Raw genomic sequence first — 108,010 nt, 5'->3', positions numbered from 1 at the left:
GATGCAAATAATCATGTTTGCAAAGGACGTTCCTAATCATGTAGCGAAACTTCTAGAAAACGAGTGGGTGCAACTGAAAAGCTCTGGGGTCAGGACCAGATCCTCCCCACACCAATGGCTGGTCTCGGTCAGATCAATAACTTCTCTGCCGCCATCACATCCTCAACTGGGAAATGAGAATGCCTGTCTGCAGGGTTGTTTGAAGATCAAACATGATCACTCTGTGCTCAGCGCTTGGGATCACCACTGTGCCGAGAGGGCCCTTGAAGGCGGCGGTGAGTATTATTACTGCTGTATTCCCCTTGCCATAAAGAGTTGCTACCAGCCTGCAGGTGGCATCTCACTAGAATTTGTTCCCAGATTAGCCTCAGTGCTGGTGTGCCAGGGGCATATCAGTTTCAGACACTTACAAATGTCCTTGTCATCACCACACGTTAAAGAGTTGAACATCAATTCTTTACTTGTGGGGTGACCTTGGGCACCTCTGGGAGCCCCTCTGGGCCTCAGTTTCCTACCTTGGAACCTCAGACTCACAATAGAGATGAGGACTCAGCGAGATCCTGGACCCGGGATGCCGTTCCCACCCAGGACCAGCCTGGACATCTACGCCAGGTTTTGTTTGTACCGGTGCTGGTGGCGGCGTGGGTTGCTTCCCCAAGGATGCTGACACGGTTAACTCCACACAGAGGAAAGGTGCTAAAGTGGAGAAGTTTCAGGCACCCAGACAAGGCAGCTGGGAGATGTGGGCACTGTGGCCCGTCCAGTTTCTCTCACTGACACGCAGCGCTGGCTGGTTCCATGAGAAACGTCTGCTCTGCGTCCCGGGATCCTCCCCCAGGCCAGGACCAAGGGGCCGGAAACACCGAGACGCCACAGGGTACGGCAGGCAGTACTGCTCCACCGCTTCCTGGCTGGGAGACACTGGGCAAGTCACCTAACCTCTCTGGGGAGGGAAACAAGCAATCCCTGCAGAGAGGATTACAACAGTGTCCCTGGGGAGGCAGCACGGCGCTCTGCGCCATGACACTCAGAAGTAGTAGCTGGTGATCCCTCAGCCAACGGGTGGCAGGACTAAGACCCGAGAGCCTCCCGAGCAGACCTCAGACTCACCCTGCATGGGTGTCGCCTAAATTATCTCCTTCCTCCAGCAGATCCTCCTGAGAACCCTTGGGATCTGTGGGTGAACACAAGGAGATGCTCACACAGCCCCAGACCAGGGCCACGGCCTCTGGGAGCAAACAGGGGAGGGGGGCCAGGACCAGGCTGCGCAATGCCTGGGCAGGGCAGGGGTGTCAGTGGTCCCAGCCTGGCGTCCGGGGCTGGCTTGGGCAGGTGCTCACGTCTGCAACGGGTGTCCTGGCTTCACCCACCCCCGGAGGCGAGGAGGCGGATTCAGGGCGGGGCCATGGATGCCAGGTGAGACCGAGCCAATGGGCAGCTCTGGGGTTGCCACCTGCCCACTCGCACGCACGTGCACACGCACACTCGGCCCGCCTGGCACGCGGACGGGGCTGTTCTCCCAGCGCCCGAGGCTCCCCCTTGCTCCTTCCCGGGTACGAGGAAGTCTCGTGTCAGGGGCCCCTGTGCTCCAGCACACGAGCTCCTTGCAGGCAGAGGCGTGTGTCACCCAGTGATACCCAGCAGAGGTCTGCTGCGTGGAGGGAGGGTGGGCGACCGGGTAAACGGGCGGGGCTGGGTGAAGCCGGGTGGGCACCCACCTAACACGAGTACTTTCACTCAGAGCCGCTCACAGCAGCTGCTGGAAACAACTCTCTCCATGCAGAGTCCACTAACGACCTTCTAAATAACCAACAGAGCTGATGAAGAACACCGCCCCTTCTCAGTAAACACTGAAGGGCGTTTCTAACATGAGTATTTGCAAATATAACATTTGAATGTGGTGTGGGTAGATTTTCTTTTCTATCTTACTGAAAAATTTATGGTTTTATGTAGCAAACTATGTTTATGTTCCAGAATTCATGTAACTGAACTTCACAACAGGTACAAAAATCCCTCCCTGCACATGTGGGCGTGTGGTGAAGGGCACACGCCTATCCCCCCCTCCCCGGGTCACACGCTTACAGCAGAAGAGCCGATCAAGGAGCCAGAAGAACCGAATTCTATTATGGGGTGATTTCAGCAGATCATGAACCTCTAGGAGCCTCAGTTTCCGCTTTGTTTAAATATATCTGCCTCTCTGGGTTTTTAAGGGAATTAAATGAATTTCTGCTGGTTGATACTTTTCCAACTGGGATATAAATTCCCCTGAGGAAATTTAGAAATGTCCTGAAGGCTCATGAAGCCATAGGATATACATGTTCCTCCTCACCAAAGTGTCAGAGCTTTGAAGAAATAATATTTCCTATGAAAACAAACATGAATTTAAAATAGAGAATAATGTATGAAATGCAAGAATTTTTAAGATGAAACTTGAGACTCTAAAGAAATTTCAAACCGGGAACTCATGGCTTCAGGCTCTGCCCCTGATCTGTTTCTTTTCGATTGTGGGTTGAGTTGTCCCCCTTTCCCCCAAAGATATGTTCTTGTCCAAAACCCCTCGTACCTGCGAATGTGACCTTATTTGGAAGAGGGTCTTTGCAGGTGAGGCCATGGGGGTGGGCCCTAATCCAGTATGACTGATGTCCTTCTAGGAAGAGGAGATGCCACGTGAAGATGGAGACACAGAGGGAGAGGTGACAGAGGCAGAGACTGAGGTGACACAGGGCAAGCCAAGGAGCACCAAGCGTCGGCCACACCAGAAGCTGGAAAAGTCTCAGAGGAAGCACAGCCCTGGTACTCTTAATCTCGGACTTGCGGTCCCCAGAGCTGGGAGGGAATAAACTTCTGTTGTTTCAAGCCCTCCATTACAGCAGCTCTAGGAAACTGACACACTCCCTGACTTAGAAAAGTGTGGGAAGCCCTAAGGCTGGCAGACCTGTGACCACCCCAGGCCCTGCCCCATCAGCTGTGCAGCCATGCGCAAGTCACTTCGCCACTCGGAGCCTCAGTTTCCATCTCCTGTGGGTCCAGCCCATTCCTGGCAGATGTCGCCTGTGTCGTGATTAATGCCCACTGCTACTGTCCTGCTATCACGTGTGGGTAACTGTACCAGCACTATCCACATCCTGGCCACCGTCTGAGGGGAGCTGGGCCTCCGAGTGGCAGGCCCGATTAGCCCAGGAGGAGGGACGCAGCTCAGGCCATGCCCCGGGGCGCCAGCCGGGGAGGCCACAGGGATCACGCAGCCTGAAAGCTCAGAGAAGGTGCTGACCAGACTCGCAGCTCCCTCCGCCCGCCTCAGACCCAAGGACTGAAGCCAGTGAGGGGCGAGAGACCAGACCCCAGAGAAGCCTCTTATGCCCCCCGGCCCTGGGAGGCGGCAGTGAGATTCTACCCCAGCCCGAGGTGCCTTCCTGCTCTCAAACCAACCGACCTCGCACGGGTGCACGGGCAGGTTTCCTGGAGAAAGTGGGCTCAGACCAAGCCAGGAGGGGGCTGCACTGCAGGACCTGCCCGCCCGTCTGCACTCTGCCATCACGGGAGCCCTCGGGGCAGCACAGGGCCCAGCGCAGAGCAGGTGATGGTAAGTATTTGTCGAGGTGAATCAAAGCAGGAGGAAGGAAGGGAAGGCGATTTCCTTCCTGGCTAACCGAGGCCTCCCCTTTGCTCTGTGGAGAGTTCTGGGAACGGTCCAGCACATTTGGGGTTCAGGACAGGGGTATCTGAGCTGCCTGCTAGAGCTCTGCCCTCATCTCCTCCAGGGACCAGGCGGCTGGCCGGAGAGGGCTGTATGGCCGGGCAGCACCCACAGGGAGGCCAGCCGAGTGTGGCTCTCCAGCTGCCCCGAGAATGCATCCGGAGCCCCAGCCCCGCAGCCTGCCCGGCCCCGGGAACGTCTGGGCACCGTGGCAAAGGCACCATGCAGAAGGTGAGGCTGCGGCCTCACCCAGCTCGGTGCTCCTGCTAGGAGGCCCGGCCGGCTCAGCCCACCCAGCTCCCCCAGAGGTCAACCTGCTCGGTGACCTGAGGCCCGAGAGCCCTGCAGCCCAGCCGGTGTCCACCCTCCACCCCACGGTCTCTCCTCTATCCTGTGGACTCAGAAGGCTCTGCACAGGAAGGGAGTGCAGTCCCCTTTTCCAGAAAGCTCTGGAAAAGAGCCCCAGCTCAAGGCTCCTCTCTCCTGGAGCCAGCGCAGACCCACGCGCTCGTCCCGCCAGGCCTCACCTCACGCAGCCTGTGGGCGCCGCGGGGGCAGCTCTGTCTTCTCTAGCTCCCTTCCTGCAATGGAGTGGGTGCCCCGCTGCTCTGACTGGGTGGGGCAGAGCTCTGGTCTCCTGGTTGGCATCTTGGCACTCAAGTCCTCCTGAGAGAAACTCAGGGAGTGCTTTCCCCCCAACTTCTTCATTCACTGACCATATCTTAGAAGACCTGAGGGCGACCTTCTCGTCCATTTTACGCTGGTCTCACCGCCCCCACGTCAGGAGTCACATCTGACCCACGTGTCCATCTGAGCACGTACCAGGTGCCTGGCACTGTGGCAGACGATCTTGCACCTGCCTGCCATGCACCATCTCCCAGCTGGTGGGCATGCCAGCAAGTAAGTGATGCCCAACAGGGGCTTGAGGGTAGCAATGAGGGCACCCAGGGGCCACTGAGGGGAGACGTCCCCCAGACAGGGCAGGGAGTGCGTTCCTGGAGAAGGTGCCGGCCGCCACTCAAGTTCCCAAGCTGCCATTTTTAGCACCTGTTAAGTGCCCAGAGTCTACGTCCATATCTCCAACTCTCAGGAACGTCCGTGCTGCAAATCATTACCCTCTTTACGAAGAGGAAATCGGAGGCCCCAAGAGATCAAGTGGTGTGCCTGTGACGGCGGGCTGTTCAGCCCGGGCCTCTCTGCACGCCAAGCTCATCCTCAGCTCCTACGCCGCACGGCACCCCAACAAGGCAGCATCCTGCTGCAGCCCCACTTGGCAGCCTCAGAGCTGGTGAGACCTGGGGGGCGGGGATGGAGAAACATAAGGACCTGTAGGAATGAGACCAGTGGGACCTTCCCCTTCCAAGTGCTAAAAGCAACTTCCCTGTCAGGAGGCCCGGGGCACCCCGGTGACCCATCTTAGCGGGGTTGGGGTGTCAGGACAGGCAGGCTGGGAGCATGCGGTCTTCCCACCCACGGTCTTGGGCCCTCAAGCTTTGGGATCCACAGCAATTCTCCCGTCCAGGGGCAGCTTTCAGTGCCATAAACGCTTGGGGCCACAAGGTGGCGCCTGCACCCCTCCCTCGGGGCCAAGAGCTCAGACAGCTTGAATTCAGCAAGGCAGCTGGGGCACTTGCTGCGGGGGACCAGAGACAGCTTCTGCCAGAGGGGCACCCTGGAGCCTTTCAGAATGCGGGGCCTCGGTGATGCCAGGGATGGGGAAAGGACCCCCAAGACGGAGGGAGGACCTGGAGGTCTGAGAGTGTGTTTGAGACAGTTCCCACCTTGGCTGCACCTGAACCCAGATTTACGAGCAACGTCCTAGTTTTACATCACAGTTCCCCAGTTGTCATGAATACTCTGTCCTTGTCACCTTGCACATTCCAATGTTTTTGTTCAGAGAAGACTCATAGGGTCTGTGGGCAAACTTGGAGGGACAGGAACCTGGAGAGATGGGCCTTGAATGCCAGGGTAAGGGGTTTGTTTAGGACTCAGAAGGTGACAGGGAGCCTCTGGAAGGCTCTAGACCACTCTGGCTGCATGTGAGGGGAGTAGGCAGGGTCACTAGGGAATAAGCCACATCCTGCACTGGGGACCTGGGCAAGGAAGTGGAGAAGAGATGGACCGTTCCCAGAGATGGTACCCCTTGTCCTGACACTTCTGCCCCGTGTCTGCACCCTCAGCTTCACATCCTTCTCTACATGGTCACACGAGGGCACGTCCTCCCACCTCAATGCCCTCTGCCACCCTTGGTCCCAGGCTCAGTCTTCCTATCAAAGCATGACCTCCCTATGTCCCATTCTTTCCAAGCTCTGCTAAGAAGGAGCTGATAAGCTCACGACCACTCTGTGCCTCTGGACTAGCAGGTATGTATACACACATAACCCTTCTGTTCCAATGTCTTAGCCCAAAGGGGGGACCCGTAGTGAAATTTCAGGCAGAATGGCAGGCCCGTATTTGGAGATGACCAAATATGGAAGGTAGGAGCCTTCTGAAGTGCCTCAAATCATATGAGAGAAATAGGTCCCCATCATAACCAGTAAAATCAGCTCCCTTGGACCCTAGGACTTTTCTCTGGTTCCCAAGGCCGTCTCCTGCTTAATTCACAGTGACAATACGTCGACCAGCTGGTCCACCGTTAGCGTCTGGCTCTGCCCCAGGCCCCCCTTACTGTAGCTAGAAGGTGGTTACAGTTTGAACTCGGAGCAAGGGACAGTTTGTGGCCCAGCAAGATGAAGTAAGAGGAAGTCCTGGGACTTCCCTGGTGGTCCAGTGGTTAAGACTCCACTTTCCCAATGCAGGGGGCCCTGGGTTCAATCCCTGGTCAGGGAACTAGTCCCACATGCATGCCGCAACTAAAGGATTCCACACGCCACAACGAAGATCCTGCGTGCCGCAACTAAGACCCGGCACAGCCAAATAAATAAGTTAAAGAAAATAAGAGGAAGTCTTATTTTAATTATTTGCCATAATAGTTTCAGAAAGAGGGGTAGATTAGCTCAGCCCAGTATGATTGGCATTTGGCAAAATCTAGAGAAGCAAGTGTTCTGATTGCTTAGGATTCAACAGGGATGCTATTACTGTTTAGCCATTAACATTTCAAACGTGATCCAGATGCAGTTTTAAAAGTGGATAAATCCACCAGAAACTAACACAACATTGTAAATCGACTATACTTCAATTAAAAAATGGATAAATCCAAGTTTAATAAATGGATAAATCCAAGGAAAGTTTTTTTAAAAAAGAAAGAAAAGACACTTTTACATGGCAAAAAGCACTATAAGCAAAGTCAAAATGACATACTGAAGGAAAGTACTTGTGATACATATATCAAAGATAAAACACGAATATGATTAATATTTAAAGAACTCTTTAAAATGTGAGGGAAAAGACCAAAGTTCCAACAGAAAACTGGGCAAAAAACATGGATATACAATTCACTAAAAATGAAATAAATGGCCCTTAAACATAGTAAAAAAATGTTCAACTTCACTCATAATAAGAGAAATACAAATTGTAACTATACTGAAATGCCATTTTCACCCATCAGGTTGGCAAAAATTCAAAAGCTTGACAACACACCACGTGGAGTGGCTGTGGAGAAATTGGCGTTCTCTGGCATTGCTGGTGGAAATCAGAGGGGTAAAGCCCTATGGGGATGATGTGACAATACCGAATGAAACTAGACGTGTATTTAACCCTTGCCCCAGCAACCCCGTTTCCAGGAATTTATCCTGAAGATTTATTTCCAACTTTATGAAAATACTTATGTGCATGGTTCTTCACTGCAACATTATATGTAATAGCAAAATAGTGGAAACTGCCTCGATACCCATAATCAGAGAGAGCATGAATTAAACATGGTACACCCACGAAATGCACCACTAGGCAGCTGTAAAAAAGGAATGAGAAAGAGTTCTAAAAGTTCTTATGGAACACGATTCCCAGAATATACTGTTAAGTAGAAAAATAGAGTGATACATTGTATGTTATCTTTTGTGTAAAAAGAGAAATAAGAAAATACATACAAATCTGCTTATTTTTGCCAAATCACAAGAAGGGTAAACTAGAAACGAATGAAACCACATTTAATTACCCACAGGAGTGGGGAGGAATGGAGTGAAAGGGAAAGGAAAGAGAATGATATTTCTCTGAATATACTTTTTTCTGCATAGTTTTGACAAACTTTTGGAACTTTGTTAATGTGTCATATGTTGAGTAAATAAAATTCCATCAGTATGGATGGGGAGCTCACCACCCCTAAAACTGAATAAAACCAAAACAAATAAACTGAACTATATATCAAATCGATAAGATAACCGCATAAGAAAAAGGAGGGAAAAAAAGAACTAATCCAAGTAGCTTTGAATGCAGTACTTTGACTTTATACCCTTCGTATAAACACAAAAAGAACTGCAAAGAATCTTTAACTTTACTTAATAATTTTGTGGTTGGTAGAGATAGGAGTGTAACAATTCTGAGACAATTTTTGTGTATCATAAGACTGAGAAAATGAGATATTGTTAGGAGCCAGAGTTTTCATTGTGGGAGAAAGGAGGCATAAGTGAGGAACAGAGAAAGGTGAGTGTATTAGTTTCCTAAGGCTGCTGTAAAAAGTACCACAAACTGGGTGGCTTAAAACAACAGAACTGTTTTGTTTCCCAGTTCTGGAGGCTGGAAGTCCCAGATCAAGGTGTCAGCAAGGTTGGTGCCCTCTGAGGCTGTGAGGGAGATGACTTCTCCCCTAGCTTTTGGTGGTTTGCTAGCAACTCTGGCATTCCTTGGCTTATAGAAGCATTGCCCTCATTTCTGTCTTTGTCTTCATGTGCTGTTCTCCCTGTATGTGTCTCAGTTCCCCCTTTTTAAAAGTGGATGAATCCGGGCTTCCCTGGTGGCACAGTGGTTGAGAGTCTGCCTGCTGATGCAGGGGACACGGGTTCGTGCCCCGGTCCGGGAAAATCCCACAAGCCGTGGAGCGGCTGGGCCCGTGAGCCATGGCCGCTGAGCCTGCATGTCCGCAGCCTGTGCTCCATAACGGGAGAGGGCACAACAGTGAGAGGCCCGCATACCGCAAAAAAAAAAAAAAAAAAAAAAAAAAAAAAAAAAATGATGACAATAATGAATTATAACATATTGAATCAAAAAGAATGCATGAGTCCACAGTGATCCTAAAAATTAAACCAACATACAAATAAACTGGGGGAGATGGGAAGGCTCTTCTTTATAGTAGAAAGATGACAAATGTGGAAGGGATGAGAGTTAGAAAACAAACCTTCTGCAACCATCACTGAGTAACTGATTCAAACAAGAATATTCACACCATTGAGTAAAAGATCGTTGGGTAAACAGATATTTACAGTCTCAAAGTAGCTCCCCAGAGATTATTTAGTAATTACAAAGAGAAAAGACGGATATCTTTATGCTAGAGAAATACAGTGGAGAAGGTAGAGTGCACTGCCTCTGCCTTTACCAGTGGTTAAGTAAACATCAACAGTGATGACACACTCTGACATCAGGTACCTCCTGGTGTAACCCGCTGAGAAGAACACAGTGGCACTTACGCACGGGTCCTGCCAAAACTGAGACATCCAAATCAAATCTTGAGGAAACAATCCAACAAATGCAAATTGAGGGAGGTTCTCAAAACAGTGGGTTTGTATTCTTCAAATACAACAGTCATGAAAGACAAAGAAAGGCGGAGAAATTTCCAGGTTAAAAGAATCGGATTTTTTTTTTTTACAGGAGCTTAGACATTTACCCTAAAATTTACATAGAAGTAAAAAAGATCCTTGACTAGGTAAGTCATCTTTTAAAAAGGAAAGCAAAGAGGGAGGATTTACCCTACCAGAAGTTAAGACCTACTACAAAGCCATTGTAATAAAAATAGCCCTAAAAGAGACCAATGGACCAATGCAATACAGCAGAGCACTTAGACACACTCGTGCATATTTGCAAATTTAATATAAGATAACTTGGCATCACTAATCAATAGGGGAAAGATAGATTTTTTTTAAAGGTAAATGGTATTGGGAAAACTGGCTCACTCTAAGGAGAAAAATAAAACTGTTCCTTACCTAACACAACATAACCCATCCCAAAGATCCACTGACATTTTACACAAGAGATATCTGAAAGGCAAGCAAACATATGCTGTTAAACATCAATAACCACAGAAAAGGAAACCAGAATAACAAAAGGCTGGGTTCCCACAGCAAAGGGCTCAATGAGCCAAGAGCCAGGGAGGGGAGAGGCAGGAAGCAGGGAGAGGCCCCTCGAAGTGTGCAGTGGGAGCAGGAACTCGTCCAGCAATTAACCAATTAGGTTAATCTAATTTAATCTAATCTAATACATGACTCAGCAATTCCACCCCTGGACACCCACAGGGACTTTCTTTTTTTTTTTAATTTTTTAAAATTTATTTATTTTTTACATCTTTATTGGAGTATAACTGCTTTACAATGGTGTGTTAGTTTCTGCTTTATAACAAAGTGAATCAGTTATACATATACATGTTCCCATATCTCTTCCCTCTTGCATCTCCCTCCCCCACCCCCCTCCCCCCCCTTCCCTATCCCACCACAGGAACTTTCTTTGTGGAGGCATCTCTGGGGAACATCATGATTGATTGACTCCAGGTCTAAATAGGTCAGATCAGATTCTCAGGGAACCAGATGAGGACACTAAAGTCATGTTAAAAGAACTCAGTGTCCAACCTGAAGACGCTCCCACTGGCCAAAGATGGGATGCTTCAAGCACCAGTAATGATAATAACCACAGTGGAAACCAACTGAACGTGTTTATATTCATGAGTTCATAATGATGCCAAAAAACAAGCAAACAAAAAAGGATTGACTGCTTTTAGACAATACCAGGAAACTGCTTCATTATTTTGAAAGCAGATAAATAAGGGGAAGGAATCAAGTAATTATCGTGCTTTTCTGAAATGAACTGTACTTCAGAGTTAAACCAAATAGGTGATGAAGGAACATTTCTCTTTATATATATATTCCAACAAATACACAAAGAAAGAATGATAGAAATTAAAATATCACTGTTATGGACTGAATTTTGTCCTCCTGAAATTCATACATTGAAGCCCTAACTTCCAGTGTGACAGTATTTGGAGATGGGGCCTTTAAGGAGGTAATTAAGGTTAAATGAGGTCATAAGGGTGGGGCTCTAATTCAATAGACTGGTGTCCTTATATGAAGAGGAAGGGATGCCAGAGATCTCTTTTTCATCAGGCTCACAGAGGAAAGGCCATGTGAGGACATGGCATGAAGACAGCCATCTGCAACCACGTAGAGAGGTCTCACCAGAAAACCAACCCTGCTGGCACCTTGATCTTGGACTTCCAGACTGTGAGGAAATAACCTTCTGTGGTATAAGGCCCCCAGTCTGTGTTAATCTTTTATGGCAGCCCAGGCAGACTAATACAAGCACCAGTCTGCAACCCCTAATGAATTATGGATCTGGGCAATGATCTTCAATGGCTGACACCACCAAAGAGACAGAACCAGACAAACACACCTCCTGATGGTACCACCTAGGAAGTTGTCCAGACAAAATAAACAAAAAACCCCACAAAACAACTGGAGTCTGTTAGATGTAGCTAGTAATTTACAGGAAATACCAGGGACAGAGGACCATGTTAACCAACACCAGAAGGATGTAATCAGCAAAACCCACAGTGCAGGAAATTTGACAAGATTGTTTCCTTGCAAAAAATTGCAAGGAAAATAAAATAGAGGAAACCCCTCTAGATTAGAAGAGATTGAAGAATCATAGCAAACAATCACAATGTATGGACCTCATTGATCTCAATTCAAACAAACAAATTTTAACCCCCCCAAAATTTTAAAACAAAAACTATGAATACTGACTAAGTTTTTAATAATATTAAGGAGCTATTTTTAATTCTGTTCATGTGCGATAATAGTTTTATATTTTCTAAAGAGCGTTTATCTTTTAGATATATAGACTAAAATATTTGCAGGTGAAATAATATGTGGGGGATTCGATTTGAAATAATCCGAAGAGTTAAGAAATGGGAGGAGGTATAGATAAATAAGACTGGCCACGCACTGGCGACAGCCAAAGCTGGGTGATGGCTAAACAAGGTGCTATATTATCCTCTCGACTGTTAAAAGCTGGACATTTTCTGGAATAAAAAATTGTTTTCTTGAGTACTGAGTATTTTTAAAAGTGATAAACAAAATGAGATTTTCTCTTAGGTAAATTAAATATATAATACACAACACAAAACACATTTTACAAGAGTACTAACAAAGCAATACACATCTAACACGTAGAGGAGTTGTTGTCTGGAGGAGCGGGAGTAGGGTCTGGGGATAAAGGGAATTGGTTCATCATTTAAATAAACCTGCAGGGCTTTCCTGGTGGCGCTTAGGAGTCTGCCTGCCAGTGCAGGGGACATGGGTTCGAGCCCTGGCCTGGGAAGATCCCACATGCCGCGGAGCAACTAAGCCTGTGCACCACAACTACTGAGCCCATGTGCCACAACTACTGAGCCCTGCAAGCCACAACTACCGAGCCCATGTGCCACAACTACTGAAGCCTGCATGCCTAGAGCCTGTGCTCTAGGGCCTGTGTTCCACAACTACCGAGCCCAAGTGCTGCAACTACTGAAGCCCGCGTGCCTAGAGCCCGTGCTCCACAACAAGAGAAGCCACCAAAATGAGAAGCCCGAGCACCGCAACGAAGAGTAGCCCCCCTTCGCCACAACTAGAGGAAGCCTGCGTGCAGCAACAAAGACCCAACGCAGCCAAAAATAAATAAAATGTTTTTAAAATTATAAATAAATAAATAAAGCTAGAGAGGGACTGAGGAGTACGTTTAGTGCCATCCTCTGCACCTCAGGTCCAAGGACAGAGAAAAATTGGAAGGTGGAAAAGCACAAGGATACACAAAAAATGATTGTAGCCCTACTACCAGCAAGAAGCATTGCTCACATTTCCGTGTTTCCTTCTAGTGTTTTTTCTATATCTATAGAAAACTACCCTCTCCTTTTCACTCATTCTCAGGCTTTGGAGACACATAGAAATGGGTTAAAATTCTGGATTAACCATTTTATGAATGGTGTTATCTTGGACAAGTCGTTTTCTCTTGTCCAACTTTCATTTTCTCATTCTGAAAAGTCGGAACCATCACAAGCACCTAAGATTAGGTGATGATGGGACGCAAAAGCATCTAGAGGCTCCCTGGGGTGGTTCCCACTGGTATTTTGCACAGCTCTGTGCAGAGGCAGTGATAAATATTTGTCAAACTGAACGGGATGAAATTACGAGGCAGCTGGATCTCACGTGTGTGTTTTCATCTCAAAGCCTTGTGTTGAGGCACATAGTGTTTTTTCCTGTGATTCACTCTCAGTTCCACGTGCAGGGAAAAGAAACTCCCTCTTTGGGGTCACCCAGTTTACATGGTGAGAGACCCCAGAAATGTCTTCTCATCATTTGCAGTGTCTCCCAGGGAAGAGTGCAAAGATGTTAAAGTTGACAGAAGTATTGCAAAAGGCTTCCTGGCTGCTAGCAGTGAGGATGTTCAGTCTCTGGGGCCCAAAGGTTCCCAGGTGGTTTCTGGCCTTCAGAGTCTGGCTTACATGAGCCACCCGGGAAGCCACCACACGTGGTAACGTGTCCTTTTTCTGAAATGTCATTGGGTGGCTGGGCACAGAGCTGGGGGTCTCCCAGGGGGCTCCTGTGCAGCACCACTGTGCTCCCTAAAGGTCCAAGCGGTCCCGGGAATGTTTTCAGTTCTAGTGTTCAGCATTTGTTGTTAGGAGAAATTGTGCGCTCTACTGGCATTTGTGAATTCTGGGACTTTTAGAAGTTTCTAGAATGCAGGCCTCATGGGTCTCAAGGGCCTACTTGACTCCTAGCCAGTCTGGATCCTTGTTCTTCCTTAATCCTTCCAATGATACTTCAGAAGCAGAGCAGGGATTTGGGGTTGTGTTTTTCACACAGGTTTTGGTCTTAGGGGGACACACCAGCACACACAGGAGCACAGGGCCCTCAGCAGGCATCTCGTGCCTCTCCTCTGCCTTCTCAGACCAGGAAGCCCCGTCCAGAGAGGTCAAGGGACCTGTCCAGGGTCACGCAGAGGAGAGTCAGTTCATGCCACGTGGTTCCGGCTTTGGGGTTAGGAGAGAAAAGGTGAGATCATGAGAGCAAACCTAAGAGGGCTCGTCCTCCAGAAGCCCAGACTGAAATGTCATGAAGTCACAGAACCAGAAACCTGGCTCCTGGACAGACCTTCCTGCTCTTCCAGGCACTGGGGGGTGGGGGCAGGGTAGAGGGGTTAAGAGCTCAGACTCAACTTACATGGACCCAGGTTCCAGCCCTTAGATGCATTTACTGGCTGCATGAATTTAGGGATGTTACTCCACTGCTCCGTTTTGGTTTCCTCCTTAGTGAAACCTATCCCCCTGCAGAGTTGTTGTAAAGATTGAATGACTCAAGGCAAAAAGTGCCTGCCCGATGGTAGGCCCAATGTGAACACATGATCACTATGGCCCACAATACTGCGGGGAGAGGCAGGGGTGCAGGCCCTGACTCCCCACAGGTGACTCTGTCTTTGGGGAAATCTCACAGCCTGTCTCCCAACCTGTAGCCTCAGAGTAAGGAGACTCATTGCACAACGAGGCAATGTGTGTGGAAGCACTTTGTGGACTGCCAAGCACAGGCCAGGGCCCAATACAATGACTGCTGTTACAAAAAATCTGGTCCAACACCATCAATTCAAGGAGGAGGTCAGAACACGCCACCCCAAAAAACGCCACTCCAAACGCCACCCCAAAAACACGCCACTCTGGCATATCGCCCATTTTGAGTTAAAGGCACTTAAAAAAAAACAGCAGGTACAAGAAGAACACCCGGACTTTCCTTTTTTTTTCTTAAAAGCAAGAGATGAAACTCCCATGTGAAAGATGCCCTCCCTACACCAGAGAGACAGTAACATGCATATCGTCAAGAATGGTCAGGTGAGACCACAGAGTTCTGTGCCTTGTTAAAATAACTCTTATCTTCCTTTAGCCGATCCTCTTATTTTAGTTTCTTTTCCACCATTGCTTCTCTCTGTTTTACCTCGTATAAAAGCACAGAGATTTTGCCACTTCTTTGGGTCTTCATGTCCTTTGAGGGCTCCTGTGTCACACAAAACTTCTGTTAAATAAATCTGTATGCTTTTCTCCTGCTGACCTGTCTTATGTCAATTTAATTCTCAGGCCAGCTGAAAAACCCTAGGAACGTAGAAGGAAGACCCTGCTCCCCTACAAAAGCAAAGCCTCAAAGGTCCTGGGTCTACTTTCCACAGAACCTCCATCTGGCTGGTACTCATCTGCCTCCCCCGTCTGTCTGATTTTAGCCTGAGAAATCAATTCAAGCCCGAAGTCAGGCCATCCTTCTCACTGAGCTTCCATCAGCGTTTCAGCCCGCCTGGGTCACGTGTGCCTGGGGACAAGGCAGAGGCCCTGGCTAGGATGTGACAGCAGCAGGTCACACAGGCAGGGTCCCCATAGCAGGGCACAAGCTGGGGCACTGGGAAGCTAAGCTGATAGAGATGCTAACATCTCAGAACTCCGGAGCTGGAAGCAGGCTGGTCCAGATGCTCACGTTGTTGATAGAGAAACTGAGGCCCAGAGCAAAGAAAGAACTTACTCAGGGACACATGGCCCTGGTGGCAACACTGGGACTGGAATTCTGGTTTGCAGTTCTATACTCTTTCTCCCACACCTTGCCCTTGGAACGAATATTCTAGTAAGTGCAGGCTTCGATCTGGACATGTTCATTCTGAGCTCACAAATACAAACGCTTAATCTCTGTAACATTCTTGGTCACGGTCTTGTTTTTTTTCTTTATTTTTTTTTGGCCACATTGCGGCATGCAGGATCTTAGTTCCCTGACCAGGGATGGAACCCATGTCCTGTGCAGTGTGTGGAAGCACGGAGTCTTAACCACTGGACCACCAGGGAAGCCCCTTGGTTAGGGTCTTGAAGTTAACTCCTGGGGGTAGGTGTCATAAACCCAGAGCCATGTTCAGGGTAAGTATTGCTCTGGCCTGTAATTTCTTATTTTAGTGACACTGACTAGCACCCCCAGGCTGTGCTGGAGCCCACTGATGACTGGATGGCTCATTAAGGCCACAGGTCCTGGGAACAGCAAAGGGAAATCAAAACGAAAATCACAGTCTCTCCGAAGCACAGGCCTTTATTAAATCCCAGTCTACTGGTAACATTTCAGGATACAAAGAGATTTTTGCTCTCTTTTGGAACTGTGGGAAGATTTAGATCAACAGTCTTTTGTTGAGTGTCGCCTATGGTGGATAGTTTGGGATGACCGAACTTCAGCCTCGTGGGAGAATCAGACAGCATACATTTGAAAAGCACTTTACAGTTTACAGAGCCTATTCATGTTGTCTCAGTTAATCCTTACTACAGCCCTGGGAGGCATCAGACACTCAGAGAGGTAAGGCAATTTGCCAAGTATAGGCCAGCAAGTGGAGAGGCCAGGATTAACCCCAGGTCTTCTGCCTACAGATTCAGGTCACTTCATACTATACCATGCAACACACAGATACAGTGAAATTGTTAGGAGACGCAGGCCGGAGAATCTAAAAAATTTATTATTCTGTGAAAAGCTCTTGGAGGGATTAGCATTTGATATAGGTCTATAAATGGCTATGATTATTTTCCTTTTTTCCTATTTTAATAGGTCACTGTAGATGATGTGGAAAGTGTAATAAAATGCAACAAACAAAAGATCGATAATCCTGATACAGAGGTGCTGCCTCTATACATCACTTACATTGCTCCTTCCAGTTTTTTCTTTGTGTTTTTTAAACTAGTTGAAATCATACTCTCTATATGGCTTTGAATTGTCTTTTTCTCCCCTTTAATGTACATTTTATCACATCTTCTTTGAATGGGTTAAACACCAGTGGGTCTGTGATTAGGGAATTCTGGACTAAGAACATAGCTGGAGGGACTTTCCTGGTGGCGCAGTGGTTAAGACTCCACGCTCCCAATGCTGGGGGCTTGGGTTCGATCCCTGGTCAGGGAACTGGATCCCACATGCATGCCACAACTAAGGAGCTGGCGAGCCGCAACTAAGGAGCCTGCCGGCCGCACCTAAGACCCAGCATAGCCAAATAAAAAAAGAAAGAAAAAAGAAAGAACATAGCTGGAGAAAAGGTGTGGGGACAGGGAAACGAAGGGCGTATTCAGGAAACGGTGAGTAATTCTTCGAGACTAAACTTGTAACTCTATGATGAGCTGAGGTTTACCAAGGAATCTAGACAGACCTTTAATATCAGATGGTGGAGAGCCTTGAATGACACACTAAGGAATTTGTAGTTTACTCTATTCTCATTAAACAACAATACACTTTACACTGTACATATTTAGAAAAATACATATGAGAACATTCAGAAATAAGTCACAATCTGTGCAGATATAATTGCTATTAATATTTTGAAACATGTATAACCTACCAATTTTTTTCTGTACACATATTTCTTTTTTCCCCAAACAGGGACATAAAACACATATTCTTTTCTAATCTGATTATAATTCCATTAACATCTTTCTTGGTCATTAAAAATTCTTTGCAATAATGGTTTTTAAACATTGTATGCACCGGAACTCTGTTTTTAAACAAAATCCTACCAGGAACCTCAAAGGCCAAAAGGGATATAAGTAGAACTACTGTGATCAGAACATGGGTGGGAGCCCTGATGCCCGCCTGACCCTGTAAGACACCCTGACCCCGTTCTGAAAAACACTGTTGCCTAATGTCGTTTTTATGGCTGCAAGGTAAGAGCATAGCATCACTTAATCAGCTTGCTCAGTTGTTTCCAATTTTTCCCTTTGTAAATTGTACTACATTCTTTGAGCACATCCCATAATTATTTCCCAGTGAAGGTTTCTGAACATGGGGTGTGACATAATCAGAGCTATTAGCGTGAATGCCAAATACAGTAAAATCTTACCTAACTGGAACTCAGCTAACCACAACCCTTAATTAACCAATTTTCTTTTGCTCAACTTTGGGAACATAAAGGAAACTCTCTACCTCCCTCCCTTTTCTTCTCTCTCTCTCAAACACATACACAAGCACACATGCACAGAACTATGAAATAGGGATACAGTTAACAAATGTATGCAATCACTGTACTCTGAGAACTATGAAACATTACTGAGAGAAATTAAAGGTGAGTGCAAATGGTGAGACATACCATACTCATGGACTGGAAGATTCAGTATTGTTAAAATGCCAATTCTCCCCCAGATTAATCTATAGAGTCAACACAATGACATTCAAAATATTAGCAGGGTTATTTTGAAAAATTTAGTAAGCAAATTTTAAAATTTATGTGGAAATGCAAAGCATGTAGAATAGCCAAAACAACATGGAAAAAGAGCAAAGTTGGAGGCCTCACCCAATCCAGTTTCAAGACCTACTATAAAGCTGACAGAAATCAAGATAGAATGGTATTCAAGTAAAGGTTGACATATAGACCACGGGAACAAAATAGAAAGTCCAGAAATAGATCCACACATACATGTGGTCAACTGGTTTTCTAGCAAAGGTGCCAAGACAATTAAATGGAAGAAAGGATAATCTTTTTAACGAAAGGTGCTAAAATAATTGGTGGCTATACGTACGAAAATGAGCTAAAACTATAAACCTTTAAAAAAATAGGAGAAAACCTTAGTGATCTTGGGTTAGGCAAAGATTTAAAAAATAGGACACATAAAATTTAAAAAATCAATAACTTGGACTTCATCAAAATTGAAAATGTCTGCTCTTTGAAAGCACAATTAGTTAAAAGAAAAGGTGGGACTGCCTTGGTGGTGCAGTGGTTACGAATCCACCTGCCAATGCAGGGGACACGGGTTTGAGCCCTGGTCCAGGAAGATCCCACATGCCGCAGAGAAACTAAGCCCATGCGCCACAACTACTGAGCCCGTGTGCCACAACTACTGAAGCCCACGCACCCTAGAGCCGACGCTCTGCAACAAGAGAAGCCAACACAATGAGAAGCCCGTGCACCGCAACGAAGAGTAGCAACGAAGAGTAGCCCCCACTCGCTGCAACTAGAGAAAGCCCTCGCGCAGCAACGAAGACCCAACACAGCCAAAATAAATAAATAAAATAAATTTTTAAAAAAAAGAAAGAAAAGAAAAGGCAAGCCACAGACTGGGAGACTATGTCTGCAAACATACACAAAATAAAGGACTTATGTCCACAATATGTAAGGAATTCTCAATATTGAGACAAGACAATTAAAATCAGGCAAAAGATCTGAACATTTTATCAGAAACACTGACGCCAAATAAGCGCATGAAAAGATGTTCAACATCATTAGTTGTTAGGGAAATGCAAATTTAAACCAAATGGAGATACCACTACATATCCACTGCAGTGGATAGAATTTAAAAGACAATGCCAAGTTTGGCTAGAAGGTGGAGCAATGGGTTAGCATTTATTTACAAAGTTAAACATTCACTTACCGTATGACTCAGGAATTCCACTCTTGTTTATTTTTCAAGTGAAGTGAAAATATTTAATATATGTCTACACAAAGATCTGTACGTGAACATTTATAAGAGCCTTGTTCAGAGTAGCCAAAAACTGGAAACAGTCCAGATGTCCATTGATTGGTAAATGGATAAAGAAAAATCTATACCTAAACGGAATACTACTCAGCAATTAATAGGTATAAACTACTTATACATGCAACAACATGATGAATCACAAAAGCATTACTAAGTGAAAAAAGTCAGACACAGAAGACTACATACTATATGCATTCATATGAAGTTCTAGAAAAGGAGAACCTGGAGTGGTTACAGCAGATCAGCTGTTGCTAGGGGTTCAGGGATGGGGGCGGGGACTGACTGCAATGTTCTAAATCATATTTTTGACAGCAGTTGCACTACTAGAGACATATGTCAAAATTCATCATGTAGACTTAAAATTGGTCAATTCTATTATAAATAAATTATGCTTCTATTGGCATTTGGATTCATCTTCGTTCACTTTTTTGTCATTCTTCTAGCCACTTAGCGGTTCACATTTAATGGTTCAGATTTGCAATGTCTGCTAAGTGTCAAGAATAGAGTTTGTGTTTCTTGTTATTTTCCTTGGTTGTTTTTGAGCAAAAAAAGAAGTGGGAACACCTTTCCTTCACCATTTTAAACTTGGAAGTCTTACAGATGATATTAAAAACCATGGACTGGAGCTATCCCTATTTCTTAATCATTAATTTACATTTTGAGACACTACTCCTGAGTCCCTACAATGATAAATAAGGACTCAGATCTCCCTCACCTTCCCATTTCCACTTCCCTCTCCCCCCAATGTAGTTATAGTCAGGACATATTTAATTATGATTGTGCAAATGTCATTCACTAGAGCATCACTCGAACTCTCTGCCCACCCCATAACACCTTAGTTATTCAGTCCTTCACTTTTACTGGAGTTACTCATTTTCTCATGTGCCTGATTTTCTACACATTTAATTTTTCCTAATATCCCAATAAAGCCTGCTTCAGTTCTATTAATAATGTTTTCCGTAATCTCAAATATATCATGTTCATCTTATTCCTAGAGACCTTCTTCTCAGAGCCTTCCTTCCAAGTTCTCCAATTTAAACTGTATGCGGTACCAATGTCAACCAGAAATTTCCATTCACCATCATCGTGGGGATTCATGTTGCCTCTTGCGCTTTGGATCCCTTGCTTTCTGGATTCCATGTATTCCTTTCTTGGTTTACTCCCTCGTTTTATTGGATCACTACCTCCAGTAGTTCACTAAAGGTACAAGGGAAGTAAATGATTTTCGTTCTTGCCTGTCTGAAAGTATCTTATTCTATCTTCATTTGATGAACAGTTTGGTTGAATATAGAAGTGTAGGATATAAATCAGAATATTGAAGGCATTGGCCCATTGTCCACTAGATCCCAAAGTGTTGTTGAGAGGTCCATTGATTCTGATCCTCTTCTTTTTCTCTCTAGAAGTTTATAATATCTTCTCTGTATCCCGATAGTCAAAAACTTCACCGTGGTGTACCTGACCATGGGTCTTTTTCATTCTCCGTGCTAGGCCCATCCCTTGAGCTAGCTCTTTTGAGTTGGAAAATCATGCTTTAGTTCTGAGAAGTTTCCTTCATAATTTTGTTCCCTTGGCTCTCTATCTGGCATTTCTAGTAGTTGGCTTTTAACCTCTTAGACTTATCCTCTTGCTTTATTTATTTTTTTAGATTTAAAAATTTTTATTTATTTTTGTCTGTGTTGGGTCTTCGTTGCTGCACACGGGCTTTCTCTAGTTGTGGCGAGCGGGGGCTACTCTTTGTTGCGGTGCATGGGCTTCTCATTGCAGTGGCTTCTCTTGTTGCGGAGCAGGGGATCTAGGCGCGCAGGCGCTCTAGGCGCACAGGCTTCAGTAGTTGTGACACACAGGCTCAGTAGTTGTGGCTCACGGGCTTAGTTGCTCTGCGGCATGTGGGATCTTCCCGGACCAGGGATTGAACCCGTGTTCCCTGCATTGGCAGGCATATTCTTAACCACTGCGCCACCAGGGAAGCCCTACTTTTTATATTGAATTTTTATTTTGAGTCGTATATGTAACTTTCCAGAGGTTTTCCTTATTTAGTGGATTTTTTTTTTTCCCCAAAGCTTTCTGGTTCTTCTTTCATAGATCATCCCTACTCTTTTCAGGGAGATTGTCAGTTTGAGGCTGTCTCTGATCCTCCCAATTCTTTTTCCCATTTTTTTTTGTTTTTTTTTTGTTTTCTGTCTTCAAGTTAAAAGATTTCCCCTGTGTCTGGAGGTACTTAGCCATCGGCTCTCACTTGGGAGCCTAGAAATCTCTTTGCACGTAAGCCAGACTTGGGTCCTAGGGCTTCAGTCTAATAGGACAGAACTTCAAACCAGCTCATTGTAAAGAATCCCAAATGGTAGTCTCTGGGATTTACTTCAGAGAAGATTCTTATCTCCTGCCTTGGGTGGGGATATAAAACTTGCTACTGGCATTCTAGGAAGGGGGAGGGGCAGTATTCAGATTTTCACTCAATTCCCCCATTTCTGGTCTGTGCGTCCTCCTACCCCACATGCCCACTTTCAAATCCTCTTCAATTACCATTGCCTCTCTTCCCATTTCCTTGGTCCTTATGGACTTAATACTTTAAAAAAAAATTTTATTGAAATATAGTTGATTTAGTTTGATATAGTTGTGTTAGTTTCAGGTGTACAGCAAAGTGAATCAGTTATACATATATCCACTCTTTTTTAGATTCTTTTCCCGTATACATCCTTACAGAGTATTGAGTAGAGTTCCTTGTGCTATACAGTAGGTCCTCATTAGTTATCTATTTTATGTATAGTAGTGTGTATATGTCAATCCCAATCTCCCAGTTTATCCTCCTCCTTTCCCCCTTGGTAACCATAAGTTCGTTTTCTACATCTGTGACTCTATTTCTGTTTTGTAAATAAGTTCATTTGTACTATTTTTTTAGATTCCGCAAATAAGTGATATCATATGATATTTGTCTTTACTAGATGAATTTTAACCCTCTTTCTAGTCTGAAATTGTGTCTTTCAAGAAACTAGAACCTGATCTCCATGGTGACTTTATTGATTTGTCCTATTCTGGGTGCTCCCAAGATGTCCCACCAATCTCCTTTTAAGATCTTTTCTTCCCTTCTCCAGAATCAACAGCCACAGGTAGGGCTGGCTTCGTGGGTGTGCGGCCTGTACAGTCACACGGGACCCCATACTCAGAAGGGCCCCAGCCTCGATTTACTGCTCTGAGGCCACCGCCTTGAAGTTCTTATTAATTTTCAATCCACGGGCATAACATTTCCATTTTGTGCTGGGCCCCACGAGTTACGTAGCCAGTACTGGCCACGGGAGGGTCGCGCGCCAGGACTCATCTTTCAAGGACTTTAAGGCTCGTGGCCAGAGCTACAAACACCTGTGTTCTGTTAACTCTGCTTCCTGGAAGGGAGGAAGGAGCAAGACATGTTTGCCCCAAGATTAGAAATGCAGAAACCAGCCCCCAACAGGTTCTGCAACCTGCCTGTGATCTTATCACTCGAGAGTTTGGGAAACTCCTGAGCTTTTCAGGCCACACTCTTACAAGGCGGTTTTGCTTCTGTGTAATCGGGGCTGTGCCTATGGCTGTTGATGTCCTTTGACAAAAGGCAATTTTGCATCCAGAGGACTTTATTCATTCATCCACTCGCTCGTTCACTACGAAAACCTTTAGGAAGCACCTACTCTGTTAGCAGAACGAGTGGGCTTTGAAGCAGGGAGAAATGAGTTACCGTGTCCCCCTCTGGCTCTTGTTGGCCATGTGAGCCAGTGAGCCTCAATTTCCCTCCCAGTTTGATGAGGAGAGAACGATTACCTCCCAACTCAGTGATGAGATAACCTGAGTCATGGGCCTTTTATGGCTCTAAACACTCTGTACCCAGCCCGTATTCGTTTCTTTACCTTTCTCCCTAGCACTACGCAAAACACAGGGGGTTTCAGCTTCAGGTGTGGATAGGCCAGGCCGCTAGCAGGTCCTGGAGCACTCGGAGGGTCCATTCTTCGGGGACACACTTGATTCTCTCTTCCTCCAGCAGAAATGTTGATGGGCGCCCAAGGAGAAAGGAGCCTCATGCATGTGACAGGTGTTTGCACTCTAGACTATCCCAGTGCTTTGTTATTAGCATTTAATAGGTTCCCAGAAAGCTCTGAAGATAATAATACGTCTCCCCTCCCTCTCAGCTGGTGATCTTGACGTGATATATTTATGTCGGTAGTGAAATTTGGAGGCTCTCACAAGGAGCCAAGCACTTGCTCTTATCTTTAAAAAAGCTTAAAAGTCTAGTTATGAAAATTAAACCCACAGAGAGGAGTGCCCAGGAATGTGTCCCAAGAAATGCTTCCTCTACAAGCTGTGCCTGTTCTGAGAGATGAGTGGGGGAATGATAGAGCGAATGAAGCCTCGTGACAATTTACGGCATTTGCGTCTCACGGCCCAGCTTACAGAGCTTTGACGGAGCCTTTTCACACCCACTATCCCGTTTCTACCTCACAATCTCAGAAGGCGTCTTGGTAAAGTTATCATCTCCACATTGCAGATGAGAAACCTGAGACTCAGAGAAGTGATTTGTCCAGGTCGCACAGCTGGCGGGGAAGTTTCAGGGCCAAGATTCAAATCTACTCTCCTGATTGCAGAGTCTCTGCTCTGTCGCCTCCTAGAAATAGTATTTAGCTATTTCCACACTCAGCAGAACCTCTTAACTAAAATCTAGCTGAGCTGTCCTGGGCTCCAAGCCTTGGGATGTTGGCAACACCAGGGGAGGGGGGAAGGTCCTGAGGAGGCGGTGGAACCAGCTCCGATGCTCAGATGTGGCCACACCCGGCAGACAGGGGCCCCAGCCTGGCTGAGAGGTGGCCACATTCCAGGAATTTCCATGGCCTGGTCAGGTGAGAATAATGCAGCCCCTCAGGGTGGCCTCATGTGAGGTCAGATCTGTCCCTCTCATCCACTCAAGGACTTTGATCCTGTAATTCTATCCCCCACCCCAGTCAATGTTTCATTTCCACTCACATACAAACCCACTGTAATAGTTCACATTTTTACCCTCTCTGTACCTCCCTGCTCTTCCTTACAGGCCTTTACTGACGGTCTACCTTTTCCTCCGGCTCTGCCTTGAGCCCACTCCAATTCAACTGTCATCCTTAACACGTTACTAAAACCGTCTTGTCAGTGCCGCGCATCTTGCTAAGTCCTGTGCTAAGCTCAACTCTATGCTTAACTATTTTTGTCGGGTTTTTTTATGCTTAACTCTTAATAGCATTTGATGTCTCTTCTTTCTTGACACTTTCTTCACGTGGTTCTGGTCACCATACTCTGCCCGTTTTCCTCATTCCCCTTAGCCGCTCCTTCTGTACTCCCTTTACTAGATTGGTCTGCCCTTCTGACTTCTAAAGGTCACAGAGCCCGCGTCTCAGCCCGGGGCTCTCGCCTCATTCACTGGCTACTCTCGCTCCCCAGGTATTCTCATTCAGTCCTAGGGCTTTAAATCTCATTTTGACACTAGGACACCCAAATCCACGTCTCCAGCCAGAACATCTCTGAATTCCAGATTCATTTAAATGTAATGTCTCCTCTTGTATTTCTAAGAGACATATCAAACCTGAGGTGTCCCAAATCTTGATTTTCACCCCAAACCCGTTCATAACCATCTCTGCTCCACCATTCACCTCACAACGTTATCCTAGATCCCTAGGATTCTTCTCACAACTACACGCAATCCACTGCTGGCTCCACCTCCAAAGTATATCTATATCCCATTGCCCACGACGGTGCTCTTATCCAAGTACACCCATGTCTGGGTTGGATTCCTGTAACAGCCTCCTGTGGACAGAGAATGTCGCCTGCCATATGAGTAAACAAAGGCTGTTGCGGTCATCGAGCCCTCAGCAACCACAGGCACCCCACGTCCCCATGGTGCACCCGGAGGGTGTTCAGGATGGAGCGAGCAGGATACCGGCCCCAGATGGCTAAGGTGCATATCAAAGAAACGATTTCAATGAGCATCCTGCACCTGCCCCTACGCAGAAAAGTGCTAAATGCATTAACTTGAGATCCTGGTTTTTCTTTAATTAACAGTAATCTTTTGACGTTCCGACTACCTGGGTTTTTTTTGTTTTTTGTTTGTTTGTTGCAAAAAATTCCTCTATATCCTGGCTCCTCCCTTACCTCTTTGGAGAAATCCCTCAGAGCTACGTGAGAGGCTGTCTCCGGGCTCAAGTCCTCAGTATGTCCGCTGAATAAAACATGATTCCCAACTTTTAGGTGGTGCATTTTTTCAGTCGACACTCCCAGTTAGCCATCTTCATTCCACCCTTGTGGTCTGTGGCTGTTCCCCATACAGAGACCTGAATGACAACTAAAAGAAGAAACTAGAGCCTGTCATTCCTCTGTTCAAAACCCTTCAACGACTTCGCAACACATTTAGAATTGAATTGAAATACCTTCTGTGGCCTCAGAAGAAATATTCAAAATACTCATATTTAGCAACTGGTAGGGAAATATATATTATGTATAAGTTTCTACGTAAATCACAATTTAAAAATACATTCCCTTCTATTTTCTAAATAAACCAAACTATATCTGTTTATATAATAAAACTGCTTACAGATGATGTAAGTTGAAACACAGAGCATTCATCAAATCAGTGCAATAATTTCTAAGTCATTTCTGGTTTTTCTGTGATCTTTGGTTTGATACAGTCTCACTAATTAAATAATGTCCCTATTGGGGCTAGGATTTGACAGAGTGAAACACATCAAACTCCTCCAATAACTTCCCCATTAAATCAGTAGCCACTAGGTCACTTGTGGTCTTGAAATACAGAATTTCTCTTAATAAAACAATATTGTTTGCAGTACTGAATTGTCCCTCAGCTTCTGCTGAACCAAGAGTAATTATATTCAAACATTTTCTGAGCCTTACAATATCATCTGAGGTTCTTAACGTAGTCAATATCTTATTACTGGCTAAGCCACAGGGACCCACTGTGGAGGGCCGTATTTTGCCGTATTTCATGAGGTTGACCTTCCAGAGAGGGCCATGTGGCCAAAACCATGTTCTCCACTAGGCTACTTGGTTTTGACTCCTGGCTCGGCCACTTACAGAAATTTAAAATCTCTTTGTTTTAGTTTTCTTGTCTGTAAAATGGGGCTGCTGCTGCTGCTAATATTCAAAGGAGTTCACAGGTTTAGACTGGTGTTTGGCCCAGAAGACGTTACATATGCATTGGCTCTCACTCACCAAGGAAAGCAGCGCTGTTAGCGCCCTTGGCCGGAAGACTCGCGGAGGGTTTTAACAAATGCATGCCCTTAGGTGGAAGTGAATTTCAGTAAGAAAAGTGAGAAGCGGGGGGCTGCACCCTGGTGTCCTCAGGCCCTTCCTTCCTCCTCTCCTGGGGTGGGAGTATCTGCCCTCCCAGTGAAGCCCCAACACCTGGCTTATGCCTATGTGGGGCCCCATTTTTCTGCTCCCCCAGGCTCTCCCTGCTCTCTCTGAGTCAGAATCTTGTGAAGCCTGTTATCCCCACACACAGGTCTGGGCTAAGTGGGCAGGACAAGGCAGCCGCAGCTGATCCACCAGGAGTCCCTTCCCGCCTCCCTGGTAGGAGCCAGTGATGGTGGCCAGGAGGCAGGACCCACCAGGGACGCCTGGTGTAACACGTAGAAGGGGCTGTAAGGGTGTACTGGCCTCGTATTAGCCCCGTGGGTCCAGGAGACCTTCAGCAATTGGGCCTTGCCCAGCATCTGACCCCGAGGCCAATGACTCTACTGTTCACCTGTTACCCTCCAGACACACAGGCTTCCTTTTGTTCCTCAAACACACCAAGCCCGGTTCCGTCTCGGGACTTGTCGCTCTCCCTGGGACGTAGTCCCCCATAGTCCTGCACGGTTCTCAGTGCATTCCCACCTTGGCTCACCTGGCCCTTCTTCAGAGAGGTTTCCCTGATGACCCCATAAAAATTCTGTGCACTCACCCCACCTAGTCATGGTACCTACCTACCCAGCTGCGTTTTCTAAAGCATCTCTCTACTCCCTAAAGTTATATTTTATAGTTATCAGTTTTCTATTCTGTTGTAATAAATATGGCTGAAATAACAGACAACAAATAATGTTGGAAGACGTAGAAAGTGCTGAAAATTTAGAAGAAACAAGTATGAGAACAAATTACACAGGTTTGCAATTTGAAGGTTTGCTATATAGTTGGATAAAATACAGACGTTTCTAACAAGTCCCTGTTCGTGGTAGTCACTAGATTGTTTCAAAAATGAAATATGGAAGGAATTACTTTCGAGGAGCTGCTAATGGGAAGATGCACCAGGGAGCATATATTCTCAACAGTAAATAATTTCTTTTATAAAAGCAATATTTCGGGTAAGATTGTGTCCATATAACCAATGAAAGAGTGGCTGCTTTGACTAGAAAAATAAAAGGACTCTGAGATAAGGTTGCCTAGAATGCCGCGGGTGAAATCCATCCATGGCCTCATGCACTAGCAGGGAGTGGCAGCAAAGGTGGAAGGCAGAAGTGTGCACATCGCTGCAGGATGCCACGGGTCTGGCTAATTTTATAAACACAAGACCTTGCAGATGCCACAGGACTGTCACCCTAACCTGTAATGGGCTGAATACCCGTGAAAGTCCTTTTTCTACCTTGAAGGTTGTTGGTTGTCTCATGGCAAAATACTGAAAAGACCTGTCAGACTTGCAGATGAGTTGTCTTTTTTTTCTTTTTACACAAAATGAAAGTATCAGATTTGGACATGTGATAACAAGTGGCTGTCAGGGGCATACTGCCTGGCAGATATTTTTGGAATTGTGAATACACCTCACTTGTCCCTTTGGAGTAAATGGGATGTTTTAACCAAGCGAGCAGCTGAATGGCTGGATGTGTTGAGTGGCCTTATCTCTATATTTACATCACAGACGCCCAGGGGGCCCCTAATGCTGCCTGACAATTTATTAGATTTCTGGTTTAACTCCCCCATTTCCAAGAGCTATTACACCTCCCATCCCTCCTTAGACCTCGTACAAGCCCCCACCCCACTCAGCTGATGACTTGCTTCCCATCTCACTGGAACACTCAGGAAAGCCTTTCCAGCCATTCCCACCAGTGCCTGAGCCTGCTCACATGCTCTCAGTTCACAGATGAATTGCCTACAAGGCCAACCCTTCTGCTTGGGCCGCATATCCCGCGCCCCTCTCGCAGCTCAGGGAGAGCCCCCTGAAATCGTGCCCTGTCTCTTCTGCATCAGCATTTTTCCCTCTCTGACAGCTCGTTTCCATCAGCTTATAAACGTCTTAAGCAAGCAAAGAAACAAAAGCAGACCAAAGTCTCTCTGGACTTTACATCGCCTACCAGCTACGGCTCCCCCGCCTCTGTCTGCAACAGAGTTCCTGACAAGTGAGGTCTGCGCTCTTGAACACACTCTATTTGGCTTTCTTGTTGTTGATGGTACCATTGTCCAAATCTGCCGGTGGGCCCCCGGTCCCTGTCCTCTCGTAGTTCTCCGGAGCACTGGACACAGTTGAGGGCTTCTTCCTTTTGGCCACGCTCTCTTCACTTGGCATCCAGGACACCGCATGCTCCTGGCCACCTTCTACCCCCAGGCACTTGGCTCAGGCTCCTTTTCCGGGTCCTCCTTCTGGCCCCTCCTCGTGCACACGTTGCAGCGCCCAGTCTTAGATCTCACACCTTTTTCTCTGTCTACTCTCAGACCCTTGATGACTTAGCCAGGCTCTGGACTCCCCACTTTATACCTCCAGTTCCTACGTTTCCCCTGAGCATCAAACATCTATGTGACAGCACGTTCAGCATCTCCACTTGGATATCAAATAGACATCACTAACTTAAACATCTTCTAAACTGAACTCTTGATTTTTTTCCCCAAACCCTACCATAAGCCCGCACCTAAGTCTTCCCTGTCTCAGTAAAATGGCAACTGCATTCTTATGTAGGTTCAGACCCCAAACGTTGCTGTCATCCTTAACTCTTCTCTTTTCCTCACACCCCTTCCCGTAAGGAAAGGCTTTTTACTTCTGCCTTTGAAATTTATGGAGAAGGTGACCACTTCTCACCAGCATCTCCACCCTCACCCTACCAGCAGCCCACACCTGGGTCATTTCTGTAGCCTCCAGAGTGATCTCCCTGCCCCTCCACCAGCCCCTTCCAATCTACTCTCCAGACACCCAGTGCAATCCTTCTAAACTATGAGTCAGCTGCCGTCACTCTTCTGCTCTCCATCTCACCGAGGATAAACTCTAATGTCCTTACTATTATCCACAAGAACTTACTCATGACCTGGCCCGGCCACCTCTCTGACCTCCTGCCCTCTGCCACCTCCTCCTGGCTTATTAAGGACCACCTTACTGTCTCAAGGTCTTTGCACCGGGAGTGCTAACCCCCAACAAATCTAAATGGCTAGGCCCCCAGTTCCTTTTTTTTTTTTTTTAACACTTATTTATTTGGCTGGGCCAAGTCTTAGGTGCGGCACGCGGGATCTTCGTTGCGGCATGTGGGATACAGTTTCCTAACCAGGGATCGAACCGGGGCCCCCTCCATTGGGAGCGGAGTCTTAACTACTGGACCACTGGGAAGTCCCAGTCCCCCAGTTCTTTTACGTCTTCTCTCAAATTTCACCTTTGAGAGGCCTTCCTAGGCCATTCTGTCTAAAATAGCAACTCCCACCCACCCCCAATCTTCACATTCTGCTTTCTTTTTCCTCGTGGCAGTGTTTTGCTATCTGACATATTTTATAATTATTTATTTGCTTATTATGCGTCTCCCTCAGCTAGAATGTAAGCTTCATGAGGTAGAGATGTTTTTGTTTATTGCTTTATCTCCTCCTTTTATCTAAAAAGTGTCTGGTGACTTCTCTGGTGGCGCAGTGGTTAAGAATCTGCCTGCCAATGCAGAGGACACAGGTTCAATCTCTGGTCCGGGAAGATCCCACATGCCGTGGAGTAACTAAGCCCGTGCACCACAACTAGTGAGCTTGCACTCTAGAGCCAGCGAGCCACAACTACTGAGCCTACAAGCCACAACTACTGAGCCTGAAAGCCACAACTACTGAAGCCCACACACCTAGAGCCCAGGCTCCGCACCAAAGACAAGCCACTGCAATGGGAAGCCCACGCACCGCAACGAAGAATAGTCCTTGCTCGCTACAACTAGAGAAAGCCCGCGCACAGCAACGAAGACCCAACGCAGCCAAAAATAAAAACAAAAACAAAAACAAAAAGTGTCTGGCACAAGCTAGGCACTCAGTTGTTTAATGCATAAAAAAGTAACTGCTTTGGGGCTTCCCTGGTGGCGCAGTGGTTGGGAGTCCGCCTGCCGATGCAGGGGACACGGGTTCGTGCCCCGATCTGGGAAGATCCCACATGCTGTGGAGCGGCTGGGCCCGTGAGCCATGGCCGCTGAGCCTGCGCGTCCGGAGCCTGTGCTCCGCAACGGGAGAGGCCACAACAGTGAGAGGCCTGCGTACCGCAAAAAAAAAAAAAAAAAAAAGTTACTGCTTTTTTCGAAGTAACATGCTATGGAGAGAGCATTTTGAGACTAGATGTTTGCACATGTGTCCATTGTTATGAAAACACTTGGTTCTATGCATCTTTGTGAGGTATCTTTTTCTTTTATGACTGCCATTAAAAAGAAGTATTAAATTGAACTTAGGACAAAAACTACAAATCACTGTATTACAGTATTAAGCCAAGATTTAAAGACTAGTGAACTCTTTAATTACATAACTCTTACTAGTATTTTCACTGAAAGGAAAGTTATTTATTATGTTAATAAGTAAATTAAATTTTTATTTATTTTATCAATAAACATATAAACATTTATTTTATATATTTATGAGTGTTCTATAATATACATCACTAGAACAGTCCTGCATGTATATAATATACACAAAAATACATATCTGTTTAAGGGGTATGCGTGCTCAAAATTTTTCTCTGGTATTTTGCTGTCTAAGGGGTATGTGTTAGGATAGGATTAGATCTGGGCACATGTTTTAGGTTTTTTTGGTTTTTAAAAAATTTTTATTTATTTATTTTTGGCTGCGTTGGGTCTTCATTGCTGAGCGCAGGCTTTTCTCTAGTTGTGGTGAGCGAGGGCTACTCTTCGTTGCGGTGTATGGGCTTCTCATTGTGGTAGCTTCTCTTGTTGTGGAGCATGGGCTCTAGGCGCACAGGCCTCAGTAGCTGTGGCATGCAGGATCAGTAGTTGTGGTTCGTGGGCTCTAGAGCGCAGGCTTAGTAGTTATGGTGCATTGCTCCGTGGCATGTGGGATCAGGGCTCGAACCCATGTCCCCTGCATTGGCAGGTGGATTCTTAACCACTGAGCCACCAGGGAAGTCCCAGGTTTTTATTACATCATATTCTACTTCAAGAACCAATGCGAGAAATGGCAAAAAAATTTAAGGCCATTTTAAATTCACCATAGGCTTCTTCTGCATGTCATTGTGTTTCATTCATGTTGTTTTATGTAGCAGTTGTTCATTCTTCTTCACTGCTGTACTGTATTCCATTGGATGACTAAATCACATTTGCTTGTCCATTCTCCTGTTGATGGACATTTGGTTGTTTGTAATTTTTGGCTATTATAAAGAAAGGTTTATGAAAATAATTGTACATATCTTTTGGTGAACATATGCACTAATTTACCTTGGGTATATATCTAGGCGTGGAATTGCCAGGTCATAATTAGCATAGATTTAGTATAACTTCCAAGACTTTTCCAAAATATTCAATTTATACTCCCATCAGGAAAGTAGAAGAGACCCAATTCATCCATATTCTTGGCGAACCTTGATACTTTCAATTTTTAAAAAATATTTAGTCGTTCTGGTAGATGTGTGGTGGCATCTCATTGTTGTTTTTTGTTTTTGTTTTTTTTTTTGCGGTAGGCAGGCCTCTCACTGTTGTGGCCTCTCCCGTTGCGGAGCACAGGCTCCGGACGCGCAGGCTCAGCGGCCATGGCTCACGGGCCCAGCCGCTCCGCAGCATGTGGGATCTTCCCGGACCGGGGCACGAACCCGTGTCCCCTGTCATTGTTGTTTTAATTTTCGTTTTTCTGATGACTCATGATGTTAAGCACCTTTCCATATATTTATTGTTCTTTTAGCTGTCCTCTTTTGTGAACTAGTTGTTCAAGTCTAGCCTATTTTTAATTATTTTTTAATTGATTTGTAAGAATTCTTTGTTATGGAGATAAGTCTTTTGTTGAATATATGAATTATGAATACCATCTCTCAGTCTTTTGTTTGCCTTAACAATGTCTTTTGATAAACTAAAATTTTAAATTTTAATGAAGTCCAATATAACAATCTTTCCTTTCATGGATAGTGCTGTTTTGTGATCTTTTAAGGAAATCTATCCTATCCTAAGCCATAAAGATATTTACCTACTTTTTTTTTTCTTAGAAGCTTTATGGTTTTACCTATCACGTGTAGGTATGTGATTCATTTCAAATTAATTTTTGTGTGAGATAGGGGGTCAATAATTTTCATATGAATTCAATTCAAATGATCCAGAATCATTTATTGTAGAACAATCCTTTCCCCACTGAATTTTAGCAGCACCTTTGTTGAAAATCAGGTTATCTTATATGTATCTATGGGTCAGTTTCTGGACTTTGTATTCAGTTCCATTGATCTTTTGTCTATCCTTGCACCACACTATCTGGATTACTATTTAAATTGTTGTTGTTATTGTTTTTCAATGTTAAACCAACCTTGCATTCTTAGAATAAACCCAATGTCCTTTTGATGTACTGTTCTATTTATATATTGTTGAATACAGCAAAGGACTTGCATTCAGTTTGCTGATATTTCATTTGTCCTGAGGAGAGAATGGACTTCAATTTTTACTTTTCTTGAAATATCCTTGTCAGATTTGGGCATCAAGTTTAAGGTAGCCTCACAAAATTTATTGGTAACTGCTCTCTCTTTTTTCATTATTTGGAATAGTCTGTGTAAGATGGGTGTTATTTCTCTCGCAAAATTTTGGTAGAATTTACCAGCTGTGCCATTTGAGATTGAGGTTTTCTTTGTGAGAAATTTTTTTTTTTACTTATAGAGTCAGTTTCTTAAATAGGTATAAGATTGTTCAAATCTTGTATTTCTTCTTGCATAGCTCTTGATTATGTGTTTTTCTAGGAATCTGTCCATTCATCAACATTTTCCAATTTATTGTCTTAGAGCTGTATCCTCTTATGATCTTTTTAATGTTTATGGTATCTGTAGTGATGTCACTTTTATTGTTCTAATATTGGTTAATTTTGCTTTTCTTCTTGATTGGTCTTTCCAGGGTTTACTGAATTTATGATTCTTTTTAAAGAGCTAATATTAGTTTGTGGACCACCCCCACTGAATGTTTGCTTTTTCTTTTATTAATCTTTCTTCTTTTTAATTTCCTTCCTTCTATTATTATTATTATTATTATCTGGTTTAACCTTCTTTTTCTAACTTCTTGAGATGTATGTCTCTATCATTGATTTTCAGCCTTTCTTTTTTCTAATCCATGAATTTCAGGCTATAAATTGCCCTCCAGATTTAAGTGCATTTCATAATTTTGCTATGATACATTTCCATTTTTATTCAGTTCAAAATGTTCTGTCAGTCCATTGTGACTGCTCAGTTGATTGGGCTGTTTAGAAGTTTATTGCTTAATTTCCAAACAATTGGGAATTTTCTAGTTACTTAGCATATAGTTGATAACATTTGCAGCTGACTTCTCAACAGAAACAATGAAAGTTAGAAGAAATGGAACCATGTCTTCAGAGAACTGAAAGAACAACTGCTAATCCAGTAATCTACACCCAGAGAAAATATCCTTTATATTCAGTGTCCTCTCTCCCTACAGGCAGAATTGAATAATAGTTTGTGTTGGATTCTGTATCTGTCACTTAAGAGGTATGGTTCCCTGGGGACGTTAACTGCGTGGGCATAAGAGTGGTGTGGGGGTCCTTGCTATGGTTAGGTCCTCCTTTTGTTAGGATTGAAGGGCTAAATACATCTCTTGCTGATTACACATTCTTTCTTTAGATATATTAATACCTTCAATCAGGCTTTGGTGTTATACCAAATCTTGGCCCAGGTACTCTTCAATCCCTGTAAGGGTTTATTATCTCCATTCTAATTTTATTTCCCTGTTTCCTCTTCTTGGCATTGCCTCAATATTGCTCCACCATATCACCTGTTATGCAGCTGAATTTTTCTCAAGAAATATGCCCACATTCACTCACACCTGCAGTACAAGACAGAGTCCATCTCACTGAGCCCTTCTGCCACTGATTATTTCCATTAAGCAAAAATCATCTGTGCCAATCTGACAGGTCAGCAATGGCACGTGAACCAGTTTTAAAAAATGCATATTAAAGCTTCTCTGCTGAAATAGTCATCTAAGTCTTACAGTCTAAGAAGACATTTTCTTCCAAGGAGTCTGACTTTGCTCAAAACACTCAATTTTCTGTTAAGGAATGGCTGGGAAAATCTGTGACTCATTTCTGTGCAACCACATGTCCAAAGACTCAAATCAAGATACGTCATCTCTTTAAACTCTTTTGCATATATGTAAAAATCTTACAAAGTCATCTATCCATTTAACAAATATTTATTGATCACATTCTATAAGCTGAGTACTGTTCTAGGCCCTGGGTATACAGCAATAAACAAAAAGACAAAACTTTCTGATGCTATGGTGCTCGTATTTCAGTTCAACATACTAACTCCAGTTTAGCTGGGCATTCAGCAGTGCCCCCTTCCCATTGTAAAATTTCAACATTTGAAATCAGGGTTTGTCTAGAAAATTACAGGCCTATAATCAAGCTGTTCATATGACAATACTTAATGCTTTGAAGATGGGTAAGGTTTTTTGGAAAGAGTTTGAAGTTTCAGAGCCAAGCGTGGTAAATGACCTGGGTGACACAGCTGGAGAAGAGCATTTGTCTAATGCCATGATTAAAATAATAAGACTGAATGCTCCACTGGACCGGGTGCCTCTTGAAGGCAAGGACCCTGTCCTGTTTATCTCTCATTTCCCAATTGCTGGCACAGTGCCTGCCACATAGTGCCTGTTTAACGACTTTGCAAAAGAAATGAATTGACAGGTGAATAAGGAGATTTTGGTGATCTTCTCTACTCTCATGACTTTAAATACCATCTAGACAGAGATAAATCCCAAATATATATCTCCAGTCCAGAACTTGCCTCTGAATGCTAGACTGCTATATCCAATTGCCTTCTCATCCTACCTAGAGGTCTTATAAACATCTCTAACTTCACAGGTCCAAAGTCAAATTCCTGATTCCTCCTCTACCCCCCTCCCAAACTTGTCCACCCATAGTCTGCCCCTACTCTGTCAAATACAGCTTCACCCTTCCAGGTGCTCAGGACAAAAATCTTTAAGTTATCCTTGACTCCCTTCATCCTCGACAGCTGCTTTGATGGGCTTCTTATCCATCAAGATATCCTTATGGTTCTACCTTCAAAATGTACATTTCCAGAATCTGTCTACTTCTCACTGTCTCCGCTGCTTTTACCTGGTTCAAGCTACCAGGGTTATTGTAACAGACTCCTGACTTGCCTCCCAACTTCTACGTTTGCCCCCTAGCAGTCTACTCTCCCCACAACAGCCAAAGTAATCTGTTAAACATGTAAGATTGTGTAACTCCCCCAACGGCGTCTCTAATTTCTCCAAGTCTAAGTCCTTAGAGCTGTAATTTGTCCCTGCCTCATTTTCTACTCTCCCTTTAGCTCACTGTTCCAGCTACTCGCTCACCTCCTTGCTGATCCTTAAATGGTCCGGCATGAGGTTCAGGACTAGGGCCTTGGTACTCACTGTTCCCTCTGCCGGGAATGAGGTTCCCAACATGGTTCTTGCTCCCTTGCCTCAAAGGTCACCATCTCAGGGAGACCTTTCTTGACCACTCCATTTAAAACTGAAACCACAGTATGGCTCCCATTCTCCTTTCCTGTTTTATTCTTCTCCTTGGCACTCATGCCCGTTTAACACACCACATATTCTCCTTATGTATTTTTGTCTCTCCCCACCAGATTATAATCTCCATAAAGGCAGGAATTTTTGTTTACTTTGTTCACTGCTTAATCCCCAAGACCTAAAACAGCGCCTGTTTAATGAAATGAAAGTGCCCAATGAAGGGACAACAATAAAGCTAAATTTAATGAGCATTTACCATGTGCGGCTCCATCGCGAGGGACCCACAGATAACACCTAATTCTTACAGAGGAGGAAACTGAGGCACAAAGAAGCAGAAAAGCCATGATTACATACCCAGGTCTAACTCAACCACGTGTTCTTTTCTCCAGAACCCGGTGCCTCTCCTGTGCCAGAACCAGGTGGAGAGCCCCGAGCGCTCTGAGTCCACGCCACCGCTCCCCCCTCGCAGCCCGAAAGCAGGAGAGCTGCCGGGCCGGAACGGCTGCCGGAACAGAGACTGAAGCCTCTCAGCAGTAGGCACCGCCCACTTTTTTACTGATTGGTTTTAGTTACCTCGACTAGGAAAGGGATGCTGCCTGGGGATGCAGGATCAGTGGCGCTTCATCCCTGAGCTAGCAAGAGACGGAAATCCAAAGTCAAGGGTATCGGTTTCCGCCCGGAGGGCTCTTCCCGCCGCTCCCGGAAGCTGCTCTCGCTGCCGGGGTAACGGGCGGCGGCGGCGGCGGCGGCGGCGGCGGCGGCGGCGGCGGCGGCGGCGGCGGCGGCGGCGGCGGCGGCGGCGGCGGCGGCGGCGGCGGCGGCGGCGGCGGCGGCGGCGGCGGCGGCGGCGGCGGCGGCGGCGGCGGCGGCGGCGGCATGGACCTGGAGGAGGCGGTGAGGGGGCCGAGTGCCGCGCAGTAGGATGGCGGGGCGGGAGGGGAGGGAGGCTGAGGAGTAGGGGTGGAGGACGCCGGTTGGCTGTGGGGGCGGCCACTGGCCGAAGGGGAACGGGGCGGAAGGCTGCGGCGTGGGGACAGGGATGGGGCTGGCGGGGCTGGCGGGGCTGGCGGGCCGCGTGTGCCCGCGCTTTGGGGGAAGAGGCTGGAGTTTCTGGCTGGGTGAGGTTGTGGGTGAAGGGACGGTGGGGTGTTCGTCGATGTGGGTATGTTTCGGGAGGAGGCTGAAGTTGTGGGTTTTGTGGGGTGGCCACCCACGTGTCTCATCTCTAAACGGGACCACCCAGAAGTTCCCTTTGATGCTGGAGGTTAGGCGAGGGAGGCGGGGCTTGGAACCAGAACGCCCCCAAGTAACCCCTGCTGGTGTCTCTGCGAATCTTAGCCATGGCCTGTGCAGGAATTCCAAATTCGGGTTTGGGGACACTCCAAGATTACAATAGTTATCCACATGGAGTCGCTGAAAACTTGACCAACTTGTTGAAGTAGATTTGGCATGCATTTTGACCCACTTCATAAAATGCCACTCTTTGATGGTGTTAGAGGAACAGTCGGTAATTAGATCAACAATAATAAGATTTCACGCACCAGAGAGTTGCGAATGGATAATTTGGTGCCAGTCTATGTATGTACAGAAGCATTATGGTGATGGAAGGCCTTACTCATTGTAGACGCTCAATAAATGTCTACTGAATGAGGGTTAACGTCTGTAGATGCTAGGTTAATGAAATTAGCAATTAGAACTCACCATTAGCGTCGTATATAGTTATGAGTAGGGATCTTGTCTGTTTTGCTCACCCTCAAATCCCCAGCACCTAGTTAAGTGCCTAGTACATACATTATACATTATACTGCTGCGTGAACAAATCGAAACTTGAAACAACCCTAATAAAACTGTGGCTCCTTCGTGGTGGGTATGTGTTCTTAGTGTCCTGGAGGAAGTTCCAAATGGTATGCTATTTCTATTTTTTAAATCTTCTCTATTCTTGAATCTTATCATCTTTTTTCCTCACAGCATGTTCAAGGAGTTTTATTTACTCATCTTTTTTTCCCACTTTACCCCTACCACCTTGTCTTCTTTGTCTTTTTTTTTTTCACCCTCACACACTGCATATTTTAGAAACATTTAATAGTTTAATTCAGTTTCAGATGGCTCAGACTGAACTGTTCTTCTTGTTTATAGATAATCCCTCTGGTATATTTTCTATTCTCAGTGATTCTTTATTTATAGAGTAAAATTGTAGGGAACCCTCTAAGTAGAACTGCAGCGTTTAGGTACAATGTATTGAATGTGGTTTTCCTTTTCTCCTACAGAAAGAGTTCAAAGACCGTTGTTCTCAGTGTGCTGCTGTCTCTTGGGGTCTCACTGATGAAGGCAAATATTATTGCACTTCTTGCCACAATGTTACAGAAGTAAGTAACAGACCTCATTTATGAATTTGCTTGTGCTTTAAAAGTTGCAGTTTCAGCCTAACATGTGGCATAGGTCCCCCCAAAACTGATCTATTTTTATTACTCAGGCAATGTCCAAATATGAAAAATGTAAGCGGTCCTCAAATGCTTACACAAGGGTTGAAGACTTTGTAAGGTAGATTTAGGATGAGCTTTTGAAATTATGTTGGGCCACATATATAAATGTTTTCCTGATTCAGACTGTGTGGTATGTATATAAGGGGAAATAATTAAAATTGCACTTACAAGATGATGCATTTATTTTTATTAGTTACCACTTATTTAAGAGTTTTTAATGTATTGTGGTAGCTTAGAGGTTTGGAAGACAGAATGTTAGAAAGACTGTTGGGAGTATGAGAAATGTGCTTCATCGTCATTATATCTTTGTACAGTGCCTTACACATTACAGAGTGTTTTCTCATCCATTAATTCATCCCCTCATAACAACCCGTGAGATGTGTATACTATTACACCTATCTGTAGATGGGGCAAGCAAGGCTCATCAGTTGAGTGAGTTTGCCATAGTCACATGGATAGAGTGCTGAGCCAGGACTTGAACCTCAGGCTTCCAACGTCAGTGGTCATTTTATTCCACCACACCTGTCTCTTAAGGTAGAGGTTGGCCTACTGTGCTGTGGAACCTTGGTAAATGAGGCTACCTTCACACTGGGAGTGCTAGGTCCTCTGGGACAGGCTAAACATGCCAGGATTCTGCTCTCTGGAAAAGGATTTGCTCAAAGTCTACAGAGCCAGGAAGGAACAGATATACTACCTTTGCCGTATAGGCCTATATAAGAAAGGTAAATTTGGGACAAATATAAGTAACTGTGTGAACTTCTTCTGGCCAGGATGAAGTAACAGGAGCCCACCTTAAACAACTAAAAGCCTGGACAAAATGTATGAAGTAAAAAATAGTTTTCTGGAGAAAAGTGGTTAATGTCGCTTGCGACTCAATCACCCAAGAGCTTTTCCTTGAGACAGTCTTTGTTCTTCAGTCTGCTTCCCATTTGGTCACACAGAGTATTAAGAAGATATGTACTAAAAAAAAAAATAAATAAATAAAAGAAGATATGTACTCGATGAAATTGTTGATGTGATGGATATGTTCATTACCTTGTTTGTGGTGATGGTCTCGTGGATATACATACATACGCACACATCAACTTGTACACTTTAAATATGTGCAGTTTGCTTTGATGTATATTGAGGCATTAATAGTTTTTGCTTTTGTACCAGCAGTGCAAATGTAAACATGGTGAAGGAAGATGTGTCTAAATGGACTGTTTATCGTTAGCAGATGAAGTCAGCATATACTATTTTTGGAGAAATTAAACTACGTTAACTAATTGCTTTCTTTTATTTCTGTCTTTGATAATGTTTCTGTTTGTTTCTGTCTGATAAAATCTGCTGCAGTCGTTTTTTAACTTGAAAGCCCCTAATGCCACTGTTTCCACATGTGAAAGATATCAGCCTGTATGGAATAACTTGTCAAGAATGCAGCATTCTTGAGGGTGGGCACCATCTTTAAACAGACGCAGAACCTGTCTCAGTGCCTCCCATGTGATAGGCAGAGCTCTGTGTTGCACAACTTAAGTGGTTTCTCTTGGCTTTCTTGTCTTCATATAGAGTGTGACACAATCAGTCCTTCCTGGAGAGCGGGGGTGTGGCGTGGCGGTGTGGAAATCCAGCGGGTGGGGAACGGCCGACGAGATGGTGTTTTGCACCCGCAAAGAGTGGAGGCTGTGGCACAACTTCCCCTGTTTTTCTGCTCCTTTCATTGCCCTTCAACTCACTCTGTATATAATTCTCATGTTTTAGATACTCCACTGTCTGGAAGAAGGCCTTCTGAATTGATAAAGGAATTAGAATGTTATCTTGATTGATTTTATACAGGAAAAAAATTTTCAGGTCTTAAATCCGGCCAATTTATATTATAGACATTCTCGGAAGTATTTTGTGGGTATTTAATAAAGGTGTATGCTAGAATTGTGTGAGTTTAATAGATTTTTATGATCATAAGAGCAGATTTATTGTAGAAAATTTAGAAATTATGAAGATGAAAGCTAAAATTATCAGTGATCTCAACATACAACATTTCTTTTCATAACTTCCATTTAGTCTTCTTTTTTTTTTTTTTCTGTGTATGAGAAGGGAAAGGGGATGTGGGTGAGTACCACTGAATGTTCTGTCTTAATAAATATTGTCCTGTGTTATTCTGCACATTTGTGGACGTGTTAATTGACTGTATAAATATTCCACAATATAACTATTCAGTAATTTAATTAGTTACAGCTTCAGTTTGTATATGTAGCTTTTTCTGGCTTTTAGTTATTTCACATTTTGTCTAATCCAGATTTTAAGCCCTTTTTTTTTTTTTTCTTGCCTACTGTTTATAGGTTTTACCTGTTTTTGCTGGGTAACTGCTTTGGTGTGTATTCTGACATGTCTTATTTTCTCAGTGTGGCCAACCCAGTCCACCAGAACTGCTCTGAATGTGGTTTCTTTAACAAGAGAGGATGTATTCCAAAAATCCTGTTAGAGACATTTCTTTTGTTCTTAATGAAAGTTGAAGATAAATTTCATTCCAAATCTCTAAATTTGGACAAATGTTCCCTGTTGGTTAAAAATGTTCACCTTTTCCCCATCATTTAGACCTAATTCTTTTATATTTTGGTTGTGAGAGAGCCAGAATCTTGGATACCAGCCCTTGAGAGAACTTAGAATTGAAGACTTTGGGATGAACTGTACTCAGCATTTAGTCATTCTAAAATCCTATAGGTTTGATTAAGAATAAAAGTAGCACTTTTATAATTTCATAAATAAAGCTGTTTTAGAGTATTATTCAAACACATAGAAAAGTAGGATGAAACTAATCTGTATGTAGCTTAGGCATTGCTGACTACAGTGAATACAGAAGTTATTTTAATTTCAAAGTATGTTTTGGATAGAGAAAAAAGTGAATAAATTTGACTTTACGATTGGTTTCAGACAATTAAAAATCAATTTAAAATAAAAGTTTATTCATTTGACATACATTTATTTAGTGTTTACTGTGTTCCTGGCACAGTTTTAGGTACTGAGAAATTTTGAATCAGAAAGCAATATAGGGCTTCCCTGGTGGCGCAGTGGTTGAGAGTCCGCCTGCCAATGCAGGGGACACGGGTTCGTGCCCCGGTCTAGGAAGATCCCACATGCCGCGGAGTGGCTGGGCCCGTGAGCTGTGGCCGCTGAGCCTGCGCGTCCGGAGCCTGTGCTCCGCAACGGGAGAGGCCACAACAGTGAGAGGCCCGCGTACCGCAAAAAAAAAAAAAGCAATATAAAGGCTAACCAGAATGTTACACTTTATCTAATTTTCCCAAAATATTACCATCATTGGTCCTGGCACTCACAATCTGGTTCATTATACATCCCAGAACATGCTTGGCAGTATAGTTAAGGAGATGTAAAACTATCTTTTTATGGTCTTTTTAATGGTCTGCTTCTATTTCCTGCAGAGATCTAGGGAAGTTATAAACACTGGGGCTATTCCTAATACTAAAATACAAGCCATCAACCGGGGACTTAAAAGAAAACGAAAACTTGGTAAGCTCTTTCTTCATATGTGCTTAGCATTTTTCAATCATGTTTTCACTTTCATGATTTGGGGATGTGGAATGGAATTTTAAATAGATTCTAAAGAAGTTGCCAGAATTTTAAGCAGGTAATCCAAAGTAGAATTAGAGTGGATAATTGTTGATGGTAAAATTGGAAGCAGATGTCTTAAAACATGTCCATTTTTTATTCTGCTTATTGTTAATGACTTGATTTTCCAGTGGAGCAACTATTATGCCAAAAATAATCTTAGCAAATGTAGCATATTTCTTTTTGTGTGTTGGTGTATGTTTTTCTGTTTTGTATCTGTTATCTATTATATGATTTTCTGTGCTTTTAAAGAAAAATGCTTATTTTCTGAAATGAATCAGCTGTGGAGTTGTCAGGTTAGGCAGGTTAAACATGATATTCAGCTTTCAGAAATCCATTTCTCACACTGAATTTTGAACACACCCTTTTAAAATAGGGAAAATTATTTTCCCTTAAAATAAGCTCAGCATGGGTGTGCTTTGAAAAGTACTCTATTTCATTAATCCAGTGAGTACATAATAATTAATCATTATTGAGAAGAATCTGAGGTTAAGTTTAGCTGATGCTTTTTATTTCTGTGACTAATTGCCTAGGGCCAGATTCTCAGGTTTGAAACTAGGCTAATGGTAATGGTGGACTCTTCTATCTGAGGTAGCTTTAAGGATACACACATGAAATACATTATATATATAAATGTTAATGAAATATCTATATGAAATACATTGCTGTTCTTAGATGAATAACAGAGAGACTGCCAAAATGCCAACTCATGTTCCTGTTTAACCTTTAGTGGTGACTATTTTTATTAGGCTAAACCTGATTAATTTTAATTAAATTTTATTAGAGTAAAACCTGATTAATTTGGACTTGACCTATCTAATAGTTAAAATTGTATATTTTAAACTTAAATTGCTGAAGGAACGTCAGGTGCTTCAAATTAAATGTTGAGTCTTATATTCAACCTCTTTGTCCTTAGTTGCTTCTTCATCTGTAAAGTGAGAATGTAATACCATTTATTATATAGAATAGGAACCCAGACTGAGAATTTAAAATACGACTTTATCAGTTTGTCAGAGCAGTGTGCAGGAAGGAGAGAGCACACATGGATAGAGCTTGGAGAGTTTAAACTCCCTCACCTTTGGAAAACGTCAAAATTACAGGCTTCCTATTTTACTCCTATACAAGCTAAGACCCTTTCCAGAAAGTGCATTAGTCAGCAGGGGTGGGAAGGCCTTGTGACATTTGAGGTAAGGGAAGGGCATAGGAGTCCTGTGACATTCTGAGGGGAGAGAACCTCTTGGAGTCATGGTAACAGACTTCAGAAGCTGTGCGCTCATAACATATTTTTCAAAGAGTTACAGTATTTGTCCAGTAGGGAGGGGTAAAACATAAGGGTCTTAACAGATTTTAACATTCTCTTCAACTGGTAGTTTTATTTAAACATGTAGCTTTGTCCATTGCAGTGGCAGTTCTCGTCACAATCTCTTAAGGTTGTTTTGAGGTTGGAAGAAAATAATCTACTTAAAATACCTGGTAACTAGGCTGAGCTCAATAAATCTTAACTTCCTTGCTTTCAGTTTCACCCAAGAACCTAGAACCATCTTGAGAAAAGGAGAATGCCGTTGAGCAGTTTACTTTCTTTGTATATTCTTATTGCCCTTTCCTGCGATCTTGGAGCTTCACATCTTCACTTTTGTTCGTTCATTCTCCAAATACTCATTGTTCCCTTTCCATGTGAGTTGGAACAGAGGAGTCATACAAGCAGTGGCTGAGTGTTGAGTATCCTTTCATTTAGGATTCTGCTGGCCATTGTTCAGTACAGTATACATTTATAAAACTTATTTCATTTTTTAATGTGGTGACTGTTCATTTTTCTGTCTCTGAACATTAACATTTCAGAAAAACTATAGATAATTTAAAATATTTAAAATCTGATAAATTATAAATATGTTGTTTAGCTTTAGCATTTATGTACAGGTTTGCCAGATGGGAAGCAAGAGAGTATAAGAATGGAAACTCTACTCAGGGGTATGAAAAAATTCCAGTTGAAGTGTATAAAACACAATTGTAACTATGTAGCACCATTACATTTAGTAAGTTGGGAATGCAAATATCTGAAACCTGTCATTTGTCATTTAGAGAAAGGCTGGGATTGGTATGTGTGCGAAGGTTTTCAGCACATACTTTATCAACAAGCAAAAGCCTTACAGACCCTTGGAGTAGGCCCAGAGTTAAAGGTAAGTCCATTTGTGCCTAGATGTTAGCTTTACATTTTGTTGTTTGAAGAACAGTAGACTTAGAGTGATACTAAGGAGGGCTATCAGTAATAACATTAGGCCTACTAGAAAGAATCATTTTTCTGATGATTTTGCTTTAATCCTTTTACTAGACCAGCAAGTCCTAAAGTGTGTTCTACAGGATAGAAATAAGTAATACGTCCAAAAGAAAATAAGGTTTTAGTCTTCAGGTATTTAGGAAACACTGGGTTAAAGTAAAACAAATAACTTTGCCCACTTATTGGTGCCTTTTTTGTGTTAGTGTGCTTTTTAATTTCCTAGGGGATGTCGTATGCAGTATTCACAATTTGAGAGCAAAATCCTTTGGCATGTATACGTGTGGGTAGCATCCATCGGGACTTGAGTTCCAGAGAATGCGCTTTGTGGAGTGATACATTCAACCAGTGGTTTTTAAACTTGAGTGTGTGTGTATCAGAATCACCTAAAAGGCTTGTTAAAACACAGATCGCTTGACCTCATTCCAGAGTTTCTGATTAAGTAGGTCTGGAGTAGGGCCCAAGAATTTGCAGTTCTAACAAGTTTCCAGATGACAGTGATGCTGCTGGATTCAGCGTAGCTGGAGAGAGGGTTTCATGCATATGTGGCGTGAGTAAACACGACGGTATATAGCAGTATGCTCATAAATGAAAATAAGAGCAAAAAGAAAAGGGAGAAAGGTCAGTGTCTCCTGAAGTCACCAAGAAGAGATTCGTAAAGCAGCCTTTGCTGTTCAAACCAGTGTCTGCGGCAGGCTGGCAGGATGACCCGTAGGCCAGTGCATGGCCTAAGTGGACTCTGAGCCTTACCCATGACAGTCACTGCGTCAGGTAAGATTACTGGTAGTCTGGGCTTTGTGAATCTGGTTTCTCCTTGCAGTCATCCTGTGTATAAGTGTTTTTCAATAAGTGGTTTCTATTCGTTACACCAACTAGCTTCAGTAGGGTTTATACCTGTGTAGCCTTCTATCTGCTTCATCGGGATTAATCCTGAAAACAGGTTCTCTGAAATTAACCCATGAGTATAACCGTTTAGACCTGACCAGTTAAATGGCACAGCCAGAACACAGGCTCTGGAATCAGGACCGACTCCAAATCCCATTCATGGCCTTTCTACTTATTGGCTAGGTCATCTTGGCAAAGTTACTCAGTTTCTTCAGTGGTAAAATAAGAGATAGTAGCTATCTTGCAGGATTGTGTTAAAGCTTATGGATGCCTTGTACCTAGCAGGTAGGTGATGAATAAATGGAAAAATTGTTTTGTTTGTTTGTTTTGTTTTACTTTCACTTGGACGAGGGTGGGGGCAGTAAGAGGGAGGGGTGTCAATAGGTCACTGGACCCAGGAGCAGCTTTGCCCCTAACTGGAAGTGTAGTCACATGTAAGTTACTTTCTTTCTCTGAATCTTAATTTGCTTAACTTGTCAAAGGAAGGGATTCAACTAGGTGACCATAAGGAACTAAAATCTAAGATTAAGAAGAATTTATTCCATGCTTCCCGTATACCTGACATTGAAATGATCATTCTTCTTAAGGAAATTTAGGTAAGAAAGGTAAGAATACATATAGATGGAAGCAGTATGTAAAGGACAGGAGAGTAGCGATTCTGTGGTGTAGATGTGCCAGTATATTTGTCATCATAACCTGAAGCACCGCTCATTTCCCTTCTACCTTAGAATGAAGTTTTACATAATTTTTGGAAGCGCTACCTTCAGAAGAGCAAGCAGGCATATTGTAAAAACCCAGTTTATACCAGTAGAAGGAAAACTACGGTAAGTCACAAATCTGAAAAGTGGGACCAGAAAACATGTCTAGTGAAGGGTAGAGATGAAGATGAGGTTCAGCCTTACCTGGGTTTATGTTGCTTGTCAGAGGGTTTTCAGTGAAGAGGTTTCCTTTACAGTCCAGAAGGACAGGGTCACTGATCTAGACACTGACCCCAAATAAGACATTGATGTCTTATTTGGCCAGTTGAAAACAAAGAAATTTGTGGCTAAGTTTCTAAACAGAAGCTTAAGGAATTTCTACCGTTGTGCTATTGAAAGCTTTTTTGCGTATATTATTCTTTCTGCTTGGAACACCTACTTCCTTTACTCGGTGTTTCAAGATTCAGCTCAGTTATCATCTGGGTGTTTCACCACGCACCCCCATCCGTCAAAGCAGTTAGATTTTTAGCAGTTTGCTATTAGTGCTTTGTAAGTGTGCCATGGATCATTTTATTTGGGGTAGGGGCGGATTCCACTGCTGAGAAACGTGGGTTTGGTAAGCTTTGATGTGTTTTATGTGTGATACTTACTCTCCAGGGCTGGGAAGAGATTCTGAATCTATTTGACAGACTTTTGTTAAGAGCTTAGAAACTTGGCCCAGCGTTTCCTTCTTTGGTTGGGGTCTCGTAGGTTCCACATGCAGAATTTAGTGACCCAGCAGTGAAAGAAATAGGTCCTAAGAACAAGAAGTTTAGAAATAGCAGGTGGGGGCTTCCCTGGTGGCACAGTGGTTAAGAATCCGCCTGCCAGTGCAGGGGTCATGGGTTCAAGCCCTGGTCCGGGAATATCCCACATGCCGTGGAGCAACTAAGCCCGTGTGCCACAGCTGCTGAGCCTGTGCTCTAGAGCCCGCGAGCCACAACTACTGAGCCTGCGTGCCGCAACTGCTGAAGCCTGCCCGCCTAGGGCCCGTGCTCCGCAACGAGAGAGGTCACCACAATGAGAGGCCCGTGCACCGCAACGAGGAGGGGCCCCCACTCGCTGCAACTAGAGAAAGCCCGCGCACAGCAACGAAGGCCCAATGCAGCCAAAAATAAAATAAATAAAAAAGAAAAGAAGTAGCAGGTGGAGCAGGAATAATGATAGTTCAGTTTTGGGCATAAATTTGAGACAGCTTTTGGACATCCAAAAGGAAATATCACGTCCTCAGATATGCAGATCTTCAGCTCAGAGGAGAGGTCTGGGCTGGAGATGTAAATTTAGAAGCTGGCAGCTTACACTATAATCAAAACTAAAATGCCATTGTTTGTAAGATGCACCATTATTTTAAGTACTTCCAAGAAAAGATAATGCTGCAGATTAAATCATGACATGCCTCTGATTGTAAGACACATCCTGATTTCAGGGATGTTAGAATGCGGAGACATGGGAGTGCATTTTAGAATTGAAAGCAATATATGTAGTGAATGGTATTTAAAACCACAAGACCAGATGACATCCCTGAGGAGTGAAGACAGAGAAGAGGACCAAGAACTGAGCTCTGGGCCACGCTAGGGTTAAGGTGTCTGGGATAAAAGAGGGAGGAATCAGCAAAGAAGCCTGAGGAGCCACTGGTGAGGTGGGAGGAAAGCCTAGGGAGTGAAGGGGGCATTCTAGAAACCAAGGGACAGAGTGTTTCAAGAGGAGGGGAGTGATCCACTGGGAGAAATGCTGCCTCCAGCTCAGGAAGGGAGAGGGCTGACAGTCGAAGAGCGGAGCAGTGGGATCAAAACTCCGCCTGGAATGGGGGACGGAGAGGAGAGGAATTGGAGCCAGCGAGTCTGGACAGCTCTCTCTGGGCACTTTGCTGCGAAGAAGTACAGAGAAATCGCCTTGTAGCTGGAGTCAAGGGGAATTTTTTTCTTCAAGTGGAATTCATGATGGTGCACTGATAGGAACGATACAGGAGAAAGAAGAAATTCTTGATGGAGAACGAATAGAAGTGAGTGCTAACCTTTGAGTAGAAGGTGGGTGGGATCGAGTGCACAAAGGGAGACACTGGCTTTAGAGGGGAGCGTGGAGAGCACACCAGAAGAATCCGATGGAGGGCAGAGCGCGTGGTGGAGCTGCCGGCAGACGGTTGCCTGCGGGAGCCTGTGGACGTTTCCTCAGGATTGCTTCGGTTTTCTCAGAGTCTCCGCTTATCAGCCAGCTTTATGGTTGCCTGGCCCCTCGTGGGCTCGCCTGTCGGAGGGGATGTGCTTGACAGAACACGCAAGCATTATCCTGTCCCTGATTTTTTTTGTCTCATTCTCTTGTGGTTTTCTTTAACATGAGCTTTATCTCTTCATAATAAGATCAAGTTTCTTGGCCTGCGTGGTTGAGAGCATGGCTTTTTGACTGTGATCAGTTCCCCAAGGTAATGTCAGTCAGTGAGGCCTTTAGGTAGCCAGCCCGCTGACTTTTCTTAGGGACACTCTGACCACCATTCCAACAATACATGTGTGAAAAATTAAACAAGGGTAAGAGATAGTATATCCTTGTCAAGCCTTAGTGTGCCTGGAGTCATTATTGACACTTGATGTTTTTATTGGTGTTGCAAGAGAGGTGTTAGTTACAGAGAGAAGGAGGCCTGACATGTCTGCCTGTTTCCTTGCTCACGCTTGACTGAAGCCCTTCTCCAAGAAGCGTTGCCGGGAGGTGCTGGGGAGCACGTGCGGAAGTCGGGCTCTTGCAGTCGCGGGGACTGGGCGGACGGCTGCAGGTCTCTAGAGGGGTCCTTTTCTGGTGTTTGTGATGCTCAGGAATTGTTGACGTTTGTGGAAATTAATTATGTTGTAAATTCCTGTAAAATCATAATTTATACATTTTACAAAATAGGTATTAGAAGATAATCCAAGTCATTCAGACTGGGACAGTGAGCCTGAGCTGCTGAGTGACCTGAGCTGTCCTTCTTTTGTTGAAAGTGGAGCAGAATCTCAGCCTGATGTCCACACTCAAAAGCCTTTCCCCATCATCAAAGCATCGCAATCAGGTAAGATGAGAATCAAACTAGCTGGCAATGCATCTTAAAAATAGTCTAATCTCTTCATATTCCAAGGAGGGAAACTTGGCCTAGCAAGGAAGAATGACTTGTTGAATCATATGGCAAGGAGAAAGGTAAACTAAATGAAATCTTAGTGCGATTTTTAAAAAGGTACATCGTCTCTACGTGAGTTTTTTGGTGTGATTTTTAAAGGGAGCTAAACAGTAAGTAGATCCACAAAGGATGCTAGCTCCGTAAGGATAGGTGTGGGCTCAGAATTTTCAAAGAAAAGTTGCAGCAGAGAAATGGCAGAACTTAGCCATAAGGTAAGACAGACAAGAGTCAAAGATAAGTCGCCCAATTTCTCAGCATAGCAGGCTGAATAAAACGTACCATATTATGTGTGTGTATACATGTGTCTTACCTTCTGCTTTAATTCCATAATTTAAAGTAGATGAGGAATATATTTAAGGTTACAGATATAGACCTCCTGAAAGCATTTATTCATATTAGTTTCCACACTCCTTTAAAAAAGAAAAAGTGGTGGAAAACAGAGCTCAAAGAACAGACCAAGAATTTATTATAGATTGCTAGAACCTTGATGTGTGCTGATAGAGTTCTTTGAGAGAGAGCTTCCCAAACCTCTGGTGTTAGGGGTTGTTGAAATCTGCATTAAGCATGGTTATATAACATTTTCAGCAAAACACTTCAGAAGTGTGGAGTGCTTATTTGCAAGCCCCTAGCCCTCCAGAGATTAAAAATTCCTATTATCAGCATATCCTCATTGGTTTTGTTTTGTTTTGTTTTGTTTTCTTCAGCATATCTACATTTCTTGTTGGACTGCACAATGACACAGATATCAGTTAAGTTACATTTTGTGTCCAAAGAAGTTAGAATCCTAGGACAATTGGGCTGCATGGAGTCTCTGGAGTTTCCTTCTCCATGCTTTCAGGCAAGCCTGGCTCAGATAGTCCCAGAGGACTACGACTCTAAACCATCCAAGCCTTTTATTTATTTTTTTAAAATATATTTATTTATTTGGTTTCTTTGTTTATTTTGACTGTGCTGGGTCTTAGTTGCAGCACACAGAATCTTCGTTGCGGCATGCAGACTCTCAGTTGTGGCGTGCATGCAGGATCTGGTTCCCTGACCGGGGATCAAACCCAGGCCCCCTGCATTGGGCGTGCAGAGTCTTACCCACTGGACCACCAGGAAAGTACCCCCATCCAAGCCTTCTAAAGAAAGCATCGTGATTATTTACCTGTGTTAGGGATTTTTGTTTGCATGTTTGTTTTTTAGTAAATGGTGATCCTTAGAGCCTCATTTTCATTTTTACATTAAGTGTAACTATTCAGACAACTCTTATTACAAAACTATAAAATGGAGGTATTCATGGGAATTCCCTGGCGGTCCAGTGGTTAGGATTTCACTGCCGGGGCCCAGGTTCAATTCCTGGTCGGGGCACTAAGATCCCACAAGCTGTGCGGTGCGGCCAAAGAAATGCAGATATTCATAAAGAAAATAAAATCACCAGTTATTGTATCACCCCAGAGTAACCACTGCCACTGAATTCTACTATACTCCAAAAGGTTTTTTTGTTTTTGTTTTTTTTAATTGGAGTATAATTGCTTTACAATGTTGTGTTAGTTTCTGTTGTGCAACAAAGTGAATCAGCTATAAGTATACATATGTCCCCATATCCCCTCCCTCTTGTGTCTCCCTCCCACCCTCCCTATCCCACCCCTCTAGGTGGTCACAAAGCACCGAGCTGATCTCCCTGTGCTATGCAGCTGCTTCCCACTAGCCATCCATTTTATATTTGGTAGTGTATATATGTCCATGCCACTCTCTCACTTCATCGTAGCTCAGGTTTTTTATTCATGTATATATAGAGAGAAAGGGAAAGAGTTTTATTATTTTGTTTTGCAAAAATGTGAGCTATTTCATCATTCTTTAAATTTTTTTAATCAGAATTCTACATGCATGTTAATTCAAATAAATTTATGACTTGTTATAATAAATTACAAAAATAACAAATAAAAATAAATTGCAGTCCATTGTCTCCCCGAAATGTCCTGTTTCCAAGAGGCATTCATTTTCAGCTCTTTTGCAACCTGCGTATCCCTATCGCATGCTTCTAGTACTACATCTTGATTTCCGGTTTGGGACAAAACCGGACATCTCTTTACCACCATTCCAAGGATTCTGTCACCTCTCTCTTGTTAAATTTCTTATTGCCTTGATCTCATTTCATCTTCCCTCTTGGTTCACGCCCTCATTTTTGTGGAGCATCTTTTCTTATTTTGCTGAGGATATTAATATTATTTCCCACGGATTTGAAAATTTGTTTTGGCCTTGCCTGTTTATATTAGAGGATTTCTTTAAGTGTTTAGCAAGCCTAAGAAGGCTAGTCCTGTTTGAGAATGGAGATTGAAAAGTTGATTGAAACTTTCTACCCATGATTAATCTTGTCAGCTTTGCTCTGGTTTCTTTTCTTAGTGAACCTTCAGCATTGTCATCTTTAATTTATTTCCCCCCTAGCTGATCAGATTTTCCATTTGGAGGTTGTAAACCTGCCTGTTCTGGGAACTGGGTGGGAAAAAGGCCTCAGGGGAGGAAGGAGTTGTCTCAATACTCAATATGTAAACGTTCACTTAATCCTCCTGTTTTCAGTAAGATACCCCTACTTCAACTGTGTATGTGACTGAGGCCCTATCCCAGAGAGCCCTTTGTTTTACTGTCTCTAGAGGAGAAACTTCCAATTTTCTGGCAAGATTGGGGAGCAGTCATTTGGCCGCATGGAGTTTGGGGAGAAGTCTGGGTGCCTAACTTCTTCTTAATCGGACTTTCAAGCTCTCCTCCCAGTATTAGTCCTACTTCACTCAGTTTCCAGGAGTACCTGGTTTAATCGATTCCTGAGCTTTCCTTAGAGGTCCCCAGGGGAAAATTAGATTGCTTTCTGGCTTTCCCTACTGCTGGCTGTGAATCCAGCTTTCTCAGCACTGCTAAGGCAATAATCAGCCATCCATTTGCTTTCCAGCTTTTAAAATTTTATTACCATTGTCTCCTTTTCCATGTTATTTGTTCTCGTATTTATATCTTTTGAAAATTTCTTTATAATTGAAGTGGGACAGAACAGAGCCTAATGTATGTTTTCAATCTGCCATCTTAACTGGAAGTCCCTACATGTTATTATATATATAATATATATAGAAGGTTTTAACATAATATTTTATGGAAATCTGTGTCCTTGTATATTTCTTTAAAACTGTAGTCTTCAAACTTTAGCATCCACCAGAATCACCTGGAGGGCTTGTTAAACCACAGACTGGTAGGTTCGGTAATTTGCGGCTCTAGTAAGTTCTCAGGTGATGCTAATATACCTGCTCCAGGGTCTGCACCTTGAAAACCACTGATCTAAAGCATTGTGTAAATTGTTATGCACTGCTCCCTTGCATGGAATTATTTAATTACATTTCTATTCCAGTCATTTGGTTGTTTGAAATTTTTGTCTTATTATAAACAGTGTTGCCACAACATGCCTTGACCCTGAATCTTTGCATGTTTTTTTTTTTTTTTTTGCGGTACGTGGGCCTCTCACTGTTGTGGCCTCTCCCGTCGTGGAGCACAGGCTCCGGACGCGCAGGCTCAGCGGCCATGGCTCACGGGCCCAGCCTCTCCACGGCATGTGGGATCCTCCCTGACCAGGGCACGAACCCGTGTCCCCTGAATCGGCAGGTGGACTCTCAACCACTGCGCCACCAGGGAAGCCCGGAAAAGGGGATTTTGAGGGATAATTTGGAGAGTTTTTGCCCGAGAAAACTTGGAGTTTCTCAGGGTCATTCCTCATCCTGCTTTTTCTTTTTTTTTTTTTTTCTCATCCTGCTTTTTAAATCTACCCTCACTCCTTACTTTAAACACCAGTTATATCCTGACAACCCTAAAATTCCTATCTCTTGCCCATCCTCTCAACTATAGGATTTTTTATATTCAGCTACCCTCAACATTTCTGTTTGTATGCTTAATAAAATCTTACACTTGTGCAATTCTGATATCTTGATTTCTCGTCAAACCTGATCTTTTGCCATCTTCCTTGTCTCAGTGACTGGCATCTCCATTCTTGTCGCTCAGTCCAAAACCCTTAGAATCCTACTTGTCTTCTCTTTTTTTCTCATTCTTCACATCCAGTCCATCAGTAAATCCTCTTGACTCTGCTTTCAAAATATGTCCAGAATCCAGCCACATCTCACCATCTGTAGGGTCGCCGCTCCAGTACAAGTGCCCGTCGTTGTCCACCTGGAATCGTGGTCTCCCGTGTGCCCGCCCCAGCTCCACTCTTCATAGCAGCCAGGGGAACCTTTTAAAACCATAAATGAGATCATGTAGCTCTTCTGTTTAAAACTCTCCAGAAACTTCTTACGTACTTAGAAGAAAATCTAAAGTACAAATCATGACCAACAAAGCCCTTTAGCAATATGGTTTCTTACTCTCTCCTGTCATGTCTTAACACTTGCCCCTCACCCGTGGTGCTCTCGCCACACTGGCTTCCTTGATGTTCCTTCAGGTTGACTCTGCTAATGTACTTGGTGTTCCTCTCCAGATCCTTAAGACTTATTCTCTGATTTCATTCAGGTCTCTGCTCAGATGTCACTTCCCCAAAGCGGCTTCTCTGACCACCTGTGTAAAATAGCACATGTCTCTTCCCTTCCATCATTTTGTATGCCGCTCCAGTGCTATTCATCTGTGTTGTGCTTAACCACTGTCTGCAAATTTTTGTGTGTGTGTGGGGGGGGCGTTTATTTACTGTCTGTCACTACTAGTATGTAGGTTTTAGGAGAGATGAGAGACTGTACACTGTCATTTCCCCAGAGGTAGAAGAGTGGCACAAAGAATGAGGTGGATAAGTATTTGTGGAATGAATGAGTTGAGGATGGAATAATGCCCCGTGGGGGAGGATGCCTGGAGGATGGGAGTGGGAGGGGGTGCTGCCTTAGCTAGTGTTTGGAGAGCCTCTCAGAGAAGGGGACACGTGAGTTGAGGCGTGACTCAAAGGAATTACACATTTTTTGCTTTGTAATTGTTTGTCCTTTTATTTATTTGAAAAATTGTTCCTGTTAACTATACAAAAATTCAAACAAGACAAATCCCTCCTTGGAATCTCAGCTCATCCGACTCCCAACAAAGAACCAGCAGTTACCTTTTTGGCCAATTTTCTTCTGAATCGTTATTGCTCTTTATTGCCAAATTGTTCTTTGTAAAGATCATATCAGTAACCTAAAGATATTTAAAATACCTCTTTGGATTTTGCTGGTTTCTTCTTTGTTGTCCAAAATAGTTGCTTGTGCTTTTAAAAATCTCCCTTTGTCCTTTTAGAAACAGCATCTGTCTGTTCTGGATCTCTTGACGGAGTTGAGTATTCACTGCGAAAGGAGAAGGGAATTGTGAAGATGACTGTGCCACGGACGCTAGCTTTCTGCTACCTGTCATTGCTTTGGCAGAGGGAGACAATCACTCTTGCGGATCTTCTGAGGTAAGCTGGGCCTCTCGTATAATGATGCTTCTACTGACTATCTGTGTGCACTAGGAGACAACCTTGGGTATTTTGGATTTTACAAGGAGGCTTAAATTAAGGAAGGGAAAGATTGGGCAGTCTGAATTCTAACTCTGAAATTTAATTCTCCTTGGGCTAATAATTCATCTCCGTGGTTTCCTTATTTATGTAGTGGAAATAATACTATTTATCTTACAATGGGGTATTAGAAAATTAATTATCTAATGTGAGTAAAGTGCTTTGAAGATGAAAACTGACATTTAATTAACTGAGTAGTAGTATTAAGTGTTTTTCATTTTTGACAGAGAAGATGAACAGATGACCTTTACATTGGCAAATGTTAGTAGTAGTTACACAAAAGCATACATTGGTATTGTTAAGAGCTAAAATATAGGTTGCGTTTATAAGCCAGAATTAAAAACAAAGCTATTAAAAGAACCTGTTACGTAGATAGTCAGCATTTACATTTTTCAAGGTAATCTGCCGCGTTTTATAGTTAATGAATAAATTATGGCGTTCTGTGTAAGAATTTCTCATTAAATAGAAGATGTGCCAAAATCATTAATGCGTTAATTTTCCCTTGCTTAATGTGTGTTCTAAATAGTAACATTTGAGTGTTTTTTAGTGTGTAGAGTGATTTTAAGAGCACAGATTTAGAACCAGACTCCTGGGTTCAAATCCTGGCTCTGCCACTTATGTGTTATAGGACCTTGAGTAAGTTATTTAATTTCTCTCTGCCTCTGTTTCTTCATTGGTAAAATGAGGCTAATAAGAATATCTACCTCAGAGGGTTTGAGACTACTTTCAATAATTAGTACTACATGAAAAGCACACAGTGCCTGGCACGTAATAAGAACTCAATGCTGGTTATTGTTGTTTATGTTTTCTTCATCATCATCATAGGCACTAGGCCCTTTGATTAAATAAAATGCCTCTGGTAAATGAGGATAGTGCCTTTGAATTTGGCCACATCAACCAAATAACAAGGCTTTTCTCAGATGTGATTAACAGTACATGCAAGTTGAAAACTTCCCTAATACGGAAAAGGAAATAGTCAGTCATGTCCAGGAAGCGCAGAGAGTCCCATACAGGATAAATCCAAGGAGAAACACGCCAAGACACATTAATCAAACTGTCAAAACTTAAATACAGAGAAAAAATACTAAAAGCAGCGAGGGAAAAGCAACAAATTACATACAAGGGAATCCCCATAAGGTTAACAGCTGATCTTTCAGCAGAAACTCTGCAAGCCAGAAGGGAGTGACAGGACATATTTAAAGCGATGAAAGGGAAAAACCTGTAACCAAGATTACTCTACCCAGCAAGGATCTCATTCAGGTTCGACAGAGAAATTAAAACCTTTACAGACGGGCTTTCCTGGTGGCGCAGTGGTTGAGAGTCCGCCTGCCGATGCAGGGGACACGGGTTCGTGCCCCGGTCCGGGAAGATCCCACATGCCGCGGAGTGGCTAGGCCCGTGAGCCATGGCCGATGAGCCTGTACATCCAGAGCCTGTGCTCCACAACGGGAGAGGCCACAACAGTGAGAGGCCCACGTACCGCAAAAAAAAAAAAAAAAAAAAAACCTTTACAGACAAGCGAAAGGTAAGAGAATTCAGCACTACCAAACCAGCTCTACAACAAATGCTAAAGGAACGTCTCTAGGCAGGAAACACAAGGGAAAGACTTACAATAACAAACCCAAAACAATTAAGAAAATGGTAATAGGAACATACATATTGATAACTACCTTAAATGTAAATATGCTCCAACCAAAAGACATAGGCTGGCTGAATGGATACAAAAACAGGACCCGTATATATGCTGTCTGCAAGAGACCCACTTCAGACCTAGGGACACATACAGACTGAAAGTGAGGGGGTGGAAAAAGATATTCCATGCAAATGGAAATCAGAAGGAAGCTGGAGTAGCAATTCTCATATCAGACAAAATAGACTTTAAAATAAAGACTATTACAAGACACAAAGAAGGACACTACATAATGATAAAGGGATCAATCCAAGAAGAAGTATAACAATTTGTAAGTACTTATGTACCCAACATAGGAGGACCTCAATGCATAAGGCAAATGCTAACAGCCATAAAAGGGGAAATTGACAGTAACACAGTCATAGTAGGGGACTTTAACCAATGGACAGATCATCCACAATGAAAATAAATAAGGAAACACAAGCTTTAAATGACACATTAAAGAAGATGGACTTAATGGATAGTTACAGGACATTCACTCCAAAAACAACAGAATACACTTTCTTCTCAAATGCTCATGGAACATTCTCCAGGATAGATCATGTCTTGGGTTGCAAATCAAGCCTTGGTAAATTTAAGAAAACTGAAGTTGTATCAAGTATCTTTTCTGACCACAGCGCTCTGAGACGAGATATCAATTACAGGAAAAAAACTGTAAAACATACAAACACATGGAGGCCAAACAATACGCTACTAAATAACCAAGAGATCAGTGAAGAAATCAAAGAGGAAATCAAAAAATACCTAGAAGCAAATGACAATGAAAACACAATGACCCAAAACCTATGAGATGCAGCAAAAGCAGTTCTAAGAGGGAAGTTTATAGCAGTACAATCCTACCTCAAGAAACAAGAAAAATCTCAAACAACCTAACCTTACACCTAAAGCAATTAGAGAAAGAAGAACAAACAAAACCCAAAGTTAGCAGAAGGAAAGAAATCATAAAGCTCAGATCAGAAATAACTGAAAAAGAAATGAAGGAAATGATAGCAAAGATCAATAAAACTAAAAGCTGGTTCTTTGAGAAGATAAACAAAATTGATAAACCATTAGCCAGACTCAAGAAAAAGGGAGAAGACTCAACAGAATTAGAAATGAAAAAGGAGAAGTAACAACTGACACTGCAGAAATACAAAGCACCGTGAGAGATTACTACAGGCAACTATATGCCAATGAAATGGACAACCTGGAAGAAATGGACACATTCTTAGAAAAGCACAACCTTCTGAGACTGAACCAGGAAGAAATAGAAGATATAAACAGACCAATCACAAGCACTGAAATTGAAACTATGATTAAAAGTCTTCCAACAACAACAACAAAAAAAGTCTTCCAACAAACAAAAGCCCAGGACCAGATGGCTTCACAGGCGAATTCTATCAAACATTTAGAGAAGAGCTAACACCTATCTTTCTCAAACTCTTCCAAAATACAGCAGAGGGAGGAACACTCCCAAACTCATTCTATGGGGCCATCATCACCCTGATACCACACCCAGACAAAGATGTTACAAAAACGGAAAACTACAGGCCAATATCACTGATGACCATAGATGCAAAAATCCTCAACAAAATACTAGCAAACAATCCAGCAGCTCATTAAAGGATCATACACCATGATCAAGTGGGGTTTATCCCAGGAATGCAAGGATTCTTCATTATACGCAAATCAATCAATGTGATACACCATATTAACAAATTGAAGGATATAAACCATGTGATAATCTCAATCGATGCAGAAAAAGCTTTTGACAGAATTCAACACCCATTTATGATAAAAACACTCCAGAAAGTAGGCACAGAGGGAACTTTCCTCAACATAATAAAGGCCATATATGACAAACCCACAGCCAGCAGTGTTCTCAGTGGTGAAAAACTGAAACCATTTCCACTAAGATCAGGAACAAGACAAGGTTGACCACTCTCACCACTATTATTCAACATAGTTTTGGAAGTTTTAGCCACAGCAATCAGAGAAGAAAAAGAAAAGGAATCCAAATCAGAAAAGAAGAAGTAAAACTGTCACTGTTTGCAGATGACATGATACTATACATAGAGAATCCTAAAGATGCTACCAGAAAACTACTGGAGCTCATCAATGAATTTGATAAAGTAGCAGGATACAAAATTAATGCACAGAAATCTCTTGCATTCCTATACACAAATGATGAAAAGTCTGAAAGAGAAATTAAGGAAACACTCGCATTTACCATTGCAACAAAAAGAATAAAATACCTAGAAATAAACCTACCTAAGGAAACAAAAAACCTGTATGCAGAAAACTATAAGACACTGATGAAAGAAATTAAAGATGATACAAACAGACGGAGAGATATACCATGTTCTTGGATTGGAAGAATCAACATTGTGGAAATGATTATACTACCCAAAGCAATCTACAGATTCAATGCAATCCCTATCAAACTACCAATAGCATTTTTCCCAGAACTAGAACAAAAAAATTCACAATTTGCATGGAAACACAAAAGACCCCAAATAGCCAAAGCAGTCTTGAGAAAGAAAAATGGAGCTGAAGGAATCAGGCTCCCAGACTTCAGACTATACTACAAAGCTACAGTAATCAAGACAGTGTGGTACAGGCACAAAAACAGAAATATAGATCAATGGAACAGGATAGGAAGCTCAGAAATAAACCCACACACATATGGTCACCTTATCTTTGATAAAGGAGGGAAGAATATACAATGGAGAAAAGACAGCCTCTTCAATAAGTGGTGCTGGGAAAACTGGACAACTACATATAAAAGAATGAAATTAGCACACTCCCTAACACCATACACAAAAGTAAACTCAAAATGGATTAAAGACCTAAATGTAAGGCCAGACACTATAAAACTCTTAGAGGAAAACATAGGCAGAACACTCTTTGACATACATCACAGCAAGATCCTTTTTGACCCACCCCCTAGAGAAATGGAAATAAAAACAAAAATAAACAAATGGGACCTAATGAAACATAAAAGCTTTTGCACAGCAAGGAAACCATAAACAAGACGAAAAGACAACCCTCAGAATGAGAGAAAATATTTGCAAATGAAGCAACTGACAGAGGATTAATCTCCAAAATATACAAGCAGCTCATGCAGCTCAATATCAAAAAAACGAACAACCCAATCCAAAAATGGGCAGAAGACCTAAATAGACATTTCTCCGAAGAAGATATACAGACTGCCAACAAACACATGAAAGGATGCTCAACATCACTAATCATTAGAGAAACGCAAATCAAAACTACAATGAGATATCATCTCACACCAGTCAGAATGGCCATCATCAAAAAATCTACAAACAATAAATGCTGGATAGGGTATGGAGAAATGGGAACCCTCCTGCACTGTTGGTGGGAAAGTAAATTGATACAGCCACTATGGAGAGCAGTATGGAGTTTCCTTAAAAAAGTAAAAACAGAACTACTATATGACTCAGCAGTCCCACTACTGGTCTTACACCCTGAGAAAACCATAATTCAAAAAGAGTCATGTACCACAATGTTCATTGCTGCACTGTTTACAATATCCAGGACATGGAAGCAACCTAAGTGTCCATCGACAGATGAATGGATAAGGAAGATGTGGCACATATATACAATGGACTATTATTCAGTCATAAAAACAAACAAAATTGAGTTATTTGTAGTGAGGTGGATGGACCTAGAGTCTGTCATACAGAGTGAAGTAAGTCAGAAAGAGAAAAACAAATACCGTATGCTAACACATATATATGGAATATATATTTTTAAAAAAAGGTTCTGAAGAACCTAGGGGCTGGAGAGGAATAAAGATGCAGACGTAGAGAATGGACTTGAAGCCACGGGGAGGGGGAAGGGTAAGCTGGGACGAAGTGAGAGAGTGGCATGGACATATATATATATATATATATATATATATATATATACACACACACAGTACCAAATGTAAAATAGATAGCTAGTGGGAAGCAGCCGCATAGCACAGGGAGATCAGCTCGTGCTTTGTGACCACCTAGAGGGGTGAGATAGGGAGGGTGGGAGGAAAATGCAAGAGGGAGGGGGTATGGGCTTATATGTGTAAGTATAGCTGATTCACTTTGTTATACAGCAGAAACTAACACACCATTGTAAAGCAATTATACTCCAATAAAGATGTTTAAAAGAAAACACAAAAAGCAGTACATGCAGAGAGTCCATGATTCAGTGAATTTTACTGTTAAGCTAAAAACCTCGGGGCTTCCCTGGTGGCGCAGCGGTTAAGAATCTGCCTGCCAGTGCAAGGGACACGGGTTCAAGCCCTGGCCCAGGAAGATCCCACATGCCACGGAGCAGCTAAGCCCACGTGCCACAACTACTGAGCCTGAGCTCTAAAGCCTGCAAGCCACAACTACTGAGCCCACGTGCCACAGCTCCTGAAGCCTGCGTGCCTAGAGCCCGTGCTCTGCAACAAGAGAAGCCGCGACAATGAGAAACCTGCACACTGCAACGAAGAGTAGCCGCCGCTCACCTCAACTAGAGAAAGCCCATGCACAGCAGTGAAGACCCAACACAGCCAAAAATAAAATAAATAACTATAAACCTCATCTTGTTCTGTATGCCCTCATTGGGTGATCTCATCCTTTCCCAAGGCTTTAATTACCATCTATACGATGATGATTCTCAAATCTGGATTTCCAGCCCAGACTTGTCTACTGAGGGCCAGACCAATATGTTCATATATTCACCTGCCTTCTGGGCACTCCTTCATCATCTCTCTCCTCACTCCAGCTCCTCCTCTAGTGTTTCCTTTCTTCGTAAATACCTGCGCCATGTTGCGTCCCATACAGCCACCTGAGGCTCATCCTTGACTCCTTCCTCTCTCTACATATAGTTAATAGAGTTAATCATTATGTCCTCTCAATAATACTTCCAAAATAACTCTCAAACGATTTTTCCCCGATTCCCTCTCTCTTCACCTGGGTTACTTAGCAGCCTTCCAAGTGAGTCTTGTGCCACTCCTGTCCATTTCCTCCTGAAAACCAGAGGGATCTTAATAGAAACAGCAGTCTAATCATGTCACTGGAGCTGGATAACAGGGTTAGCCATCCTACGCAGGGCCGTCTATAAGGGGGTAATGCAACTCTCCTAGAAATCTCACAAGTTGGAGAAAGTAATATCTGCCCGAAAATTCTTCTCAGGGAAAATATTGTATGTGGTTGGAAGGATGGGATAAGATCCTGCACCTTTGTCTATCTGTCTCTCTCTCTCCCCCCTCTCCTTCTGCCTCTCTCCCCACCCCTCTGTCTCCCTCTTTCCTTTCCTCCCTCTTTCCTCCCTTCCGCCTCCAAGGGGAATTCCCTTCAAGGAGATTAGATCTAGTTAGCTGGAGGGCTTTTATTTTGCCCTGTGGGACATACAAATTTGGGACCCAGTTTAACTGCTTGGAGCAGTAGGAAAAGAGACTTCACCACTGATCCCCTTTCTCTGCTTTTCTTGGAAAAGAGCTCTAAATCACAGGCTCTTCTCAAAGTGTGGCCCCCGAACAACTGCGTCAGCGTCACCCAGTGATTTGTTAGAAATGTAAATTCTTGGACCCATTCTAACCTTCTGAATCAGAAACTCTGGGGACAGGGCCTGGTAGTCTCTGTTTTAATAAGCCCTCCAGGGGATTCTCATGGATGCTAAAGTTTGAGAACTACTATTGAAAAACTACTTAAAGCACATTGATTTGAAGGGAATACGTTATTTGCCTGGGAAATACGTTATTTGCCTGGCCCCAGTACCCATACATTTATACTGATCCTGCATGTCACTTCCCTGTTTAGATCCTTTAGCAGCATCCACAGTCCTTAGGATAAATTCATAGCCCTTGTATAGCCTTTAAAGAACCCTACCTCCCTAACAATAACAATGATAATAAATAAAAATAGCTAACATGTATTTGTTCCACAAATATTCATTGAATACCTACTATACACAGGTGTTGTTCTAGAGTCTAGACGCCTGAAATACAGTTGTGAACCATATATAGATCAAGTCCCGGCTCTCGTGACGTTTAAGACTAGATGAGCAAATACACAAATAAATTAAAAAATGATCAGACAGTGAAGTGCTGTTCAGGAGATTGAAATAGGATGATGGGGCTTCCCTGGTGGCGCAGTGGTTGGGAGTCCGCCTGCCGATGCAGGGGACGCGGGTTCTTGCCCCGGTCCGGGAAGATCCCACATGCCATGGAGTGGCTGGGCCCGTGAGCCATGGCCGCTGAGCCTGCGCGTCCGGAGCCTGTGCTCCGCAACGGGAGAGGCCACAACAGTGAGACGCCCGCGTACCGCAAAAAAAAAAAAAAAGAAGAAGTAGGATGATGTGATAGAGAATGACCAGATGGCTACTTTAGATGGGTTATTAGGGAAGGCCTCACTGAGAAGGTGGAGTTTAAGCCGCACTCTGACTGAAAATAGAGCCAGCAGCTGAATACCTGAAGTACTCGCATTCCAGGTAGAGGGAGGCTGCTAGGGCCAGGCTCTAACGCAGTTTCAAGCTCTGTGTGATCAAGGAGCAGAGGAGGCTGAAGTGATGGGAGTAAGAACTTGAAGGAGGAGTAGGAAGATGTGGACAGGGAGATAATAAACAGGGGCCAGACGTAGGTCTTTGTAAGCCAAGTTAGGAGTTTGGATTTTTTTTTTTTTTGGAGGTATAGCTCATATACAATACAACTCACCCTTTTAAAGTGTACAAGTCAGTGGTTTTCAGCATATTCACAAGGTTGTGCAACCATCACCTCTATTTCCAGGATATATTCATCACTCCAAAAGGAAACCCCATTCCCACTGGGAGTTTGGCTTTAAGTGTGATAGTAGCCACTGGAAGATTTTAGCAGGAGACACATAACCTGATTAATGTTTTCAAGGTCACTGAGGCAACTGTGAGGAAAGCGGATTCTAGGTAGGCGCAGGTGGAAGCAGGGAGACCGGGCGATCTTTTCTGTACTCAAAGCAAGAGGGTAGTGGCTTGGGTTAGGGTGGTGGTAATAGAAATGGAATGAGGTGAAGGGGTTCAGGATATGTTTTACAGGTAGAGACAACTTTCCTCTAATGCAGTGCTTCTTAAATTACCTGTAATGAAGAACCAATTTGTTAAATTTCCAGTCTGTCACAGATTGAAGCTTTTGAAAAGTATAATAATATTATAAACAGAGACAGTGTTTCCAGGGGACGTGCCTGGAGTAGTGGTGTGTTGGTTCGGAGGGTATATGGGATGCTGTTAGTCTGTGCCCATTCCTCTTTCTCTATTCCCTACTTTATTTTTCTTCTTACCATTTTTTCCTATCTGACATACTATAAATTTCACTTATTTGTTTTCTCATCTTTCTCTTTTCATTAGAATGTAAATTCCATGGGAACAAGAATATTTTACTGTTTCGTTCCCTGCTGTATCCCCCAGCCTAGAATAGTGTTGGGTATATAGTACTCAATAAATTTCTGTTGAACGAATGAATGAATTGTAGGTAAGTATGTATGAGTGTTTATTTATATATATGTGCTAGTTTCTTTAAACTCAATAATTTACTCAAAATATTTGATCAGCTATTATGTACCAGACATTGAGATGGAGTGGTGAACAAATGTTCCTTTGTTTAATTGTTCTTCCAGTGACAGTCACCTACCCTGCACTGTCATAGGTACTAGAGACTGAATGGTGGGCAAGGAGGTATTCTAACAAGGAAAACAGGGATCAAGGAAGGTCCCGCTGAAGAAGTGATTTAAGAGATTAGTAGGAGCTAATCATGTGAGAGGAACTAGGAATAGGAGGAAGGAATGCCATGTCTGCAAGCCTGGTGGTAAACTGACAAATTAGATAAACACACCTTTTGGAAATATTTTGTCTATTTGGGCAGAAACTTAAGAGATTATTAATCAACTAAATGTTTTCTCCACACAGGGGTACAGAGAATAATAGATATTTTCAGATTAATTATCCTTACATATATGTAGGATATACGGTATACTCAACTGATTCTTACCTTGTCTTTGAAATACATTTTTACCTCTTTTGTTTACTTTGCCAAATCAGTACATATCTTTTACTGAAGCTCTTTTTAAAAATATAGATTCGTTGAAGAGGAACATATTCCTTATATAAATGCTTTTCAGCATTTTCCAGAAGAGATGAAATTATATGGGCGTGACAAAGGAATCTTTGCTATAGAGGTATGTTATTTTCTTTTTTACTTCGTAGTCACTTATAAGACGCAAGAGTAATTTGGTGATTTATATTCCTCTCCTGACTTATTTGGTGTTGGAGTTTTAAAAAATGTCATCGAGTGTTTGTTCTATTCAAATATGGACATTAGTCATAATTTAATGAAGAGTAGAATTGTTATTTTTTGTTTTCCTTACGTGGCTACCTCTAATCCTTTAGGTTACGCGATCCTCAAAATACAGCTGGAATGTTAGGTGTGTGCATTGCAAATAGGTGCAGTGTGGAGACTAAAAGTTTTATATAGAGACCATTAGGTAATTTCAAATTTAAAAAACAGTATTTTTTGTTGTTATTTGCACACTATGTTGCTTTGGAGAGAAGAGATGAAAGTTATTATGTTGTTTCAAGAGGCATATATTTTTTTAATATATTTATTTATTTATTTTTAAATTTTTGGCTGCGTCAGGTCTTAGTTGTGGCACGTAGGATCTTCATTGAGGCATGCGGGATCTTTTGTTGCGGCGCGCAGGCTTCTCTCTAATTGTGGCGTGTGGGTTTTCTCTCTCTAGTTGTGGCGCAGGCTCCAGGGTGCGTGGGCTGTGTAGTTTGTGGCACGCGGGCTCTCTAGTTGAGGCGCATGACCTCAGTAGTTGCAGCGCATGGGCTTAGTTGCCCCGCAGCATGTGGGATCTTAGTTCACTGAACAGGGATCAGACCCGCATCCCCGGCATTGGAAGGTGGATTCTTTACCACTGGTCCACCAGGGAAGTCCCTCAAGAGGCACTATTTTAAGTCCTTTGCTTGTGTTAGTCTTCTTCTAGATCTCTTTTCAGCTGTCTCCAATGGCAGCGCTTCTGTCCTTTTAATTATGAGTCTTTATCACTATTTATAGTACTCAAAGGTTATTTTCCCTGTGCTCTTCATCAGAAGGTTTTCAGTGTACTAAATATTAATATTAAATATTATCCTCCATTTACCCACTTAAGGAATTATTTTCATAGGCTTTCCTAACCTTCACAACCTTCACATTGTTTTCAGTTTAATTCAAGAGACATTTATGATCCTTACTAAACCCCTGCATGAGTATGGTTCACCATCTTCCCAATTTTACATGTGAGTACACACCTCAGACAGGTAGAATGATTTGCCAAGGTCCTGCAGATGGTAGTCTCAGACTTGGAACTACAGTGCTTTAGGCCTTTTACTCATTGTATGGTCTTTTGTTCTGTTTTTGTACCATCTTACTATTATTTGTCCCATCTAGTCTTAATTTCTTGTTTCTTCTTTTTCTGCCTTTTTTGAATTAAGATTTTTTTTATGATTCCACTTTATCTCTACTATTGATTTATTAACCATACCTCTATTTTTTTAAGAGGTTGTTCTAGAGTTTATAAAATTCATCTTTAACTTACCACAGTCTGCCTCAATAATATACCAGTACATGTATAGTGTAAGACCCTTACAAGAATATATATACTTCCACTTCCCTCCTCCCATCCCTTAGTGTTAAACATTTTATCTTTACCTGTTAGATATTCCACAATGCGTTGGAATTATTTTTGCTTTAAAAAGTTGTTTATCTTTTTAAGAAATTAAAATGAGAAGAACTACTTCATATTTACCCACCTTTTGCCATTTCTGGCACTCGTCCTGCCTGAAAATGTCCTGTAACATTTCTTATAGTACAGATCTATTGGCAGTGAATTCTTTTGGCACTTTTTGGTCTAAAAATGTCTTTGTTTTGCCTTCATTTTTGAAAAAACATTTCACTAGTATTGAATTCTGGGTTTGTACTTTTCCTTCAGCACTTTAAAAATGTTTCTTTCTACAGGACTGTCTGATTTCTCTTCTCTTCTCTTCCCTTCCCTTCCTTCCTCTTCCCTTCCCTTCCCTTCCTTTCTCTTCCCATCTCTTCCTTCCTTCTCTCCTTCCTTCCTTCCAACTACATGTTAGACCACAGCTCACTAAGGCTTCTGTTCTTTTTCTTTTCCTCGGTGTGTTTTGTTTTGGATAGTTTCTACGATGATATCTTCAGATTCACTGATCTTTACTTCTTGAATGTCTAATTTGTTGTTAAACCCATCTAGTAATTTTTTCATTTCAGATTCTGTATTTTTCATTTCTAGAAGTTCCATGTTAGTCTCATCTTTTTCGTTTCCTTCATTATGTTTTCTTTTACATCCTCCAGTTTATTGACAATATTTACAGTAGTTGCTCTAAGGCTATCGTCTACTAATTCTGTTATCTCAGTTATTTCTGGGTCTGTTTCTATTGATTGATTTGTCTCCTGATTATGTGCCATATTTTCCTGCTTTGCATTCCTGGTAATTTTGATTGGATGCAGACAGTGTGAATTTTGTGTTGCTGATGGATTTTTGTTCTGGTGTATGATTAGGTAACTTAGATATCAGTTTGATCATTTAGAAGTTTGTTCTTTTAATGGCTGTTCCAGAGCCTATATTGTGAGGCTAAGGAAGCCCCACTACTAAGGCATGTCCCTTTGGGAGACTCTACCCAGAGCCCCCAGTATTGTGAAGTCTCTCCACTCCAGCTGGGGCCTTATGGAAACTCTGAGAATTGTTTGCATTCATTGGAAAAATCCAGTGATTTTTTTTTCTCCCCTGGCCTCAGGTTTTTTCTCACACATGCACAGATTGGTACTCAGCCAAAGACTTGAGAGGACCCCTTTGCAGACCTCCAGAGTTCTCTCTCTGCAGTTTTATCCTCATTGGTACTCTGCCTGCAAATTATAGCCACCTCAGCTAACAGGAACTCTAATCTCTCTCTGCTTAACTCAGCAAGACCACTGGGCCCTGTTTCACTCCCTGCTCCCTGCACTACAGCTTGGAGACTGCCTCCAGGCAGTAATCTGGGGCCATTTGTTTCTCTTCTCTCAGCGATTATATAGTCCTGTGCCTCCTGTTACCCGATGCCTAAAACTGTTGTTTCATATATTTTTCCCAGTTCTCTGTTTATCATGGGAAGTAAATTCCCGTAGTAGTTTCCCATTGTAGTTAATCCTTTAAGGGCAGAAACAGAATTGTTCTAAATACTCATTTTTAGACATTTAGAAATAGAGTCAATATTCAGATGCTTTTTAGCTGAGTGTTTTGAAATACCTGCCTAGTAATAATCTCTTTTGTTGACTATTTTTAAATTAATCTTGAGTTGAGGGGACAGGGCTATGTAAAATAGGGGAGTGATTTCTTGTAGAGATTTTGATAGAAAGTATAAGCATAAAAATATATGAGATTATGTCTTGGTAACAGTAACTATTGTACTTTACCTTTTTCACTTGTATCTTAGCTTTTTTTTAAATAAACTTTTTATTTTGGAATAATTTTAGATTTATAGAAAAGCTGCAAAAATAAAAATATATCCTTTACCCAGATTCAACTATTGTTAATATTTTATTTTATCCTTTGTGCTGTTCTTCCCTATCTATGTATCTATCTATGTAATTCTATTTCTGAATCATTGAGGGTAAGTTACATTTATCATGGCCCATCATCCCTAAATATTTTAGTGTATATTTTCTAAGAGTAGGGATATTCTCTTATATAACTGCAATTTACTTATTAACTTTTTATTTTTCTAGGAGCTGCACAGTATAGATATGCCACAATTTACCTGACTAGTTTTCTATTGATGGAGTTTTGTGTTTGGGGATTAAAGGCTAAAGAAGGCAGCTAGGTAATGAAAAAACAAAACAAACAAAACTGAAAACAATCTGAATGTCTATCAAGGAAAATGGATAAAATGTGACATAATCAGACATGGTATAGTAAACAACTATGAAAACGAATCAACTACAGCCACAAGCAACAGGAATGACTCTAAGGAATGTTCTGTTTAGTGTAAAAGGCAAGACTTAGGAAGCTACATACATATGAAATCACTTTTGTTAAGCTCACAAAAGAAGTTAAGCTAAATATATTTATGTAAATATATTTATGTGCCTGATAAAACTATTTTTAAAAAAATAAGTTTATGGTAAGCATAATTCAGGATACTAGTTACCTCTGGAAGGGGAGGCACAGAGGGGGGACTAGAGAAGGAGTACACTGGTAGATGTAACAGTCGGGTTTGTTTGTATATTTCTTGCATCCCTAACTACTCTGAGAGTAGGGATCATGTGTAATGCTTCTATTTTATCATACATAAGACCTAATATATAATCATTATGTATACATGGTAAGAACTCTGTGTTTATTGGTTAAATGATTTGAAATAGCTGAAAAACAGAATTAGTTTAAATGCTTTATTTAGAGAAGATTTCAAATAGATTTGTTGGGGATTTTTTTCCACCTAAGTGGTAAACATCCAGACTGCTTCTTTTGTATTTATTACATAATATACCCAGAGGCTATTCAGTAGTGGCATTTAACTGAGAAAATTAAAAAGCATTCCACTGATATTTTAGTGGTAAATGTGTAAGGGATATAACTTCTGCTTATAAGCAAGGACATTTAAAAAGCTGAGTTATGGGTGTGTCAGTATCACTCATGAAAACCAGTGTGTGAGATAAATAATCTTATCAGTTATTTGTACTGTTCACCAGTATACTGAAACCAATAGTAAATTACTCTAGTCAGAAAATGTATGTTTGAGGCTACATTGATGATATTTGTTTTAGGAGAATCATACCTCCTGTTTGCTGAGTGAAACCAGTGATTTCATGTGAATTGTCTGTGATTTAGTTTGATCCCTTGCCAGTGCCCACCCCTAGTACCCAGCATGCTCAGTCCACTTCTCCCCCTACCTCTGCTTCCCAAGAGAAGGAATGAGAACCAAGGTTTATGCTCATCTAAGGAAAACTGAATAATGACAAAGGTTAGCCTGCTACAAAAATGATCACGTAACCCTGCCAAAATCGAATCAAAATTATTTGGGGATTGTCTACTCTTTGGATACCAGCTTTTAACCTCCTTTAGTACAGATATGTGAAATTTGAACATAGGTATTCCACATTCAGCAGAATATTTGGAGGACAGGCACATCTTAAGAAGGAGGACTCGGATAGGTTTTTCCCAGCTCTGATCCTGGGGCCAAAACGAATAACTGCCTCCTGTTCAGCTGGTCATCAGTTCATAAATTTGTGTTTATTCATAAGGTTTACCTTGGTCTGTGCAAGTCGACAGCATGTTTCTGAAATGACCTCATCCCCAGGACCAAGACTGTATTTCACATAAAATAATGTATTCACCACAAACTTCCAGAAGATTAGACTTTGAACATAAAAGAGTATTTTTTGCTACTGCTGATAGATTTACAACCATTAAGATAATTCCAGCAGACTAAATATGCGAATTGAACTGTTTTGTGAATCATAAGGCATGTGGAGTTCATTTTATCCTTCCTTCATGAATAATATATTACAGTGCTTTGTCATTTCTTCTGACATTTTTATTCCTTGTTAATTTTCCTTTGCAATAGGAAGTCTTATTTTAAGTTTGGGTTAACAGGTGCATGTAGCATTAGCTTTTTCTCAGCTGAATCTTTGCTTCAAAACAACACTAAGAATAAGTAAGGGTGAGGCACTGTACTTTTTTTTTTTTTAATAGCAAAGCAGGAAGTTCACCTCTGACAGGGTATTGTAATCAGGTTTATCACAAGAGCCTGCTGTTGTGTAACAGAAACTCTAGCTTGTCCTTACCTGTCTTAAGGCATTGCTTCATGAAGGAAAATAAACTCACTGGAATATTTGTGAAATTCAATAAAATGCTTTCCCAAGCACTCGTTTTTAATGCATGCTAGAACAATTTATTATAGCCTTGTGGTCTTCTAAAAACCATATTAGCCTTGTGATTTCTTAGTATTATAATTAAATGAATCTATAGCACTCTAGAAGCCCTATGTGTCATATTTACTATACCTTTTAGACACATCCTCAGCCATGTCTAGTATTCCCATGTCCATATTCCCTTCCTCCCCTCCCCCACTTTTTCAAGAAAAATGGAGGCGGTTTGGGATGTCTTCAAATGACTGTTTACTTAATTGACAGGCAGCTTTTCTTCATTGTATGCTTTGCCTTTGCTTACAAAAGTGCATTCACTATTCCATAGTATGTTGAAACTTTTAAGTGGAAACAGCTTTTCATTAACAAAGGAAGCATTTTCTTTCCTCCTTCCATGTCTTAGCTTTCTCTACTAAGTCTTGGCTTCTTCAGCAGCTGTACCTCCACCAGAAATGAAAAAAGGTGCAATTGTTCTAGGAGATGGTGATGAAGATAATGCCAGTGGGGTTTTGTGTGTGTGGGCTGCTGGGGACTGTTTTTCTTCTGTGTTTGGTTTGGTTTTGGTTTTGTTATTCCAGAAAGTTGAGCACACCTTAAAAACAAATCAAAGGGAAGGGGGGGAAAAAGCTTTAAAGACCCTTAAACCATTATCCTGTGTGAACTGTTTCTTTCCATTAAATTGTTCTGTTAATATTTAAGTGGGCCCCTCTGTCCCACTAACAGCAAATCTGACAAAACTCACTTTAAAACATAGGGTAATGGAATACAGAGTACGGAGTACTGATGTGGTTTGTTTCTTCTAACAAGCGGGCCATAAGAGTTTGAGTCTTCCTGCCATTACCCTGACTTAAGAGCAAAGTTCAGGAGAGGAGACAGGTGTGCAAATTAAGTTTTAGTATTTCCAGCCATCTCGTTTTACTGAGTTGTGATTCCCAACTCCCGGTAGGTAGCTGTTTCATTTTCCGTATTTATTTAATTTATTTTTTATTTTTTAAAATAAATTTATTTATTTATTTAATTCATTTATTTGGCTGCGTTGGGTCTTGGTTGCTGCACACGGGCTTTCTCTAGTTGCGGAGAGCGGGGGCTGCTCTTCGTTGCAGTGCGCGGGCTCAGTAGTTGTGGCTCCTGGGCTCTAGAGCACAGGCTCAGTAGTTGTGGCACATGGGTTTAGTTGCTCCGTGGCATGTGGGACCTTCCTGGACCAGGGCTCGAACCCATGTCCCCTGCACTGGCAGGAGGATTCTTAACCACTGCACCACGAGGGAGGTCCGTGTTCTAATTTAAAGATAACCTCCTCCTCCCTTTTCTGCCTCTGCCTCTTCTGCTGCTTTATTTTTGAGTCGTTTCTGAAGTGTGGTGCTGATTTGAAGCATCAATTACTTCTAGCAAAAATCTTTCAGTTCATCTGGTAGAATAAACTAAAAATCTATTCTTTTTCAGGGATACCATCTCCATATGGAGTACCAAATAGTCAAATTGCTGCTTGAACCAAGGTTGGGCCTAGACACACTTATCTCTATTACAGATAGAATTTATTCTGCCGATGACTTAACACACAGTAGGGATACTTCTATCTTTTCAGCCTTGATTTTCTTTATTTTTATGTATTTTAAAACCCACAGACCAATTTCTTAACAGTTAATATGTAACATACATGTTATTCTGCCATGGTCCTTGACAGTAATTCTAAATCCTCTCAAGAATTAGTCATTTCATCATCCCTCACTAGACTCAGCAAGAAGTAATAAAGAGGAAACTGGAAATTCATTCCAAAGTCCATCTCCAGTATTTTGAATGTTGATCAACAGCATCCTCTCTGAATGAGTAAAAAGAAAAGATGTAATGCTAGTTCAGCCAGACCCACTGAGTGGCACTTTGCCATGATGATTCACTTTGCCTTGGAGCAACTTACACCCTTTGTGAAACTAGGTCCCGTCGGTTGAAGGAAGAAAAAGACTCCTCCAGAGCTGTCAGTCACTCTTTCAGCCTCTCCAAATGACTGTCTTGTTGGATCAAGGTTTGATAACACTCTGAGTCTTCAAACTCTAGATTTTTTCACCATCTTACTCTGTAGGCCGTGTGTAGCTCTTGGGATTGTTTGTGCAATCTTTGTTAGAGTAATAATCTAACAGGTTTGAAATCTACCTGAGGGAAATTAAGGCGAGTGTAATGATAACAGGTGTTCTCAGTTTCCCTCACTCCCACTCCCTTCCAGAATTACTACTGCCAGACTACATGAATAGAAACCAGCTGATGTGTTCTTTTGTTCCTGGCTTCCCACAGCGTCTCAACCATCACTGGAATTTGTGGGTGTGCTTCTCTTGTCAAGCTTGTGAAGTAAAACCATCTGAGGGTCTCTTCCAGGCGACAAGAAAAATGAGGTTGAGAACCACTTCATTTTATTTTATTATTTTTTTTTTTTTGCACAAGAATATTGTGGAGAGCTTGTTTAAACTATAGACTCTCAGTCCTAGTGTCAGGGATGGATTTATTAAGTCTGGTGTGGGATCTAGGAATATTTTATGCAAGCACCTTGCAAGTGGTACTGATAGAAATGGTGCTTTGAGCAGTACAGACTAGTTTTCTTATCTCTGCCTCTGTCATTCTTTTGTTATTACATCTTATTCCACAAAAAATTTGAGGTAAAAAGTAGACTCATTAGGGCTTCCCTGGTGGCGCAGTGGTTGGGAGTCCGCCTGCCGATGCAGGGGACACGGGTTCGTGCCCCGGTCCGGGAAGATCCCACATGCCGCGGAGCGGCTGGGCCCGTGAGCCATGGCCACTGAGCCTGCGCGTCCGGAGCCTGTGCTCCGCAACGGGAGAGGCCACAACAGTGAGAGGCCCGCGTACCGCAAAAAAAAAAAAAAGTAGACTAATTAGCAGATAACCAAAAACCAGTATAAAACAAAGTGCTATTATACCTTAACTAAATATGCAAAGTTTTAAACAGGATTCTGGTAGTCCTCTTATTCTACTTAATACATCAGAGATTCCCCACGCCAAATGAAAATACAAAGACCCAGCAGCTTGTATGAGACCCTTTCCTTGGGTGTGTTCTGTACATGCATGCATTTTCTAAAAGTCAAAGTAAGACTATTCTAACGCAGTCATTAAATGTTCACTGTAATTATTATATATCCATGTTTTGCAATCTTGTCAAAATTAGAGCCTGATTCACCTCTCCAGGCTAAGGACAATGGGACAGAAAGAAAAATGTGACACTGTGATCATATTCTCTAAAACAATGCTGTGTAACAGTACTCCCAGCCTTCTGCCCAAGGTTGGATACTTTGCTGAGCTAGTGGTTCAAGAGTGGCCTGCCTTGGTTGGAATAGGAGCAGATGTCTAGGGAGATTAGTCCATAGCCAGCCCTGTAGGGACAGCTGGGCCACCACTTCAAGTGATGTCCGTGGCGGAAGGGAGTGGATGTTATTGTGGGTGTTTTAGCTTACCAGATTCCTTTTCATTAATGACCTTGCAATTACTTGTCATGAATTTATCATCCATTAAATTGGTTTTTTGAGATGGTTCTTTTTCAGAGGGGAACATTCACTGCTCTATTGTTTGTTTTGTTTGCAGATAAAAGTACTTAATTTCATCTCCTACCTTCATTATTTGAAAGAGTTAGGGTTGCCATAAATCTTGTCAGTAATGTTAATTGTTTTAACTTGAAAAGATGCTTCAGATTTTGTGCGAAATGCAGCAGATGTCTAAATAAGTTAATTTTATAAAGAAAAAAGAGCTTTTGCCAAAAGTCACTGAGAATATATGTTTTCCTTTTTTCTCTTTTAAATTCACAGATTAGAATACAATTAATAGTATTTTAGCGTACAAGTAGAATTACTGTATCTCAACATTTAAAAAAAGACTTGAAAGGGCACATTGCTATTTTGGATTGACAGAAATTTACTTTGTATTCTTGAGCTACAAATTAATCATATGTTAATAATACAGCTAATTGAAAGCCTGTTTTTTCCTGATAAAACTGGAGTTTAGACATTGAAATAGTGGTATCAAAATAAATACAATACAAAGAAGGTTGTAACCTCAGGCAAAGTAAAATCAGGCATAGTTAACACTTTGATTGTTTTCTATAAGCATACTCTTTTTAAAAAATATTTGTTTATTTATTTATTGGCTGCATCGGGTCTTAGTTGCGGCCCGCGGGATCTTTTGTTGCAGTGCACAGGCTCATTAGTTGCGGTGTGCGGGCTTTCTATTTGTGGCACGTGGACTTAGTTGCCCCACGGCGTGCTGGATCTTAGTCCCCAGACTAGGGATCGAACCAGCTTCCCCTGCATTGCAAGACGGATTCTTAACCACTGAACCACCAGGGAAGTCCCTATAAGCATAGTCTTGTACCATTATAAAGCATTTCCTTGTGCTTTATAATTGCATATGAGCTGAATGTACCAAAGAAACATTTAACAGAGAAATATTCATTCCTTCAGTTGGCTTCCAAACACCTTCACACATTTAGAAAATGGGCAAGACATGACATAATGGTATAATTGGCACAAATTGTTGGGAAACAGATTTTTCCTTAGAATAAGGAAGAACTTTTTAATGATTAAACCCATTAAAAATGGAATAGACTACCTTCAGGGAAGGTATTGAGTTCCCATCACTGGAGATTTATAAGAAGGGCTAGACATATACCTGCTGGGGATTTTGTAAAGTTAGACCATATACTTTTAAAGGTCTTTCCAACTCTGAATTTGCCAATTAGATTATTTCTCCTACAAGGTGATGTATGAAGTGATTCTGTTACACAAAATAGTTTATTGAGCTGATATTATCTTTCTCTCTTACCACTTTTTTTTTTAAATAGGCATACATACAGAAAAGTGAACATATCACAAATGTACCCAACCTGATGAATTTTCATAACCTGAACCAGCCCCGAGATCAGGAAACAACCTTAGCACCCTAGGAGCTCCACCCTTATGCTCACTTGCAGTCATTACCTCCACGACTCCAAGAGTAATCAATCACTCTCCTGACTTCTAACCGTGTAGACTAGAAGCTCGGTGCTGAGTTGCTGAGTTTTGTACTTTACATACAGGGAGTCATTCTCTTTTTTTTTTTTTCTTTTTTTTTTTTTTTTTTTTTTTTTGGTACGCGAGCCTCTCACTGCTGCGGTCTCTCCCGTTGCGGAGCACAGGCTCCGGACGCACAGGCTCAGCGGCCATGGCTCACGGGCCCAGCCGCTCCGCGGCATGTGGGATCTTCCCAGACAAGGGCACGAACCCGTGTCCCCTGCATCGGCAGGCGGACTCTCAACCACTGCGCCACCAGGGAAGCCCGAGTCATTCTCTTTTGCATCTGGCTTCTTTTAACATTATGTTTTGAAGATTCATTCATACTGTTGCATGTAGAGCATTCATTTCTTTGCTGTATAATGTTCCACTGTGAGACTGTATCAAAATTTCCTAGATAGTTATTCTTGTACTTACTCTATTGGTGATGGCATTTGGGTAGTTTCTAGCTTGGGACTTTCACAAATAGTGTTATGAACATTCTAGTGCATGTCTTTTCATGGACATGCATGCACATTTCTGTTGGGTATATGTAGCTAGAGCTGCTTTGCTGTAGAATATGTCCACACTCAACTTTAACAGACACGGCCAAACAGGTTTCCAGAATGTTTGTATTCAGGCCTAGTTTTAATGGGGTCCTGCCGTATCGGAAATGTTAGTTTTTCTGAAATCCCATAAGCCTTAAAAAAAAAATCTTGCTTGTAGTACTCGATAACTTTCTATCTTATCCTACAGTTATTTTTGTACACTGATCCCTTTTCTAGAGTATAAACTCCTTGAAGAGATTGCTTTATTCAACTTTATATTGCCCAAAGTATCTTGCATAGAATAGACTCTAAATTTAATATTTTTATGTGAGTAGATGAGTAAATGAGGAAAAATTATATGTAGTATTAATAAGAAGAATGTTTGGAAATTACAGAAATATAAGTAGCACACCCAATAAACTACAAGGGTGATCTTAAAGTGAACAGAATTAATTTATTAATATTAGCTCATAGATTTTCCTGAATTCTATAAGATACTCTTATAGGCTATTAATGTGGGAAAATAGAAGTTTGAATTGCACATTTTTATCTATTAGACTTAAACCCTGGTGTCATCTCTCACATAGAAGCATGTGACTATCATGTAACACTGAGCTAAATCTGTTAGCTGTGAATTTGAAGATTGGCGAGAGGGTGCTGGTGAAGGAGGGTGAGAGGGAAGTCGTGCTTTGGAGTGATTATGACGACATTGTAACTCCAGTTGGGTTGCAGCTGTATACCAGATTCTTCCATGATTGGCAAGAAGGAATGATTTCACTCTACCATGGGTAAGGCCAGTAAGAGTTTTATGAGCCAGATAGAATTTTAATTGACCACTATTACTGTTGAAAACTGCTTAGTGAGGATATTTGGGATTTATGGGCGTTTCCCCTTAATGCTTTTCTCTACATTCCAAATTTTATTCAATGAATACATATTACTTTTATTTTTTTGTTTTTTATTTTAAAAACATTTTTTTTAATTTATTTTATTTTTTGGCTGCGTTGGGTCATTGTTGCTGCGCCTGGGCTTTCTCTAGTTGCAGTGAGCGGGGGCTACTCTTCGTTGCGGTGCATGGGCTTCTTATTGCGGTGGCTTCTCTTGTTGCAGAGCATGGGCTCCGGGCACACGGGCTCAGTAGCTGTGGCACTCGGGCTCAGTAGTTGTGGCTCACGGGTTCTAGAGCTCAGGCTCAGTCGTTGTGGCTCGCAGGCTCAGTCGTTGTGGCACACGGGCTTAGTTGCTCCATGGGATGAGGGATCTTCCCAGACCAGGGCTCGAACCCATGTCCCCTTCATTGGCAGGCAGATTCTTAACTACTGCACCACCAGGGAAGTCCCCATATTACTTTTAAAATCAGAAAGTAGTTTTTAAAATAATTTGTGTTGTAAAAATTGCTACCTTGACTATCTCTTTCATTCCAGTCTTGGCCTAACTATGAAGATATCTATAAAAAAGTAATTGAAGTTGCCACATTTTTAGATTTGCCACGTTTTCCAGACATAACTGAAGACTGCTATCTTCATCCAAACATCTTGTGTATGAAATACTTGATGGAAGTCAATCTCCCTGGTAAGTGTGTGGTGTATATAATGAACAAGCTTTGACTTACTAAATTGTTATGAACAATATATTGCATCTTCTCAAATCAGAAACTATTAGAGTCACCTGACAGGGTCCATAGTAACATGAAGCTTAATTTTAAAATCCTTTCTTAAAATATTTTGGACCATTTAAAATGGATAAAAGGACACTGTTCAGAAATAATTAGTTCTATTTTGGTGTGAGGGATTTTGAGAGAATATGTTCGGTTTTTACAGTAAGTTTGCTGAGTACAAGTAAAGTAACACGTGTTTCAGTATGTGTTATTAATTACCTAGGCACCCACTCCCCCCAGAAAAGCAGCACTTCTTCATTTGCATGAAGCATGATTATTACATAAAGAATTCTGATTTTAAAAATCCCCGAAGTTAATCTATGGTAACATTTTTGTTGTTCGCTAATATATTGCTATTTCCAGTCCCTAAAAGAAATGGAGTTCCAGGTCTGGTAGGATGAAACACAGAATGTGAAGACAGCCTTACTAGCTGTTGTTCACAATATACCAAGACACAGGTAACCCGAATGGAATCTGCCGATGGAATCCATTCTTGAATTTCTTGCTAAACTAGAAATGTGAGAAATGCAGGATTTCTATTCTTAACAGAAAATACAAACATGGTGTGACTATATTATTGCTTAAGCAATATAAAAAATGTGATTGAATATATTTTTAATAGGGGAGGAAAATACATATGTTATATGAAAAAAGCAATATGTAAAACTGTATGTATGGTATAATTTCAACTATAAACATAAATTGGAGTAACATATATACGCAAATGTAAATATTAAGTCTATACTTTTAAAATATTTTTTTAAAAAGGAAAAATAATTTAAACTTTTCAAATACATTTATTTATTTATTTGTTTGTTTATTTATTTATTTATTTTGCGGTACGGGGGCCTCTCTCTGCTGTGGCCTCTCCCATTGCGGAGCACAGGCTCCGGACGCGCAGGCTCAGCGGCCATGGCTCACGGGCCTAGCCGCTCCGCAGTATGTGGGATCTTCCCAGACTGGGGCACGAACCCGTGTCCCCTGCATCGGCAGGCAGACTCTCAACCACTGCGCCACAAGGGAAGCCCCAAATACATCATTTATTAAGCTAAGGAATGTACATCTCTGGTTAAGATTTCAGAAGTCACTAGCCATTTGATTAAGATTCCAGAATTTGGGGACTTCCCTGGTGGCGCAGTGGTTAAGAATCCAGCTGCCAATGCAGGGGACACGGGTTCGAGCCCTGGTCCGGGAAGATCCCACATGCCACGGAGCAGCTGGGCCCTTGCTCCACAACTACTGAGCCTGTGCTCTAGAGCCCGTGCGCCACAACTACTGAGCCTGCATGCCACAACTACTGAGCCCGCGTGCCTAGAGCCCGTGCTCCACAACAGAGAAGCCACCGCAGTGAGGAGCCTGCACACTGCAACGAAGAGTAGCCCCTGCTCGCCGCAACTAGAGAAGTGCTGTGCGCAGCAACGAAGACCCAACACAGCAGCCAAAAATAAATAAATAAATAAATTTTTTTAAAAAGGACTCCAGAATTTGTAAAGTCTGATTTCTGCGCTTTGGCATGTTACATAGATCAGATTATTGTTTTGGATTTTGGTTTTTTTCATTTACTTTTTTGATGGCTCTTTCAAAATATGGAAAGCTCCTGTGTTCTCTCATATACTCCAAAATCCTGAGCTTATAGTGGGAATGCTAATATATGGAAGGAATACAAGGAATTACCAATGCGTAACTGACACGGGCTGGGTTATGGAAAGTGTCTAGCTCACGTAGTTGCTGTTGGACAGAGATGAGGGTGGCAGTATTTTCTGACCACTGTGTGTGATATAATACTATTTCTCACCTAAGTCTTCCTGAGAGTAACAAGTAGAATTAAAACCATTATAATAGGCAGAGAGACACTACTAGCATCTGATATGTTAAGTGCCTTTTTGGAGACTGTATTAAAAAGAACCAGGATAGAGAAATTTTACTTCTCACAAACTGTTCAATAGAAATAATTTGAAATATAGAAAAAAAATTATACACAAATGTTATTGACCTCCTTATTTATACTGAAAAATTAGAAATAAATGTCCAACAGAAAGGTAATGTTTAAGTAAACAATGTTATGTATATTCAGTGGAACATTATGCAGCTTTTAAAATCATGTTTGTGAAGAGTATATAAAGCATGGCAAATGTTTATGTTATAATAAAAATGAAATGGGCCAAATTATAAAATTATATATAAGCATAGCTACATAAAATTAAAATATTCATTAAAATATTAGAAATAAATATACCAAAATATTGAAGTGCTATTTCTAAGCTATGGCAATGCCTTTTTTCCTTTCTTCTACCTTTATGTATCTTGTAAATGTCCTGTACTGAGTTTGTATTACTTAATTGTGGGGAGGAACAACACACAAAATAGATCGACAGACTAACATGTAATAGTCCCTGCACCTTAGGATTTTGTTTTTTTCATTAATTTATTTATTTTGGCTGCATTGGGTCTTTGTTGCTGCTCGCGGGCTTTCTCTAGTTGCGGCAAGTAGGGGCTATTCTTCATTGCTGTGCGTGGGCTTCTCATTGCAGTGGCTTCTCTTGTTGTGGAGCACGGGCTCTAGGCACACGGGCTTCAGTAGTTGTGGCTCTCAGGCTCAGTAGTGGCTCACGGACTCTAGAGCGCAGACTCAGTAGTTGTGGCGCACGGGCTTAGTTGCTCCGTGGCATGTGGGATCTTCCCAGAACAGGGCTCGAACCTGTGTCCCCTGCATTGGCAGGCGGATTCTTAACCACTGCACCACCAGGGAAGTCCCGGCACCTTAAGATTTATATTGTAAAATGTGTCATTGGTTGACAAAGCACCCGTAAGATTATAAGAAGACCTCTAGAATATTGCCATTTTCAAAATTTAAAGTTTGCTCTCTATAGTACTATCAGTTCTATGGTGCTGTTGATCAAAAAGAAGAAACCCATGTATTTGGCCCTTTCCTGGAAAGCTAAAAGTGGTTTTAAGCATACTGGGGCAACAAATGCCCCTCCTCAGTGCCTTTATGTATGACAGTGTCGTCTCTGGAACTCGGTAGGAAGGTTTTAGCACGCATGTCACACACACCCTTACTGAGTAAGCACTGCCTCTTTGATGGCTTTGAGTGAACTCCAAACACATTTCTTAGTATTGTCCCTCATACTGGAACTGAGGAGCCTGCCAGAGAGAATTTCTGGCAGCTTTCACAATCAGTATATAATTTGTGGGGAACTTTATTACAGAGTTCCAAAGTGCCCCATCTATATTACCTCATTTGTGAAGGTGGGAAGGGTGGGCAGGTGGGTATTCTCACTTATAGATGAAACATAGGCAAACTGAGTGACGCCTGGCTGGTAGATGGCTGAGTACATACTTAAATCCAGCCGTCCCATTCCAGAGCTAGTGTTCTTTCCACATAATGCTCCAGTTCAGAATCCTGTACTGCTTAGTTTTTCTCTGCTGTCCTGGCTTCCTTCCTCATAACTTCTTCCACTTGCTTTTTTTTATTACTCTGTACTTTTGGCATAAGAGAAAGTTTCAAGATAATTAATTTTAAATAAATTGGGGAGGCAGTTTTCAAGAAATGCCATTCTTTATAGTAATAATTCTATATATAATAATATATACTATATATAATACTATATACTAATATGGTAATATATATGCTGTGTGTAATATTGTATATACTACTATAAAATTAAAGTATACTACATTAAGAGAATAGAATCAACAGGATATAATGACTGAATGCGTGTAGGAGATTCAATACAATACAATTTATTATGCTCTTATAAACAATAGCCATTCTACTTGAATTTAATTAAAATAGAATATGGTACATCCTGGGTACTTAAATTAGTGAGTAAAGAAATTTGCTCAGTAATTTAGAGTTTTCAAAGTATATTCACTTGTGCTATCTTATTTAATGTTTATCCTCACCATAACCCATTTTACAAATTAAAAAACAGGTTAGGTGACTCTAATTTGGAGTCACAAAGCTAATGATTAGAAAGCCTAAATACATAAGCCATAGATTTTCTGGCTCCAAGTCCCACATTATTCAGCCTTGAATAATAGATGCAGTCTGTGCTGAGCATATAGTTTCTTTGGGAAAGCAGTGCAGCTGGTGAGATGCACATCAGGCTTCCAGTGTGCTAGCCAGGCTTCCTGCTGGCGAGTGAGTGCATTTTTAGACAAGCTCTTGGTCTTACAGGAGAGTTAGTTTCAGGTAAATGCAAATTGCTGTAGAAACACAGACAAGAAACATGGATGAAACAGTAGAAAAATGATGTGTGGCTGTGCATTAGGTGGCAAGATGTGTCCTATAAATAGCAGATGTTTGGGGAAGTCAAAATAGGAGAAGATACTCCTTGCTAGCGTTCAACCATTAATTTTTCTATACAAATATCATTTCTTGGTTGATTTTATTTACAAAATGTATGTCTCAGAGTTCTAGCATAGTATCATATTTTAAGATACACTTATCTCACAGATATACACATTAGTATAGTCTAGTTAGCCAAAGAATTTAATTCACGTTTTACTCTTTTATTCTTCAACAGATGAAATGCATGATTTAACCTGCCACGTGGTAAAAGTGACTGGAATGGGAGAAGTGGATTTTCTAACATTCGATCCTATAGCTAAAAAGGCAAAAGCTGTTAAATATGATGTACAAGCTGTAGCTGTCATTGTGGTGGTGTTGAAACTGCTCTTTTTATTGGATGACAATTTAGAATGGTAAGTGTATGTCAATTTTATGAGGAGAAAATGGTATTGCTTTTACCTAATTATTCAGAGTAAAGGAATCCATATGCTATATCTCAGTAGAAAATAGAGACTCTCGGGTGTTAATAGAACATTGACTAGTAGCAACAGTTACTTCGTACATAATATTTTGACTCAGCTAGTTGTGAGAGATTTCATTTTCCCTTAGTAGGTTGTTTGGATCATGTTTTCTCCCTATTTTTAGGTAGATACACGTGTTTCTCATTGCTCTACTGATTCCTGAGTTTTAAATCATCATACAAAATCCTAAAGAGTCATTTAGCACTTCATCTGTGTACCTTTAGGCTTCTGGCACTATGTGTCTTCAAAGATTATTTTGGAAAGTAAAAGAATCTTAAAATGGCAACAGAGTGGCAGTATTTATAGTGTCTCCTTCCCTGTTTCAGTGATAGCTTCTCCATTAAAAGTTGGCATCAGTTTCAAGTACTGTTCTATACGTTTCCTTCAGAAGAATTCAAAATATAACTGTCTTCCAATAAATGATTTCTAAATAAATTGATTTTTTTATTTGTATCTCCAGGTCTTTGTCTAATATTGCTGAGAAATATAATGAAAAGAATGAAGAAGGTACTTACTTTTTTTATGAATCAAATTCAAAGTGATTGTAATGGTGGATTAAAAGATACAATAAACGCAGGGAAGAAACTTTGAGAAATATACACATATATGTACACATATATACAAATTGTACCTTGTACCAGAATGTTTTATATGTATAATTATTTAATTATATCTCAAGGCTACTAAAAAACCTCAGTGACTTCCTACTGTGTGTAAAGGCCAGCCTGCCTTTTAGTTCCCAGCTCCTACTTACAGCCATACTAGACCATGAACTTACTGGCAGCTTTGTGAGTGTACCGTCTATTCCAGTGCCTTCAACCTTTGCTCGCATTGGTCCTTCTACCTGAAGTGTTCCTTCCTTCTTCCCCCCAACTCCTTCTGTCCCTGGCAAGTCCATCTTCATGCTTCAAGACGCAACGTAAATGCCCTCTTCGGCCTCTCTTCACACCTACTCCCCAGCTCACCTCTTCCCAAACCAGAACCGATGACCCTGCCACAGCCACTCCTGTCCAGACTTCTCTTAGTTGTTTAAAACACTGAATTGTAACTAGCGGACTAAGCATTTCTATCCCTGTTAGGCTGCCAGTATTTGTAAAGTGCCTGGAGTATCTGCCTCGTAGTGACGGCTGTGTAAGTGACAGACAGGCAGACAAGTAGGTAGATTGCAAGCTTCTAGAGGGAGCGGCCATATCTTTTTTACTTTCTTTTTTTTAATGTATCTTTAATATTTAGCAGAGTGACTGGCCTAATATCCACTTAATAAAGTGTGGTAAATGCATGAATTCTTACATTCAATTCCAGTTTCTTAATGTTCTCACTAGGGTTTATGTTCATTGTTTAATTTTTAATTTCAGCTTTTTTGAGGTATAATTGACATATAAAATTGTAAGATATTTAAAGTGTACATTGTAGCAATTTGATGTGTTTGCACTGTGAAAGGATTCCCATGAAGTCAATTAACACATCCATCACCTCTCATATTTACCTTTTTGTATGTGTGAGAATATTTACGTTCTCTCTTATTGCATTTCAGGTGTACAATACAGTATTACCAACTATAGCCACCATGTTTTACATTAGAGCTTATTCATCTCACAGCTGAAAGCTTGTCTCCTTGTACCAATCTCGCCCTCTTTCCCGCACCCCTCAGCCCCTGGCAGCCCCTTTTTTACTCTGTTTCTATGAGTCTGACTTTTTTTTAGGAGTCCACATATATGTTCGTTGGCTCTAGGAGCTTAGGTTTAATGGTGGCATTAGTCTGTGTGTTCTTTCCAGAATGTGCAGCATGCTTCTTCCTGCACATTGCTTCATGTTGGCTCCTACATAGAGTAAAAGGTTGGACAAGATGTTTTCTGACGTTAAAGGGCCTTCATGGACTGTGCAGACATTTAGAGTAAAGGGTGCTTTGACATATTGTCTTCCTGTGACCCTCAAAATAAACCTACAGTGTCAGCAGGGCAGGGATTGTGGTCCCCATTCTCTCTGCTCCCTAGCTGTCCACTGTCCCCCTGCCTTCCCACATTACTGATGAGGAGTTTAAGAAGTTGTGACTCACTTAAGGTCAAAGAACCTTGTGTTCTATTAATTGTTATAGTTTTCCTTCTTCCTTATAGCTCTTCTGGTAGTTGCCTGTCCTCTGTGGCTCTGTTGCTCTGTGGTCTACAAGGCCATAAGTAATGATTATATTGGCCAGTTGAAAGATTTTTAACTAGACATTGAAGGTAGACTGTCTTCATTAGAGAATATATAAGAAATTCAGCCTCTCACTCAGCCATCCTCCTCCTGCCAGCCTTCCTTTCTTCAGACTTCCTCGCTCTCTAAGCCTCTTTCCTGCTTTACCTTGAATTTCATTTTTCTCCTCCCTACTCTTCCCATCTCCCCACATGGATTGAAGAAAAGAGTGAGGAGTGTAGTTTTATGCTTGACTATATATTCAATTCTGTTGTCTATCTCACCCTGACGTCTTGAACACACACTCACTCCACCCGTCCAATGCAATCCACTTTCTTACTTATCTCCAGAGTCTTTGGATTTGGATTAGGATTAGGAAGAACAGAAATAGGATCTGATGAAACTAGAAGTCTGGTGCCATTGCACACATCTAGCCATCGTTTGTCCCTTAATTCGTGTATCCCTAGACGTATTGGAGCACCACCCTGTACCAGGCACTGTGCTGGGATCTGGGTCAGGAGGAAGAGGCCTGATTGTGTAGTCTTCTACATAAACAAAATATGTCTTCTGTTCTCAGGGGGGTGATAGTCAAATCTAGGAGAAACAGACATTTTTGGTTTTGGTATAATTTAGTTAGGGCCACAGTACAGGTAGGAGCTCAGAGAAGGGAGTGACGGCAGATTACTCAGCAGTGGTGTTAGAGCATGGATACAGCAGCATCTCCCTCCGTAGTCTCCAGGGGCTGGTATGTAAATACTGAGTCACATCAGTGAGTGAAGACTCAGAGGAACAGTGTGTGTTATAATAATGTGACATATTTGGTTAATAATCATGGATTTCATTTCTTTCAGATAAGCCATGGTTTGATTTCAGAAAATGGTACCAAGTTATGAAGAAAGCTGTTGATGAAAAAAAACAAAAATGGGAGGAAGCCAGGGCAAAGTATGTTATCTCTTCTAGTTTTAGATTTACCTACTTTATTTTCAAGTCTGTTACTTTACATTTGAAAGCTGAAGTTTCATCAGTTTAGACTCACCAGCATTGTGACATTTTTTCTAGAACTATTGACCCATCTATCCAAATTAACTTTTTTCTTCTTTCTGTTACTATTAACTAAACTAATAATGTCCTTTTTTATTAACGTCCTTCTTCTGATCCGGGATCCAATCCAGGGTACCATATTGTACTTAGTCATCAACTGTTTATGATTCGCATGACTCTCTTCTGCATTTCTGATATTCCTGCCTCTTTCCTTTCTCAAAGTGGATCATCTCCCATCTATGCTTCCCAATATTACAAAGATTACAAATGTCGGCCTGTGACATATGTAATTGGAATGTTCCCCCCAAATAAAGTTCCCTATAAAAATCAAAACAAAGGAAAGCAGAAAGAAAGTAGTATACTTAATTCAGTCCGTCTCACTGTTTGACTTTGAGCTCTCATTCTGACGTAGGTCCATTGTGGTAAAGTGGAAAGAGCGTAGCGTTAGAGACAGTGCAGGGCTTGAATCCTGATTGTATGACAGCCAGCTGTTTCACTGTGGGCAAAGGACTTAAGTTCTTAGCCTCAGTGCACTAAAACATAGTTAGCTCATAAATTTTCAGAGACACTATCTTACGTAATATAGGGTACATTGCTATAGATCTCTGATTTGAACGGTTTTATATCTATTCTTAGAACTTGGAGTCTCTGTGAGACTTTGAAGAAAAAGTTAACATCTCTCTAGTTTATGTAAATTTACAGTAGTACTCATTTGATCAAGTAATTTTATATCCCTTGAGAAAAGTTAATGTTCCTCAAATTAGTTAAAATGATAATTCATTCAGCTCCAGTTTCCTCATCAATAAAATAGGGCTAGTAATGCCCGCTTTATACTCTAACAACTAAATTTCAGTTTTTGCAGGTAGAATTAGATTATTTTTCCTCTAAATTTAAGAGAGCATTTAAACAGAGAAACAGACTTATAGGGATGAATAAAGTGCTGTGGGAGAGAGGATCCTTGCCAAAAAGGGGAGAAGATGAGCAGTTTCTTCCTGTTCAGGTTGGATAATGATGAGGGAGAAGAGGTGGGAGGTGAACTTCTGAAAGCCGCGGGCCCCCGGGGAACTGGGTGGGCCCTTCCTCTTCCTTGTTGGAGAAGTCATTGGATCTCAGCAGGTATAAGAGTAGCAGCAAGAACGGAAGGTTATCCTGTGTTTTTAGGTTGTCCTGGAGAATCAGCCATTGGACCTTCATTTTGGGGGCCAGCTGGGGTTGTCTTGACCGATACTGCGAGGCTAGGTATTCAGGGGCCATGCCACTTGGGCGTCTCAGTAGTGAATAGGCATTCATGAACTCAAACTGGGCAACAGCTTACACTTCAGACATAGCTGTTAGAGCCCAAACTCATGTTGCAGTGCTACAATCAGTTGCACATCTAAGACTTCCTGACTTTTAGCTACTTTATGGGAGAATTTAGTGACCAAAAAAAGTACGTCTAGTATCAAAATGGCATTTTCCAGACAGACACCAGGCCCCAGGGAGGAGCTTGTCCAGGGGATCCATTACCAAGATCCTTCATAGAGTATGTGCTTTGGGCTGAGTGAGGTAACTTATGTAAGTCACTACTGACTGATGTGTGGGCACAGAGCCCCACTGCGTGCTGATTACCTGTTTTACCCTACCCCACCTCCATTGACATAAATTTCTAATTTTCCTCTCTGTTCTTCTGGACATCATCTTCCATATTGTCAGGTAGAAGTTACTAAGCATGGGTCCCTATGCATGGGACTATGGAAAACACTAATAAACAGTAGCTGAAAGCCTACAAACCCCTCTAGAGACTGCTTTGATGACTTCAGTTTCCATGGAGATGTTGAGAAGAACATGGAGGAAAATTTCAAAGCACTTGCCAAAAATCTTTGCAGCCTTTTAGGTTAGGCAAAAATGTTATTAGATGTGATACCAAAAGCATGATTCATAAAAGAAAAAAAGATAAATTAGACTTCATCAGAAGAAAGAATTTCTGTTCTTCAAAAGATGCCGTTAAGAGAAGCTACAGGTTGGGAGAAAATATGTGTGAATCACATATCTGATAAAAGATTTGCATCTAGAGTATATGAAGAATTCTCATACAGTAAGAAAACAAACAATTCAGGTTTTTAAATGGGCAAAAGATTAACTTCACACAAAGATCTATATATGAATATATGTAGATATATATGCTTCATAAACAGTGGCCAAAAGCTGGCAACAACCCAGATGCCCTTTAGCTGGTAAACAGATAAACAGTAGCATATCTGTAAAATGGAATACTATTCAGCAGTAAAAAGGAACAAACTTCTGATACATCCAGAAATATGAGTGAATCATAAATACAGTATGCTAATGAAAGACTCAAAAGGTTACATATGGTCTAATTTCATTTTTTGACATTCTGGAAAAGGCTAAACTATAGGGATAGAAAAACAGATCCGTGGTTGTCTGAGATAAGTTCAGCTGCGGGTATGGAGAGGGGTTGGCTGACTGTCAAGAGGCATGAGAGATTTTTGGAGTGTGGAACTGTTCTGTAGATTAATCGCGGTGGTTACACAACTGTATGTGTTTATCCAAACTGGTGGAACTGTGCACTGAACAGGGTCAGTTTTACTACATGTAAATTCAACCTTAATTTCTAACAGTGGGGAAACAAGTCACGTGGGGAGACTGGACAAACAAAGCATACAGGGCTTTGTGGCATCCTGGAGAAAATGTTAGGACTTTGTAGTGGACCTCTGTTTTTTTGTAGCTTTTGTAGTTTTGGGAAGAGGTAAACAAAGTAAAGTAAATTTTTAAAGAAGGACTATCTAAACAGTATTATCATTTTAGATCGCCCACTTATCCCATCTCCTGGGCATATGACCCCAAGGAAGTAAGAGTGCCTCCTTGACTATAGCATAATTGCCACCTGTATGGGCGTTTATTATAAATACATAAGAAAATCTATCTAGATTAGGTATTCACAAGGAATTTTTAACAGTGGGTTTATCTAGGAAGTGGGATTAGACTGTTTAGGGAACTTCTTTATTATTAAGAGATTTTTTACCTTGAGTATGTTGTCACTTATTATTTGATAAAACAAATAACAAAAAGATATTTGAAAGAATCACAAATGAGAAGCTCTCTGAATATTTTAAATGTGGTATGGTTCATTAAAATTTAGTTCACCCATAATTTTCAGGAAGACCATCACCTATTAACCATGATTACACCTCTACATCAGAAGATGGGCACTTACAGTTCACTTTGTACAGGTTATCAGAATCAGAAGTACCAGTACTTCATCCTCAGCAGAAGGGCATTTGGCCAAAGACAGGGAGGAACAGTTATTTCTTAGGTGGCTCCACTTTATGAGAGCAGACAACAAGGGAATTTTATGGTAAGGGAAGCTGTTTCTGCATTTTATTTATTTATTTTTTGCGGTACACGGGCCTCTCACTGTTGTGGCCTCTCCCGTTGCGGAGCACAGGCTCCGGATGCGCAGGCTCAGCGGCCATGGCTCACGGGCCCAGCCGCTCTGCGGCATGTGGGATCTTTCTGGACTGGGACACGAACCCGCGTCCCCTGCATCGGCAGGCGGACTCTCAACCACTGCGCCACCAGGGAAGCCCCTGTTTCTGCATTTTGATGTAATTAATCATTTCTTTGGGATCTTATGGCATCTGGGAGCCTTTGGGGAGGAGCATATCTTTCTGTGGCCTTGCTGCCTCCTTCAGTGCTACTTGCCTGCTCCTAGGTCATAAGCTCTATACAGACATGTGTCAGTAGGTCATTCTAAGTCAGAGCTATTACACGGGGTATCACGAATTTCAGACACTGCTTTAGAGAAACTTCTCTGAAATGTGTTGAGGTCCATTTATTCTCCATCCTGCTCCAAATGTTTTTCTACCTTGTACAGGTATCTATGGAAAAGTGAAAAACCACTCTACCACTCAGCGATTGACAGATCAGTGGTGTATAAAAGAAGGGGTGAGCTGCATTTCCTCTTGTTAATGCCAAGTAACAATACAGTTGTAGAAAAGCTAAGTATCTTAACTTGAAAAGTAAACGCGTATGTACTTTCTTCACTTCTTTAGGAAGTGTTCCGATGTACATCCAAAGAGACATCATCCTCTGCAAGAAATGTCCATAGGAATCTTATCTATTTATTTCAGGAACATTGCATTATTCAAAACAGAACTTAAGTTTCCACTAAAATCTAAAATGCCATATATCTATGACTTTCAGAACTCTTTATCTGGAGAACTGCCTTTAGGTTGTTTTGTTCATTCTTTTTTTTTTTAATTGTGATAAAATGTACGTAACATAAAATTCACCTTTTTAAAGCCTTTTTAAGTAGTTCCTTGACATCCTCATCCACTGTCAGTTTCCCCTAGTGTTATGCTCTTATATCGCCGTGGTGCATTTGTCAAAACTAAGAAACTAACATTGGCACATTACTATCAAGTAAACTAGAGACTTCATTCGTGACTTCACATTAGTTTTTATTTTATTCCTTTTCTTTTTTCCTTCATTTCCAGAAATGGTCGTGAGTCTACAAAAACAGTTTAGCACACTGGTTGGTTCAACACCAACTGTTGAAAAACAAAGCCCTTCAAGTTTTCAGTTCAGCTGGACCGAAGAGGGCGGTGATAGACCTTGTTTCCATGGGCATAGCCTCCAGGGAGTCCTGAAGCAGAAAGGCCAGTCACTGATGACCAAGAATTCCCTCTATTGGCTGAGTACTCAGAAATTCTGTAAAAGGTATGTGATGCTCTTAGAAATGACAGGATAAAAAACATGATGAAACTTCTAGTTTGGCCTGAAGGAGTTGGCTGTAGTAAGAGCCAGATAGGTTATTTGTTGGAATTAGAAGGTGGTGAACTTAGAATCAAGACACTCAGAATTACACACTGAGTGCTGTTTAAGGGATGGGCGTGTTGCCTAACCTCACGGTGATAATCATTTCACAATATACACATGTGTCAAGCCATCGTGTCGGACTCCTTAAACTCACATACGTTGTATGCAGTAATATCTCAGTAAAGCTGGAAGAAGTTTTAGATTATAAAGACTTTTCTGATTGTAACCTTATATTTTTATACTAATCTCATTCCCATATTGACATAGGAATTGTCTGTAAGGCACATTCCCATAGTTAAGAGGACGTGCTCGTGAATCCAGCTGTTCACATCCCAGCCCTGCCGCTCGCTCGTGTGGGCAGGTTATCTACCATCTCTACAGCTCTGTTGCCCTGATTGTAAACGCAGGGTATGGTACTGACCTTCCTCCCCTTCTCAAAACCTCTAGCAGCTCCCATCTCCTTCTGAGTAAAGTCAGGAGAGCCTGTGCGGCCGCCAGCCCCGCTCCTCTCTGCCCTCCCGCTCCTCCGCGTGCCACACTCACCGCGCAGGTTCACACCGGCCTCCTGGCCGCTCCTGGAGCTTGCCAGCCACACTCCCCGCGCAGGCCGTGGCACGTGTCGTACCTTCAGCCTGGAATGCTCTTCCGCCGTGTGTCTACAGAGGCTCACTTCCTTCAGGTTTTTATTCAAATTTCACTTCCTCGGAGAGGCCTTTCTTAGCCATCCTGTCTAAAATATCACAGCTCTGCCCTCACACCCACACACACTTCATCACTCTCTAACCCCCCTGCCTATCTTTTTTGCTTATAGCTTTTCTCACTATTGAATGTATTATTATATATATAACGTACTGTTATATATTTATTACATATTATTATATATTTATTTATATTATTATACATACACTAGAATGTCAGGTCCTTGAGTGCAGGGACTCTGTCTTATTTAATGAAAAATCTCAGAGACTAGGACAGTGCGTAGCACATGGTAGGTGCTCACCAAGTATTTGTTGAATGAATGAATGGAAAATAGAAGCTGCCTCATAGGGTGTTCATGAGAATTAAATGAGATGTATGGTGTCTGTCACATAGTAAATACTCGATAAATGATAACTATGATCATTTTTTTAAACAAAACTAATTTTCTGTTGAAGAGTTTAACTTCCTGAGTTGAGTATCAATCAAGATAAATAAAATGTAGAAAATACAGTAGAAGATACTAAAAGGAAGTTATCTGTATTAAAATTTACTGCTCAAAAAAACTTTAGCCGAGTCTAGAATGGTTAAGGAATATAACTGTCTTAACAGCAACCACGGAAGGCCAGAATCCCAACCTTCGGTCAGCTCCGCATCTGGGGTGATACAGGCCTTTGAGCAGTCAGTGCAATGGCTTTTTTATAACTGATTCACTTTGTTATAAAGCAGAAACTAACACACCATTGTAAAGCAATTATACTCCAATAAAGATGTAAAAAAAAAGATTTAAGTTTTCCTCGAGAAGAGGAGAAAAGGCTGTAGCCCTGTCCCGCGAGGGGCCCACACACAGGACCGGGCCTGTTAGGACGTGACGTGCTGGTGCTGTTGTGTCTGCAGAGTCAGCCTGGGGAAGTTAGAGGGGAGCCTGTACCCTACACTTTTCACGTCGCACGATCAGTGGACTTTTGGATGTTCCTCATGGGTTTAATACTGTAATAAAAGATAGTTAGTTACAAATAAATAGACCTTGGTATAGTCGGAGATGAAACAACCAAGATATTTTTCTCTGCAGGAATTACGAGGCTAAACACCAAACCATGTAGACGAATAATTTTATGATCCCATGATTTTATGCACCAAAATCATCCATCGAACCACCTGCCTATTTAGACCATAGCCTAGAACCACAGAGTAAGCAAACAAGGGTTCAGCTAACCTATCAAAAGGTCACTGAGTCCATGACTAAAGCTTATACACTTTTCTCAGAAAGCTCACTCGAGCCTGCTCACTCTGCCTGGAGGTGTGTTTCTGTCAGGCTGAGTTGTCTGATTTCCAAATTCCTCATCATCAAAAGAAACAGGGTAGGCAGGAGACTGAGAGGTGTCTGCTGATAAGCATCTTGACAGCAAATATAAATGATATTCATTTGACAAACAATAGAGGAACCAGCATCAGAAGCAGAAGCAGACAAAAGAACTCAAATTACAGTGGTCTGAAGTTCATTCATGACACACAATAGCTCCACAGAACTAAATAAACCAGACCATTGTCTCAGCTTTAACACAGAACGTGTCCCCAAATTGTGTGCATCCTCTCTACCTGTATTTTCTAATATTTCCACAGTAAAAGTGGACAGGTTGTCACAATATAATTGTAAAGGCTTTAACAAATATGCTGAATATGCTTTGCTTAATAATAACCAAGTAATGTATAACTGAGTTTTAAAAAATTTCCATCCAAAATGGTCACAATGAAATGTTTTGATGCTTAAGAGAGCAGATCTTCAGCTACATGGAGAATTTTGTTACACAGAAGGACTCATTTTTGCAGGTTCAGAAGAGACAAACATTGTACTATAAAATAATTTTGAGAACACTCAGGCCTTGAGAACTAAGCAGAGAGAGGCCGCAAGAGCACTTCAGATACTCGAAGGTGTTTATCCTTCTTCTCTGAGGCAGAGCCAACAATCTTGATGAATTTAAATGATTATATATTATATTTGGTTTTATCACTTAAAACTTTAGGAAAATTTAAACTTTCTGAGTTTATGATAAGGAATGTAATCCTTAAAAGATATTGTTATTGATTCAACTTAGAAATAAAAAGTCTTACTGTAGCAGATACTTCGTATACCTTTTCTTAGCTTTGTGTTGTAAAAACAGAGTTTTCCTTATGGTCCCTAGGCAAGAGAACAATATTTTTACCCTTTTTGTTGGTAATATTTTGTCTGAAAGAATCTCTTAATATAGCTAAAATTAAAAGTTAGAGGGCTTCCCTGGTGGCGCAGTAGTTGAGAGTCCGCCTGCCGATGCAGAGGACACGAGTTTGTGCCCCGGTCCGGGAAGATCCCACATGCACGGAGCGGCTGGGCCCATGAGCCATGGCTGCTGAGCCTGCGTGTCCGCAGCCTGTGCTCCACAATGGGAGAGGCCCCAGCTGTGAGAGGCCCGCATACTGCAAAAAAAAAAAGAAAAGTTAGAAAAGAAGAAAAGCAAGAGGGCACCATCAATGACTTACATTTGATTTTTCCATTAAACCAGTCAATGCACAAACAGTTGAGGCTTTTCAGTTTCCTACTAGTGAACATAGTAGGGTATTAGCTTTTTTGTGTATTATTAAAATAGGCTTAAGATTTTAGGTGAAAATTTAAAAATCAATTTTAAAGGAATGTAGGGAAAGTGAACAATTTTGAGCCCTTACTGTGTGCCAACCATTGGTTAAGTGCTTCATATATATTCTCATGCAATCCTCTTTTCCATCCTATGAGGTGGTACTGTTATTTTTTCCTGTTTTACAGATGAAAGAACCAAGAGTAGTTACCCATAGTTACAACTGATGGGTGGCAAACTTTGTGGTGCAAATAGAAACATTCCTTCAGGAATTTAGGGCCATATATGTTATATAAATCATAATATCTATACATTTATATCCTCTGTATACTGTTCACTTGTTTTTTAAAACTTTTTATTATGGAAAATTTCAATTGCACTCAAAAGCAGAGAGCACGATATCATGAACGCCCCTGTACCCGTAGCCACCCCACTTCAGCAGTTGTCTACATGGCTAGACTTGCTTCCCCCATGCCCCAACTCCCTCACCCCTCTGCTCCTAGATTATGTGGAAGAAAATCCCATACATTGTAATTTTCTTAAATAAAACCATGGTACCATTAATCAGACATTAAAAAAAACTAATAGTAATTCCTTAATCTCGTCAAACAAGTAGCCAATGTCTAGATTTTCCTGATTGTCACGTAATTTTTTTTTTTTTTTTTTTTTTTGCGGTACGCTGGCCTCTCACTGTTGTGGCCTCTCCCGTTGCGGAGCACAGGCTCTGAACACGCAGGCTCAGCGACCATGGCTCACAGGCCCAGCCGCTCCGCGGCATGTGGGATCTTCCCAGACCGGGGCACGAACCCGTGTCCCCTGCATCGGCAGGCGGACTCTCAACCACTGCGCCACCAGGGAAGCCCACGTAATTTTTTAAATAACTCAGAATCCAAGTAAAGTCCATACACTGCAGGTGGTAGAGATATCCCTTAAGTGCTTTAATTCATAAATTCCCCCTTTATCTCTTTTTTTTCCCCCTTGCAGTTTACTTATTGAGTAATCCAGGTCATGTGTCCTGTACAATTTCCCATAGTCTAGATTTTACTGATTACAGACCATGATACCACTTAAGGTGTTCTCCTGTCCCCCTGCTTATACCTTGATATAGTTAGAGATTGATAGAGTTAGCAGTTTTAATTAGTGTTTTAGAGATTTTATGGTAGTGAGAGATTTGATCAGATTCAGGTTCTACTACTTTAAAATAAGCAAAATTGCTTTGTAAACTCTTCTTTCTATAATACATACAGAATTGCAACATACATTATTTTCTTTCGTTTGTTTTAAAATATGTCCAGAATCTCTCCCTGTCTGCTTTTGTTTGTCTTGACCATGGTAAGAGGAGGGGGGCCCACCTGGAGTGGAAGAAGTCATGAGACCTGGCTCTGTACCACCTGTGTCCCATGGCATGGTGGCCAGGGACAGTGCTGAAATCTTTTTCCTTTATAAAATTTAGGATTGCTTCCAGATTGTTCTGTTTTCTTCCAGCTCAGAGTACTATTTTAAGCCTAACCATATATATTTTTTAAGTTTTTTGGGGGATGTTCAAGGGATGGATGCATACGTTTCTAAAAGACCTTTAAATGTAGTGTCTTCCTTTTTCTTCCCCTTCTAGCTATTGTAAGCATGTGACAACCTACGAAGAATCAAATTTCTCTCTGAGTTATCAGTTTATACTAAATCTTTTCTCCTTCTTGCTAAGAATAAAGACCTCCCTTCTCCATGAAGAAGTGAGCTTAATAGAAAAGAGACTTTTTAAAGCAAAATACAGTACAACAAAAAAGAAATCTTCAAGATCCAGGAAAGCAAGAAAATGTTGAGAAAAATGAAATGGAAACTTCCTGGGGAAAATATTTTAATAGTGACAGTAATGTCAAATTGTAATATGATATTACAGAGAATGGTGAAAAATATTTTTTGCAACAAAATATATTTTGCAACAAAAAATTTTGTTGCAAGCATGTACATACATACAAATATATGTATCAAACCACTTATTAAAATGTATATTAGAAAACAGGTGGGCTTCCCTGGTGGCACAGTGGTTGAGAGTCCGCCTGCCGATGCAGGGGACATGGGTTCATGTCCCAGTCCGGGAAGATCCCACATGCCGCGGAACGGCTGGACCCGTGAGCCATGGCCGCTGAGCCTACGCATCCGGAGCCTGTGCTCCGCAACAGGGGAGGCCACAACAGTGAGAGGCCCACATACTGGAAAAAAAAAAAAAAGAAAACAGGTGAAATTTGTTTGGATTTATTTTTTAAATTATGAATGTTCTCATTGTTAAAATAATAATGTTGTATAAATGGTATCCAGGAGTTTGTATTCATTGTATTTTAAAGCTAAATTTTCTTTTTAAACTAGATCACTTCCTTAACTCTTTATATCCCAGAATAAATCCCAGATGGATCAAAGATCTAAACATTATAATCCTTTATATATACATATATAAAGTATTAGAAGAAAACAAGTGTGAATGCTATGATGATCTTGGATTGGGGAAGGACTTTCTAAGATGTCTCAAAACCAGAAACCAAAAGGAAAAGATTGAAAATGTGACTACAAAGGCAAAGGCAAATGACAAACTGGGAAAATATATTTGTAGTATATGATGGACAAAGGAATAATTCCTTTAATGTATCAATGCCACTTGCGAAGCAATAGGAAAAAGATAAGCCGAACAAGGGATATGAAAAGATAGCTTTCTGAAAACAACAACAACAACAACAACAACAGGGCTTCCCTGGTGGCGCAGTGGTTGAGAGTCTGCCTGCTGATGCAGGGGACACGGGTTCGTGCCCCGGTCTGGGAGGATCCCACATGCCACGGAGCAGCTGGGCCCGTGAGCCATGGCTGCTGAACCTGTGCGTCCGGAGCCTGTGCTCCGCAACGGGAGAGGCCACAACAGTGAGAGGCCCGTGTACCACCAAAAAAAACCCAACAACAACAACAAAGGCCAAGCTAAAAAACATGATAGGATACTCAACCTCACTCATATTAAATACAAATTATGGAGATATTATTTCCCACATATTAGATTGGCAAAGATTATAAAGGTTTATAATACCTGGTAAGGATATTGGAAAATGAGGCATTCTGATTCATAGTTCATTTATTGATGCAGTAAACACTTACTGAGCAACTTCTCTATGTTCCAGGCACATGCCAGACCCTGGAGGTACAGGACTGAACAGGGCCTTTAAAGATCATCCATTCTAACTGGGCAGGGACAAATAGTCGACAAATAAATAATATTTGGGGTAATGAAGTGTAATGAAGAAAAAGTAAAGGGTAAGTGATCAGGTGGGCCATTTTGTAAAAAGTAATTGAAGGAGGACCCTCTGGGGAGGTGACATTTGAGCCGAGACCAACCTGTATGAAGTACAATGAAGGGAGCAAGCCCTGTAGCCATCCAGAGGAAGATCATTCCAGGCAGAGGAAACACGCAGAGGCTCTGAGGCAGGAGTACGCTTGATGGATTCAGGGAATAGCAAATCGTTTGGGTCAGCTGGAGTTTGGGGGTTGAAGGGGAGGGAGATAATAGATGGCTTGGAAGAGGTTGCCTTCAAGGCCATGATAAGGGCTTTGGCTTTTGTCCCAAGTGTGTCACAGGAAGCCATTGGACATTTTTGAGCAAAAGAAAGATGTGATCCAACCTATGTCAAAAGGATCAGCTGCAGTTCTTAAATGTAGGAATCATCAGCATATAAGTAATATTTTAAAACGGTGAGACTAGATGGGATCTCCTAGGGAGTTAGTATAGAGAGAAAAGGTTTTCATAGATGCTCTTTATGAAGTTGAGCAAGTTCCCATCTACCTTAGTTTGCTGAGAGGTTTTGGTCAGGAATTGATGTTGATTTTTTTTTCAAATGCTTTTCCTGCATCTGTGAGATGCAGGTTTTTCTTTTTTAGCCAGTTAATATGGTAGTTTACACTGAGTTACAAATGTTAAACCAACCTTAGATTCCTAGGATAAACCCCACTTAGTCATGATCTATTATCCTTTTAAAGTACTGTTGAATTTAATTTGCTGAAATTTTGTTAAGAAATTTTGCATCCATGTTCATAAGGAATGTTGTTCTGTAGCTTTCTTTTCTTGTGATTTCTTTATCCAGTTTTGGTATCAGAGTAATGCTATAATCACAGAGTTGAGTTATGAGTTATGAAGCATCCCCTTCTCTTCTTGTTTGTTTTCCAGAAGCATTTGTGTTGGGTTCTTCCTCTTATATAGGAGGTGCTCAATGCATGCTATTACTGTTGCAGTAATCCCCCTCTTCCCTTTCAGGCAGTAGGTGGATAAGCTTTTCCTGTGGTTGAATAGTTTTTAGATGTGAGCACACTCACTCAGAGAAGTAACACTTCTTTATTAGGCTTGAATGTAACTCATAAGGTTGAAATGCATGCAAAACCTTATTTTTTTTCAGTTTGTGGGTGCTGAAAACTTTTTATACCTTTGAGCAATCTGTCTCAATATTTTTAAGTGTATGGAACTTGTTAGCAGATAGTGAAGTGAAGCCCATCTGGGTCTGGATTGGGAAAGTTTTCTTTGTGGGAAGGTTTTCAACTATAAATTCAGTTTGTTTAATATCTATAGGGTTATTCAGGTTATCTGTCTCTTTTTGAGAAAGCTTTGCTCTTCAAAGGACACTTATGAAAATGAAAATTTAAACCACTGGCTGGGGGAAAATATTTGCAAAAAAAGTTTGCAAAAACAAGCCCTGACAAAGGGCTCGTATCTGTATAAATAATTCTTACAATTCAATAATAAGAAAGCAAACAACCCAATTAAAAATGGGCAGAAGATTTGAGCCGACACTTCAGCAAAGAAAATACACAGACAATGAATAAGCCCTTGAAAGGTGCTCAACATCATTAGTTATTAGGAAAAAGTAAGTTAAAACCAGAAGGAGATACCACTACACACCCAGTGGAATGGCTTAAATTTTAGAAGACTGCCCATAGTAAGTGTTGGCAAGGATTGGGAGCAACTGGTGCTCCCAACTGCTGACGGGAATGTAAAATGGTACAACCATTTTAGAAAACAGGTTGGTAGTTTCTGAAAAGTGAAAAATATATCTACTATATGATCCAGCCATTCCACTACTAGGTGTCTACCCAGGAAAAATAAAAGCATTTTCCACACAAAGACTTGTACACAGATATTCTTAGCAACTTTATCTGAGATCACAAAAAAAGGTAAACAATCCAAATGGCCATCGACAGGCAAATGGATGCGGTGTACATCCATACAAGGGAATACTTTGCTATAAAAAGAGACGAACTGTTGAAACAAGCGACAACACTCTGCTCAGGGGTGGGACTGGGGGGAGTATATGAGAAGCATGTCTTTCTATAACTTAAAACATTGCTTTCCAAAGATCTGACTGGAAAATTATTTGAATATGAATTTTATGGAATCGGCACCATGATCTGAAGTGCTGTGGTACTTCAGCTGAGTAAAGAGCTGAATTGGCTAACAAGCCCTCCAGGTGATTCTCATACACCGGGAGGGCTAAGCTCATGGCCATGCAAAGATAGCATGCATGTGCTGAAATTGAGTGAAATTTCGTATTAGAGTGTGAGAACCACTGGCCTCAGGGCCGTCCACAGGCAGGGGCACTCAGCTCCACTCAGCTCCAACAGCCGCCTTCCATATCCTCGCTGGGAGCTACTTCTGGGTCCTTTCCACCCTCAGGGCACCTTAGTAGGCTGGGCAGCCATTCCTTCTGTGCTGCCATCACCCCACCCGTGTTGGCACAGGGCACCCTGTAGGTGGTCTCCTCAAGCCTTCTCTGCCTAAATACTTGCCTCAGCTATTTCTAAACTGCAAAAGAACATGGTTATGAAATAAGGCAGAAGCAGGCAAAGTGCCATAATGGATGTGCAAACAGAGCCCACAAGGAGCATTGACGGGGAAGAGACCTACACCCCTGGAAGGCGTGGGCGTGGAGGAACTGGATTCCTGGGCAGGCTGCCCCTGCCAGAAGCGGGAATCAAATCTTTTCAAATTGATTCCCCTTTCAGGGGAACTAATAAATTATCTTGCCATTAGAGGGACTTGTGATACTTGTTCCTTTGGATGGAATCTCTTTTATGAATAAATCTCATTTAGTTTTGTTTTTTTTTAGTTAAATTGCTTACCGCTGCAGTGAAACATAATTTTACAATTTAGGGGACCACCCTAAAGGGAAGTAGAACCAAGTAGGATTTCACATGGTCTCAGATCCAGTAACCATTGTAAAAGTGTGAAATCAGATACTTCTAGGGGGTGAAAATAGAATACAGCAGATACTTCTGGGAAAAAAGTCTTCAAATTGTTTTATGTCTCTCAGTGATCAGTCTAAGCTCATGGCCATGCAAAGATAGCATGCATGTGCTGAAATTGAGTGAAATTTCGTATTTTTAGTTGTCTTAAATCATCAAAACATCTCGGAAAGCACAGCTGTGAAACGCACTCATTAAGCACCTATCTACTTATTGAACATTTTACACGTTTTCTCACTTGATGTATTTAGATAAATCTATCCATCTACAGCTACAGCAATTAAAGGTCTCATCACAGTAGATTAAAGCAAAAACTTTAAATGTGTTAAAATTTTTCTTTAAAAATTTAAATCCGGTGAAAATACAATGAGCGTCTTTTCCCACGAGAATACAGAACATTGTCCCAAACAGTTCATTAGTCTACAGGAATAGCTCATACATGTTGAACGTAGTCCTGTTGGTTTGGGGTTTTTTGTGTTTTAATCCTTAAAAAAATGCAGGTTTCTTTAGGCAGCGTGAGATTCTGTGTTAGACTTAAAAGGAATGGGAGTGTCTCCTACCTGCCAGGTTTGGCTTCTCTTGCATGGGATCAATCAACATTGTTATGGGAACATAATGATTGTTCACAGGGCGAGGAGCCTTATCTCACCTGAAGGGTAGCATTTCCCTCTGGCCGGGAAGCAGCAGACCTGTCACTGCCACTCAGAAGTGGTACTTCTATAGCCCAAAGGAAGGAGGCCGAACACTGACCTGCAGAGTGTCTATAGTGCTTTGTTATCTCTTTGGGATTTTTCCTCCCTCCATTGGCACAAAGCCACCTAGGGGGGAAAAAAAAAGAAGTACTAATTCCACCGTATGTTGACACAGAAAGCTATACTGCTTAGAAGGAAAGAAGAAGCATTACTTCCGAGTCTCAAGGAAAACCTTGAATAGAATTTCCAAAGTATGGTGGCTATAAAATTCTGTTGAGTTATTAAATATTGCAGATAGCTAGAAGTGTTTAAAAGTGTGTATTTTTATCTTCAGTATTTAGCCGGTGACTTTTTAAAATTTAAAATGCCTTTGCATTCTTGAAAGCCGAGTAAATTCACACAGTATTGTCTCACAAAATGTTTTCAAGAAGCCCTTAGTGTATGTTCCCTTGTGAAGTATTTAAGCATAAAGTGATTGTAGTGCCGGACTTACCTGATAATACACTACGACTTGAGAAGAACTTACAAAAGAGTCCTTTATTGACTATAAATTAAGAACCTGCTATTTCAGCTGACTTGGCCTTTTGCCCTCTGCAACAATGAGTTCCTTCTGGAAAATTATCAAATATCAAATATCCATAAAACATGTAAGGTACATGCTTTATGGATATCTGAGTTGAACAGGCTGACTCACACAGATATTCCCAAAGGAATTTTTAAGTTAGAATACCACTTAAATGTAATTATCTTTTGTCACCACTGTTGTCCACGTTAATTCAGATTAAGTGATTAAGTTAAACATTACCTAAAATGAAAAAAATGGTCTCTGAATTTTAAAACTCCCAAAGTTAAAGTAGCAAAAATGTGTTCTTTACCATGTTAGAGGATAAGAAAATGTTATAAAACATGTTTACTGACTTTCGCCTTTCTCTTCTTAGAAATTCACACCAGCAATAAAAGTCTCCCTGGGACAGTCTCTGCTTGGGGTCCCTGGCACCCTAAGCAGTCAGCCTGCTGGGGCCCTCAGGCAGGGGCCAGCCCCTCGCCACGCCCATCTAGCCACAATGTCTTTCTCAAAGTGCAGCCCAGGGATCTGCGTCTTGATCAGACGGGGCTCCCCTGCCTGCCCCCTTCTCACCACTGCCTGAGGATCAGAGTGGGTGGATCGGCCTCAGAGTCTGCATTTCATCCCCTGGCACCGCACCGCCCATCCCCAGGCGCAGAGGATAGGGACTACCCCCCACCACCTGCCTCCACCTCCCCGACCCCAGCCTACTTCAGTCCCCCCTCTGTCTGAAAAGGCATCAAAGGGAGCTCCATTCTTTCAGTTCCTCTGCACCCACAGCGCCTCCTGTTTTTGGCATTTAGTATAGCCTGATTCAGCGTGTGTCCTGTTGTCCTAACTAGGCAGGAAGTTGGAGACTGGGGGCCATTTCTCATGGCTCCATATAGAGCCCCACATCCAGTATTTGTTTAATAAATGCCTTTGATGAAAGTAATGATGATAAAAAAAGGAAAATTACAAAAAGCTTCCTACTTTCTTATCAGTTACCACAGTGCAATGATCACTACTTAATGAATGAACGTAGTTGTCTGCCTTCCAAATGTTGGTTTGGAATCAAACTGAAGTACTTTTAAGACAGAAGGGGGAAGGAAATGGGCATAACTTTTGCCCACGGTCTACCTGTGGCCTCATCCACTAACTATATAGTACTCAGAATGTGCCAGGCACCGTCCTAAGCACTTGACCCAAATCGCCTCTTTTAATCCTTGCGTCATCTCGGATGATGTGGTGCTGTATTATTTTACAAATCAGGACATTGAGACATTCTGATCTCAGGTAGCCTAGCTCCAGAATCCGTGGGCTTTACCAACTTACAGAGCTATGTCTGGAAGACCTCAGCCCCTGGTGATGTCAGTTTGGAATCTAAGGAACCACAATGCTACTCCAAAGAAGAAAACATTAGCATATGTGAGGAGAGTGTATCCTCACCAAACCCCTCCTCCAAGCCTCCTCCCCAAGCCTGTTTGTCCTTTGTGCTCAGGTCTCAGTCACAGCTCCGTTGGCTAACCACCCAAGCTATATGTCGCCAGCCCTCGCTACCTGTCACCGCCAACGTCTCATCCGTCACTCAGCCCTGGTAGTTCCACCACCGAGTTTCTCTCTGGCTAGTGTCCAATCTTCCGTCGACACAGTTACCGCCCACCTCAGGCCCTCATCTCCTCCCCACGGGTAGGTTGCAAAACCTCTCACCTTTCCAAACATTTCTCATTCCTCTGCCAGTTATTTTCCAAAACTAGAGCTAATAGCACTTTGAGGCTCAAAACCCTTTGATGGCTCCCTGCCGCCTGCAACCCGATGGGCTGGCCTGGGGTCCATTACAATGTGGCTCCCACACGACTTTCCCTGTCTCACGCCCTGCGCCTTCTCCCTCCATCTCGGGCAAGGGGCTTCTGAACACTCGCGCTCGGCACCTTTCTCGTGCTGTATTCTCTGTCAGGAGTGTCCTCCCTTGTCTCAGGAGAACCTTTATTCCTCCTTGATGACCCTGCTCAAATGCCATCTCCTCCACTTTCCCCACCTCAGCTCTCAGGCAGGATCCATCCTTCCCAATGCATGGAGCACACGTCTCATTAGGACATTTACAACATTCGTGCTAACATGCCTTGGTCTCCAGATGGAGCAATTTGATTGCCAGACAGTGAGTTGAGTATGTACCTATACACCTGGGGCTGGGTGGGAGATTTTGAGGTTAAGACACCTGAGACCTTATATGAAAAATAGAGTTCACAAAGATAAAATGATATATGTCACATGTCATAGAAGCAGCACATTTAGGAGATTTTACACATCTAATTGGTGATAATGAGGTTTATACAATTAATTTCCACTTACCACCATAGCTCATCAGAAACTGCAGGATTTCTCTTCTCCACATTTTCAGTGAGACGCCGGTACATCAGCTTTGCTTTACTAAGGATCATATGTATACTAAAAAGCACGTTTTGTGCTTTGCCTGGTCCTCCATCTACTTGTTAGAGCCTCTGATTTCTTTTCTCAGAGCTGCTGTCCTCATCTGCTGATCCCCACAATGACCCCAGGGTAGAGTCCCATGGAGTTTTGTGATGCTTTGAGGCACTTTTATTAAAAGGATTGAAGGATACCTACGTAAGTGATGCTCAACTGTCTCCCAGCTCCCAAGTAATACAGCCATAGTGATGCCCATGATAATTTCAGACCAAACACACACCAGTCCCTTTCCCCTCATGGAAAGCAATCCTGATTTCTACTTCTTCTTTCTCTTTTTTTTTGCGATACGCTGGGCTCTCACTGTTGTGGACTCTCCCGTCGCGGAGCACAGGCTCTGGACGCGCAGGCTCAGCGGCCATGGCTCACGGGCCCAGCCGCTCCGCGGCATGTGGGATCTTCCCGGACCGGGGCACGAACCCGTATCCCCTGCATCGGCAGGCGGACTCTCAACCATTGCGCCACCAGGGAAGCCCTCTACTTCTTCTCTCTTGATGCTTGTCTCAAAGTTCTCCTGATTTTTCCCTTCTCCTTTTTTCAATCTCTAAATCTTCCTTTCTCTAATTACCACCAACAGATGCAATTCAAAATTCCAGATACTGGAATTGATAGTCTCATGGTGTAGAAAAGATACACAAAAGTGAGTGTATCTGCACGTAAAAACCGAGTTCATGAAATGTCAACTTTGGGCAAGTGACAGTCCCTTTCCCTGTTTCCTACCTATGAGGTTAATATCTCTTGTACTAAAATTTGATGAGATGCTACAGCTTTAAATGGATATTGTTTTATAGCTGAAGATGTTTTACCACTAGACACCTTTTCTTTTAAGAGTAAAATATGCAAATGTGAGCCAGCAAGCAGAGCCAGGGCCTCCCAGCCCCCCTGCCTGTGGCGTTTCCTTGAACTGGCAGGAAGCATCATGGCTCCACCTCACTCCGTGTTAGTCACAGGCAAGAGAGGTTTCCTGTTGCAACTGTTGAGCCTTCACTGAAATGACTGCTCTACAGTGAAGCCATAAGAAAAGAATGTGAGATGTCTGGGTTCTAGTTGCCAGAAGGAGGGTGACACCCAACTTGACATGGCTCCTTCTGCCTCCATTCAGAAACAGGGAGAGAGTCTGGATGGAGGGCCACGTATTGGACGAGACTCACCTGAGACCACAGTCATCCTGGCCCAGCAGGTGGCCAAGGTGAGGCAGGGGCAGAGTCTCCAAGAGCAAGCACGTTTGCAGCAATGCCACTGAAGACATTTGAAAACAGAGTGTGTGGCGAACACAACGTGGAGAGTCAGTGCTTGGGAATCAACTTAGAGAACGATCAAACGCCATCTCCCAAGCCAGATGTTGTCACAAGGAGCCCCGGCCACGGCCCTGCCACATTTAAAGTGTCCAGGCTGCTTTATGACGGGGCCACAGGCGAAACCCCAGAATATCAGGCAGAAATACTCACATGTCAGCTGCACCACCCCCTAGAGGGAAAGTGTGGGATTTGGAAATGAGATGCCTGGGTTCATGTCCCGAATTTACTGGCTACGAGACTTTGAAAATATTGTTTGATCTCTCTGGACCTCGTTTCTCCATCTACAAGATGGGCGTAACCCTCTCTACCTCATAGGGTTGCTTTAAGGATCAGGTGACTCAGGTACGTGATTGCTTTGAGCACTGGCTACCTCCAGGAGGTTGCTGTCATTACCAACCTGAATAACAACAATCGTTGATCCTCTGTAATGTGCTTATCCCCATGCTAGATGATGAGGGATTTTTTTAAATATGATATATAGTTTCTGTTCCTTAAGCAGCTTATAATACAGTGAGGAAAATGGGGAGATGGAACATTTAATGTTTATTGAGTTTTAATAGGTCTGGCATTGTTTGAAACACTTTTCATGAAACAAAACAAACCTATCAGCCCTTGGTGACAGGGATCTCTCACATTCCCCAGTTGAGGAAATTGAGGCTCAGAGGTTCCAGAATGTCCTAAATCACAGGGCTGGGAGGCAAGGGTGGAGATTCCACACTCTCCCTTCCACACCCCATTTGTCCGGAGTGGATGACTTTCATCTCACAAGAGGCACTGGCAAACGGGGTGAGACACAATGGCTCTGGTGAACTGGCTGGTACAGATTCTTGGATGTCAGGCATGGAGGCTCTGCCCTCATCTTGCTACTACTTCAGCTATCCCTTCAATATGGGCTGTTTCAGGGTGAGGTCCCTGCCCGTGACAAGCCCTGCACATGGCTGGTCAGGCTGCAGTTAGGTTGCATGGCCAACAAACAAGTGCTTGGACGGATGGGACAGGGTTCCTGCCCTGCTGGTCTCTAAAGAAGATGGAAGCAAACCCTTCAGGGCCTTTGAGCCAGGCATCGCGTGAGATTCTTTAACTGCATTATCCTTTGTAACTCTGCAAAACTTGATACTGTTTTCCTCATTTTACAGTTGAGAAAACTGGGGACTGGCAGTGAAGTAGACTGCTTAAAGTAAAAACAGGAGGTAGATCTGAGGTTTGAATCCAGATCTTATGCACTTCAAGTCATCCCCTCAAACTCATGCAAAACTGAATTAACTAAAAGGCACAGATGCTTGTGATGAGTGGTTATTCAGGGGTAGCTGAGGAGCTGGGGGAGGAATTTGTATGGGATGGGAAGGGTTCCTGGAGGCGATGGCATTGGAGGTCGGCCTTGAAAGAAGATGCAGGACAGGGATGGTGAGGTGGAGAGAAGGAACAGCACAGGAAACCAGGGGCCTGAAATTGCAGGATGTATTCAGGGAACTCTGTGATGGGGTCCAGGGCGTTTAACTGGGACATAAATTTGGAACTGTAGGTTGGGGCCAAATTGGGAAGGAACTTGAATGCCAGGCTTAGGAGCTTGGACTGCAGTCTGTAAACTGTGGGTAGCCAAGATCAGAACTATTCTTAGCAACCATTCTTAGAGTTGGGGGACACTGGAGCTGGAAGGGACCAGATGACCTGTCCAACCTCATCCTTTTCCGGAAGCCCAAAGAGGAGTGACTCTACTGAGGTCACCAGCAGGTCAGTAGAACTTGGACTAGAACACAGGTCTGTGACTCTCCCAATCCACCTCCCGGTCCGCCTCTTTACTTCCACAAGTCTGTTAAAACCAGGTGGTCGGTCTCCTACGGGAGAGGGGCCCAAAATTCATTTCCTATTCTGAAGCCCACGACTTGGGAAGTTACCTCAAAGATCCTCCTTCTCTTAAAAAAAAAAGGACCCAGGGGCTTCCCTGGTGGCACAGTGGTAAAGAATTCACCTGTCAATGCAGGGGACACGGGTTCAATCCCTGGTCTGGGAAGATCCCACGTGCCGCGGAGCAACCAAGCCCATACGCCACAATTACTGAACCTGTGCACTAAAGCTCGAGAGCCACAACTACTGAGCCTGTGTGCCACAACTACTGAAGCCCACGTGCCTAGAGCCCGTGCTCTGCAACAAGAGAAGCCACCACAATGAGAAGCCTGCGCACCGCGACGAAGAGTAGCCCCCGCTCGCCGCAACTAGAGAAAGTCTGCATGCAGCAACGAAGACCCAACGCAGCCAAAAATAAATAAAATTTAAAAAAGAATTGTTAATTAAAAAAAAAAACACTGATTGCTTACTCATAGTGTCTAGTTATCATACATCCATACGAAGAAATAATATGCAGCCATTTTTAAGGTGCAGTAGATGTACAGGTGCTGACATGGAAAATGTGTAAGACCCTAAAGTAAGTGAAAGCAAGCAAGCTGAGGAGGGCTGGGTACAGTATGCATCCCACTGTATAAGAAAATAAAACATGTGTATGTTTGTGGATGCATATGAAATATCTGGAAAGTTATACAAAAACTGGTAACAGTGGTTATCTCTGGGGAGAGGGACAGGAGGGAAGAAGGAGCAACTCTGTGCTCTAAACCCTCTGTATTGCTTACATTTCCTTCTTCTGTTTTTACTATCAGCATGTATTATTTTTATAATTTTAAGAATAGTAAAAAAATTTTAAATAAGGTATTGCCAACAGCTCATAGATACGGATTTTAACTTCTATTTTAGAGAGCTCTTGGAGACAAACTAAATAAGCCAATACTCAGATTTACAAAATAGACCCAATTTTTTTATTAGTACATCTAAGTTCTAATAACCTCGGGCCTTTACTGTTCTTGTTTTTGGATTTATGGTTTGATATTTATTCAT

The 108,010-nt window shown here is 42.1% G+C and overlaps 1 protein-coding gene across 1 annotated transcript; it reads left to right on the top strand.

Moving 5' to 3' along the window:
* Window positions 1-37,095: 37,095 nt before the first annotated feature.
* On the top strand, window positions 37,096-96,229 carry TAF1B (TATA-box binding protein associated factor, RNA polymerase I subunit B). The gene is made up of 15 exons (XM_079941412.1): window positions 37,096-37,135; window positions 38,509-38,607; window positions 42,141-42,228; window positions 44,407-44,504; window positions 46,213-46,308; window positions 49,102-49,255; window positions 54,620-54,776; window positions 64,640-64,739; window positions 77,462-77,609; window positions 82,224-82,401; window positions 82,970-83,016; window positions 85,533-85,623; window positions 89,597-89,667; window positions 90,219-90,441; window positions 95,458-96,229. Exons 1-15 carry the CDS (start codon window positions 37,118-37,120, stop codon window positions 95,660-95,662), a joined length of 1,773 nt encoding a protein of 590 aa, XP_079797538.1. The 5' UTR covers window positions 37,096-37,117; the 3' UTR covers window positions 95,663-96,229.
* The last annotated feature ends 11,781 nt before the right edge of the window (window positions 96,230-108,010 follow it).

Source organism: Stenella coeruleoalba, assembly GCF_951394435.1.
Source record: "Stenella coeruleoalba genome assembly, chromosome: 13".
Taxonomy (NCBI): domain Eukaryota; kingdom Metazoa; phylum Chordata; class Mammalia; order Artiodactyla; family Delphinidae; genus Stenella; species Stenella coeruleoalba.
The sequence above is the reverse complement of the archived record's forward strand: the minus strand, read 5'-3'. Positions and strand labels throughout refer to the sequence as shown.

Bases quoted from the DNA above. Each gene is read 5' to 3' on its own strand.
- TAF1B (XM_079941412.1), top strand. The intron at 44,505-46,212 runs GTAAGTCCATTT...CTTCTACCTTAG, and splicing joins GAGTAGGCCCAGAGTTAAAG to AATGAAGTTTTACATAATTT. The intron at 83,017-85,532 runs GTACTTACTTTT...CATTTCTTTCAG, and splicing joins TAATGAAAAGAATGAAGAAG to ATAAGCCATGGTTTGATTTC.